At 44.7% G+C, this 142333-nt stretch overlaps 5 protein-coding genes and 1 long non-coding RNA gene across 9 annotated transcripts; 5 read left to right on the top strand and 1 right to left on the bottom strand.

Annotated features, from left to right (window-relative positions):
- Positions 1-25894: 25894 nt before the first annotated feature.
- Positions 25895-32198, top strand: LOC131899341 (cancer/testis antigen 55-like). Its single transcript, XM_059250774.1, has 3 exons — positions 25895-26205; positions 27024-27208; positions 31986-32198. Exons 1-3 carry the CDS (start codon positions 26124-26126, stop codon positions 32181-32183), a joined length of 465 nt encoding a protein of 154 aa, XP_059106757.1. The 5' UTR covers positions 25895-26123; the 3' UTR covers positions 32184-32198.
- A 780-nt stretch (positions 32199-32978) lies between these two features.
- On the top strand, positions 32979-33768 carry LOC131900203 (cancer/testis antigen 55-like). Its single transcript, XM_059251553.1, has 2 exons — positions 32979-33086; positions 33505-33768. The coding sequence occupies exons 1-2, from the start codon at positions 32979-32981 to the stop codon at positions 33709-33711; spliced, it is 315 nt and encodes a 104-aa protein (XP_059107536.1). The 3' UTR covers positions 33712-33768.
- A 30995-nt stretch (positions 33769-64763) lies between these two features.
- Positions 64764-78910, top strand: LOC131899281 (synaptonemal complex protein 3-like). Its single transcript, XM_059250703.1, has 9 exons — positions 64764-64893; positions 70535-70674; positions 71281-71344; positions 71602-71636; positions 74010-74127; positions 75543-75642; positions 76070-76168; positions 78365-78469; positions 78592-78910. Exons 2-8 carry the CDS (start codon positions 70548-70550, stop codon positions 78446-78448), a joined length of 627 nt encoding a protein of 208 aa, XP_059106686.1. The 5' UTR covers positions 64764-64893; positions 70535-70547; the 3' UTR covers positions 78449-78469; positions 78592-78910.
- A 2737-nt stretch (positions 78911-81647) lies between these two features.
- LOC131899397 (cancer/testis antigen 55-like) lies at positions 81648-94826 on the bottom strand. Its single transcript, XM_059250837.1, has 5 exons — positions 94551-94826; positions 90284-90462; positions 86646-86787; positions 84859-84971; positions 81648-84096 (listed from the first exon to the last, which is right to left on the bottom strand). The coding sequence occupies exons 1-5, from the start codon at positions 94639-94641 to the stop codon at positions 83905-83907; spliced, it is 717 nt and encodes a 238-aa protein (XP_059106820.1). The 5' UTR covers positions 94642-94826; the 3' UTR covers positions 81648-83904.
- An 8762-nt stretch (positions 94827-103588) lies between these two features.
- On the top strand, positions 103589-105532 carry LOC131898899 (uncharacterized). Of its 4 annotated transcripts, none has more exons than XM_059250182.1 (4): positions 103589-103845; positions 104094-104199; positions 104830-104928; positions 105041-105532. In XM_059250182.1, the coding sequence occupies exons 1-4, from the start codon at positions 103624-103626 to the stop codon at positions 105175-105177; spliced, it is 564 nt and encodes a 187-aa protein (XP_059106165.1). In that variant the 5' UTR covers positions 103589-103623; the 3' UTR covers positions 105178-105532. The 4 variants fall into 4 exon arrangements, 3 of the variants coding, with proteins under 3 accessions (XP_059106165.1, XP_059106164.1, XP_059106166.1); XM_059250181.1 differs by having other exon boundaries at positions 105026-105532; XR_009376037.1 differs by having other exon boundaries at positions 103589-104199; positions 105026-105532.
- Positions 105533-105539: 7 nt separating this feature from the next.
- LOC131898900 (uncharacterized) lies at positions 105540-106719 on the top strand. The gene is made up of 2 exons (XR_009376038.1): positions 105540-106016; positions 106539-106719. It is a non-coding gene; the product is annotated as an uncharacterized LOC131898900 (long non-coding RNA).
- The last annotated feature ends 35614 nt before the right edge of the window (positions 106720-142333 follow it).

The following is a 142333-nucleotide window of genomic DNA, read 5'->3' as shown; positions in this document are numbered from 1 at the left end:
CCATCCAACTACTGAGGGATCTGGATGCAGAGATCCATGGCTAGGCCCCGGGTGGATCTCTGGGAGTCCAATTAGCGAGAATGAGGAGGGTTTATATGAGCGAGAATTGTTGAGACCAAGGTTGGATAAAGCACAGGGACAAATAGCCAAACGAATGGAAACACATGAACTATGAACCAATGGCTGAGGGTTCACCAACTGGATCAGGCCCTCTGAGTGGGTGAGACAGTTGATTGGCCTGATCTGTTTGGGAGGCATCCAGGCAGTGGGACCGAGTCCTGTGCTCATTGCATGAGTCGGCTGTTTGAAACCTGGGGCCTATGCAGGGTCGCTTGGCTCAGCCTGGGAGGAGGGGACTGGACCTGCCTGGACTGAGTCTACCAGGTTGATCTCAGTCTGCAGGGAAGGCTTTGCCCTGGAGGAGATGAGAATGGGGGGCGGGCTGGGGGGAAGGTGAGGGGGCGGGAGGGGGGAGAACAAGGGAATCCGTGGCTGATACGTAGAACTGAGTTGTATTGTAAAATAAAAATAAAAAAAATTAAAAAAAAAAAAATAAACAGCAACTTCATAGACAAAAAAAGGAAGGAAAAAAAAAAGAAACCTTTTGTCTTTGGCCTTTTTAACCATCTCATACAAACCAACTACTTATAGTACAGCTAGGTACATACACAAAAAAAGTTACTGGAATGCTCGGAATAGGATTGTTTTTTTTGTTGTTTTTGTTTTTTTTTTTACAAGGTTTTTTTTTTTTTTTCTCCTTTGAGATTATAATGAACATGGTCACACCACAGTAAGGTCTGAAGTAGGACAGAGAACGCTCTGAAGGTTGGTTTGGTCACCCGTTATCATTAAGAATGGCTGACCCTTAACAATATGTACAAAAATATAAAATGTAAATAAAAATACAAACAAATTTTCCTTTTAAAGTATTTTTAAGAAAAAAAGCAGGGCCTTGGAAGTTTTGGTTCTTTTTTCCTCCCCTGTTGCAAATTTATGTGGTTTTGGTGGGGTGGTGGAGAGCGCCATGTCGTGTGTGGGTGGCATTGCCCGCTGTGGGCAGGCGGGGCCTGCTCCTCTACTCGAAGGTGACCACGTTTAAATTCTGAGACGGGAAGTGGAGGGTGAATAGGTCACGGTGGCCTTAAGTTTAGCTTTTCCTTTTGCTGTCTAGTCATCCTCGTCAGTCTTCTGCTTCTTGGTGTCAACATCGTCATCCTCATCATCTTCAGCTACCCGCTTGCCCGTAGGGGCCTCAGCTTCCTCATCTTCATCTCCATCCTCTTCCTCACCGTCGCCTTCTTCCTCCTCCTCATCTTCCTCCCCACCTTCCTCCTCTTCTTCATCTACCTCATTGTCAGCCTCCTGCTCCCCATTCTCCTCATTAGCATTCCCATTGGCAGGTGCGTCTCTTCCATTCTCTGCCTCCTCCACAACTTACTTCTCCTTCAAGTCCTTGGTGGTGATCTCGGAGGCACGCCGGTGATGCGCTGCAGCGAGGAAGCGAGGAACCGAGTTCGAGGACTCTGGCGAGGAGGCTGCCAGAGTCCGCCGGGGGGCTGGGGAGGAGGAGGAGGAGGAGGAGGAGGAGGAGGAGGAGGAGGAGGAGGAGGAGGAGGAGGAGGAGGAGGGCGGCGAAAGCGGCTGCAGCGAGCGCGGAGCAGGACCCGGAAACAATGCAAAGATGGCTTTTCGGAGCAGCCAGTTTATATGTTTCTTAATGTGCTAATAGCACTTCAGATATCTGTGGTTTCTAAATGCATTTTTCTCTTTTTAAAGATTTATTTATTATATACAGTGTTCTGCCTGCAGGCCAGAAGAGGGCACCAAATCTCATAGGTGGTTGTGAGCACCATGTGGTTGCTGGGAATTGAACTCAGGACCTCCGGAAGAACAGTCAATGCTCTTAACCTCTGAGCCAGCATTTTTCTTGGCATTTTCTAACAGTATTTTTCTCTGAATAAACTTTCTGAATTGAAGTTCATCATTTACATCATGCTGTGTTCATTTTTTTTTTAAAAATCTATGCATGCTTGGTAAAAATAGACATATTCTAATTTAGTACCACAGAATTCTAGATATGTTCATTAAATTGAACTTATTGATTACCCCCACTCATGTCCATGTTGTTCATGTCGATCTCATCCATTTCTCTGTCCTTGGGCGATCCCTGTGTCTTTCTTAGGGTCCTGTTTTCCAGGTAGCCTCCCTGGTGATGTGAGTAGCAGTCCAGTCATCCTTGTTCCACATCTAGTATCCTGCTATGAGTGAGTACATACCATGTTTGTCTTTCTGAGTCTGGGTTACCTCACTCAGGATGATTTTTTTCTAGATCCATCCATTTGTCTGCAAACCTCATAATGTCATTGTTTTTCTCTGCTGAGTAGTATTCCATTGTGTATATGTACCACATTTTGTTTATCCATTCTTCAGTTGAAGGGCATCTAGGTTGTTTCCATGTTCTGGCTATTACAAACAATGCTGATATGAACATAGCTGAACAAGTGCCCTTGTGGTATGATTGAGCATTCCTTGGGTATATACCCAAGAGTGGTATAGCTGGATCTTGGGGGAGATTGATTAACATTTAGCCTTTTGCTTATTTTGCTAATATATCTGTCTGTTTGGCTGCAAAGTAATTAAAGAACAGTTGGATATAAGTTAAAATCTTGTATCCTAATATTGTATTGTAAATTTTCCTTTTATAACTATCAATTTTACATACACACATACACACACACACACACACACACACACATTTGAGACAGTGTCTCACTGTGTAGTCTCGACTCCTCGAATTCTCTGTGTAGAAGGCTAGCCTCAAACTCACAGAGTTCTGCATGCTGCTGCCTCCTGAGTGCTGGGATTAAAAGCTTGCACCACTACCACTAGCTACATTTGTATTTTGGAAGTATAAATTTAAAATGTATAAATCTTCCTATGACTTGAGCTCTTAAGCATTATATATCGCTGTGGAATGATACTTTTGTACACTGTGAAGATTCACCACTCAGATTGGTTTAATAAAAAGCTGATTGACTGGTAGTCAGGCAGAAAGTATAGGTGGGACAACCGAACTAAGATAACTGGGAAGAAGGAGGGTAGAGTCAGAGGAACTCTTCGCTAGACACAGAGGAAGCAAGACATGTACAAAATGAGGTAACAAGCCATGAGACACATGGTGTAACTTGGACAAGAAATATGGGTTAATTTGAGTTGTAAGAGCGAGTTATTAATAAGCCTGAGGTACTGGCTGAGCATTTGTAATTTGTATTAAGACTCTGGGTGGTCATTTGGTTGCAGGCGGTCAGGACAGGAAAACTCCACCCACAATATATTGACCATACTAATGCTTCTTTCATTACCTTCTGCAGTTGGTTATTTATAAAAGCAGAAGAGGAAGAAGAAAGAGTGAAGAGCCAGAGGAGATGGAGGACAGCAGGAGAACAAGGTCCTCTAAATCAACTGAACAAAGGTCATGTGAACTCACAGAGACTGAAGCAGCATGCACAGGGCCTGCACAGGTCTGCACCAGGTCCTTTCAGTTTAGTATTTTTATGGGACTCCTGAGTGTGTGAACAAGTGGGTCTCTGATTTTGTGCTGTTCTTGGGGCTCTATTCCTTCTGTTGGTTTGCCTTGTCCAACTTGGATGTGATTGCTTTTGCTTTATTTTATATTTATTTTGTTATGTTTTGTTGTTATCTCTTGGAAACCTATTCTTTTCTAATGAAAGACAGAAAGGGAGTTTATCCAGATGGGAGAGGTGGTGGGAAGGAATTTTGAAAAGTAGACAGGGGGAAATTATAATCAGGATATATTGTATGAGAAAAGAATCTATGTTCAATAAAAGGGGGAAAGATAAAATAAAATATCCCTATTTTAATATTTATCACATACTTCCCAATCTGTTCACACTACAACTTTCCATATAATCTTCTATTTCAAGTGTACCCTTGTCCCATATGAGATCTAATTATGTTTTATAATGTTATAATCTCCCACTTCCTGATACATATAGTCCATTTACATTCGCGGTACCCAACTCATATGTATGGACTTACTGTCACCAATATACTTTGAGTTTCACCTTGTACTTTCTTTATTCTCCTTTTATTTTCTGTGTAGAATCTTTTTTTCTGTCTTGTTTAATTCCATTTTCTTGTATAATATTAGAGGGACCAGACTTAATATTATACATCCCAGGGGCTCAGGAGAGAGAACTACTAACGGCGAGGACTGTTTTTGGGAAATAGAATCTCAGCACACCGAGCTCTATAGTCCATTTGCTTTAATTCCTCTGGCATAACATCCCATTTACACAGCTTCAGTTCTGTTCTCGTGCCTACCTCCTTTCTTGCCTGATTTGTCTCTATGTTTATGTACTGCTCCCTCTAAGTTCTATCTTAATTCTCTCGTCTTAATTCTACCTCATCTAGGTCCTTTTTTCCTTGTTCTTACCCAGCTAGGACTTCCCCATCTGACTCTTCCTCATCTTCCATCTCATCCACATGTACTCTCTGGTCAAAATCCTCCGTATCCCTCTCCATTCTCCATCTCTCCATTCTCTACGTTCCTCCTAAGTCTCCCAGGAATCCAGGTATAAACCCAAGCAATAGCAAGCCCCTGGTCGAGCAAAGTCACCAGGCTTGAATTCTACAAGGTCATAAAGGCAGGTGAGAATTTTTCTCAGGCAGTGACCACCAGGCTTCCAGGGTCAAACAGAGGGGTGATAAGAATCACATAGAGGGGCAGTAATTGTTAATTATCATTTGCAACCCGAAAGGGAAGTGACTAATGAATTAACTAAAGGCTAAATTCGTGTAATATCTAAGAAAAGGGATCTTATGTGCTCAACTATAATCTTAAATGTGATTGGTGGAAAATGTTAAGAATCTATAAGTTGCTAGGTCAATGGGAGAAAATAAAACTGCCTTCTTTTTTCCTGTGGCTCCTATCTGCCCAAGCTATCTGCTGTTTTTCTGCAGGGTGGGGGAAAGTGTGCTCGGTCGCTAGCCAACCTGTGCACAGCTAGATGCCTCTGGTGATAGTTAAAGGGGAATCTGGAACTAGAGGTAAGATTTGGGAAAGGAGGAAGTAAAGCTTAATTGGCACATCCGCCAGGCCTTCTCAAACAGGTAGTCTGGACACTTAAGTCTGTTCTTACAGAGTACAGAGGTGTCTCTGATAAGGTGCTTTCCTCTGTCTGGGGATGGACCTGGCCGGATGCTGCCAATGACGATAATTACAGGGATGCTTGAACCGGGGTTCTGGCTGTGCATAGCTGTCAGCCCACAAGGTTATCTAAATATTCCTTTAGTAGAGGGGAAATGGTGCATCTAAATATTCCTTTAGTAGAGGGGAAATGGTGCCCAATAAATGATGGTAAAGCTACAATAGCACACAAGAAACTCATAGCAGGAAACAGCTGATAATCAAAAGCCAAATATCACCATGGCTCCTTTAGCCTCAGCTTGACCTCAGGAAGGCCCTTGGCTACTTCCAGGTATTTGTTTTGTCATAATCCGCTGAAATCCTACTTTGTATATTTTTGCGGCTTGCAGCACAATTTTTATAGCTTTCTATTGGTTTGAAATGGATATACCATGTTCTTTCACTAGTTATTGTTATATTTAATCATACATATTTAAAAGACCAAAATTAGTATTTCAGCTCCCCATCCAAAATTTCTAAACAGTTTGAAGCATTTTAATTCCAATTACCTTCATTCTACTGATGTGTTATAACTATCCGTTAATTATTTCTATGTTAACTCCTCTGATTGGATAGTGTTATTAATATGTAATTTCATAAAGTTACTTATGTATCTATGTTCAGAGTTCATCATTCCTTCTTGATTCTTAGACCATCTTTATCCTTGCCTTTCTTTTTTTTAATTTATTTCATGTGCTTTGGTGTGAAGGTGTCAGATCCCCTAGAATTGGAGTTACTAACAGTTGTGACAGTGGGTGCTGGGAATTGAACCTGGGTCCTCTGGTAGAGCAGCCAGCGCTCTTAACTGCTAAGCCATCTCTCCAGCCCCATATCCTTGTCTTTCAACCTTAAAATTAACTTTTGTGAAGAGTTTTGAGTAGCAAAAAATCTTTTGTGCTTTTAGAAATTGTCCTTATTTTATCTTCATTTTAGAAGGTACAAAGTCTGGATTGAAGGACTAGGGAGATCGCTCAGAGGTTAAAAGAACTTACTGCTCTTAGATAGGACTAGGGTTCAGTTCCCAGAACCTACATGGTAGTGATCAACCCTTAGTAACTCCAGCTCCAGAGGATTCAATGGTCTCTTCTGGCCTCAGCTGGCAATACACAAATATGGTACACATACATATACATACATACATACATACATAATACACACACATACATACACACACATACATACAGGCAAAATACACATATACGTCAACTAAAAAACATTTTTAAATTCTGGACTGACAGCTACTTTTATTTAGAACTTTATAGACACCTCCTCTGTCAGTGTTAAGAGGTCTGTTTGTTTCTTCTTAGGTGAACTATATGCAACCCGGGGCCTGTCTTTTTACACATAGGAGCTCTAGACCCATGTCCCCTTTACCTGCTTGGGAACACATGTTCTGGTACCTGTCTTCTGGTCCTCCCTCTGCCCCCTCTCTTCAGGTAGGCATCCTAGACTTGTATTGACAACTTCTCCAGCCCACCTTCCTGAGGACAGGTTCTAAGCTGAGCACCTCCTCCAGACTTGGGAGTAGTGGCCATGATAGTCTTCTAACTCTAAAAATGGTCTACTACTGGACTTCTAAACTTCACTTAGTTTGAGCTGAATCAGTCCTACTTCTGCTACCCCATTTGAACATCAACACTGAATTCTCCTAGACTGACCCCTACCAAGCTGCTCTTCAAACTGACAAGGTGAGGTAATAGAAAACAGACTGAAATATCTACTCAACAAAAGGGAGACAAGAAACAATACCAATAAATACTACCAAAAACCTAACTCCAGATGCCTAGGTCTTGTTGCACAAACAGAAACATGAATAGCAATAAGACTCACAACGCTTAGCACGTCCATAGTCATTAATCCTGAGAAAAGTAACTTAGATGACATATAGGTGACCTAAAATATTATAGTTCCTTTTTCTACAGTCATCATATCTTCTCTGGCTGATTTGTTTTTGTGTAGGACTCATTGCAGTTTGTTTATGTGTTATTTATCCATGTTGGTTCTTCCTACATAGGTACATTTCATTTGTTTCATGGAAACTAATTTGAAACAGAAGATTGTCAGCAATTACCACTTCATCCTATTTAGTATGGCAATTAAATTGTGTTAGACTTGTCTGTACTTAACTTCTATGGATTATATATTGTTACGTAATAGGCCTCTCTGAAAGTTACTGACTTGAAGCAAATATTATCTCATTTGTACAGAATTCTGTAAGTCAACATTTTAGGGTGATTCTACCTATAACTTATATGGTTGTCAGTACCTGGCAGACTCAAAGGGACTGGATGATCTATTACAAGTTCATTTACATGTTTGGGGTATTCTGGCTCTCCAGGATGCTGTCTCAGACTCTTTCTCATCCTCATTATTTTTCTCCCAGGTGAAGCTAAAAAGAAGGCAAACCCTGAACACTCTTCCAGTCTCTGTGTTCAGACATTCGATCAAAGAAGTAAAACAGCCCACAAAAGCTGGGTGATGGTGGCACACAACTTTAATCCCAGCACTTGGGAGGCAGAGGCAGGCAGATCTCTGAATTCCAGGCCAGGGCTACACAGAGAACCCTGTCTCAAACAAAACAAAGCAAAACAAACAAAACCCCAGCCCACAACCAACTTCAAAGAGTAGAGAGAGAATTCTGTTAATGTGTGAGGCCTCAAGGTTCTGTTTTTTATTTGTTTGTTTGTTTCGTTTTTTAATAATATCTTGGTCTGTGGCATACTGCAGCCAGGGTCTGCCTCGATGTCAGTGGCTCGGGTTACTTAGCTGGAGTTCCCACAAAGCTTTGCAGCTGGTTTGATTGTAGAATTTTAGCACCTGGGCCTTGATCTGCCATTTGTGCCCGCTACCTTCCTATTGAAGTATGTAAATCTTTTTTTTATTTAATATTTTTATTTAAAAAGTTTCTTTTTAAATAATTTTATCTTTTGAAATTAATAGAATTACGTAATTTCCCCTCCCTGTTTCTCACTTCAAACCCTCCCGTGTACAACCCTCCATTTGCTCTCTTTTTTAAAAACCCATCTAATGGGGCTGGTGCGATGTCTCATTGGGTAAAAGCACTTGCCACCAAGCCTAATAACCAGAGACAACTGTTAGCAGTCAGGTATTTACACAGATCTGCCCTGGGAGACCTAGGAGGACACCTCAGCAGCAGCAGGCAAGATGTGACACTGCATGCTCCTTATGTGCATGTGCTGTATCCCCTTCTAAAGAGCAAGCCCTTCTCACCCCACTCTCTCTTCCTTCTGCTGTCAGTTAGAGGCCATCTCTGCACCCCCACACACACACACAAAAAAAAAACTATATGAGCTCTGTTTCATGGTATGACTTTGTGGAGCCCCTTGGCTCCAACCTGCTCATGTTACCTTCTGCAATTAAACTATTACTACAACCTCAACTGATCCCTGGGACCCACATGGTAATAGAATTGTCCTTTAACCTTGCATATGTACTAATGAATAAATAAGAATATAATAAAAAATTATTGAGACACGATCTCACTGTGTAGCTTTGGATGATCTGGAACTCGCTGTGTAGATCAGTGTGGCCATGAACACATAGAGGTCCTCTGCAGTGGGATGGTTCTTCTGTGTGCTGTGAATTTGTGCTGCTCCCATTGGTCAGGAGAAGAGGAGAGTTCTGGGAAGAGGAAGAGCTGAGTCAGGAGTCACCAGCCAGACACAGAGGAAGCAAGATACCAAGGCAGAACTGAGAAAAGGAACCAATCAACATGGCTAAATATAAATAAGAATTATGGGTTAAATTAAGTGTAAGATCCAGTCATAAAAAGCCTGAGCTAATGGCCAAGCAGTTATAATTAATATAAGCCTCTGTGTGTGTGTGTGTGTGTGTGTGTGTGTGTGTGTGTGTGTGTGTTACTTTCATGTAGCCTAAGCATGGAAAAAATGAAACTTTTGTTGAGCCACGATCTCACTATGTAGCCCTGGCTAGCTGCCCTGGAACTTGCTCTGCACACGAGGCTGTCCTTAAACTCAAAGATCCACCTACCTCTGTCTCCTGAGTGCAGGGGTTAAAAGTATGCACCACTATGCTGGGCTGACTTTTTATAACATTTTAAGGGAGTAAATTGTATAGAGAAATATATCTAGTCTTAGAAACTAGTTACACCAGGAATTGAAACAACAATCTGAAATCACAATTGAAATGGAGATCTAGGTGTAAAAGCTACCAATCTTATACACTGGCTTGTGAATAATGCTACAGTGAAGAGTGCGGATACCCTGGTGAAGTGAATATTTCAGTTGGTGCGGAGACAAGGCCTCAATTCTGCAATCCAGGCTGGTCTGGAACTTTAGGTCCCTGCCCCTGCACCTGCCCCTGCTTCTTCCCCCTGCCCCTGCCTCCCCACTAGTGCTGGTATTCCATGCAGGTTATTTCTGTTATAGAACTGTATTTACTCTGGAACTCTTTTTCATATTACTACTTGTTGTGTCTCTAGCATGTTGTGTCTCTAACATGTTGTGTCTCTACCATTAATTTCATTTTTAACATCAATAAAATCAAAGAAGTACTCCAAACTTATAGAGCAGACAATCCAAATCCAGCTGTCTATTGTTCACCGGTCACTCGATTTTAAAAACAAAGTCTTTTATAACCAAAAAAGTAAGCACAAACAGATAACATTTGTGTATTTGTATAAAAATCATGTCTTCTTTACTATGGCTGTGATAAACACCATGACTAAAAGCAACTCGTGGAGAAAATGGTTTATTTCAGTTTACAACTCTCAGGTCACAGTCCATCACTGAGGGCAATCAGGGCAGGAATTCAAGCAGAGCAGGAACCCAGAGACAGGAACAGAAGCAGAGGCCATGAAGGAACACTGCTTACTGTCTTGCTCTCCCCCAGGAAAGCAGAATTTAACAGAAAGTGCACAAAATATCAAAACTGAAGACTTAAATCCATGTTTTGAAATCTGCCACTGATAACATATGTAACTCTGTGGGAATCACGTTCTACATAGCAATTTTTAAAAATCTATATCTTTATTTATTTCTATTATATGAATGTTTTGCCTGCATGTATTGCTAAATGGAGGGCCAGCCTCCAGCAGCCCAGGGTATGAAAAGAAATCCACGAATGAGGCAAGAGATAGACTTTTTTCTATCTGAGGGGTAAATAAGAAAATACATGCTCTCTGATGATAACTTTCTCTTTTACTTCAACTTAGGAAATCTCTTTCTGAAAATTCTCTATCTCCACACTGCTACATTTTTTACATACACACACACACACACACACACACACACACACACACATATATATCCCTTTAAATACATACATCTCTCTCCTGCACGCCCATATATTTCTATACACAGTTCTACCTCTTTTTTACATAGCACCACATCTCTCTTTTATACACATTTCTTCTCACTACACTGCAGCATTCCTTCACACACTACTTCACCATTCACTCATTCTTTACACTCACTCTCCTTTACTCCCACATCTCTCCCCTACATCTCTTTTCTATATAGCTACACAAGCTCTCTCTTCTACATAGCTACTCACCTTCTACCCAGCTCTCTCTGCACACATAACCTGCTCTCTCATCACACACACACACACACACACACACACACACACACACACACACATACACATCTCACACACACTCACTTGTCAACAGCCCAAAACTGGACAATTATATGCTACATTTTCAGGGTCTGGCCCATTCTTATAACACTTGATGAGTCACGCAGTTTCTCTTAGGCTAGGGAGGTCACATTGACCGGCCAGTGAGTAATGCTTGGCCGTGCACGTAGCCTGAGTGGTCAGGGTTCCCAGACAGAAAATGACACTGAAATTCAGGACTTAACAATAAGCAGTTAGTTGGCTGAACCTTGAGTGGTAGGGATACGTGCAGGAAGTCAATTACTGCAGGGGATTATGTCTACCAAAGTTACTTGATTCAGCAGTAAACACCTGGAAATTTGTTCTTGTGTATTCTCGGCAGGGGCAGCTAGTCTGTTTTGAATTTGTTTTGAGGTCTAAAATTAGCTGTCTTTGTGACTGAGAATATTGTTACTTTCCTATGTCAGTTATGAAAAAGATCCTAGTATTATTTCTATTCATCAGAATTATACAGCTTAAGCGGACATCATCTTCCTGACCACCCACAGCTATATATGTGCCTAAAAGATGGAATATTTTCATGAGATAAACACACAAACAGTGGGAAAACACCCATAGCAGTTCTTAGGGAAGAAATATGGTGGCACATGAAAAATCACACACATGAGCAACTGGTCATTTACAGTCAGGACCCCACAGCTTTGCCAGGTGGGGCTCCCCATCAGAAAGTTATTTGTCTGGGGGGTCGACCTCTTGAACACTAGTTGTCACCTGCTGTATACTCCCACGGCCTCTGGTAAGGCCATTGGTACCAGCATCTCTCAGCATGCATGTATGTCTGTTTGCCAGGCATGCGTCTGGTCCCTGTGGAGGTCAGAAGAGGGCATCAGATCCCCTGGAACAGGAATCACAGGTGGCTGTGAGCCATTGTATAGGAAACCAAATCTGGGTCCTCTACAAGAACGGTCAGTGCTCTTAACCTCTGAGCCATACATATCTCCAAGCCCACAATTTTTTATATGACAAGACAGAAATATAAATGGAACCTACCTCAAAAGGTCCAAATTTATGTAAGAATAAATTAATGGTTAGAAAGGACTGTGAGCAAATCAGAAAAGATTTAAAGAAATGTTGTTTGTGATTTATTGTGAGTTCTGACCAAGACTAAACTATCTTACTAAAGGAAGCTAGTGATAAGTATAATGAAGGCAGCTACAACTCTCTGTCTGGAACTCAGGAAAGTCAAGACTATCCAGCATGTGTTAGTGCTGAGAAGGCTCAAACCTTATGCGTCTTATTCTTTTGTGGCTTCTTGGCAGAAAGGGCCACCCTTTACAAGATACCCAACAGGAGCAAGTGAGATGTGCACCACTTCAGGGGCTGGAGATGGGATATCTTAGAACCAGGAATTGGCAAGCTACATATCCCCTAGACCACGAACCATTTTCAGGGTTCCTATGCTTCCTTCCGTAAGGCCTCAAGATTTCATACCATCGATTCTTTCTTGAACAGACTGCAAAACTGGAGGCAGCAGCTGGAAAGATAGCTTAACTGCATTTGAGGAGAATGTGAGTTCGGTTCCCAGCACCTACACTGAAGCTCTCACTGCCTGCAGCTCCAGCTCCAGTGAATCCTCAGCCCTCTTCTGGCCTCCACAGTTACTGCACACACGTAATGTGCATACAAACAAGCATGCACACGCAAACACGCACAAACAAGCATTCACAAACTCATGCCTTAAAAGAAAAGAAAAGAAAAAAAGGAGAAAAAGGCTAGAGCACGAGTCCCAGTTGTTCTGGAAACCATAGACCACAGGAGAGAGATACTGGGTGTGGCCTCACGAAATATCCCGGAAACACAGCTCACTCCCCACCCACCCACACCACCGCCCCCTTACGGGGAACTTTTGCTTGGCGGGCACTGCGAAGGAGCACGAGCAGAGACATCACATCCGGCATCACATCCGGAAAAAGCAGCCTTCGTGAAGCCGAAGTTGCCTCGACCTGAGGGTAGCAGACAGGCTGAGTTTGCCATCAGATTTCATTTCGCCTCCATTTGAGAGAGCATTCGGGGGACCTGCTAGCTGGTGGTGAGTGGGGGTCAACTGGGACACCGTATTTTTCCACAGAGTTGCAGCAAGTTTGGGTTTTGGAAAAAATTGGATTGTCGAAATGGGTTTTTTGGGGAAGACTTCAAAACTCCTTAATCTGCCACTAAATTCAAACATTAGGGCGAGTACGGGGTGTTCTGCTCCTTTTCCTTATCCACATAATTTTGTCCTTGGAGAGAAACTTTCAGGTACTCTGCGCACTGTCCTGGTGGAGAAGGGGGTGTGACTGCTTTAACCAGCATGTTCCTTCTGGAAGCTAGGTGGCTGATGGAGTCTGCATTTGATCCTTGCTCAGGACAGGTTCTGCTGGGTAGAAAACAGCAATGCAGATAAAATAGTACTTATCAAACAGTAACCAGCGTTAACCGTACACTGAGAGCACCAGGGGATTGTGCCTACGGTATGGTTCCTAACACCATATTGAAAGATTTATTTTATTTTTAATTCGGGGGGGGGGGCGGTATGTGCGCGTTGAGTACGTCCAGGGAGATCAGAGGCGTCGAATCCCTCCGGTGTTTGAGTAACGAAGAGGTGTAAGTCGCCTATGTCGTTGTTGGAAGTGGAACTCGGGTGCTCTGGAAGAGCAGCAAGATCTCATAATGGCTGAGCCGTCTCTGCAGCCGCAATAAGTCATTTAAAACAAAAACCAAAAAACCAGGAAGTGATTGGGGGGGGCATGAGCGCGTATGGGCGGGCTCTCCCCTCGATTTGGCGCCCAATCCTGCCATGGAGCGCTTGCTCCGCCACCTTGTGCTCCGTAATTTGTTTGCTCCTTCTCATGTTTCCTGCTAATCGCGCAGAGGTTGAACAACTTTCGGAAGGCAGTTCTCTGGGATTTTTTGTTTGTTTTTCTTTTCTTTTTTTCTTGTTTGTTTGTTTGTTTTTCAAGACAGAGTTTCTCTGTTTAACAGTCCTGGCTGTCCTGGATCTCGCTCTGTAGACCAGGCTGGCCTCAAATTCACAAAGACCTGCCTGCCTCTGTCTCCTGAGTGTTGAAATTAAAGGTGTGCACCACCACCGCCTCTCTTTCCTCTCTCTCTCTCTCTCTCTCTCTCTCTCTCTCTCTCTCTCTCTCTCTCTCTCTCCCTCTCTCCGTTTTGGGGTGTATGAGTGTTTTGCCTGCATCACTTGTTTTCTTCTGTGGAGAACAGAAGAGGATCCCTTAAAGTGGAGTTTGAGACAGTAGTTTGTCTGGTGTCTGTGGGTTTGGGGAATCGAACCTGGGTCCTCGGAGAGAACAGTAAGTGCTCTTAGGTGCTGAGCCATCTCTGCAGCAGTATTCTCTCCTACCATGTGAGTCCCAGAGATCTAACTCAAATTGTAAGGTGTAGTGGAAAGCCCCTTTACCCACTGAGCCATCTTGCCAGTCCCTCATAAGCCATTTCTAAAGATTTTTTCTGGCAGATTCACATGCATGTGCCTCTGTGTGTGCATTGTGGGGGTGGGGGTGCATTGCCAGCACAGTCCGGGGAGGTGATTGGATTCTTGGATCTTATAAGGCTGTTCTGAGCTGCAAGGGTGCTGGGAACTGAACTAGTATTCTCTGTAAGAGCAATAATCACTCCTAACAGCACAACTGTCTTAACAGCCTCTCATAAGCTTTTCCTTTTTGAGGCAGGGTCTCACTATGTAGCCCTGGCTATTCTGGAACTCACTGTATAGCCCAGGTTAGCTCTGAACTCACAGAGATTTGTGTGCTTCTGCATCCCAGGTGCTGTGTGCCAAATTTAACAATCTCATTTGTAATGTTTTCCAAAAAGGGGACTACAGTTCCTTAACACTTGGCTTGATTATTTCTGTCAAAATTTCTGGGTGTTACCCAGAGACAGGAATCAGAAACGGGAGAATGAAGGGTAGCTTTCTCTCTCTCGTTCCTCTTCTGTTTTCTCTCTACCTAGCCTTCCTCAGAACCTGTCCTCATCAAGGATCCAATGCAGATTCTATCAGCCACTTCTAACGTCCAGAAGCAACCTTCTTGCTATGTGCTTATGCAACCCACAGAAAGCTGGGTAAAACACAGCCACAAGCTGCTGACATGCAAAGTGTCTCTGGATGTCACAGTGGTCTGTGTAAAAGTGAGATGAACTGGTGATGTGGATGCGGGTGGTGATGTCCACCATTGCGCTCATAAAGCTTGCCAGTTTCCACTAGCTCATGATCATTATACCGGAGAAAGAGCCATTTGGCTTCTGTTGCCACAAAAATCTCAGAAGTACCACGGAATCTCCTGTGTTTAGAAAAACATGACACGGAACATGTCTTTGCATACTGGCTGCATCCTGAGAATTTTGTTGTGGTTTCTGCTGGATCACCTGCCTCTAGGAAATCAGGCCATCAAGGGTATCCTTAGCCTGGAGAATACAGAATCATATTCTGAGGAAGTGTGAAGTCTGGAGAAGGGTTACTCTTATTTGGACCCTTTCTGTCTATAAGAATCTTAATCTCTGTTTTTAAAATAACCTGGCCCTTGAATATCTTGTAAGCAAAGGGCAGCTGTAAGTTTTTCAAGTTAAATACACAGTTGACTACACAGGAACAAATCGGTACAGGGCCCTTTATAAACTGTTCAGAGATGGCCATCCCCCAAATATCAGTGGTCTCTTTCCAGTGTGGGAGGATGTTTACTTGCTTCTAGGTTGGAAAAAATTTCAAAGTCTGATTTTTCTATGCTATAACAAAAATCTTTGATATGTTTCAACTCTTTTAATAGAATGTTAGTGGCATAAACTTATTTAAATAACTTTTACATAAACACTAGGCCAATGTATACCTGAAAAACATACCCTCTTAGAAGATACAAGAAATGCTGACAATGTATAAGAAGCTTACTCCTTCTTGATTCACATATAAAACAATAAACACTCTGACTATGCTGGTAATGTTTAAAGGACAGGGCTAGTCAGTTTCTCCTGGTGATGATATACACTCACATTCTCATCAAATTTTAGAATTTCCATTATCTTTCATTCTTTTCTTTGTTCCTCCTTTCCAGGTGGAATAGCCCTGTGTGGATATGTACTGGTGGCCTGGAGGCTGTTGGTGCTTTTCTCTTTTATAAAGAGATCTAGGCTGGGTGGTGGTTGCACATGCTTTTAATCTCAGCACTTGGGAGGCGGAGGCAGGTGGATCTCTGCGAGTTCAAAGCCAGCCTGGTCTACAGAGTGAGTTCCAGGACAGCCAGAGCTACACAGAGAAACCCCGTCTCAAAAAAGATAAATAAATAAATAAATAAATAAATAAATAAATAAAGGAAGAAAGGAAGGAAGGAAGGAAGGAAGGAAGGAAGAATAAGAGGAGATAATTTTTTATTTGTGTGTGCTTGTCTGTGTTAGTGTTTTTGAGAATGCCCATAGAGGCTAAAGAAGCGTTGGACTCCTTGGAACTGGAGGCATCTGTGTGCAGGACTGGGACTGAGGTCTCATGACTGAGCAGCAAGTGCTCTTAACATAGGAGCTGTCTCATCACCCCTGGTCCCATCTTTCTGATTATTTGCTCCCAACCTGATGTTTGTAAAGCTTTAAGGGATCTTTACTAACATTCTGTTCTAGTTTTTTTTTTTTAACTTTTTCGTTTCTTTGTTTTGTTTTGTTTGTTTTATGGTTTTTTGTTTTTAATTTTACCAGTCTTTTTTTCTGCCTTTCCATCTTCCTTTCTGTGGTACTTTGAAAGAGAATGGTCCCCACAGGCTCATATGTTTAAATATTTGGTCCCAGGTAGTGCAACTGTTTGAGAAGGTTTAGAAGGTGTGGCCTTGTAGGAGTAGGTGCAGCCTTGTTGGAGGAGGTGAGTCACTGGGGGTGGGCTTTGAGATTTCAAATGTCCATACTAGGTCCAGTCTCTCCCTCCCTGTCTCTTTCTGTCTCTGTCTCTCTCTCTGTCTGCATCTGTCTGTGTCTCTCTTTGTCTCTGTCTGTCTGTCACCCTCCATCTCTGTCTCCTTCCCTCCCTCGCTCCCTCCTTCCCCGTCTCTTCCTCTCTCTCTCCCTCAGGATGTTAAGCTCTCAGCTGCTTTCTCTCTCCCTCAGGATGTTAAGCTCTCAGCTGCTTCTCCAGCACCATGCCTTTCTGCTCCCCACCATGGTGAGAACTAACCCTCTGAAACTGTAAGCAAGCCCTAGATTAACTGCTTTCTTTTGTAAGAGTCACTGTGACCATGGTGTCTCTTCACAACAATAGAAGAGTGACTCAGACACTTTGCCTCCTTTTGTACAATTTTCAGTTCAGATTCATGTAAGTCTTTCTGGAAACCTGGAACTTTCAGCGGCTGCAGTGTTTCCATTTCTCTTTCCTTGAGCTCCTTGTCAATTCTCAGCAATTCTTCCTGTTCATTTCTTTAGCAAGATGTAACTTTCTAGAATAAAATTCACTGGACTCTTTATGTTGCTTTCTTGGCTTTCTCTTCTTACTTTAACTGGGACACATTTTGTAGAAATTTCTGTACTCTTCTGAGTTTTATCCAAGCTTCAACTGTATCTTTCTGTTGCTTTCTTTGTTCATTTTGCTTTTGATCATCTTCCAAGTTATTGGTAAAAATACATGGTATCTTTTCTTTGAGGTGTTTTGTGTTTTTGCTGCATTTTGGTTTTCCAATTCTGAATGGCCTTTTTCCTTTCTTCTCTAGACAGAAACTGTAGGCAGCATTTATCATCCTCTGTTTTTCCAGGGTGGTACCCTAGAACTTCTCCCATGAATTCCGGCTTCCCTTGATAGTTTTTTTCCTCTCACCTTCACAAAGTTATAGTAGTCATAATAATCCCAAGCCCATGTGCTCTACCGTTGTCTAAAAAAAATTCTTCGGCCGGGCGGTGGTGGCGCACGCCTTTAATCCCAGCACTCGGGAGGCAGAGGCAGGCGGATTTCTGTGAGTTCGAGGCCAGCCTGGGCTACCAAGTGAGTCCCAGGAAAGGCGCAAAGCTACACAGAGAAACCCTGTTTCGAAAAACCCAAAAAAAAAAAAAATTCTTCAAAATTGACACTTCTTCCAGAAGAGTACTGGGTGTGCCTTTGCTGGAGGTCTCCCTGAAATCTTTCTCTGTTCTGAATTATTTAGAACTCATGGGCCAATTTTTCTTAGTTTGGCACTTGCCTTACTTAGGATTTCTATTGCTATGGTAAACACCATAACCAAATGGCACTTAGGGAGGAAAGGGTTTACCTCATCTTACATTTCAGTGAAGTCAGGGCAGGAACTCAAGCAGGGCAGGAACCTGGAGGCAGGAACTGAAGCAGAGACCATGGAGGAGTGCTGCTCACGGGCTTGCTCAGCTTGCTATCTTATATACCTTAAGTTCATGTGCCCAGGGGTGGCATTGCCCGTAGTGGGCTGGACCCTCCCACATAAACCACTGATCAAGAAAATTCCATAGAGATTTGCCTATTGGCAACCTGATGGAGGCGTTTTCTCAATTGACTTTTCTCCTCCCAGATAACTCTAGCCTGTGTCAAGTTGATAAAAACCCAACCAGGACAGTGTTCAAATCTTTATTAGTTATTGTTGTTGTTGTTTTTTTTACCTTTAGCATGCTATTTATATATCAACTATTGTGCTTTTTTTTAAATGTTTTTTACATTTATAATTACTTGTTTAGGTTTTCTGAGCTTTTCAATAAAATGTGGTGTAGGTGTCCATCATTTAACTGATATTAAAGTTTCTGTACATTGCTGTGTGTTTTATCCACTTCCTGTTAGAACTATGCATCCCGTTTTCCTGTTGTTCATCAATTTGTTTTCTAGGGTTCCATACTATGCTTAGTTCTCAAGTCCTTTTTGTGTCTGAGAGATGTTCAGTTGACAAAGTGTTTGACACACCAGGATGAGGACCTGAGTTAGATCCCCACACATATAAAAATGTCAGGTATGATGGCGTGAATTTGTATTAACAGCACCAGGGAGGTGGAGATGAGAGGATCTCCAGGGCTCACTGACCAGCCAACCTCATTTTCTTGGTGAGATCCAGAGTCAGGAAAGGATCCTGTCTTAAAATCCACAAGGTGGATAACCACGAAAGGTTACCTTTTATCTGGCACACACACACACACACACACACACACACGCACGCACGCACGCACGCACGCACTCACGCACGCACGCACGCACCCCAAAGCAAAGTACTACCTTTATTTTTTATGGTAATAACTTGATCTTTAAATATTTCCTCTTGTGCATATGAATTGGGCTGTTCTGAATTTCTGCTTCTGCTTTGAAGGTGAAAAGACAAGCTCCGCCTGAACTACTAGACAGCCAGCATAGTGATGTGGTAGTATGCCGCTCTCATTCTGTTTCTGGTGGTCTCACCAGATTCAGCCTCCCATACAGCTGCAGCAGTGGCCGCTGCTCCCACCATGGCTGTCCTAGAGGACACGCTTACTCACTAAACTCCCCTGCTGTGACAGTTGTGCCAGCCGAGTTGCTCCCTTGTCTCTGAAGACTGCTCCCTAATAAGGTGGGAGGGGCAAGTGTAAATTCTACAGTAAGTTTAGTTAGGCCTCTAAGACATTTGATTGAGATTTCACTAAAAATTTCTTTAAACCTATAAATTTGTTTGAAGAGCATTGATACCTTCAGTGTGGTGTCTCCTCTGATCCCTGAATGTGATGTATCTCAGTGTAGGTGTTCATTGATTTCTGCCATCAACTTTTAATCATTTTCAGTGTGTAGATACTCTTCATATTTTGTGAAATATGTGCCTCAGCTTTTCCCGTTGCAACAACAGCAAGGATGCCAGTTTTAATTTTGATTTCCTCATTACATCACTTTATAAATGAATGCGTGGACTTTTATTTTTGGATCTTGTATCTTGTAATCAGAGTGAACTCCCTACAAGTACTTGTATTGTTAGATTTCTTGGGCAACCTCAGGATTTTCCTTGTAAGCAACCATCCACAATGCCTTTTATTTTTTTTGTCTTGACTTATTGCATTAACTTCAATTTCCTGTATTTAGTATGGGGGTTTTGTTGCTTTTTTACAAAGATGATCAAATTTTCTACATTTATGAGTGTTTTTTTTAGCCTGAATGCATGTGTGATATTGTCATATACTTTTATTGTGAATTAATAGGAGCATTTGAATTTCATTTCTTTTCATCATTTAAGACAGATTCTCACTGTGTGTCTCAGGCTGGGCTTGAACTCGTGATTCTCTTCTTTTCATCTCCAGAGTTCTGGTGTTCTGAGTATATGCAGTCATGCCACACTTATCTTTCTGTAGTGTCTTAGTTTTGCAGCACATACACACCCACACCCACACCCACACACACACACACACACACACACACACAGAGAGAGAGAGACAGAGACAGAGACAGAGACAGAGACAGAGACAGAAAGAGAGCCTGCCTGACTTGGATTTTGAAACCTCAAAGCCCACCTCCAGTAACACTTCTCCTCCAACAAGGCCACTCTTCCTAATCGTTCTTAAACAGTTTTGCTCCCTGGTGTCAAAGCAGTCTAATATATGAGCCTGTGGGGGAGATTCTCATTCAGACCACTGCATGCCCTCTCTTCCTTTCTTCCGGGAGGGCAATTTGAGACAGAGTTGTGCAGTGTGGCCCATTATGCTCATGTTAATCCCTCTGAGTGTCTCCCTGGTACTGAGATTACAGTCTTGTACAACAAAGCCTGCGTGGATTTTGTGCTTCTTGTTAGTCCTTTGGGTCTTGTAGTTTCTCTTGTCCGTCTTGGTAGTGACTTACTACCACTACTTAGTGGTAGTGACTTACACACTACTCCTGTTAGTATATTTTGAAAAGTAGCTTTTTATTTGATTATGATGTCCATTTCATTGTTAGAATTTCATCTGCTCACATTGGTTAAGGCCTAATTTGCTTTTTGCAAGTTGCTTGAGGAGGGAACTTAAAGATGATTGCCTTGTGAACTTTCTTTTCTAGTGTAAGCACTTAAGGCTAGATGTATTCCTTGGCCACTTCCTTAACTATACTCTATGTATTTGGATGGAGTTTAACTTCATTTTCATTCAGATCTAAGTATATTACAGTTTCTTTGAGGGTTTTCTTTAAACCACACATTATTTGTAAGCATACTGCTTCTGTGTCTCTAAGTTTTACCATTTCTGGTTTTGCTTTGTAGTTTGATTACACCTTTGTCAGATTTGCCCTTCACTCATGTTACAATTTTCTTAGTTCTTAGTCAGATAAATGACTTTTCATTACATTCTGATAGTTTTATCTATTACGTAAGAGAGCTCCGGTCCTATTTATGTATGCTATTTTAGCAGACACCCACCCTGCCTAAGTTTAACATGTAGGATGTTAGTTACGTTTATGTGGCTTTCTTACAATGAATTTGTTTTCAGAGACTTTGTGGCATTAATTTTGTATCTTTTGGTTCCTCCAATACTGCTAGATCTACCATGGGTTCTGGATAATGCTGTCTGAGGGCATGCATTTCCCTAGGCCAGATATCTCACCGTGGAAGGGGAATCTCAACATAGGGAGGAAAAGGCTTCCTAAGCCAGGTCACTGGTTAGAGCTGAGTCTCCCCTGCTAGTTCTGCTTCTTCACTTTCAGGGCTCCTGTGGAAAGAAAATATCCCATGCCTGCAATGTTAATGATACTTTTTGTTCATTGGCCTTTATCAACACCAGCTCTCTAGATGGAGTTGTTTATACATGTTACTATCTCTCAGCTTCTTATGGGAAGTTTCCGTGCTGGGGTGGAATGCAAGTACACTCCCGTCTGCTTATTGTTGACAGGTACCAGGAGGGTCCTTTTCTGAGTTGTGTCTGGTTTGCATGATATCTGTCTTTAAACGGTTTCACACTCAGTCTGAGAAAGGGGTGAGTCTGTCTAGGCAGCCTTCTGCAATCAAAAATTTCAAAATCAACACAATAACATACAAGATCCAGATTCCCTGTGTATTTCCCATCTTGTTATTAATACATTTTTTATTGACTTTATTTTACCCTACAGCACCTTTGCATACATATTGTGGCTTTGACTTTGGTAGTTTTGTGGGATTCCTGAGTGTGGGAACTAGTGGGCCTCTGTTTCTTTTGCCATCTCTTGGACTCATCTTTCCACTTGTTTTCTTTGTCCAATTCCAGTGTGTTAGGTTTTTTTTTTATCTTATCTTATTTTATTTTTTTATTATTATCACTTGGAGGTCTGTTTTTTTTTTCCCAATGAGAGACCAAATGGGGGTAGATCTGGATAGGAAGGAAGATGGAGAGGAGCAGTGGGGTGGGGGGAGGTGGAAGGAGGGGAGAAGACCGTGATCAGGATGTGTCATGTGGGAGAAAAAATATATTCTCAATAAAGGAAAGATTTACTTGGTAGCTATATATCAAATATAACAGAATAACTTAGATAGAAAGGAGAATTGCACTTTTTAGAAGTATATATGAAGGTTTTTTCAGTGAGGTGCCAAAACCACAGTGCACCGTTCATCCAGTATGATTTTAGTTTCCTAAACTAGTTTCCTGTCTTTGACTTTTTTTTTAAATAAGAGACTTCACTTTTTAATATTTTTTTAAAAAATATAGGAATAGGAGAGGTGGTTTTCTCTAGGATAGAACACACAATTGTTGTCCAGTGCTAGTGATCAACCCTGAAAACATACATACAAGTAACTGAACCAGTCAGGATTATCTATACATATATACATACATGCGTATGAAATTATGTATATACATATACATAAATGCATGCAATAACAGTGAAAAATATGTCGTGGATTTGATGAAGAACAAGGAGGGGTATATGGGAAGTTTTGGAAGGAGGAAAGGGAAGGAAGAAATGTAATTATATTATCTCAAAAAAAAAAGCTTTGACTCCATTGACCCTTTAAGAATAAACACTATAAAGTAGCCTATGTTAACATCTCTTTATCAAATTTTTAAAATATAGATTATTTAGGGACCACGCTATATCTGAAATTTGTTTTCAGTTACATATTGATACTCATTCACAACAAATAAATACAAAAAGAGAATATCACATCCAGAAACAATTTTCTGAAAAAAAAAAAAAAGACCTGGTATGGGACAGAAGAAAAAGCAAAATTAAGGGACTGTTATACTGCCACTAATCTCATAACTCTTTGGTTTTATTTTGACTCTTTAAAACTTTCTTAAGGTATAAATATTATCTCAAAATTTATAAAATTAACATATATTTTAAACTTTTTGTAATGGTATTAACTGTCATATAGAGTACTAATTCTAAAAAAGGTTTTATCTAGCTTCCTATACATGATTTTGGGTTTGAGTCTCTATCAAGTCACTAGCAATTAAGTTTTTGTACTCTTGATATGCATAATAAATTATGATCCTTTAACCTCTTTGAGATCTGCTGCATATGACATTTAAAATGTTTGTTTTCTGCAGTAACCATGACCATTCCTAACAGCGACTTTTGAAGTCTCCAAAAGGAAGATGGGGCCTCACAATGACAATTCCACCTGGATTGTGATAATTCCACTAAGCTGACAAACACCACCTAAAGATTGGCTCTGGACTACAAACTGCTCAGGATAATATCGAGGTGGCTAGCTGAGATGATCCAGCCTCACAGAGTACTCTAGTCAGGACTTGAGATAAGCCCTGTACTTTCGCATTACACAGAGATTGGACAACAAATGATATAGCTAGCTCTCCCAGGACTTGACAATTACCTCATTTTTACAGGGTCTCCTAAAGATACTGTCACCCCTAGATATCAGAAAGTAATTTTAAGAACACAATACCCACATTCCCAAGAGGTGGGGTTGGCAGTTTTGGGTCATTCAGTGGGTTATAGATATTTATCATCATTTAGGGGTTTGGTTACAAGTTGTTATTGGTAATGGTCAGGAAAAAAGCTGAACAGAGATTTGATTCAGGGATCTTGTTCAAAAAACAAAAAGGGGTATATAGAAATGATAGGATAAAAGGGTAGATTATTGAATATAATTTTAAACCAAAAAAGCAACTACTAGTCTTAAATATTTTACATTGGTATGAATTTTTATATATTGATACAAATTTGAGATTACTTTTGTTATAATGTATGTATGTATGTTTCTACTCTTATTTAAGATATTTTGGTAAATTGATAACAAATCTAATGTTATTTTTGTTAGATCCTACTGTACATATGTTTCTACTCTTGTTCAAGGTATTTTACCTATATAGCTCATTTAACAATGAATATAAATTTCTAGTACTTGAAAGTTATTATTACAGCCTATTTAGGAAAATAAAGAAATGCAGGTTAATAGTTAGTCAACTATTGCAATCAAACTTGTAGTCATATTAGGTATGTTTTCAAGGTCAAACAGAGATATATATTTTAGATAGACAAGTAGTCTTCAAACACTTCAGAGATCTACAGAATATGGCATTCAAGATGTTTTAATAACATGAGGGTTTTTTGTTTTTTGTTTTTTTTTTGGTTTTTCGAAACAGAATTTCTCTGTGTAGCTTTGCGCCTTAACTGCAACTCACTCTGTAGCCCAGACTGGCCTTGAACTCACAGAGATCCATGTGCCTCCACCTCCCAAGGACTAGGATTAAAGGCGCCACCACTGCCTGGCTACATGAGGGTTTTTTTTTTTTATGACAATGAGACATGTCTGAGCCCAGCAGCACCAGTCTTCTTCAGAGAAGATGATGGGCATCAAAGAAACACCATATGGAGTTTACTTTCTTTGTGGTAAAAGTTAGCCACTGTGCAAGAAACTGCCCTTGCCTCAACTGCTGACATATACTGTCCAAATTGGACAAATAGGACACAAAAGAAAATGACTGCTGAACTTTGCAAAGAAAAGGCAGGACAGTCCTTCAAAATTCCTGCTTCACAGAAAAATCTGTCAGTTATTCTAGGCCTGTAGGCTGAAGATGGATGCCCCAATATTGCAGAGGAACCTTGAGTGACTGTCCAAGCAGCCAGCTGTTTCTGTCATTCCTTAGGTTTGGGAGTTGTTTGCTCTGTAGTTCCTGTTTACTCAGGTAATATTATATCCTTCTCAGGTCGCTGATGGAGTTGAAGACTAGATAGTTATAGTTATAGTTTTCCTTGTTACAAAATTCAGAAAAGAAACTCATAAAAGAAGTACATAAGGTTGAGAGACATAAAAAGATAGTTTTGAGCTGGTAACACAAGTTAGGATAGAAAGTGAATTAGGTACAACACTTTGGACTCACTAAGATAGGATAAGTAATTGAGTATTTTCTCTGAATTTGTCAAATGCAAATGGACTGGACATTGTTAATATAATTCTTACCTGTATATATTTGTATATAGTTACTGTACTTATTGTATATAGTTTTACTATGTTAGTTAAAAACTTCTATTTTTATTTAGACAAAAGGGGGAAATGTGTGATATTTTGATTGTGTTCTGACAAATAAAGCTTGCTTAGAATCAGAGGGCAGAGGTAGACACTAGCTGACCAAAATTATCCATAGAAGTTTGGAGGACTGTAGACAGATAGGAGACAGTAAGTAGTAAGGCAGGGCTGAGACAGGAACTCGACCCTTTTAGAGGAAGGAACAAAAGAGGCGACTGGTGGCGGCTCCCCTGTTTCTCTGCTCTTTTAGGATCTTACCCCAATATCTGACACCCGATTTTTATTGATAAAGAATAATTAGATAAAGCTTCACTATCCTCAAAATTTTATATTACAAAAGACCAACACACACACACACACACACACACACACACACACACACACACACACTGCCCCTGATTCAAACAATGCCACAAAGTGGATAGTGCTTATGTTTATCATCAAGCATAATTTGGGGGGGCAGAGCAGGGACACAGGCTTCTGTCACACCTCCTAAGACAAAACCCTGGCTCTATCGAGAAAACGTAGGAAAGAGACCCCTTTACATCCAAACTGAGTACCCGCAAGGGCACACCTAAAAGCAGATTTTCCAGGGACCTTCATATTGATGCACTCACAATGGGTGGGTGGGGCCAAAAGTCTCCCAGTGTCTCTCATTGGCAGTGATGTAAACATCCCATTGACTCTCATTGGCTGGGCAGTAGAAAGAGGTGGTCTCTCCCTGGGAGCTTCAAGGGAAGCTGCCAGAAGTCAGGGTGGTACCCTGTCACTGTCATTCCTGAGGGCTGCCCTTTAGCTGGTCACTAGCATCTCACAGAGGCTGGGGAAGATAAGTGGGGCCAGACCCTGAGATTCATAACATCAGGCCTGGTGATTCATTCATAAGCTTGGGCATTGCCCAGGCTGGTGGTGACACCAGTATGCAGAGACTTTGGCGCCGAATTTCAGCTATCTTTCAGTGGAAGACAGGGTCTGAAGAAACACCACAGGAAAAACCTGAAGGTATGCCTCTTGGAGTCCCCTCATTCTTCACTCAAGGAGATTCCTCAGAAAAGGTTCTCCACCATGAAGTGCAGTGGGACACGGATAGCGGGGAAGGGACTGCCGCCATCCTGAGAGGCTGTTGAGCATGAGAGTGTCCCTGAGTTCCCAAGAGTTAGGCCAACACTGAACTGTGCCCCAAGCTCCCTTGGTGGACCAAAGCAGGAGGGTGTGTAGACCAACTCAAAGAACACGTGACACAAGTCTTAGCGGGCTGTACTGTCTCTGCCTTTCCCCTTGCAAGACGCCTTTGTGTATTCCCCAGAAAAGGGGAACATCTCACTTGGAGACTGAATTTGGCCTTATTCCCATGCACACATGTCTCTGAAGCCAGGAGGCAGAGTCAGTCATAAGGAGGGTACCACGAAGGAAGGTGGCCGGTTGTCCCAGCAGGATACTGGAGCCAGATCCCAAAACATTACTTACCCATTATGCTCATGAAGAATAAAAGACAATTTGGAAACATGTCCTTACTTCTGCACATATCTTTAATGCTCGGTCTGAATTTAGAGCCATGGCTATGCATTTGCTGCTGCTGCTGAGGCAGGCATATACCAGTAATAATGGGAGTTTAAAGAGGCTTACTGGGACAGGCCACCCACAGATGCCATGGAGGTGCCATTCAGTAGTCACAATCTTAGGGCCCAGGAATGGTTGTTATGGTCAGAGAAGTGATGATATGTGCTCACATCTACACAGGTGCTCAGAGTAGGACTTCTGTGTAGAGACTCTTTGCATTTGATATGAACCATTGTGCCCTTTGTTTATCTGTGTCATAGATAACTCCAATTTGAAGTCTGTCAGAGGAATTGTGACCTATCTCTGTACCGACTATGGCTGGATTAATGAATCTATCTTTTTCAATACTGACATGTTGTGTGGCAATGTCCCACTGAACATTGGGACAAGTGTCATTGCTCTCGTGGAAGAAAACGAAACAACTCATATCCAAAAAGCAATCAAGGTATGCCCGAATTCACCCAGAGTCTCTTGGTGTATTATTTACTTTTCTGTTGCTGTGATAAAATACCATGGTGAGAGCAACTTAAGGAAGTGTGTTTGTTTGTTCTTATGGTTCCAGAAAGATGGGTGAGTCCATCAAGGCAGGTAGGTACGGTAGGCAGCAAGCAGCAGGTATGGTAACAGAAGCAGGAAGCTGAGAGCTTACCTCTTCAAATGCAGTCTCAAAGCACAGAGACACAGCTAGATGTGTTGTTAGTCTTTACATTTTCAAACCTCTTCCAATAAATTCACACCTCTTAAACCTCCCCCCAAACAGTCCCTCCAACTAGGGACCAAGTTTTCAAACACCTTGAGTCTATTGGGGACATTCTCATTCAAACCACTGTGTTTGATGGGAATGGTGGTGCGTGGCATTAGTCCTAGGACTCAGCAAGGAGAGGAAGGACATTTTCTCAGTTCAAGGCCAGCCTGATCTATATAGTGAGTTCCAGGACAGCCAGAGTTACATGGTGAAAACCCATTTTTAAAAAAGATTCAGAAAAGAGAAAGGAGTGGATGGAGGCCTAATTGGGAGGGGAGGAAGGAGGGGAAACTGTGTTCATGATGTTATATATGAGAGGAAAAAAAGAAAAGTGTAGTACTATTATGCATTTTAGTAACACTTGGATCAAATTACATTGTAAATATGAATAAAAAATTAGAGATGTACAGTTTCTTGCTGAAAATAGATAAAAAGGTTTCCTTGCTTTTCTTTTTTATAGCATAAACTTTAATAACCTTAAAACTTCTCTTCTATGTATAAAGAAAATTTTCACCAAAAATAGATTAAGAAAATGTTGACGTATGGTCAAAGTTGACATCCCACTTCTCTGAGCTTAGTGGATTTGATGTTATAGTATTTGAATGCAATGATGCTTATTCTGTTTCTAAATATTTTGTGTCAGTTCTCTTAATATTTGAAAAACATGGAAATGATTCTGTATAATTCTGCAACGTCCATCATATAGTGGCCAGCCATTTTCTATTCAGTATCCAAACTAGAAGAATTGATATGACAAAGACTGTATTGTTCACACTCTTTTCTGCGTCAATTAGTGTATGTGTTTATTTGCTTTATTTTTTTTTTAGATTTCTTTTTATTATGTTATGTGCATGAGTGTTTGGCTTGCGTGTACATCTGTGTACCACATGTGTCCCTGCTGCCTGAGGAGGTGCTGAGCCTCTGTGTGGGTTCTGTAATCATCACTTCCATTCAGCTCTTTACATATTGATGGCTGTTGTCAAATTACTCTTACTTATGTTGTTCCAATTGAGAGTCTCAACAGCAGGCCACAGAAGATACCTTTGCCAGTATCGGAAAACACCGGAAGACTGTTATTGTAAAATCATGGTAAAAATTGAAAAGCTGAAGCAGGCTCCTGATCTTATTTTGAGATTTTTATCATCTTAATGATAAAGTTATCATTTTCACTTCTTGTTCTTCTCACACACAGATCCATCCTAGACCTTTCCACATTTGTGAGAATATATTTATTAGGAAATTAGGAATGTGTTCTCCCACTGATTTTTTTAAAACTTCCAGTTTTTTGTTTTTCAAATATTTTAAAAATATCAATTATGTCATTAGTGCCCTCTGTCAGGAACATAGGTGAACACTTGTGTCTTTCACAATGTCAAAATTTGTTGAATGACAATAAATTCATAAGACACAGTAGTTTCAATGGCAGCAATTTGCAAGAAAATCCTGCTTACTTTGGTAATCTGGACAAGATTACACAGGTGTTTTTTTGTTTGTTTGGTTTTTGGTTTTTTGAGACAGAGTTTCTCTGTGTACTTTTGGTACCTGTCCTGGATTTCACTCCGTAGACCAGGCTGTCCTCGAACTCCCAGAGATCTGCCTGGCTCTGCCTTCCAAGTGCTGGGATTAAAGGCATGTGCCACCACCGCCTGGCCACAGGTTTTTTTTTTTTTTTTTACTTCAGTCTTAATTGCTATTCCTAATTCTCATATAACACACCACAGTCAATATGTAATACACAGAAAATACAGGCTACATGATGAGTACAACTGGTTAAAGAGGCTGGAGCAGAGTTTCAGGAGGTTTCAAATGGATGGAAAAGATGTAAATGGAGTAGGGTCCCAAAAGCCAGTAAATGAGTTGAAGACAGCCCTGGTTCCCACTGTTAGGAGTCCCACCAAAGGACCAAGCCACACAACTGTAACATACGTGCAGAGTGCCTATGTTAGTCCCACTCAGGCTCCCTGGTTGTCGGTTCAGTCTCTGAGAGCCCCTATGAGCCCAGGTTGATTGATTCTGTGAGTTTTCTTGTGGTGTCCTTGACCCCTCTGGCTCCTACAATCCTTTCTACTCCTCTTCTGCAGGATTCCCTGAACTCTACCTAATGTTTGGCTGTGGGTCTGCATCTGTTTTTCCATCAGTTGTGGGATGAAGCCTCTCTGGTGACAATTGGGCTAGGCACCAATCTGGTCACAGAAGATGGCCAGTTCAGGCTACGTTATCTGCTGTTGCTTAAGAGTCTTAGTTGGGGTCATCCTTGTAGATTCCTGGGAGATTCCCTTGTGCAGGTTTTTAACCTGACCCCCAAATGCACCCCATTTCCAGTAATCAATTTCAGTGTAAATGTACCATATTTTCTTTATCCATTCCTTGGTTGAAGGTCATCTGGTTGGTTTCTAGGTTCTGGCTGTTATGAATAAAGCTACTATGAACGTAGTTGAGCATGTGTCCTTGTGGTATGATTAAGCATTCCTTGGATATATGCCCAAGAGTGGTGTAGCTGGGTCAGTGATAAACTGAGTCCCAATTTTCTGGGAAACCACCACACCGACTTGCAAAGTGGCTGTAAAAGTCTGCACTCACACCAGCAATGGAGGAGTGTTCCCCTCTCACCACGTGCTCTCCAGCATGAGCTGTTGCTTGTGTTTTTTTGTCTTAGTCATTCTGACATCTGTAAGATGGAATCTCAGAGTCATTCGATTTGCATTTTTCTGATGGCTAAGGATATTGAACATCTTTTTAAGTTTTTCTTGGCCATTTGAGATGCTTTTGTTGAGAATTCTCTGTTTAGATCTGTACCCCATTTTTTAATTGGATGATTATTTGGTTTGTTGATATCTAGGTTCTTGAGTTCTTTATATATTTTGGAAAACAGCCCTCTGTCGGAGGTGGGGTTAGTGAAGACCTTTTCCCATTCTGTAGGCTGCTGCTTTGTCTTATTGATGGTGTCTTTTGCCTTACAGAAACATTTCAATTCAATAAGGTCCCATTTATTAACTGTTGATCTTGGTGCCTGCAAGATGGGTGTTCTGTTCAGGAAGTTGTCTCCTGTTCAAGTATGTTCAAGACTATTTCCCACTTTCTCTTCTGATTCCTTGTCCAGCCTTACTACATGGGCAGATCCTTAGTCTTACTGCAACTAGATATGCTGTTTGTTGATACTCATGGGAGGCCTGTCCTTTCGTGAATAGAAACAGATGAGTGAATTGGGGGAGGGCAGAGGGGAGGTAGAGGGATGGACTGGGAGGAAAGGAGAGAGGGGGAAACAGAGGTCGGGATGTAAAATAAATTAAAAAAAATAATTTTTCAAAAATGTAAATACAGTCTTTATTGATAAGAATAGAAACTGAAACACGCTTTAGTGAAGGAGCTGTTTTTGTACTATCAATTGTTGTGGACCAGGGAGTTTTCATCAAAAATACAGGTGTATGTCCAGATGCAGAGGCAAAAACCAGAACATTCTCCCGGTTCAAGAGTGGGTAGACTGAATGAGTGAAGACACCGAGGGTATTCAGAGGGGCTGGGAAAGGCAGATAAGTAGGCCTTATCACCAGCAAGGTCTGAGCTCAGCTGAGGACACAGGACTTTCTCTGTTTGTCCATGTCCGTCCTCGGCTAACACATCAAGTGTCAGTTAACAGGTGAGTGGCGGCCATCGCCACCATAGTGATAGGTGTACACTTTGTTCTGTGGTTCAAATGGAGGGAGTTGCACCTTTTCTTTGCTCTGGTGTGTGTGGTAAGTTCCTAGGCTTGGTTTTCCTTTGCAGTCTCTTGCGATGGGGGTTATTTCTTCCACTTAATCTCCTGCTTCTGCACCTAGATCCAGGTAGGGAAAAACATGCTCTCCCTCCTTGTTCTCCAAAAGCGTGCTGCTCATTCTTGTCTCTGTCAACTTTATTCTGCTCCACTCCTATCTCCCAGGTAACTCATTTCTCTTCCTTCAAATACCCTGCAAAGCCCATTTCCTCAAATTACGCCACCAATGTCACTCAGTCTAAAAATTAATTTGAGTTACAGCCGTGACTACAGCTTGTTTAGAAGTATATTTTAAACATATTTTATACTCTTGGATGTTGAGTTCCTGGAAAGCAAGTACATTGTCTTTCTAAGGTCAGAATGTGGGTTTGTGAAAGCATTAAACATAGGTGTGAAATTCACAGTTGCAAGGCACTTGCCAATCCATGGAGCAAGCACAGACACAATTGATGTCATCATCTCAGATCCATGGTGGATCAGTAATGTATGGTCTAGGTTTGAGAACAGTTGCTTAAAAGATTTCTGCCACAAGAGTGCTATTTTGGCATGGCTAATAAAGTCCAGGTCTCTGACAAGGAGTCCTATGTCGTGCAAGCACCCTTACAACTCTGTTAGGTCAACTCATTAAAATGCTGTTGTTTTCATGGGGCATCCTTGGTAAGTGTACAGTCTCCAGCCTGTAATTTTTATTTTTCCTTCAACCACTGTCTCCTTCTCTTATAGGTGAAAACTGTGACTAACCCTGTGGATGGTACTGAGCAATCAGACCTTGACAGAGAACTTTGTATTAAGTGTGTCAGCTCGGTCACACAGGACAGCATCTATATCGACAAGGAAACATCTTTTCCTGTCCATCTCTTTTCTGGAGGTAAGATTTATAGTTTTAAAAGCAAAGAGCAAGAGTGTGGGAAGTGTCCTTGAAATTGAAAGTGAGGTACCATAAAAATGGGGAAAGTGGGCAATATTTTAAGTATCACATAGCGGTCCTGTCCTCCCAATGCCATCATCATGCATCCATGTGGTTTTCACTACTCAATTGATTCATTTGGCTGTTTTGATTTCTCATACAGGGTTCCTCTAAGTTACCTGAAACTCACTATGCATCTGAGAATTGTCCATGACCTTAGCAAACCCATCCCTGACTCTTCTGAGTGCTGAGGTCATAATCGTTCTGCCACTGCATCAGGATACATGCAAAATATCATCAGTGATAGCATCACACAAGTATAAGAGATTTATCTTGAAAATACATCCACCATTTCAAAGCAAAGGTGCAGACAGGCCTCTTTCTTTCTGTGTCCTCTTTCCAGAATATTCATCACATAGGCTCTCATATTTTGTCCCTAGCCTAGGTACCAAGGTTGACGCATGTGATCCTACTGTGTTCCTGGCTTCCATCCCCAAAAGAGATCTCAAAATGACTACTTGATGAGAAAATCCAGTACTCTTAGCTGTAACTTTTACTCTGAGAATCACAGCTTTTAGTTATCCATGTTTGTGAATAAATCATTGTCAGAGAACCAGTGTTTAAAGGGCCTTAAGCGTCCCTTCCCGTAGGAAGATATTTGAGATGTCTGTGTAAGTATTTGGAAAAGTTACTTTGCATTCAGGAAATGTTTGTCAGCATATTGCGATGATGAAGGGTCTTGGGGTTTGTGATATGACCTGAGTGCCATAATATTTACACCTCTAATGTTCTTGGCTGTTTTAGAATTCATGCCTTGCAAAGGAGACTTGTTGCTGGTTGAGTATTCCGTGAAGCCGGGCACTTCAAACATGAACATCCACACCGTGAGCCCCTTAAGCTTCCAGAATATGGATGAGGTAATTTGCTTCCATGTTGCCCTTGTCATGGGCAGGTAGCTGCCTATCCTTCCTTCCTGGTCACTTTTTGCCCAGGATTTTGTTTGGTACATTTCGCAGTGTATCCCCTGCCAAAGTGGACATGTTCACTGATTGAAAAGGAAATAACCAGAAAATGATGTAGAATATACACAAGTTAGCTCCTAGCTTATGTGCTTTACTTGACGTTAGGACGTTCTGTCTTATTTCTCTGATTTAATAGGAGTGATGTGGGATGGTGACTCATTGTGTTAACACAGTACCCAGGCATTTCCTGTGTGTCAAGGATGAGAATCAGTGATGGAGTGAAGGACCTGCTGAGTAGAGCCAAGGGGTTGTTGAGGGCCATCTGTGGTGGGTTATGCTTCTCCATACTCATTGCCTTCATTGCTCATCTTAGGTATGTATTACCAGTACTGATGGAAAAACTGGTGTGGTGGAATCCTGTGTCTTTTTTACTGTGGATTCCATCCAGAAGCCTTCTGATTATACTCCGGAGTTGTATGACATCGTGAATGTGGTCGCTGTGGACAGCATTCAACCAAACTGTTCTTGGAGAGCAGTGTCAATGATCCCAGTGGAAATGTGCATTGACCAAGCCTTGTAATTCACCATTATTTATAAGGCTCTGGTTTAATAAAACAAAATGAGCATGTAATCTAAAGATATGAACTAAGACTCTTCTTTTAAACATCCTGGTGACTTAATTAGGAACATGAAGTCACTTTAGGAAGGTACCTTGCTAATTCAAAACCATGCCCTATTGGAACATGATTTTATCAAAGAAATGGCCCTGCACTCAGGGTAAATGCATCATTTTCCAAAAGCAAGAGCAGCTTCTGTGTTGGCGCTGGCCTTGTGGGCCATTAAGCAGCATGGAGAAGCAAAGCATTTAAGTCAAGATTCCAGGAGCAAGCAGGCGAATGTGACCAGGTATGATTTAACATTACAGCTTGCCTTCTAGCTTGAGTCTCTTTATGCCTTTCTAAAGTTTATTTCTCTACAATATCTTTTATTTCCTACCAGCTACTCCATTTGGTAATCTTAGTGTTTATCTGTGGATCCTCTTCCTATGATAGTGTACCAAATATGCCAATGCAGAGAAATGAAAGACCAGACTCAGGTCTACTTCAAACAGAAAGATGAGAGTACACTCTTAGTATTCTGAGAGGCGGTGCCCCGCAAAGTCCTTTCTATACTGAGGAGGACCTTCTGTGAAGTTAACTGGCCTTCCTTCCACATTTCTTGCCCTTTTGAAGGAATCCTGGACCTTTCCAACATCTGCAGAGTGAAGGATGCCTGCACTGGGGAGCCAGGCCACCTGGACCAGGTTCCTTACATCAATATCTGGTGTAGTCTGGCCCTCTACCCACAAGACAGAGTTCAATTCCATGCCTCTTGGGTATCCACTGCAGTCCTGATCTCTAAGAGAGTTTCGACCCCGAAAAAGCCACCTATCTTCCAGTTAGAGGATCAAGATTTGCAACTTCCACCTCTACCCCTTCTCCTGAGGGTGCCCATCCCCCGCTAAGAATTCAGAACACAAAGTGGCAATGTCTGCTTTGTATTCTGACTTCCCGTCTGATGGCTCATGCCACAGCTGCCATTGGCCCCTTTTCCCACAGAGCGCTGGAGGATATCCTCCACCTCAGTATGCTTAAGGTCCAGGTCTCTTGAAGGCTTCCCAGTGACCAGCCATCGAGTGCCCTGTGCCTGTGGTGTCAAACTCCATGGCCAGCCAACCTCCAGGAGGACGGGATTCTCAGACCAGCCCCAGTTCAATATGTTTATCAGCCATTCACCACTACTGATCTCCTGAACAAGTGACATCACACCCCACCATACCTAGAGCAGCCATAAAGTGTTGTAGAATATTATTTTAAGGTGTGTTACTTTTGTTTATGTTGCATTTGTTTAAGTCTGTGAAGCTGTGTTACTGTGCCTGTCTAAAACACCTGGTGGTCTAATAAAAAGCTGAACAGCCAATAGCAAGGCAGGAGAAAGGATAGGCGGGGCTGGCAGGCAGAGAGAATAAATAGAAGGAGAAAATCTGGGAGAAAAAGAAGAAAGAGCAAGAGAACAAGGAGAGCAGCATGTTGGGGGCCAGCCGCCCAGCCACCCAGCCACCCAGCCGCCCAGCCGCCCAGTCACCCAGCTACCCAGCCAGCCATGGAGTAAGAGTGAAATTAAGATATGCAGAAGTAAGAAAATAAAAAAGCCCAGAGGGAAGAGGTTGACGGGATAATTTAAGTTAAGAAAAGCTGGATAGAAACAAGCTAAGGCAGGGCATTTAAAAGTGAGAAAAAGCCTCTGTGTATTTATGTGCCAACTGGGTGATGGGCCCCCCAAAAGAGTAGAGAAAGCAACCAACAACAGTCAACCTTATGTCTACCATTATGCACAGCCACTAACTTACTTGGGACAACTGCCAACAGCTCCTTATTGCCCTTTTTACCTCCAGATACAGAGTGTAGGGTCTGCTAGGCAGCACCTACCTGGCTGATCATTCAAGCATCCCAAACACTAGTAACCTGAAGTGATTTGCCGACACCTTCCTTCCTGATAAGTGTCCCAAATGTAACCCCAATACACCAGAGGTCTTCCAGGCACTTCTCAGAATGATAAGTCGGGCTGGAGGAGTTCACAATGGAGATTGTGGAGTCACAATCTTGGTCAAAATTTGAAAAGTCACTCAGTGCTCTGATGAGTCCCTGAACCAATTCTATGACCAGCTCTGTGACAGTTAAGGGCAGTACACCCCTTTTGTCTCAGAGGCTCCTGTGCACTGGACAGTGGTCAACACAGCTTTTGCCCAACAAATGATACCAGATGTTCACTGGAAGCCCCAAATGCTAGAGGGATTTACAGAGACACATCCTGAGCAATTTATAGACATCACCATCAAAGTGGATGTTAACTAGGAAAAGGCTGCAAAAAAATGATGGTGTTCACATTGGGACTAGAGAAAATTCAGCTTCCCAGAAATTCCTGCAACAGTTGGTTTCCATATGAAGGTTAAAATAACTGGTGCCTTTTCTGATACCAGACATGAAAATTAAGATGAACAAAAATGAAAATAAAATCCTTACAGACATTATGAGGGAATATGTTATTTTATTTTACTTATTTTTATTGAAAATAGATTCTTTTTGGCAAAGACCAAGATAGCCAGGAGACTCTCTGCCTTCAAGATGCCTGGGTGAAGGAGCCAGTGATGGTGGTGTCTGGGCCTTGCTATAATTATGCCCACTGCCAGCCCTTACACCAAGTATGCGGTTTTGATCAACCAGGCCGCACCCACCCTACAACTACCCAGTGCCTGTGCAAGATAATGGGAACATGCCTGATGAACCCAGCCGCTCCCAGGACCCTCAGGGCCCATGCCTGGAAAGGCTGAGGAACCTGCAAATAATCCCACTGATGGATGATGACCCTTCCTTGTTGCCCCCCAATAAAAAAGTGAAAACCAACTCCCCCCCAAAAGAAAAGAAAACAGATTCTTCTCTCATACAATAAATCCCTCCCACAGTTTCCCTTCTTCTGCTCCTCCCAGCTCCCCACCACCTCCCCTCTCCTCCGGATCCACTCCCACTCAGTCTCCCATAAGAAAAGAGCAGATCTGCAAGAGACAACAAAACAAGATACAATAAGACCAGGCAGAAGCCCTCACACCGAAGCTGGACAAGGCAACCCAACAGAAGGAAAAGAGTCATAGGAGATTATTTTAATTTTTTTTAAATTTATTGCCAGGTGGTGGTGGTGTACACCTTTTATCCCAGCACTTGGGAAGCAGAGACAAGTGAATCTCTGAGTTCTAAGCCAGCCTGGTTTCTAGAGTGAGTTCCAGGATGGCTGGGGCCACACAGAGAAACCCTGTCTTGAAAAACCAAAAAAAAGAAAATTACATTTTGTTTGTATGGGTGTTTTGCATGCATCTATTTATGTGTACCAAATGTGTGTGCTTGGTATCTTCCAAAGAGGCCAGAAGAGGGCACCAAATCCTTTTAGACCCTATATTATAGGGGAATAATTTTATGATTCACAGTAGTTTTCTTTCAAACACATAGAGGCGAATACTCAGCATACAGAACTACAAATCAGCTGATGATGTAGCTCAGTGGTAGAGCGCAGTGTAAAAAACATGAGTTTGATCTTCAGTGGTGAAAAAACCTGCAATAAGCACTACAAATCTAAAGTTGATGTATGCAATTCATACAGTTAAGTCCAAACTGTAAAGTGAGCAAAAAACCCAATTAGCTGTTTTGAGAAAACAGGAACAAAATCATCACTAACATTTTCCGTGCCTAATCTTAGGAGTGATTAGAGAAATACAAGCAAACAATGGCAGTAACAACAAAACAAAACTCACAGAGTGGGGCTAGGGAGATGGCTCTTTTGGTAAAGTTCTTGCCTTGCAAGCGTATGGACTTAAAGTGGGAGCCCTGGAATCCACTTTAAAAATCCAGGCTGATAGGCCATTGCTGGTAGGTGGAGACAGGCAGATAGATCCCTGGAGCTTGCTGGCTAGCCAGGCTAGTGGAACTGGTGACCTGCAGGTTCAGGGAGCCTCTGTCTCAAGATTTAAGATGGAGAATGATGAGGATATGCATGATATCTGCCTACGCGCGTGCATGCACACACACACACACACACACACACACACACACACAGAGACAGAGACAAAGAGACAGAGAGACAGAGACAGAGAGAGAGAAAGAGAGAGAGAAAGAGAGAGAGAGAGAGAGAGAGAGAGAGAGGTGCACGTATGTGTACTCACAGGAACATGTGGGCACACATACTCATAACTCAAAATTATTTTTACTTAGTGGGAAAAGTCACTTTTTTTGTAAGGATGTTGCAAAATCATCAGGATGCCATTTTTTTCTTAATCAATTTATAAGATTAAAGTAGTCCCTGTAAAAACTACGTCAATTATTGTCTTTTTCTGGACACAAAGGGTTACAAAAAGGGCCATTAAAATTATTTCCTTTTTTGGTGATTATACTATAATTACATAACTTCCCCCTTCCTTTTCCTCCCACTGTACCATCCCAAAGAGCTCTCTTTGCTCTTTTCAAAGTTTAGCCTTTTTTTTTTTTTTTTAACAGCGCACAAGTAGGAAAACAGTGAAAGCAAACAGCTTTTGGGAGAAATGCCCTAGCTCACATAAAGTGCGTACAAGACTGGTCTGGATAAATGGCTCAGCTGTTAAGAGCACTTACTGCTCTTGCAGAGGACTCCGGTTCGAAGCTCCCAAATGATGGTCAGAACAGCTTCTTTATTAACCAATTGTATTCACAGACCATCCCACAGCACTAAACATTTTCTGAAGCATCAAAAATTTTATGAACTGCTATACCTACTGATGAAAATGTCCTACAGAAACATCTATGAAAAAATGCGTTGCTCTGATTGGTTGATAAATAAAAAGCTGATTGGCCAGTAGCCAGGCAGGAAGTAATGGCAGGACAAGCATACAAGGAGAATTATGGGAGGAGGAAGGCTGAATCAGTAGTCACCAGCCAGACACAGAGGTGGTAAGATGACAAGGTAGAACTGAGAAAAGGTACCAAGCCATGTGGCTAAACATAGATAAGAATTATGGGTTAATTTAAGTATAAGAGCTAGTCTAATAAGCCTGAGCTAATGGCCATATGGTTTGTAATTAATATAAGCTTCTGTGTGTTTATTTGGGTCTGAGTGGCAGTGGAATGGGCAGAACACAGGAAAACTTCCAACTGCAATAAAGTTTTGTAGTAATTATTCAAGACATGAAATGGTAAATTGGGAATTTGACCTTAAATGTACTTCCTAGTTTATTAACACTCTATTCTGTTTAACTAAGCATATCAAGTCTGTATGTCATTTCTGCAGAGTCTTTCATCTTTGTGTCCTTGGGATTTGTTTAGTAAGAAGTGTTTTTCTGTTTTAGAGTTTGGAGAACTCAGAGAAGAGCAGCTATGATCTGCTTACTAATGCAGAAAGTGAACTTAAAAAAGAAATTTCAGTGTTTCGAGGCAAACTCATGAAGCAAACTCTAAAGTACACTTCATCTTATAAAACTTCAGACTAATGAAAACATGAGTAACAGTAAACTAAAAATGAGGTAACTGTTGCTGTCTCCTTCCAGGGAGTGATTGCAATTGTTTGGCTCTTCAATTCTTATTCTGAAGATTCTTTTAAGAAGGAAATAGAGACAGAGTGATGAGACATAATTACAATGTTAGCTAGGGGGTTTGTCTTTAGAATAGAAATAGTTTACATTGTAGTCCTTAATAATTAACTTATTTCAGTGCAAGAGCCTCTTCATATTATCTTCCAAATAAAATCTAAATAACTATGTAAGTAGCAAATACTCCTTTGTACAGAACTTCCACACACTATTGCAGTGATTTTTTCCTTTCTATTCTAACACTGTTAATTAATTTTAATCAATAAAGATTATTTAAATTTATATTTTGACATCAGTGTTTTATCAGTTCCCAAAGGTAAGTGATACAAGTGTAGAAGGTTACATTGGTTTGATTTGATTTGATCTTGAGATAAGCACTTATTATATTGTGTGTTGTCCAGTAGGGTCTACAATGTCTAGGCTCAAGGTGATCTCAGAGTCCCATGTAGGTACTGTGAGACATATGTGCCAACATACCTGGCTTACATTGTTCTTAAGAAAAAAAAATTCCCTCTCTTTGGACTCCTGGAGCTTGACCTGGTGCTTGGCTGTGGATCTCTACATCTGCTTCCATAGTTACTGGATGAAAGCTCTGTGATGACAGTTAGGGTATTCACCGATCTGATTACCAGGGTAGGCCAGTTCAGGTACCTTCTCCACTATCGCTAGTAGTCTAAGCTGGGGTCATCCTTGTGGATTCCTGGGAACTTCCCTAGCAGCAGGTCTCTCCCTGTCCCCATGATGTCTCCCTCTATCATGGTATCTCTTTCGCTGTTCTCCCACTCTATCCCTATGTGAAAAAAAAAGAAAAAGAAAACAAAATCTATCTTATAAACACTATATATTTACTAACTTACCACAGCCTGCTCTGAGAAATGAAAATGTTTCCTGTTCAGTTATAAAAATTCATTAAAAGAATGTACATTTGTGTCTTGGAGCAAACTAAACTGTTAACATGATTAATGCAACTAACAAAATTTATAAATATTGGGCTCCGTTTTCAGGTAAATGACACCTACCCTTACTTAATGATTAAGAATACTTCATATGTGTCTTCGAACATTAAAGGCTTAGAATGGTTTTTATTTTGATGTTCAGCAAATATATAGAAGTCTGATTTTTATATTCATTTCTAAGCTGTTAATTTTTACTTCTCATTTAAAACGTTCATAATTATACATAAAAAGGAATGAAAATTTGTTTTACCAAATATTGAGTATTTAAACATTTCTTTGAAATCAAATTTACTATTTTTCTAAAATTCCCTTCGGTGAATTAATCATTCACAATAAGACATCAAGTGTTTTCCTTGACTGTTGTCCATCTTATTTTTTTTGAGATAGGGTTTCTCACTGAACCTGGAGCTGGCCATTTCAGCTCCACTGGCACTTCAGCCAGCCCTGCCTGGCGTCTGTCCATCTCTATTCCTCCAAGGCTAGGGTTACAGATGAGTGTGGGCACACTTAGCATTTACTGATGATGGGGTCCGTGCTGGGGATCTGAACTTCACCCAGGGAGCCAAGCCCCAGGCCTATCCAAATATGTTTTTAATGAACAGTGACAGTCTCTCCAGTTGTTATAAAAATAATACCCTACTTTTATGCCATGAACTACAAACTGCAAGCTTGCTTTTCTGCTTGCAGTAGCATCTGTCTCTCTTTGCCCTTTGACACACATACATCTACAACCTTGCTTCAGTGGCTCTAGTATCATTCATTCAGAATGATACTAGAATTTCTTCAGACAAAGCCCTAGCTGTTAAAAATTTAAGTTATTCAAACTTCCTTGTTAATTATACCGTACAAGTGAAAGTTCTAGGGTGGCCAATGGTGGATTAAGAAAATGTCAACTCAGACTGCCAAGAAATAATTTTTAAAGAGAGGTGGACATAGACATGGAATTTTGATTGAAGAAAAAATAAATCATAAACATGTAAATAATAAAGTAAATACATATAGTAAATATATAACAATGAATGAGTTAATAAACATCTCTGATTGTTTCTGTTATTTTGGAAAACATTGACTAATGTAAGAGTTAAATGGCATCTTTTAATGTTACGTAGCTGTCTCCTCAGAACTGAAACATTCCTTCCTGCAACTCAGAACTAAATAAAACTTACAAGTTTTGGGAAGCTCAGAAAGCGGTAAGGTTTGCAGGGGCCCTCCCAAAGGTTAGAAAAGAAGTAAGCAATTGCTGGGGTGAAGAGATTGGGAGGGGGGGCTGCCTGCAGGTTGAGAAGAAAGTGCCTGGGGACACAGCTTTTGTGAGGCAACACTCATGCCGGGGTGGGCTTCTCTCTGAGGCAGCTGCATTTTGAGTCACTCCTGTTCCTGTAAGAAACCCCAAGAAAATCTTTGGTTCACAAGGGTAAACTTGGAACTGTTTCTGTCACTGATACCCTGGCTGGAGTAAACAGGCAGCTAACTGGTGCTGTTGTGAAACTTTCTATTAGCACTCTTACTACCTGTGGGTAAGATGCATAACTAGTACTTGCTGCTACTGATGTGGCCCTGCTTTGTGGGTCCAGCCCCCTCATTCTGAGATCCACTGTATTCACCTAATTCACTTGGGCCAGACTTACTTGGACACTGCTTTAATTTTTTTTTTATTTTTTGGTTTTTTGAGACAAGGTTTCTGTGTAACAGCCCTGGCTGTCCTGGAACTTGCTCTGTAAACCAGGTTGGCCTGGAACTCACAGAGACTCCTGAGTGCTGGGATTAAAGGCATGTGCCACCACCTCCCCTCCAGGTGACACTGCTTTATTTATCACACCCATTTCTCATACCAAGGAAAGGTCTTGGGGCCCTGCGAGCATAACAAAATCACCTATTCCATCTGCCAACATGGGAGACACTATACATGTATTGATCCACAGTGCATTCCAACAAAGGAAGGATTGGAGGTTTAGTGCCATCCCCCAGGTCAAGGGACAAATGATCCAAAAGATACACCTCTCTAACCTAGGATAACCAGTGTTAATAAATACTTTGATGTGTGTGTGCAACCATAGTTTATGGCTGATCAACTTTGTTGAGCCATTGGGAGGACTATGTTGGGAGTGGGCATACAGGCTATATGATAATTACATGTGTGAGCAGCCCTCAATTCAGGCCAGATGCACCCCTAGTGCTCATTTTCACTGTCCCTACTGGGTCCATTTCATGAGCACCTGGCCGGGAAAGTACAAAATGGTACTCCTTCAAAAGGAGGCTGCTGCAGCAGACTGTCAACTAGGGACCCGGTAACCTTGTTAATTTCAGTATCCTTACCTAAGAAAACTGGCTGGCAGATTGGAACAGGGCATGGACATAGAGCCTGTTATATTTCAAGAGTTTCTATCATCCATAAAGCCAAATCCGGGCCCTCCATTCTCTTTTTTTTTTTTTTAAATTTTTATTTTGCAATACAATTCAGTTCTACATATCAGCCACAGATTCCCTTGTTCTCCCCCCTCCCGCCCCGCTCACCTTCCCCCCAGCCCGCCCCCCATTCCATTCTCCTCCAGGGCAAAGCCTTCCCCACAGACTGAGATCAACCTGGTGGACTCAGTCCAGGTAGGTCCAGTCCCCTCCTCTCAGGCCGAGCCAAGGGACCCTGCATAGGCCCCAGGTTTCAAACAGCCGACTCATGCAATGAGCACAGGACCCGGTCCCACTGCCTGGATGCCTTCCAAACAGATCAAGCCAATCAACTGTCTCACCCACTCAGAGGGCCTGATCCAGTTGGTGACCCCTCAGCCATTGGTTCATATTTCATGTGTTTCCGTTCGTTTGGCTATTTGTCTCTGTGCTTTACCCAACCTTGGTCTTTTTATGAGGAAATAAAAAGTAGCCCGCGCCGGGCGGTGGTGGCGCACACCTTTAATCCCAGCACTCAGGAGGCAGAGCCAGGCGGATCTCTGTGAGTTCGAGGCCAGCCTGGGCTACCAAGTGAGTTCCAGGAAAAGGCACAAAGCTACACAGAGAAACCCTGTCTCGGGGGAAAAAAAAAAAAAAAAAAAAAAAAAAAGTAGCCCGCTCCCCATCCCTACTGTAACAAGAAACCTGTTTTTGGTCCTGACGGAAACTACAGCCAGGCTCAAAAGGGCTCTTCTGGCCGTGTAAGTGAGGAAACTGATAAGGGAGATCAATGGCCCTGAGAAACAAAAGAATTGGATCCCTGCAAGCTTTATAATGAGACAGGGTATTCCAGTCCTGCTACTGGGGTTTGGCTCCTTAAAACTTCAATTATTGGAGCTGGGTATGGTCGTGCATGCCTTCAATCCTACTACCCCTGAGGCAGAGGCCTCTGTGGGTTTGAGGCCAGCCCAGTCCTACATAGTGAGAGTTCCAGGCCATTCAGAGTCACATAATGAGACCCTGTCTCAAAAAACAAGGGGAGCGGGAGGAGGGATGAGAGGGGGATCTGTGGTTGGTATGTGGAATGAATAAAAAAAATCTTAAATACATAAAAACAAAACAAAACTTCAATTATTGGGGAAAACAGCCCAGATTATACTTCCCCCAAACTGATTAGGATCATGTGTTGGAGCCTGTCACTACAGCTCTCCTCCTGCTGCCACTTACCAGAGGGGACCATTGGGAAGTCTCAGTAGTCAAGGACAGGGAGAAAGTAAATGGCATGCCCTTCAAATTGTCAAGTAGAAAGATAATGAACGACTGAGTGTGAAATCCATTAGTATGGTCCAGCTACTTGCAGAGGATGGGCCCTGAGGGTACCCTACTCCCATGTGTATGTTAAACCATATTATCAGGCTGTTGTTGAAAATATAGCTAATAAAACTGCAAAGGCCCTTCATATGCTGTTGTCTAACCGCTTCCTCAGAGAACTGACACATTCCACCCTGCAGGAAGCTCCTTAAGCAGGAAGGTAAACAACTCCAAAGAGCTTCAGGAAGCTCCTTGGGCAGGGAGGTAAACAACCCAAAAAAAAGAGCTCCCAGAAGTCCCCCAAACCGACCTCATTCACTAGGCCTCTCTCTCCCCGCCATAGGAAAGAATAAAAGCTGCGAGGCCTTTTGAGATGAAAGGAAAGCTGAGCTGCAAAGAAGACTCTCAGAGGAGACCAGACCAGCTGCCGAGAAGATGTAGCAACTAGCCAAGCTGGAGCTGCCGCGCCTGGAAGAGGTTTCCACCGACCGATGCGCCTGGAAACCGCACTTTCCATCCTGTTGAGCTGCCTGCGGGCTGTGCAGTGTGCTCCAGGTTCTCCCCGGCTGGGGTGGACTGCGGTGAGGCAGCTGCCTTTGAGTCATTTCTGCTCCTGTAAGTAACTCCTCACCTATATTCCTGTAAGGAGCCCCAATAATAATCACTGGATCACCAGGATGGACTTTGGTGGTATCTGTACTTTAAGTCTGTTATGGGCTCCCTATTTGGGGTGAAGAAACATGTGTGTTTTGTCTCTCCAGGAAAAGTTTTTATCAGAAAACCTATAATAGCCATGCTATTTAAGTACTCAGTTTGCCCCATTTTTTTCTGAGCATAAATACATTTTGCTCTGCTTGGAAAATCAAACACCAGAGTTAGTTCAGTCCTACAATATGGATTCCAGGGTTCAAACTCAGGTTATCAGTTTGGTGGCAAGTACCCACTGAATCATTTAGTCAGCCCCAATTCTACCATGTTGAATGCATGTAGCCAAAAATTTATTATTATAAATCATGTATTTGTTTATTGTGTGTCAGAGAACAACGTGGTGAAATCATCCTCCTTCTCTCCCATGTGAGTTCAGGGCTTGGACTCCACTTGTTAGGCAGGGAGCAAAACCCCTTTGACTTGGTAAGCCTCCTTGCCAGTCGCAATCTCACCACCTTGAACGCATACAACAGAAAACAGCTTCAGAATTCAAAGTACATGTATTTAATGTGTGTGTGTGTATGTTCTCATGCCACAGTGCACGTGTGTGGAGGTCAGTCAAAGTGCAGAGGTTGATTCTCTCCTTCCACTCTTTGGATACTGGGGATCAAACTATAAGGTCTTTGGGCTTAGCAGCAAGCACGAATACACACTGAGCCATCTGGGTTGTTTTTTGTTTTTTTTTTTGCGGGGTGGTGGGGGTGGGGGTAGGGGTGGGTGGGGGGTGGTTTCAAGACAGGGTTTCACTATGTAACTGCCTAGGCTGTCCTGGAACTGGCTTTTTAGACCAGGCTGGCCTTGAGCTCACAGAGACTGAGCCATTTTGATAACTCGAATTCTACCACCTTGAATGCATGCAAACAGAAAAATGACTTTACATTTTCTATTTTTCTGGGTGCGTGGGGAGCACGTGCCTCTTGCCACTGCACAGGCTTGGTAGTCAAAAGAGAACTTATGGGAGTCGGTTCTCTCATACCACTTGGGTTCAGGGGCTCCAGCTCAGGTCATCAGGTTTGGCTACAAGTGTCTTTTTACCTGCTCAGCCACCCCACTAGCCCTAATTCCACCTCATTGAAATATATAACCCCAACATGGCTTTATTTATTTATTTAGTGTCTTTTTACCTGCTCAGCCACCCCACTAGCCCTAATTCCACCTCGTTGAAAAATATAACCCCAACATGGCTTTATTTATTTATTTAGTGTCTTTTTACCTGCTCAGCCACCCCACTAGCCCTAATTCCACCTTGTTGAAAAATATAACCCCAACATGGCTTTATTTATTTATTTATTTATTTATTTATTTATTTATTTATTTATTTAGTGTCTTTTTACCTGCTCAGCCACCCCACTAGCCCTAATTCCACCTCATTGAAATATGTAACCCCAACATGGCTTTATTTATTTATTTAGTGTCTTTTTACCTGCTCAGCCACCCCACTAGCCCTAATTCCACCTTGTTGAAAAATATAACCCCAACATGGCTTTATTTATTTATTTAGTGTCTTTTTACCTGCTCAGCCACCCCACTAGCCCTAATTCCACCTCGTTGAAATAGATAGTCCCAATATGGCTTTATTTTATTTATTTATTTATTTAGTCTGTGTGTTTGTATGTGGGCACAAGGGCATGCTGATGGTAGTGTGGACATCAGAGGACAACTTTCAGAAATCAGTTCTCACTTTACACTGTGTGGGTTCTGGACTCAAATTTAAGTTGTCAGGTTTAGTGGCAAGTCCCTTTACCCACTGAACCATCTCAAAGACCATAATTCCTCCTTGAATGAATACAACAAAAATGTCTGATTTTTTTAAAAATTACATTTGTCTGTTGGGGTGTGAGTGGTAGTGGATTATGCATGCGCACATGCCGTGACACACATATGAAAGTCTGAACAACTGGAAGAAATCAGTTCTCTTTCCACGGTGTGGGTTCTGGGCTTCAGCTTGGCGGCAAGTCTGTACTGGCCCAACGGGGGTGGTGGGGTAGGGGGTTGGGGTGGGGGTGTAGACAAAAGGGCTCTTTACTAAAAGATGAGAGTTGTGGGATTATTTGGAGTCTAGTTGCTTAAATATTAGAAGGACAAACGCAAAATCTTTAGGCTGAGTAGAACGGAGCCCTCCCCCTGTCACGAGGTCCGGGAAAGAGGACTGCAGCGCTTTGGGCGCGGCTTCTGAGTTCCAGCAGTTTGAACGCCCCAGGGGGCGTGAGTCATTCAGCAGACGCGGAGCAAGGCGCAAGGCGCAAAGATCTTCGCTGCTCCTCATCACTCTCCAGTTGGTGGCGTATCCGCGCGTCGTGTGCCCATGCTGCTTCCTTCTTTCATCGGTCCTCCAGCTGGGATTCGAACTAACTTTGGGCACCTCCTGCCCCCCCTGTTCGCGCTTTTAACCTCGTGTTTCGAGTTGTTATTATTGGTTCTTCCTCGAAGCTTCTTGACGCCCCCCACCTTGCGTGGAGCCCTATAAAAGATCCAGAACATGACAACACTTCTGTGGACCTTCTACAGTATGGACTTAATGCGCAGGAACCAGATGTCTCTGCCTAGCTACCATCTGAACGGCTCGCTCCACGCTAATGGAGCTCCTTCCAGCTCTAGCTTCCTGCCTGGCTTCATCCCACCACCTCCATCCAGTAACCCCCAAATGCTCCAGCACCTGCCTCCCAGAGCCTTCAGCAGCCCCTCCAACTTTCCGACCGGGACTAACAGCCGCCGCCGTAATGGCCAGTTGGAGGCAACCGGCACAGCTCTCCGGGAGCCCTCAGGCGGCTACGCTGTGCGGCAGTTCCACCCAGCGAACAGACAGCATAGCCTGCAGCAGCGGCTGCCTCCGCAGCAGAAGGCGAGTAGCTCCAGCTCCACAGTCACTTCGGAGCGCTACAAGACCGAGCTGTGTCGGCCCTTTGAAGAAAGCGGCACTTGCAGGTATGGCCACAAGTGCCAGTTCGCGCATGGCTCCCGAGAGCTGCGTACCCTGTCAAGGCACCCCAAGTACAAGACTGAGCCTTGTCGCACCTTCCACAGCAGTGGCTTCTGCCCCTACGGCACTCGCTGCCACTTCATCCATAACGGGAGTGGGCGACAAATTGTGCCTTACGAGAGCCCCTCCGGGGAGCCGTGCTCCACCGATGATTTCAACGGGGAGCCAGAGCCGGGATCGCAGACCCCAGAGCCGGGATCGCTGACCGCAGAGCCGGGATCGCTGACCGCAGAGCCGGGATCGCAGACCCCAGAGTCGGGATCGCAGACCCCAGAGCCGGGATCTCAGACCGTCAGCTCTGTCAACTCTTCGGGTTTACCTTCCAGTCAAGACCAATCTCTTGAGGCGCCTCCGCTGCTCAACCACCAGAAGTTGAGCTCAGGTATGATTCTGCCCTTATCGTACCCTGCAGCCACTGTCCCTGCGACATGCTGTGTCGCTGTGGCTTCAGGTTCTGTGGCTGCTTCTGCAGCTGCTGTGTTCTCCCTCAGTGGTGGGGTCCCGTACAATCCCTGTGCCAACAATACCTAAGTCTTTGGCCAGGGGTTGGGGTGGCTACGTTGTGTCTATGGCATTCCAGCCCCACAACTTCGCTAATGCGAATGCCACCGCCTACTGTCAGAGCCAGCAGCAGGGTCTGGGGGCTCCCACGCAATTGCCGATGCCTGCTGTGGCGCCTCCAGCCACTATCTTTATCCCCGAGTGCCCTTGCCCCCATGGCTGCTGCCACCTTAGTCACCCCTGGCACTGCCACAGCCGCTACAGTTGCCCCTGCTGCAACTGTAGCTGCCAACATCACCTCTGCCACAGGTCCTATGCCGCACTTGGGTCTCCAACCGGCAGACGCCCAGTCCGAGACACTAGAGCTCGACATGCTCATCAGCAGCCTGGATTCCCTGTTGGGCACCAACAGCTTCGACAACCTTATGAGTTACTCCTCTGGCTCCAGCAGCCTGAGTGGCTCTGCAATTCCCAGAACCAATCCCAGCCGTCGTCTGCCAATCTTCAGTCGCCTCTCAGACTCTGACAGATGAGGCAAAAAAAAAAAAAAGGTGCCAATGATGAGGGAGAGACGATGCAGGGGTGTTGGGGAAAATCCCTTGCTGTCTCTTCCTTGCTGAGAGCACTGCGATGAGGGGGAGGGGTGACAAAGCCACAGGCAGATTTGAGGGGTGCCCTGAAAGCTTGCACTTGAGCTCTGTGTTGGGAGAGACCCCATCCCTCTGTTTCGGTTTTCTTGTTTGGGTTTTTTTATTATTATTATTTTCATTGTTATTAGGGAATTTAATTCTTGTTGAAAACAAAAGGCAAGAAACTTTGTGTTGAGCAATGTGCAGTTGTAACGCAGATAAAACAAACAAAAACTCATACACTTGTTTTAGGTCTCAGTTTGAGACACTATGAAAAAAACATCAGCCTAGTACCATTTTTTTTTTCTCTTGAAAACTTAAGGTGCATCCTAGATGTGGGAATTTTTACCTTGAAGGGAATGACTTAATATTTGTCTCAGACAAGTGCTAGTAAACCAGTTGGCTACCACCTTGCTGTACTTTTAGAATCCATTATTTTTGCCAAGAATATGCCTGGATAGTAACCTCAGCTCCTCTGTAGTCTGTGGTTGTTTTTGTAGATTTTTGAAAACAATAAATGTCTTGGGGGTGAGAAAAGCTTGCCTTCCAAAATTTGAGAATGGCTTTAATGCCACCACTTAATGCATGAATAGCTTAGAATTTGAGAATGGCTTCATTGCCACCACTTAATGGATGAATAGCTTAAGACTATTTCATCTGCTTTCTGGAAGCCTTGGGAAGAGGTTAGTTTAAATTGTTGGAGAATAACTGCTTAGGTTTTAGGTGTTTAGAGTTGATTTGCACTGCTGTGCCACAAGTCAATATGAAGAAAACCATTTGTTTGTAGTCTTGTTAGGAGTGTATGCTGAGAGTTCTGTTCACGCTGTGATTATTTAGCTGATGAAAAGCATATATGCATTTTTTCTTATATTATGATTACCATTATTAACTGGTAAAATGTGAAGAGTATGTACTTATATCATAGTCATATATATCTTTTGTAACCTCACTTGATAATTTTACTGGAAATAAACAAAAATAGTTTATTAAATTCATTCTTTCAAAATCTCATATGTGTGTAATGATTCTGCTTATTCTCCCCCTCCCTCTCCCCCTCCCTTATCTCCTCCCAACCTTGTCCGGACCCCTACACACAGGTCCCTTCCCCATGTCCACGTATTTCTGTTTGGCTTTGTGATACAGTGAGTTTAGCTAGGGTTCTCCCTGTGGATACACATCTGATGATACTGACCCTTCCCCCTCTCTTAGACTCCTTCACGAGCTAATAGTACAGCTCAAAGAAGTAGGACCCCACAAACCCCCACCCATTAGCTTAAGATATTGTACTATTTCATTAATTTCCTTCCATGTCTATATAAATTTCAAAATAAGACATGATTTTTTAAAGAAAGTTATTTATGTGTGGGGTGAGAATGTGTGGAGGTGAGAAGACCACAAAGACTATTTGTGGAACTAAGTTCTCTCCTTCCACTACTTGGGTCTCGGGGATTCAACTCTGGTCATCAGGCTTACCAGCGAGTGCCTGTATCCACAGTTAAATGAAGACAATAACCATTTCTGCTCCAGAAGGTTCTTGTGACTACTGAATGAGACAGCCGTGTCATCTGTTTCAGCTGTGGGTGACTTGTCCAAGTAAGAATGTAGATGTTTGTGGGCTGGAGAGATGGCTCAATGGTTAAGAACACTGGCTGATTTTCCCCCAAGAGCCTAATTCTGTTCTCAGCATGCGTACAGTGGCTTCCAAAGGTCTGGAACTCTAGTTCCAGGAGATCAGATGCCCTCTTTTGCCCTCCACCTTTACCTGTTGAGCTGTTTCATCAGTCCTCATTTTTCTCTTTTAATGCAGCAATTAAAAATAATTTGAGAGCTGAAACAACCTCAGTAGTGAGACAGGAGCCAGGGGCTATGGGCTAGAGCTATGGATTCTGTAATCTGCCAGGGGCAGCATAGACCCTAGAGATCAGGGCACAGCTTCTGCTCTTGCCTCCTACTGAATGACTACTACTCGGAAATCTGCTACAACTATTCTTCAGAGACCTGCAAGATGCCTACTGATGTGACTTCACACCTTTTACCAGGAAGGCCAGAGACAGTAGCAGCTTCTCACCCCCAAGCGACTGCAAATTCATCAGGACCTGGTCGCTGGCTGGCTCTATCTCCTATAGTTAGAACATCATCCCTCTGGGGCTAAGCAACCAAGTGTCTATAAAAGCTTCACAGAGTGTAGGCTTTCAGTTCTCACCACTGGCTGTAAATACTCATGCCATTCCTCTTCATGGTGGTACTCTTAACCAGCCTGGTATTTGTCAGCTACTAAGGTGGGATGGGTATAGAGGACCCTAAGGAGATGGGGCTCTGCTTGTGAAGGCCAACATTCTTGTACTAGTCTCATTCACAGTCTCTTGGGTCATCTTTTGGTTCAAGTATCTGCCCAAGGACCTTAGCCTTGGGCTCCACAGGAAATAGGAAGTAGGAGACATGGTCAGTGGTGGTTTCTGGTAGCACTAGGAGAAAACATGTTTTGGGCAGTATACTAGGCTCTCTGCTTGGCCCAAGAGGACATCTGACTCAGCACCTTCCAGTTTCTCCTCTCTGTCCCTGCAATACAGGGATGCTTGCAGTGCACACCCAGCTGGCCAAATGTCCATTACAGAAACTTGGTCTCTCCATGTTCATCTCTTTTCCACTTGGTTAAAGAGGGGAACAGAGGAGGCAAGGATGCTATTGGGAAATCCCTTTCAGGACTCTTCAACTCTGTCTCCCCACCCCCATCTCCACTTCAAACATGGCCATTTTGGCTATTCAGGCTAGCCAGCTTGGTCTAGGGATCTCTGTCTCAGACTCCTGAGTCCTGAGATTACAGATGGGGCCACAATGCCCACATGACTTTTACATGGAGACTAGGGATCTGAACTCTAGTCTTTACACGTACTCATCAAGTGCTTTGTTATCTTCAGAGCCCCTGATTCAAGATGTTAGAATGTGAAAGAAGTAATGATTTTCAATCATTTAACTGCATATGGTAGTGTCCCAATATGAAATTGGCTGATAATTCATTCTGCCTTTGGCTACAAAGATATATATGCTTTATATTTTTTCATTAAAATAATATGAGCCAATGGTGGTGGCACACACCTTTAATCCCAGCACTCAGGAGGCAGAGGCAGGTGGATCTCTGAGTTGAAGACCAGCCTGGTCTACAGAGTGAGTTCCAGGACTGCTATGGCTACAAGGAGAAACCCTGTCTCAAAAAACAAAAACAAACCCCCCCCCCAAAAAAATTAATACTATTATGAATTCTAAAAAAAGGAAATGGCATTCTGAGGCCTGACTCTAGACACATTCAATTAAGAACTCTGGAGGTGGAGACCATGTTTATAAGTTATCTGGGAGGTTTTGCTGACTGCTAATGTTAAGGAAAACATTGATACAAATAATACAGAAAATCCCAGGCGGTGAAGCTTTTGGATACTGGTGGGATAGGGAGAACCTGCCAATGAGGTAGAAAGAAGAAGTAACTAATAAAGCAGGACACAGAATGCATGGTACTGGAAGATACACATGCGTGGGTAGAAAGAGTGCAGTATGGTAAGAATTCTTTCAAGTACGGAATACTCTAGAAGCCTCATGCTATGGTTAAAGGAAACAAGAATGAAAGGATCTCCTAGACACAGGGGAAAATATCCTGCGAGTTCTTACCATGTATGGTGAAGGCCCACAGCTAAGACTGTACAGCCCAGACTAGCCTGTTGGCAATGGTGAACAGTGACTGGAGAACGAGTAGATACTCAGCTATCACATTTGCTGAGTTAAATGGTAATGTTAGCCTTCATTTTCCTAGTAAAGCTCTGGGTCCTCTGATTTTCACTGACATCTAGACTGTTCTACTTGCTCCCTTTATCTCTACACTGGAAAGAATAGCCTTTAGTTCATTAAACAAGCCAGATATGGACATGTTTTATGGCCTATGACTTTACTTTTCTCTGATTCATTCTTCCTTACCTATTCAACTGGCTTGTTTCTACACTTTGTTTGCTTCTTTGCTAAAAATGCCACTCTGTCAGTAAGGCCATCTCTAAAGGCCTTTCTGATCTCCCTATTCAAAACTTTCACGCCTGTGCCAAGCCCTGTACCCGACTTGGTGGGTGGGCACAGTTTGCAGAGAAGGTTCTGTGTAGATTGATGTCTCATCTTCGTTTCTTTAAGTGCATTTGTATGTCTTTTCACACACTTTTTTAAGCCTGTAAGGCTCTCAAAGTTTAGCATTCTATCAGTAATGTAATGAAACCTTTTCACAGAGAGTGGATGGGATACCAAAGCAAGTTCCAGGGTCACTATCCCATAACAAAGACCACCTAAGAGAAGCATTCAGAAAGTTCATTCAAAGTGAATGAAAATTGGTTTGGAGAATTAGCAGCTAATGGAATACTTAAATAGGTTAGAAAGGTTCAACACAGGATGGAAAGTTTCCATCACTTTAATCAGTTATTTTATCAAAAGAGTGATATTAGGTACAGCAGCATGGATAGGCCAAAGTACCTTATTTATTCCCAGTACATTCTCTTGCAGAGGAGAACTGTGCACTATAGCATGTATTTGGGGATGACTGCCCACCCCTGAACCAAACCTAGTAGTTTTCACATGCACTATTCTATTCTTATATTCAACTTCTGCCTGTTTCTCCCAATGCTTTTAGGGGTTACTGTAGATTAAAGTCCATTTGACTCCAGCGTTTACAAAAACCCAAGTGTTTTTCACATTAGCAAGGGACCAAAAAATTAGCAATTCACTGAGCTTCTGGTTGCTACATATGACTACCCTCACTTTTGGGTCACTTTGGCCACCCTACTAGAGAAGTGTCTGCTACGTTTCCCATCCCAGGAAATTTCTTTAATCTTTAGTAGGAGGGAACCACATGTATACCCCTGGCTTAACATCCCTTCTTTTACCCTTTGGACGAGCTGCCATTGGGTGCCTCAAAGCCTTCCAAACACTCTCAAGCACAGAATTTAGTTTTCCATCAGTTTTACCCTAGGAACTCTAGATCAACATAAATCTTGCCACCCTTTATTTTCAGTAACCTGCACAGTAGGTCCCATAGTTTACTTTTTTTGTTGTTTACTCCCTCCGGTATGCTTTGGTATGTTGTGAACCCCATTCAAATGTCAATCTATGTCATTAAGATCTGAAATAGCCTCTTATACCTTACAAAGATCATGTCTAATCATCAATATCACACCCTCTGTCTTAGTTAGGGTTTCTGTTGCTGCAATGAAACCCTATGACCAAAAAGCAGGTTGAGAAGGAAAGAAATTATTTGGCCTACACTTCCACATCATTGTTCATTTCTGAAGGAAGTCAGGACAGGAACTCAAATAGGGCAGTGTCATGGGGGCAGGAGTTGATGTAGAGGCTATGGAGGAGCACTGCTTACCGGCTTGCTCCCCATGGCATGCTCAGCCTGCTTTCTTATAGAACCCAGGACCACCAGCCCAGGGATGACACCACCCACCATGGCCTGGGCCCTCTCCCATCAATTACTAATTAAGAAAATGTCCTATAGGTTTGCCTACAGCCTGAGCTTATGGGGATGTTTTCTTGATTGAGGTCTCCTCCTCTCAGATGACTTTAGCTTGTGTCAAGTTGACATAAAACTAGCCAGCACATCCCCTCTGCCTAAGGCTCAGAGACAGTCATGGAAGAGATGGCAAAAAGATTGTAGAGCTAGAGGTCAGGGAGGAGTAGGACAAAACAGTGTCTTCTGGACATGACAAAACAACCGTACTCACGTATTCACAAAAGCTGTGGTTGCCTGCATAAGACATTCATAAAAATCAAGCCAGTCAACATTCCAGTACGGTTGCAGCAGGCTCATGAGCCACTGCCCCCAGCTGAGGACCTATTGACAGTTGATAGCTGTTAGAGAAGGGAGAGAGTTTTCTTTAAGGATGTGGCCCCTAGTAGGTCAATCATGCTCTAGTGGATGTCCCTGTACCCATGGGTAGATGGGGAACACAAATTAGATTCACTGTGTTATTCACATTAGGAGGGTAACTGGATTTAATTTTCTTTAAAGTAGACATGAAGTTGGGAGGGGTTAAAAAAAATAGGGGATGGACCAGGAGAGAGTTAGAGGGAAGAATGGGGTTGAATATGACCAAAATATATTGGACGCATTCATGAAATTTTCAAAAATTAATAACACATTATACTAAAAAAGATTACAACCTATGATGGGGCAGAGCAAAGCCAGTAAAGATCTACACCAGTGCTAAGTCCCTTGCTGAACCAGTCTTTCTCCCTTCTCCAATGAACAGTCCTTCACAGCCTCTCAAACCGGGCAGACAAAATCACTTTCTTCAGTAACGCTTGCACTGGCTTCGTTTGTCTTCCAGTCCCTGATGGTAGTGGGAAACTCAACTAGTGAAAACCAAGCGTCACTAGTAGGTTATATACGCCAGGGATTTCTTTCCTTCATGTTGTCTCAGGTTATAAAACCTTTGTCTTGGGGAGGTTTTAGTTATATTACTCAGTTTCTCTATTTCCACAGCATTCAGACTGATTCCATCCATCCTTATGTCCCATACCCGCAAGAGAGAGGTTACAAGATGCCCTTTCATTGTTTTGTTTTGTTTTAAAAAAAAAAAACTCTTCCCTAAAGAAAGCAGTTCATAGGTAGAGAACACTCTGAACTGGCCCTTTATCAGTGTCTGCACACGGAATCTTCAATTTTTACTTCCTTGATGGTAAAGGTTAAAGCTAAGGAATGTCTTCTGTCACTTCTAGCTTGTTTCCCCCTTCTTTACCGTCTAGTTCTTCCCATGGGTCCCAAGTTTTAGATCTCCAGGAGTGTTCTTTAGCACAGATCCATTTTGTACCACCATTCCTTTGAGTGCCACCAATTTTAAGAAATGGCAAGTTGACACCTCCATATCATCTCCCCACCTCACTTTTCCTGCCGAATCAGAATACTATGTCTTCGCCCTGTTGCTATTCCTCCCTTGACCAGGGCAGCTTCTTTCTGGGCAGAGAATGTTGTTTTATGGGGTGGTGGTAGGTACTGAATGGAAAGTATCACATAATAAAATTTAGGAAGCATGTGGGTATTATAAAAGCAGAGAATTTATTCTGAGGCTAAATAGAACAGATATCTGGATATAATAAACTGTTCTGTAGTTACGTAGTGTCTCATAGCCAGAATTGACATAAAAGCTTTAATAGACACTGGATATTTATAGCCACTGCCTCTCCACCCAAAGGAAGGCTAAGTAGGGATGTTCCTCTACTACGACTTGTACAAAGCTGACTGCTTGAAAATCTACTTCTGGTAAAGCACCCAGGAAAGAATTGGCTACAAAAGCTCCTCTCCTTCTGCTGGAGCAATTGAGAAATTTTATCATCATAGGCCTGATACTGTGCCACTCCATGAAATACAGTACTACTAGCAGTCCATTGGACTTCTGGTTCCCAAACTCCCCTTTCAGCATCTGGTAAGAAAAATTGCTCAGGACCTCAAAACAGAACTGAACTTTGAGGCCTATCTGGAACATCTTTGGAATTTACCAACCTGTGTGCTACCTGGGCCAAACATGTAACAATCATGCCAAAAAGCCATTGAGTTAGCATGCTATGTATGTAGTGAATGTCTCAAGAATCCCCTATGAAGGGAAAAGTTTCATTCTCATACTTTTTCCTTGGCTTGTTATCAGTAGTTCTGAATGTTAGATATCCCCCCCACCCCACCCCACCACCCCCTCCGCCCCACGGGGTCAAAAGATACATACACGTATGATTTGCTGGGTGAAAAATAGGAGAGAGCAGTCCCCCTCTTTTCGTGTTTGTAAGAATCTTTAATATAAATGCTGAGTGTAAAGAATGAGTGCAAGTCAGAATGTGACAGCGAACGTTTCTGCTGTTCAGTTTGATAGCTATTATAAATAAACCTGTGGGCTAGAGACATGGCTCGGTGGTTAAGAGCACTCGCTGGTCTTCCCACACTCCTATGGTGGCTCACAACCGCAGTCCCAGGGAATCCAATGCCCCCTTCTGACCTCCACAGGCTCCAGGCTCTCACGTGGTGCACACGTGTACATGCAGACAAAACACCTGTACACATAACATAAAATAAACAAATCTAAACAAATAAATAAATAAACCTGTGAATTTTTTCTGCACAGTGCCAGCATGTGGATTTTACAATAACGAACTTTTTATTGATAGCAAATAAATAGTGCTTATCATACAGTAGATGCCGTTCACTCACTGTATTTTTTTCTTAGTTGTGCCACATGCAAATACATCATTTTACTGTTGTTTGTCTTCTGTGCTGGTCCTATAAGTTTGCTATTAACCTACATTAAGGGTTGGAGAAATGGCTCAGCAGTCAAGAGCACTGTTGGTCTTGCGGTGGTGCCTGGGGCCAGCTCTCAGCACCCACATGGTAGCTCACAACCACTCCTAACTCCAGTTCTAGGTAAGCCAGTGCTCTCATCTGACCTTTGTGGCCCTCAGGTACACAAGCGGCACACAGGCAGGCAGGCAGGCAGGCAAAACACTCATACGAACAAAACAAAATAAAGAAATCTTTATGACAATAAAATCCATTGATTAAATTTATATGTCTAAAAAGGGAATGGACAACTGTGGAAGGAATGCAGTGGGCAAATCTCAGAGAAGGAGAATTGTTCCTTTGAGAAGGGTTGGATCCTTTTCTTACAGTTGAGTACATTTATCTGCCCTTACCTCTTCCATTTGAGCAGGATTTTATTAACAGAGTTCAAGAAGGCAGCTCACTATTTGGGGATAATAACATTTACAATGTCATGTCCTTCGTGAGACTCTATTTAGGGTGAGACACCAGGACCAATTAGAAGCTAGTCTCTAATTGTCTACGGCATCCAGATCATTAGGTAGGCTCCAAGCAGTTACGGTCTAGAAAATGGGAAACTTTGCTTTTTATTTTTGGCCTTTTTGTCTCTACAGAATCTACACCTAACTAGAAATATGATAGTGATCACAATGGACAACAGAATCATAAAACATTCATAGACTAATTTATCTAACGATATTATTAGCACAGAAGTAAGTTGTAAGCTGCCTTCGGATGCTTTAAAGCCGTGGAATAATTAGTTGCAGTGAAATTCTATAGCAGACCAGAATGTACCTTAATCTATTTGTGCTAATATACCAGAATATGTGAGACTGGATAGTGTTTGAAGAATAGAAATTTCTTTCATTGTATACCTGGGGTCTGAGGATCCTAAACTGAATTCACTAGCAGTACAGTTGTCTATTAAGGGCTGCTCTGCTTCTAACACAACACCTTCAATAATGCGCCTTCTGGAGTGGAGGAAAATCCAGTTTTCAAATGCCAGAGGCAGAATGGTAAAGTAATGGTTTCCCCCCATCAAGCTTTTTCTAAGCTCAACTTAGTCCCAGTCACAAAGGTTCTACCCTCATGTTAAATCATTCCTCAAAGGACCCAGTTCTTCAGACCATTACATTTCTGGCTAAGTTTCAACACGAATTGGGGAGGGGACAAAACCTGTAGCAATGTATGCTACAGAAGAAGGAATGTTGCCCATGCTGCCTAGTCCTAGCATGAAGTCCCTCCCCAAGCCCACAAGGCCTGCAGGAAGACTTTCAAAATGACTGTCTTAGCCGGGTGGTGGTGGCACATGCCTTTAATCCCAGCACTTGGGAGGCAAAAACAAGCAGTTTTAGGCCAGCCTGGTCTACAGAACAAGTTCTAGAACAGCCAGGGCTACACAGAGAAACCCTGTCTCAAAAAAATGAAACACTAACCAAAACAAAACAAAAACAAAATGATTGTCTTGACCAAGACTTGCTATTTATCAATGAGGACACCCAAAGCTAAGGTGATATAACCTACTCCTGGTTTTATAGCCTGTTAGAAGGAGAGAATGAGGTGAGAATTCAGATCCCCCCCACACCTATAAGTTTCTTCAGGATTATTTGTGAAGTTATTTCCAAATATACCAAAAAAAAAAAAAAAGCATGCAAATAATGACTCAGGGAATGGGATTAGAAAATAAAGTGTAACCACTCATGAGAGAAATAATTTTGGGAAAAAAAATCTTTGCCAATCTAATACCCTCTAATTCATTTACTGAGGTCAGCAAAAATTCTAGTAACCAAGCTGGCATCCAATAGGAAATAAAATAGCAAGATGCACTGTGTGCCTCATGAGAAACGGAAAGAAAACCAGCGAACTAATTTCAGTCGCTCTTCCAAATAACTTCTGTGACCAAAGTGGTCTACTCCAGGAATTCAAGGTTGGCTGACCACTTAGAAACCACTGGAATATTTTCACATCGGCAATATTAATAATTTAATATCAATACCAGGGTTTATGGCCTCCATTCAGCTATATAGCTCTATGATAGCGAGTATCTAAGTTTTGGGATGAGGGACAGGACTCAAGAGGGACACTGAGACATATTACTGGGAAGTAAGGTGTTTATTTTAAAAGTTGTTAATACCATGGAAAGACAGATAGGCAACAGTATGGTAGGGATGCTGAGGAGAGTTCAGGGCCCTAGCACTAGAGACAGACAACCTGGCAGGTACTCTGAAGAGAGGAAATCAGGGCACACATGGCAGATGTGTAAGTCTTAGACATTTTAGAGGATGAGGGGGGTTTCACAGGACAGGCCCATAGCCCAGCTCTGGTTCCTGTGCAGGAGGCAAGGACCAGGTAGGCAGGAGGATATGTAGCCACCATAAGCCCCTTTAATGTAAACTCACTTCTCCAGATGAGAGATTTTGGCATGTATAAGTTTGTTACTCAAAGATTATGTCTCCTGAGATGCCTGCCTATATCTACAAAAGGGGAAATGCTATGCTAAGTATTGTGGCCTGGGCAGTAGCTGGATTTTAACATCATATTCTTTTGATAACAATTTATTCTCTGGTCACTATGTACTTGTAAATTACAGAGTGAGCTTATACTAATTCTTTTTAATTTATCTATTTTACACCCCAGATGCAGTCTTTCTCCACTCCCCTCTCTGTCCCTCTACCCCTATTCCCACTTCTCACCCCCAATCCCCTTCCTCTTCTGTCTCCATCCAGGGTAAGTATCAATAAAACATGGCATATCAAGTTGCAATAAAACTAAGTGTGTAAGCCGGGCGTTGGTGGCGCACGCCTTTAATCCCAGCACTCGGGAGGCAGAGCCAGGCGGATCTCTGTGAGTTCGAGGCCAGCCTGGGTTACCAAGTGAGATCCAGGAAAAGGCGCAAAGCTACACAGAGAAACCCTGTCTCGATAAACCAAAAAAAAAAAAAAAAAAAAAAAAACTAAGTGTGTATTATGAGTATATGTGGAGTCCAGAAGTCAAGTGGTGTTTCCTAGGAACAATGTCTACAGTTTTTTGAAAAAGGACTTTTCACAGACCTTGGGTTACCAAAACAAGGTCAGCTGGTTGCCTAGAGACCCAAGGAATCTGCCCATCCCCACCTTCTCTGTGCTGTGATTACAAACACAGGCATTGTCTGACGTATTTACTTGGCTTCTAAGGGTAGAATTCAGGTCTTCATGCTCTTATGGTAAGGACTTTACTGACCGGGCCATCTCCTCAGCCCTGTAAAGAGATAAGTTAAATCAATAGGGTAAAGATAAACTTGGTAGTAAGGCATGTTGTGATTATTAAATGAGATCCTCATACTATAGGAAAATGTTGTCTGCCTTTCAGTGTTTGCATTCCTCTGTCAGGAGTAAATGAGACAAGGAAGCAAGGAAAGAAGATAGGTACTCAAACACAAAAACTGCAATTCTTAGGGCTGGAAAAATTCCATTGTGGTAAGAGATAAGTGTATGAAGTCAGTCTCAAGAGAAGAAATATTGCATGTTTCCCAGTATCTGTGGGTCTTAGACATCATGAATCCATAAAATCATGTATGCACACACAATAAGAAAGTAGGAGGGAGACTGGAGGCTATGAGGGGATCTAATGGGGGAAGGAGGCTCAGAAGGGGAAGAGTTGGGTGTGAAGGGGAATTTGCTCAAGTGTATATATAACATACGTCTGTAAAATGGCTTTGTGTAATCTAGTATAATAAAATTAAGTGAAATAAAATAAAGACCTCCATTTCTAAAATAAGATTAAACATCCAAAAGGTATATAAGGAAGGTAAATAAAGAGAAAAATAAGGGGCAAGATTCACAATTAAAATATAAAAAGCCTCAATATAGAAAACTTCAAGGAACCAGGCAGTGGTGGCACACACCTTTAATCCCAGCACTCGGGAGGCAGAGGCAGGCGGATCTCTGAGTTTGAGACCAGCCCGGTCTACAGAGTGAGTTCCAGGATAGTCGAGGCTGTTAAACAGGGAAAACCTGTCTCAAAAAACCAAAACCAAAACAAAACAAAAAAAACCTTGAGGAAAGAAAAAGGAGCAAGCAATTCAGAACCTTAATTCCAAACTAAACAAAGCAAAATAAGAGAAAATATCCATCTGGTCTCTGTCACACATATGGGCACAAAGTGATGAACAAATCTAGTAATGTGCAGTCAGTTTGCTTTAACCGTAGGAAAATATATAAATTTTATTCAGCACACTAGCAACTTAAATGGAAAAAGCATATGATCATCCAAATACATATAGAAATACAATTTAGTGAGTTGTAATATAATTCTGAATTAAAACACAACAAAAGAACAAGCAAAAGTCTCATAGAAAATTAGAAGCAGAAGGTAAAGATTCAAAGGGGGAAACTACCAAAGACCTGCATAAGGCCTCAAAAAAAAGGAACATGTCCTTTTTTTTTCAATATGAGATTTCTCTGAGTAGTCCTGGCAGTCCTGGAACTCATTCTATAGACCACCAGGCTGTCCTTGAACTCACAGAGATCTGCCTGTCTCTGCCTCCTGAGTGCTGGGATTAAAGGAATGAGCTACAATGCCCAGACATAAGTATGTTCTTAACAATGGGTTTAAAAAGAATCATCAAATATTGATAAACTAGTAGTTCATACTAAAGCACCTAGTCCATACAATCAAAGGGGGGGGGAGTAAGAATTGAAAAGTAAGAAAGAAAAATGCCATTGTTTGCAAATAATATCATTGTTAAATATCTACATTTCCTAAAGTAATTTACAGATTAAAGAAAATCCTCATCTTAATAACATGACATTCTACAGAAAACTAGAAAAACATTGCCCTAGCCACGCGGTGATGACACATGCCTTTAACCCCAGCACTCGGGAGGCAGAGCCAGGCAGATCTCTGTGAGTTCGAGGCCAACCTGGTCTACAGAGTGAGATCCAGGACAGGCACCAAAACTACACAGAGAAATCCTGTCTCGGACAAAAAACAAAAAAAACAAAACAAAACAAATAAACAAACAAAAACCCATTGCCCTAAACAGTCTCTCAAACAAGATATGTAAGAACTGCCAAAGAAAATTTTCAAAGCATACTAAAGAGACAGTAAACAAGTTAGCAGATGATAACATAAAGAATCACAAACACCAGGGTTAGAGAGATGGCTGAGTGGCTAACAGCACTTATGCTTTTGCAGAGCACAGGGGTTTGATTCTCAGCACCCATGTGGTGACTCACAATCATTTGTAATTTCAGTCCCTGTGGATTTGACCTCTGTGAGCATCAGGCCCTCATGTGGTGCACATACACACATGTAAGCAAAATACATGTACATACAAAATAGAAAAATAAATCTAGTACAAATTTTTAAAGAAAATCACAAACACCAGTGGGAAAGAATAGACAATCACCTAAAGAAAGTATAATGGCCTCCAAATTAACTTGTGCTCAGTGATGCAAGTGCTTACCTAGCATGCCCCAAAAATGGATTTGCTCACAAGCACTGCAAGAAAACAGAAATAAGAACTATTCATCAGTAAGAAGTATAATAGCAACCAATTTTTAAATACAAAAAACACAAACAGGTATTTTGAGGAAATGGGTAAGCATATGGCCACTACAAGTTTTTAGAACCAAAAGTGTGCATGGTTAGAGAAATATAAAAGACTCCAAGAAATATCATTTCCCCACACATTTAAATAGCAAAATTAAGAAATCTGACAATACCAAGTGAGCATGAGTTACACATAATGGAAGTGTTCTGATTTTTTAAGTTATGTTCATTCTTCATTTATCCTTATGTCAAAATATGCACACACACACACACACACACACACACACACACACACACACACTGTTACAGGGAGCCCACCAGAAATGACCACTCAGACAGTTTTAGTCAGTTGAAAGTCTTTGTTTCAGCTGGCTAGAACTACACGCAGGTATTCAGGACCCGAGTGTAGCACCGCGTGTTTAGGATAGGGGTTTCTTAAAGACAAAAAGCACATCCTGGTGCCTTGCTCAGTAGCTGGAGAGTGGGAGTCCAGGTGGGGGTTGCTGCAAGAAATCAGTTTAACAGAAGCTAAGATAAGCATTAGCTGGAAGGGGAGGTTTGCACAAGCTGCAGGTTAACAGAAGCTACGTTAGCTGGGGCATCTTGACCTCGGGTTCCTAGAACAGAGTTGGGTAATTTTTCACAGGATTCACCATCAAGGAGATCAAAGTCTGGTTATCTCTCGTGGGCTTTGTGTGGTATGCTGAAGGCCCCAGCAAAATCCACAGAGACTGGATTCTAACACTTAGGGAACTCTCAGGAGCAGGGAAGAGTGTACCAGCTGGAGAGGACTTCTAGGGGTGCACAATTTGAGATAGTCCAGGGCCTCGGGAATATCCTTCTCTGACTGATTGCTACCCTGTGCTCTGAAGGCACCCCAACACCACTACCCAAAAGGAAAAAGGGTATTGTTTGGTCTGAACATGTCTATAGGTAAATTTAGTCTGTAGGAGGTGCCCAAATTATTTTGTTTTTGTTTTTGTTTTTGTTTTTTCGAGACAGGGTTTCTCTGTGTAGCTTTGCGCCTTTCCTGGGACTCACTTGGTAGCCCAGGCTGGCCTCGAACTCACAGAGATCCGCCTGGCTCTGCCTCCCGAGTGCTGGGATTAAAGGCGTGCGCCACCACCGCCCGGCCCAAATTATTTTGACCCAGCCAGGTTGCCCAGAGAAACCCCAAATCTGTACCTGTTCTCTTATCCCTGCTGGAGGAAATTGACCTTCCTCGCCCCTCCTGCTCCAGAGTGCTCACTTTGGCTCCTTTGGTGGCTTGACTACTACTCATGGTTCCAATGTCGTGGTCCTGTTCTCTGTGTGGAAGTGGGGAGGGGCCTGGCTTCTCATCCAAGGGGCCCCCTGCCATCTAAGCAGAGTACATGCAGGGAGGAGGACATAGTTCCCTGAGCTGCCCTAAGCTGCTAGTTGAGCCCAGGGAAGGGGGATGTAGTTCTTCCAGTTGCCCCAAGGGGAAAAGCGTGAAGTTCAGTTCCTTCCCTATTCATGCTTGTACAATTGGAAGACCCAAAACCTATCCATTTTCAGAGAAGCCGCAGGCCTCCTAGAAATTGTTTTTTTGTTTTGTTTTGTTTTGTTTTTCCGAGACAGGGTTTCTCTGTGTAGCTTTGCGCCTTTCCTGGAACTCACTTAGTAGCCCAGGCTGGCCTCGAACTCACAGAGATCCACCTGGCTCTGCCTCCCGAGTGCTGGGATTAAAGGCGTGCACCACCCGGCAGAAATTGTTTTAAGGTAAAAGTTTACTGCCAGGCCTGAGTACCTGAGTTCGATCCCAGAGACCGAAATGATGGACAGAAAGGAGTGACTCCCCCGAGTTATCCTCTAACCTTCACACAAGTGCTATTGTATGCCCCACCCACAAATAAATGTAAATTTTTGAAAAGATTCTAATGGGCTGGTTAACGGCCCAATTAGTGCACCCCAACTTGTCCCACAAGACCCAAGCCCCTCCCCTTGTGTGCTTGCCTTACCCTGTCCCCACCCACAATCCCACCCCTTGCAAATGGGGCCTGCCTCTTGCACACAAAGCCCCGCCTCTCACACTAGCGGCCACCACCCATCAAGGCGCCTCCCCACCACAGGAGGCCCCGCCCCCATCAGCATTTCTGCCTCTCTGGAAAAAGAGCCCAGCAGCCCATACGCGCATGCTCACAGCACTGAGCCAATCAACGAAGCTCCGGGTTGAGCCGGCTCCTGTTTAAACTCCATTACCTCAGAAGCAGAGCTGTTGGCTGAAGCAGACTGGAGTTGTGAATGTGGTCACTTGGTGCAACGGTAAACCTGGATTAGCCAGGGGGTTACTTCAGGCGGGAGGAAGGGATGAGTGTGAGCGGGAAGGAGTGTGAGAAGGAAGGAGTATAAGGAGGGCAGGAGTGAGTCCTCTCGAGGGAGGCTGGGGTCCATTTTACCTGTGAGGCAAATTCCCGTGGGCATTCCCGGGGCCTCGATGGTAAAATTGAGGAGGCAGTGAACCCCATGAATGCCTCTGACATTAAAATGGAGGAGGCAGTGAAATCCATGGAGAACTCTGACAGTAAAATGGAGGAGGCAGAGAACCCCATGGAGACACTGACATTATAATGGAGGAGACACTGAACCCCATGGAGTCCTCTGACAGTAAAATGGAGGAGACAGTGAACCCCATAGAGGCCTCTGATAGTAAAATGGAGGAGGCAGTGAACCCCATGGAGGCCTCTGATAGTAAAATGGAGGAGGCAGTGAACACCATGGAGACCTCTGATATTAAAATGGAGGAGGCAGTGAACACCATGGAGTCACTGACATTAAAATGGAGGAGGCAGGGAACCACATGGAGGCCTCTGATAATAAAATAGAGGACGCAGTGAACTCCATGGAGGCCTCTGACAGTAAAATGGAGGAGGCAGTGAACCCCATGGTGTCCTCTGATAGTAAAATGGAGGATGCAGTGAACCTCATGGTGTCCTCTGATAAATAAATGGAGGAGGCAGTGAACCCCATGGATGACTCTGACATTAAAATGGAGGATGCAGTGAACCCCATGGGGGCCTCTGATAGTAAAATGGAGGAGGCAGTGAACCCCATGGAGACCTCAGACATTAAAATGGAGGAGGCAGTAAACCCCATTAAGGCCTCTGACATTAAAATGGAGGAGGCAATAAACCCCATCGAGGCCTCTGACATTAAAATGGAGGAGACAGTGAACCCAAGGTGTCCTCTGATAGAAAAATGGAGAGGGCAGTGAACCCCATGGAGGCCTCTGATAGTAAAATGGAGGAGGCAGTGAACTCCATGGAGGCCTCTGACAGTAAAATGGAGGAGGTAGTGAACCCCATGGAGACACTGACATTATAATGGAGGAGACACTGAACCCCATGGAGGCCTCTTACAGTAAAATGGAGGAGGCAGTAAACCCCATGGAGGCCTCTGATAGTAAAATGGAGGAGGCAGTGAACCCCATGGAGACACTGACATTAAAATGGAGGAGACAGTGAACCCCATGGAGGCCTCTTACAGTAAAATGGAGGAGGCAGTAAACCCCATGGAGGCCTCTGATTAAAATGAACAAGGCAGTGAACCCCATTAAGGCCTCTGACATTAAAATGGAGGAGGCAATAAACCCCATCGAGGCCTCTGACATTAAAATGGAGGAGACAGTGAACCCAAGGTGTCCTCTGATAGAAAAATGGAGAGGGCAGTGAACCCCATGGAGGCCTCTGATAGTAAAATGGAGGAGGCAGTGAACCCCATGGAGGCCTCTGATAGTAAAATGGAGGAGGCAGTGAACCCCATGGAGGCCTCTGATAGTAAAATGGAGGAGGCAGTGAACCCCATGGAGACACTGACATTAAAATGGAGGAGACAGTGAACCCCATGGTGTCCTCTGATAGTAAAATGGAGGATGCAGTGAACCCCATGGAGGCCTCTGACAGTAAAATGGAGGAGGCAGTGAACCCCATGGAGGCCTCTGACAGTAAAATGGAGGAGGCAGTGAACCCCATGGAGACACTGACATTATAATGGAGGAGACACTGAACCCCATGGTGTCCTCTGATAGTAAAATAGAGGAGGCAGTGAACCCAATGGAGGCCTCTGACATTAAAATGGAGGAGGCAGTGAACCCCATAGGGGGCCTCTAATATTAAAATGTAGGAGGCAGTGAACCCCATGGAGGCCTCTGATAGTAAAATGGAGGAGACAGTGAACCCCATGGAGGACTCTGATAGTAAAATGGAGGAGACAGTGAACCCCATCGAGTCCTCTGATAGTAAAATGGAGGAGACAGTGAACCCCAAGGAGGACTCTGATAGTAAAATGGAGGAGGCAGTGAACCTCATGGAGGCCTCTGATAGTAAAATGGAGGAGGCAGTGAACCCCATGGTGTCCTCAGATAAATAAATGGAGGAGGCAGTGAACCCCATGGAGGCCTCTGATAGTAAAATGGAGGAGGCAGTGAACCCCATGGTGTCCTCAGATAAATAAATGGAGGAGGCAGTGAACCCCATGGTGTCCTCTGATAGTAAAATGGAGGAGGCAGTGAACCCCATGGAGGCCTCTTAAAGTAAAATGGAGGAGGCAGTGAACCCCATGGAGGCCTCTGATAGTAAAATAGAGGAGGCAGTGAACCCCATGGAGACACTGACATTAAAATGGAGGAGACAGTGAACCCCATGGAGGCCTCTGATAGTAAAATAGAGGAGGCAGTGAACCCCATGGAGACACTGACATTAAAATGGAGGAGACAGTGAACCCCATGGAGGCCTCTGATAGTAAAATGGAGGAAGCAGTGAACCCCATGGTGTCCTCTGATAGTAAAATGGAGGAGGCAGTGAACCCCATGGGGGCCTCTGACAGTAAAATGGAGGAGGCAGTGAACCCCATGGAGACACTGACATTATAATGGAGGAGACACTGAACCTTATGGAGGCCTCTTATGGAGGAGGCAGTGAACCCCATAGGGGGCCTCTAATATTAAAATGTAGGAGACAGTGAACCCCATGGAGGCCTCTGACAGTAAAATGTAGGAGACAGTGAACCCCATGGAGGCCTCTGACAGTAAAATGGAGGAGACAGTGAACCCCATGGAGGCCTCTGACAGTAAAATGGAGGATGCAGTGAACCCCATGGAGGCCTCTGACAGTAAAATGGAGGAGGCAGTGAACCCCATGGAGGCCTCTGACAGTAAAATGGAGGAGGCAGTGAACCCCATGGAGACACTGACATTATAATGGAGGAGACACTGAACCCCATGGTGTCCTCTGATAGTAAAATAGAGGAGGCAGTGAACCCAATGGAGGTCTCTGACATTAAAATGGAGGAGGCAGTGAACCCCATAGGGGGCCTCTAATATTAAAATGTAGGAGGCAGTGAACCCCATGGAGGCCTCTGATAGTAAAATGGAGGAGACAGTGAACCCCATGGAGGCCTCTGACATTAAAATGGAGGAGGTAGCGAACCCCGTGGAAGCTTCTGACAATAAAATGGAGATGGTGACCTTGCTAAGTACTGGCCTTGAGCAGCTGAAGCTTAGGTGGAAGGAAGGAAAGCTTGGAGGATGGGGAGGTCCCTGCCAATGCCAACTGGAATAGGGGAGGGTCAGGGGGTATAGGAGCAAAGAGCAGCTAGAGTGAGGATGAAGAAGGAGGGGGGCTGGAAGCCAGTTGGCATTCCATTGGGGCTAAGGGTGAGAAGGAGCCCGGGGAGTGGTTCGGAGCAAGGAGGAAAATGGGGATGAGGAGGCGCTGGGGAGGCTTGAGGAGCTAGGAAGAAATACAGAGTGAGGAGGGTTTGGGGAGGGGAAAGGAGAGGCTGGTTGTCCAAACTGGGGAGGGAGGGTAAAGAGGAGTTGAGGAGGGACTAGAGAGGAGGAGCTGGGGAATGATGGGCCAGGAGGAGCTGGGGAGAGGCTAGGGATGAGGAAGATCTGGGAAGGGGTGAGCAGGGAGGACAAATAGGGACTGAGGTATGGAGGAGGTGGGGAAGGGCTAGGGTTCAGGAGCTAGGGAGGGGTTGGGAAAGAGGAGGAACCTGGTAGACCTGGGGAAGAGTGAGGAGCAAGGAGGAAATGGGTGCTGAAAGTTGGGGAGCGGTATGGAGGAGCAGGGGAAGGCAGAAGACTGGCTGAGAATGCGTTGAAGTTTGGAAGGAACTAGATGTGAGCAGGAGCTGGGGAGGGGCCAGAAGCAATGACTATGAGCTGGGGAGGGATTAAGAGTAATGAAGATTCCAGGAGGGTGAGGAGGCTTTGGGAATGAGTGAGGGGTTGCTGTATGGGGGTGGGGAAGTTCTGGAGCTGAGGAGGATCTAGGGACAGGCTGAGATGAGGAGCTGGGGAGGCAATAGGCGAAAGGAGTAACTGGAGCAGCTAGAAAGGAGGAAATGGGGAGGAACTGGAGGTGAGAGATGAGATGGAGTGAGGAGGAACTGGGGAGCCTCTGGAAGCAAGGATGAGCTGGGAGGGGCTAGAGGTGAAGAACTGAGGAGAGAGGCTAGGAGTGAGGAGGAGCTGGGAGAGGCTAGAGGTGAGGAGTTGAAGAAGGGTTAGGAGTGGTGAATACCTGAGGAGGTGTGAGGAGCAAGAAGGAAATGGGGGAGGAAGAGCTGGAAAAGTGTGAGGAGTAGCTAGAGAGGGTTCAGGAGGTGCTGTGGGTGAGTTGAAGCTTGGGAGAGTCTAGGAGGAAGGAGAAGCTAATGGGTGAGGAGGATCTGGGTTGAGGTTGGAAGTAAGGATGAGCTGGGGAGGGGGCCATGGTAGAGCTGGGGAGCTGGCATGGTGAGGAGAAAGGGGTCCTCAGTAGGGTCTGAAAGGCCGGGAATGGCCTGGGAGCCATCTCTGTATTTCTGGGGTCAGCCCCAAATCCATTAGAAACAACCTGAGGACCCTCCTTCCTTTTCCTCCACTATTACGTAAGTTTGTTCAGTACTATATGGATGTTGGTAGGAAGGAGAGCAGTTGGGGGCCAAACGGGGAGGTAGGAAAGGACAGAAGGAACTAGAAGGAGATAGACAGTAGGGAGTGAGTGGGGAGAGCATGGCCTAGAACATGAAAGAGAGGGAGAAGCAAAGCTATTACTGTATAGCCAAGATGGATTAAAACTGATGATGCTCTGTTCTAAACTTCTTGCATATTGGGATCACAGGCGTATATCACATTGAGCTTTTTCTGTGTTTTGTTTTTGTAAGAAAGGATCTTACTTCGTAGCCCAGGCTCACTTAGCTTGGTTTGGCCTTAAACTTGCAATCTTTGGTATCTCAAATACCAAGACTGCTCCCTCAACCCCAAGTGGTGGGGTTGTGCTGTGGATGGAACCTAGGACTTCTTAAATGCCAGGCATGAACTGCACCTGTGGGCTACATCCCCAGCATTGTACAATTTTAGCTTTTAAGATTTATTTGCTAGGAGGAGATTTTGGCATGCTTGTGATCTATTTTGCCAGCAGTATAGATTTTACTTTGAAAATTACATACAACCATACATATTTGTTCAAATTCGTTAAGAACTGGCAAAAATGAGACCAAAATTCAGTTTATCAAGTGGATAGGTGCAAACATTTGTAGCAAGGTTAAACCACCCTTTTTTTAACTTCTTTTTTTTTTTTTTTTTTTTTTGGTTTTTTCGAGACTGTGTAGCTTTGCACCTTTCCTAGAACTCACTTTGGAGACCAGGCTGGCCTCGAACTCACAGAGATCCGCCTGCCTCTGCCTCTCGAGTGCTGAGATTAAAGGCGTGCGCCTCCACCGCCCGGCTTAACTTCTTTTTTACATTGCCAATTGCCAAACTTTTTGCTTTGGATCCAATAAATCAAGAAAACTGTTAGCAGTTTATTCAAATAAGACTATCTTGATTGTATATGATAATTTTCTCAGTTTATTTAAACAATGCCTTTGAATTCAGATGGTTTGAGAGATTTGTTTTTCTTCTTGTGCTTTAAAACAGAAAATATACAGTTATGTTTCCCTATCCAAGAAGGGATTCTGAAGAGCCTAAAAGCACACCAGTGGAGGGACAGCCCTCACTTTATAACTTTGAGGATGATTTTCAAGACCTCGGTGCTTCACAGAGGAGTGATACTCAAGGTAGAAGATGTCAAATGGTGGGGGCTGGCAAGCTGGCTCAGGGGTAAAAGTATTTGCCATGCAAGCCAGAAGACCTGAGTTTGATCCCCAGAATCCACACAGTAGAAGGAAAGAAGTCTACCCCAGGAAGCTGTCCTCTGACCTCCACACTGATGTGTGTATACTAATAATAATAACATAAAAACATAACATTAAAGGTATCAAATTTTGAGTGTCGATAATGTCCACCACTTCTTTTGTTTTGAACCTAATACACTTAAAATTTGTTAATTTATTCTGTGTATTTTACTCTCATCTGATCTCCATATCCCCATACCTAAGTTCTAGAAATGCATGTAGCATCTCTTGCCTTTGAAGTCCTAACATGGTGATCAATAAATAGTACATAACTTGCTATATAATTTTATCCTAGAAAGATTTCAAAATTTTTCCTACAAAAGGTCATGAATCATGATTTAACTTCATCTAACCTTCAAAGAAAATTTTGTATTTATATATCTAATACAAAAGCTTAAGTTGTTGAAATGTCTGAAACTCAAATATGCTGTTTTGTTGCAATTTGTTAAAATAATCATATTTAATTTAAATTTTTTTTCTTGTCAACAGTACAGAGATCAGCAAGCGATTCACATGGGAAGAAAAGTCCTATAGAACTGTTTGTAGATGTGGGGTAATATATTAAAAATGTTTGTCTGTTGAATAATGTACTTTAAGAAATGTTTGCTTTGTTTATGTAATAGCTAGTATATATAAAATACTTGATATTTGCTATTTCTTCCAAACTATTATATCTTACGAATCCTTAATTAAAAAGTGTTTGTCATTATGTTTGATATCCAACGGGGGTTTTGTGAATATTTGGGAAATACTCTATTACTGAACTTCAATGCTAGCTTTAATATTTTTTAAAATGTGATTTCTTCATAGGGAAAAGGTAGAGGTTGTTCTTGGAAAAATTGGAGGTATGTTTTTGGAGATATTTATATTTTTATAAAATTGCTTAAAACCACATAATAATTTACATAAAATGTGTTAACCAGTATACTATATGCCTCCTCATTTTTACTATATGCTTTGTTCTCATTTAAAAGATTTTTAAGCTGGGCATTGGTGGCGCACGCCTTTAATCCCAGTACTCGGGAGGCAGAGCCAGGCGGACCTCTGTGAGTTCGAGGCCAGCCTGGGCTACTAAGTGAGTTCCAGGAAAAGGCGCAAAGCTACACAGAGAAACCCTGTCTCGAAAAACCAAAAAAAAAAAAAAAAGATTTTTAAATATTAGTAATTTAGCATCATAGATATTCTTCCTTATAGTTTTCCATGATGAGAGAAGTAAAAATGATGCTTTTAGACATAGGTGACTTCAATGGAATTTCAGAAGAATAGGAAAAGCTTTTATACTTCTTTGAACAGACTAAGTGGTGTACTATTTCTATATGTCAGTTTCTTCTTTTACTCTTTATATCAGGTTTTTTATTCAATTTATTTCCTAGGATTTATACTGTATTCCTTTCTTTAGGGTAGGCAGTATAAAATTGAAGCTTCTAATATAACTCCTTGTTACTGTTTTCATTCTAATAAATTATAATCTAAGGTGAAAATTGGATAGCCAATAGAGATTTAAAATCTGAACCTAAAAGCTTTGTTTTGTTTTGGTTTTTTTTTTTTTTTTTTGGTTTTTTGAGACAGGGTTTCTCTGTGTAGCTTTGTGCCTTTCCTGGAACTCGCTTTGGAGACCAGGCTGGCCTCGAACTCACAGAGATCCGCCTGCCTCTGCCTCCCAAATGCTGCGATTAAAGGCGTGCGCCACCACCGCCCAGCAGAAATATGTTAAGGATAAGTTACATGAGCTTTCTTAGGGAGAATATTCACTTTCATTTGTTTACTTGTTTGTTTTGAGAAAGTCTCACATGGAACGCAGGCTGGCATTAACGCTGTAGATCACTTGACTTAACCTCACAGGTGCTGGGATTACAGGGACAGAGAAATCCAACCAAGGAGACAGTACTGTTTTAAAAGAGTTAATAGAGGATGGAGAAATGGCTCAGTAGTTAAGAGCACTGGCTGATCTTCCAAAGGAATCCAGTTGGATACCCAGCACCCCCAAGGCGATCCAGTGCTGCCTTGGCCTCAGTGGGAACCAGGCTGGTGGTGTACAGACCTAGATGAAAACGTAACATCCCCACACATAACACTTGTGAAAACAGTTAATATTAGACTCCTTTAAGGGTTACTCATATAATCAACTTTTTTGAAAGATGTCCTTCCTCTATTTAGTGGTGTCAAGATACATGTTTTATAATCTGTTGTTTCACTGTATTATAGCTGCTGAGATTATCTCTTTCATATATTTCACATATTTATCTCTTTCATTTATTTATTATATGAAACAATTTTATTTAGCTGCAGAAACTATAAATTATTTTTATAATAGAAATTTGTTATGGTTATTGAAAGTAACTGATAAAAAGAATCTTTTCTTATTGAGACACAGTCTCACTATGTAGCTCTAGATGGCTTGGAAATTGGTATGTAGGCCAGGCTAGCCACACATTCACAGAGAACTGCCTGCCTTTGCCTCTCTCGTGCTGGAATTAGTAGTATGTGCTGTCATTTTTTGCTATTACAGACTATTTGAAGTTTAAATTTTTGTATGAACTGCTTGCTGTACATAGTGGTAAAAAATCCCTATAAAGGCTTAATGAAGTGTAAATAATGACCAAAGCATACCGAAGAAGATATGCTAGACAAGTGCTTACCAATGAACTACATCCCCAGCTTCTCATTCACTATCTCTTTCACAAATAGTTTTAATAATTTAGTTAACTTTTTTAGATTATATTTTTAATATGCTATTTTATTTCATGCTTTCTAACAAGAATTCAGGCAAATGTACCCTTCCAGTGTAGAGTGTTTTATAAATTTAGAAATAGTTAGCCTTTATTTAATTATTTTCTCATAGATAAAGTCTACACTTCCCCTTTGTTTTGTTTATTAGTTGATTTGTGTCATCTCTAAAAACATCTTCAGTTAGGAAAATCCTGACTGCTATATGGTTATTCAAAATGTTTGGGATAGAAATATTTCAGATTTCAGAGTTTTGGATTTGGAATATTTTCATAAATTTTGCTGATTGAACAGACCTGGTCAGAAAATCCAAAATCCTAGATGTTCAAAATATGAAAGTTGTATCATATTGATGCTATTTTAAAATTTAATTTTAAGTGTTTCTGTTATTGATGAATGAACATTATTCAAATTTATAATTACTTGAATAAGTGGGAACAAAGTAATTTTCTTCAACCCTGAATTCTAATGAACACTAATTTTTAATATAGCTGACATTAACCGTGCTCTTAATGCTAAGAGACAAAGAATGGAAACAGACGTCAAAGAGTCTTTTGAAGGAATTGACCAGAAAATGAAACAAACTTGGAACTCATATGAAGATGCATTGTAAGGTTTTTTCTTTTTTTTTTTTTCTTAAAAACCATGTTTGTACCTATTCTTAATATATATTGATGTAAATCACTTAAGAAAATGCTGTCATCTTCGGTTTATTTGAGTCTCTAGTAAAAATATTTGACTTGAGTTTTCTCTAGGCAGGTGCTTCTGTGACCTCCTGCCTCTATGGAGCTGCTTCATAGAAGCCAGTGAAGATTATGTTTTTTTCCCTTTAAGTAACAATTGAGGAGGTTTATTACTTCTTCGGTATTTTATATTCAGTCTTGAAATCATTTGAATAAAGTTTAAATGAATAGAATCTAATAACTGTTAGATAGTTAACCACGGCTACTGATGTAGAAAAAGGTCAATTTGAACATGTTAAACACTTAGCTCTTGCTTTGTACTAAATTGTGGCTGTGCCAAAATGGGGAGTGGGGAACTTAGTGAGGTATTTTTGCTTGTAAATTGTAGCACGAATCTTAAAAGTTCTTATTAATAAAAACAAACCTGAAACCAGGTATTGGAGTGAATGCTGGAAGATCAGAGAAACAGAACAAGCCACAGCTACCTCACCTCGCCAATTCCTCAGCTGATCCTGTTTCCTCAGACTGGAAGCCTCTGTGTCCTCATCTAAATGGATCTCAGCTGAACTGCTGCTAAAAGCCTAAAAGCTTAACAAGCCTCTAGTTCCTGGTCCTCACTCCTTATATACCTTTCTGCTTCCTGCCATCACTTCCTGGCATTAAAGGCGTGAGTCACCATGCCTGGCTGTTTCCAGTGTGGCCTTGAACTCACAGAGATCCAAGTGGATCTCTGCCTCCAGGATGCTAGGATTAAAGGTGTGTGTGCCACCATTTTCTGGCCTCTGTATCTAGTGGCTGTTCTGTTCTCTGACCCCAGATAAGTTTATTAGGGTGCACAATATTTTGGGGAACACAATATCACCACAATAAATCACTTAATTTTTTTTTTTGAGACAGGGTTTCTCTGTGTAGCTTTGCGCCTTTCCTGGAACTCGCTTTGGAAACCAGGCTGGCCTCGAACTCACAGAGATCCACCTGCCTCTGCCTCCCGAGTGCTGGGAGTAAAGGCGTGCGCCACCACTGCCCGGCTCACTTAATATTTTTAAGATTCTATATTCAGTAGAAAACAATGAAAAACTATTTGGAGATAATATTATTTTGAAAATAGATATGTATGATAAAACTTCCATAGTTTTCAAAAGCCACTGTATGAGAGGGGACTTTAATGTTAAGAAAAAGTAGTTCTGGAATCAGTATAAATCTAATTTTACTTCTGAGTTTTCCATCATACTATTTAAACTGCTATTACTTCCTTTTTATGCTATGATGGTGTATCAATTTTTGCCTTGAATGTTGTTTTCATACTAGTATAAGAAGTAACATCATTATTATGTTTTACAGGGCAAAGCTTAATGAAGACTCTGCTCAGTCATTTATGAATCTGTTTGAGCAATGGAATTTGGATTTTCAGGACTTGCAAGAAAAACAGAAAAAATTAATGGTTGGTATTGCAATTATAATTAATCTACTATAAATAAATCTCAAGAATAGAGAAGCCATTATTGTGTTAATTGCATAAAATAAACCCAGGCTTGTTTAGAGACTAAAATTTCCAAGAGCAAATGATGTCTTGAAAATAATTGCCTATTCTATTGCCTGTAACTTTAGGAGCTAATGAAGGAGGTTAATAACATGTTAGTGGTAAAAGCATAACTTAAACTTAGGCATAATGGTTATTAAAGAAAAATATTAAAGGCAGTCATTTTAAAATGTTTTTTTCTGAGTTTAAAATATAATTTTTTTCTAAATTTAAAATTTTAGAGATTAAGCTGTAGCTCAGGACAGTGTTTGCCTTGTATGTATGAGGCCCACAACAACAACCAACTTTTACCAAACTCTTAATATAGTTTTTCCTTTTGTATTTGTAGAACGATTTTCAACAGGAAGTAAAGATTTTTCAACAATGTAGGCTTGTTCAGAACCAGAGACTGAGAACAATTAAACAAGTACATGAACAGTTCTTAAAGGTATGTTATATGTGATAACAATATGGTCTTAAATATATAATGCACATTTTTCCTTCCAAGAATAAGGTAATTTCCATTTTGAATTAATTGATGTGGTAATTAGAACTGTAGAATTCTAATGGTTTTATGGTGCTTATTCAAGACAGAAGATAGTAAATTGTGAATTTTCCATAGATATATACTTCACATGGATTAATAGTCATACTTCAAGTTTACTCATTGCTCTTTATTTGACTGGAAAGGGAAAGTCTACATATCATTTCTATCATCTTTATAATCCTACTATATTATTAAATAGGAAAGGCTCAAAAGAAATACTTTTTAAAGATTTAGGGCAAAGGATCCCCTGGAACTAGAGTTACAGAAAGTTGTGTGCTGCCTTGTAGGTGCCAGGACTCAAACCCAGGTCTTCTGGGAGTGCATCCAGTGCTGTTCTCTACTGAGTCCTCTCTCCAGCCTCAGGAAGGACTCAAATTAAATTAAACTTTGTTTAGAAATTCAGTAGGCAAGTATTTTCTAGCATGTCAGTTTTTAGAATTATTCCAATGGCTAAAATAACTTTATCAATTTATAGCCATGTTAGCCCAGAATAATAAAGATTCAGATTTCTTCCTTGAGAATTAAGTATATGCTAGTAAGCTGATATATAACAATAGTTTTAAAATAAATATTTTAAAGAACCTTAAAATAATTTCTACACAAAAGTTATTTTATGTGTTTTCCAAATACAGCTCCTGCCTGTTTGCTCTAATATTCCCCCAAAACAGTTTGTTATTTAGTACCAATAAAGGTATCTTCTATATGATATCACCAAACGTTACAATTAGTGAGGAACTTTAGTATAATTTTAAATTTCTCCATAGCCTGTGTTTTCACATTCAGTTATTACTAGAATTTTACCATTTTAATTTCCATAATGCATCATTGTTTCTTTAACTCCTATTGCTGAGATCTTAGCTTATAGTATTTGATATTCTTATCATCCTTTGCTTCTACTAGGAAAGCTGTTTCCCCTGTTCTTCAGTCCATCCTTCATAGGTCTCGCCATGGTGTATTTTTAAAACATGTTTTTCTTCTTGGGATCTAATAACTTTCAGTTGTGTATTCTGAAAAACACCATGCCATGAATCTCTTGAAGTTACCTTTATTCTAATTGTCCATTAATATACCTCTCTACATAATTGTTTTCTCTGAACCTGCTGTCTAGTTATACTCTTCCCCTAAGATATTTTTAATTCCTTTTCATTTATTATGAAATTGATTCCTTTGTCAAGTAAACTGTAAGCATTTCCCACTTTCTACTTTATATTTACAGAAAGCTACATTTTCATTCCCAATATAAAGTTGTTGTGTTACTTTTATTTAAATGTTTATTTATCTGGAAATAAAGAGTGATTATGTATTATTCTCTTTTGTTTTTTCCATAGCACTTTGTACTTGTCATTTGGTTGGTGATGGATAACTCATTAGAAAATGATTAGGAAAGATTTAAACTATCATTTTTAAATGGATAGCACATTCATACAACAGTAGTACTAAAGACGGATGGACAGTTGGAGGGTAGCCTGGTCAATAAAGTGAGATACTGTTACAAAACAAAAATACAAAAATATAAATTTTGCTATTAACGATCTGAAAAATGATCTCATACTATAGATTATTTTTCCCTTTTTTAATTCATTGTCATATCATGTCACACTGACTTTTTGTCTTAAGTAGATTGTAGCCTTATATTTGAGAAAATTACTAGAAATGTTCACAGTTGTGATGTTTGCTTAGGAGACCCTGTGGTCTTTCTATTTCTATATTTTTCATTTTCTTTTATTGTAAGAGAAAGTGTCTATATTGCACATGCTAGCCTTCAGGCTCTCAGTCCTCCCAATGGTGCTTGCAACGTCTTTGATACTGTAAGCCCAACTCTCCCCTCTCCTGGTCCTGGCTTGACCTTAACATTCACTAAAACTATTTCTTGAGCAAAGTGTACCACTGTATCTTCTATAATTATATCTGATTTATGTCTGAATTAGTTTGCATCTTAACAATAGGAATTTGGGTCTTTGTGTATTAGAATTTTTTTTTTACTTGAAATAATGTGTATTACTTAGATATTTAAAATACTCTTGAAATTTTATTTTAAAATTTAGAACTTGAGATGAAAAATAATGTCATAGGACTAAACTAGCCTTTTATGTTTAGAATTTGGAAGAGTTGGAGAAGGAGAATGACAATCTGCTTCTTGGTATCCAAAATGAAGTTAAAGAAGAACTGAATAAGCTGTGAAGAAAAATTATGAAAGAATCTGTAAGTTGAATATCAAGTTGGAAAGATGAATTAATGAAAGCACAGAAATATTTTATTTTCTGATGTATGAATGACACTGAACTAAGAAATAAACCTGTTTGTTATCTCTTTTCCTTGAACAGCAGCAGCAAGAGATGGTTAATGTTCAACAGTCTCTTCAATCCATGCTGTTTTGATGGGAAGAATATTTGGAGAAGGAACCTAAATCTAAATGATACAGTTCAAATGCCAGCTAAGAGTCTTGCTTTAAGATCAATTCTAGTTTAAATGGCAAGGTCTTTAGTCATTAGCTTGTTCACCTGTCCTACTTTATTCTGAATAAAATCCAGTTATGTCAGTATCAACTATGCCTGTATGTCAAAGTTTTAATTCTTTTGTTACAGTGAATTTTTCTTTATGACATTGTTAATATTTTCAATAAAAATGATTTGTTTGGATATTGACTTTAGTATTTAGTATATCAGTCCCAAAGGTACAAAGGTCAGGTATAGAAAGTTATGTTGGTTTTATTTTATCTTTCTGACAGGGTCTTATCCTGTTTGCCATGATGGTGTCTAACACTGAACTAAAAAACAAGCTCAAATCTAAGTTCAGGTAATCCTTGCACCTCAGCCTCTAAAGTAACTGAGACAGCAAGTGGGTACAACTATTCCTAGTTTACATTGTTATTTAAGGAGAAAACCCTCCAATCAACTTTCCATACTTAACTGAATCGCATAGCCCATTCTAAGAACACGTGTTAAAGAGCTTGTGTTCATATCTTGGAGTTAAACAGTTAAGACAGTAATCAAGCTGAATATTCATACTAGCTTTGGTTTTGTTTGTTGAGACAAGGTCTTGCTCTGCAGACTTGCCAGGCCTGCAGCTTGCTATGTAGACCCGGCTGGCCTCGAATTCAGAGATTCGACCGCCTCTGCTTCCCAAGTGCTGGGATTAAAGGCATGCGCCATCATGCCCTGCCTGTTTACTAGTTTTAAGACATTCAAGAATTTCATTTCCACAGGGCATCAAATGTCATTGGGATCGGTCTGCAGTTAAATGGCACATGTCCTTAGTAATGATTAGGAGTATATCATGAGGGCAGGGTGGTGCACGCCTTACTCCCAACACTCACTTAGGAGGCAGAGGCATGCAGATCTCTGAGTATGAGGCCAGCTTGATCTATCTAAGCAATTTCCAGGCTAGCCAGGACTACAGAGTGAAACTCAGTCTCCAAAAAAAAAAAATATGAGAAACAAAAACAAAGCAAAACATATTATGAGTATAGCTACTTTTCATTGTTTAAGGATGTTACACCTATCTTCAAAAACAAATTTCATAGAATAATACTTCAAAGTCTCAAATATTAATGTTAACAAATGTTTGGAAGTTTTGTTTTTAGATTTATTATCAAACATAAATAGCTTAATAACTTGCCTTTTTAAATGCATTTTGAGCTGGGCAGTGGTGGAACACACCTTGAATCGAAGCTCTCAGGAGGCAGAGCCTGGCAAATCTCTGAGTTTGAGACCAACCTGGTCTTGAAAAACCAAAAAAAAGAAAAAAAGGTGCATTTTTACAGAGAAACTTAAAAAATATGTGATTTTTAAAAATATGAAAATTTAGACATATGTTAATGTTTAAACAAAAACCCATTAGAGGGAAAGCAACAATTATTTCATTTTCATGTTTATTTATTTCCTATATAATCCATCCTCATCTTTTTTTTTTATTTTTTTTTTTTATTTTTTTATTTTTCGAGACAGGGTTTCTCTGTGTAGCTTTGCGCCTCTCCTGGATCTCACTCTGTAGACCAGGCTGGCCTCGAACTCACAGAGATCCGCCTTCCTCTGCCTCCCAAGTGCTGGGATTAAAGGTGTGCGCCACCACTGCCCGGCTCCCATCTTCATCTTAAAGTGAATGTTCTCCAACTTAAAACACACACACACACACACACACACACACACACACACATTATCCTTTTCTAAACTAGTATAGTCTATATAGGAATAAATTAGTCTTTCACCATTAGTACATAATTAGATTAAGAGGGCAGTTTAATTCCTTTTTTCTGTGGTACTGGGATCCATCCAATGTCTTGTCTCCCTCTTGTTACTGGAGGGAATCTCTCGGATCACCCATGACAAAAAGGCCAGGCTCTTTTCATCTCTAATAAAGATTTGAGCGAGACACATGGTAGTAATAATTAAAGTCTGGACTTATTAGAAGTACAATAAAGACATAAAATATGCTGCACGGAACAGAAATGGACCTGAATAAGTGTGTGGCTCAAGAGCCCCATTTTGTGTCCAGGTGCTTTTTACTACAAAATGGAAAGTAAAGGTTCTCTGAAAGGGTGGATTCTTTGTTGGCTGTTTAGGTGATTAATGTTCTTTGCTGGAAGGGTTTTGTACAATCCTTGGGGCAGTCAAAGGGATGTTATTTTTTTCAGTTACTGTAATCTCCTTATGACTCACAGTCATGTGTGTCTGACCCTATTTTCCTGCCTCATTTTTCACTGCTGTATTTCCCTCATGAAATAGGAATCTTATCAAATTTCAGAGGAGTCTTTTTCTCAAGTTTTACTAATAGTTACAGAAGCCAAATAAGTTCTTCAGAGTGTTTTTTGTGTACTTAATTCACGTAAGTGTGTTTTTCTTCTTAAGGTATATTATCATTCTTCACTATGCATATATAAAGTACATGCTTGTTACTCTCCCTAATTTATCAACTGACTATGGCATATGGTAGTTCATGTCTTTGAAAATACTCTTTCTTCAGTAAGCCCACCTTCCTCTTTTCCTCTGTGTTTTCTTTTTTTTTAAAGTATTTTGCTTTTGTTTTTCAAGACAGGATTTCTCTGTGTAACAGCCTTGGCTCTGTAGACCAGGCTGGCCTCAAACTCATAGAGATCCGCCTGTCTCTGCCTCCCAAGTGCTGGGATTAAGGGTGTGCACCACCACCGCCTGGCTCCTTTGTGTTTTCTTAAATGCCAACTTTTAAAAAGCCAGGTTAGCTGGGTGGCGGTGGCGCACGCCTTTAATCTCAGCACTCGGGAGGCAGAGGCAGGCGGATCTCTGTGAGTTCGAGGCCAGCCTGGTCTCCAAAGCGAGTTCCAGGAAAGGCGCAAAGCTACACAGAGAAACCCTGTCTCCAAAAACAAACAAACAAACAAACAAACAAAAAAAGCCAGGTTAATGATATTGCCGCAATGTAAATGGCCAGTTGTTATCTGTGTAGCCAAAAATTCAGTCTTAAATCTCCAAACCATCCAAAAGAGCAATTTAGGGAGTAGCTAAATAAAGGGACACATATTATGTAGTACATTATACTGGTTCAGGATATAGGTGAAAGTACCTTGGTATGAATAGCTTAAAGCCAAATAGAACACTCATTCATTAATGTAATAAATGGGATACACAAATTTCCAGCCTGTACAGAAGAACAAAACTCATTCCACCAAGGGGGCATAATATGATTGTTTTCACCATAACACTTAAAATATTTTTACTAATTATTTGAGAATTTCCTACAGTGTATTTTGATTAAGCTCACCACCACTCCTTCCCCTCACTTCTCTCAGATTCATCCCCATCCCCATATCCCCCTCAACTTCATACTCTCTCTTTTTTAAATAACCAGTTCGACCCAATTTGTGCAGCCCATATACTCCTGGGTGTAGGGCCATTCATTGGGACATGCTTGACCTACCAGGGACCACATCACTTCACTGTGATTTCTACAAGGTGTAGGGTTGCTTAAAAATGACAATCACAGGGACCTGGAGCTTTTGGAGCTTCCACTTGCCTTCCTCTCCTATATTATGGCTCCTGGGGTCAGAAACAAAAGAGACAAGTGACATGAGTCAGGTTCCATTAAAACTTGGACATGGGTGCTTTTGATTTTATTCCAATGCCTAGGTCACTGTCTGATACCTAACACATAGTTACTAAGAATTTAGATGAACCAGTTCACTCCTGTGGTCTTAACTGTAAAGTGGAGTAAAATCCACAGGGCCGTGGGGAGTGCTATAGTAGTAGTAGTTTCTCCTTGGGACTGCTAGCTTACAAATAATGACACAGAGACTTCATATTAATTATGAAAATTTGGCCTTGAGTTTAGGCTTGTTTCACCTAGCTCTTATAATTTAATTAACCCATTTTTTTAATCTACATTCTGTCATGTGGCTCTTTACCTTTCCTCAGGTTGGCATATCCAACTTACTCCAAGTCTGCTAGCAATATCTGAGCACCTAGATTCCTCCTCCGATTTTCTCTCTCTACCAGGAAGTCCTGCGTATCTTCTCCTGCCTAGATATTGGCTGTTCAGCTTTTTATTAAACCAATCAGAAGGTGCTTTAGGCAGAGACACATCTTTACAGTGTACAAAAAGATTATCACACAACAGAGTGCCTACTAGAAATGTAAGGCAAATTCATAATCAAACTTATTCAGGGCCAGTGGCATATGGTAGAATGTGAACTCTTAGGACAGTGTTAGAGCTCACCAGTACTTTCCAGTGATACCTCACATTGATACATGCTTCCGAATAGTACAGTCACCTGGGTACATGCTAAGAAAAACCGAGTAATCTCACGGGGTTAGACCAGTGGAATCTTAGAAGCAGCCTCTAGCTTGAGTAAGCCATGTCCCCTTCCTTCATGGTGCTTTGGATTTGTTCCAGTTCCTGTCTGTGGATAGACTGCACCTCTCCCACAAAGGAGATCATGGAAGCTGATTCACACCCCATACAGCAATGTTTTTGTTTCAAAAAAACCAGCAAGTAAACAACTAATAGCATACATAACAATTTCATTCCTAGAGACTGAACAGCAAGTTAACCACAGGTAAAAAGTATTGCTGCTCAGACAACTCATTTATTATTAAAGTTAATAATATGTGGTCTGCCCCAACTATCAGACACTGGCTGAGAAGCTAATGGATAAGCAAAAACCCTGTATGTATGAATCTAGCATTCTAACATGGAAGGACGGGCTCTATTAGATTGGTGTTAAATTTAACAAACTGAGTAGGCAGTGGGAAATGAAAAATGCTACGGGAAAAGTAAACATTGTACACAGCATAAGGGGAACCAGAATTGAAGGCATCTGTGTCTTTAAATTACACACATTCACTTGCTGGCCTCCCTCTGCATGTTACTCAAAGGACAAACAAGGCCACTAGCAGCACATAAGACATTCCTGACCATGGAAGACAGAATTTAACCTAATATGAAGTGTTGTTCCTTTGCTGTACACAAAAGCCAGTTTGGGTATGTCTCTGAATAGATCAGGCACCTTCCTAAAGTGAGTCCATACTTCCAACAAAATTACCAGGGTGTTTCCAAGTAAAAACATATTTAATATACATTTTGGCTAATTCAAACTATTGCGTTAAAGCAGGCCCTTCGCTGCACACAGAAACAACCCTGAAGAAGAAATACAAAAGGCTGGGTTCCTATGCTCCTTGTACTGGGGCCATTATGACTGCTCTCCACAAATACTGAGACTGAATGCTCTGCACAGCGACCACATTGACAATATCATCTGGTTGAGGCACATATCCAGAAGGAAGTTTAAGAGAATCCAAGGTGAAAAAGATGGTGTCTTCCAGCACCCCAGTTCTTCCGTCTACTCTGGTAACGCAAACCTGGGATGAGAAACGGCAGCAATGAGTGGAGAAATCATGGTCACAGACTCTGCCCCTTTTCTCTCTGGCTCTAGCCAGCAGACCCCTTCACCCCACCACAGATTCCCACCCTACGTTACACAATAGCAACATCTAGGTGCTGTGTAAGCACACCCCTGTCCAGATCCAACCTCAGGCCAATGAAAGCAGTCCCTGAGGATGAGCACCAGGTCTCTGCTGAGAGAATTTTGTTTTAAATATTACCCACAATGACTGTTCACTTCCAGTTAAGGCCGACTGTTTGAAAAACAAAGAGTGAGAAAGGAATGTGTTGCTAAGTAGACTATCATTTTTCCTCTACTGTGTCAGTTGCATTAGAAGCACATTCCTTCATTTTTCTTATGGTACAAAATGAGTATAAGCCAACTGGTTTTCAGTTTTTACTACCCATATCATACCCACATACCACTGAGGGGTTTAAGTGACGCTCCACTCATTTTCTTAACAATTCCAAGAAACCTCATCATTGTTTTTTTTTGTTTTGTTGCTCTTACCACATTTTGATGCCTCCCAGATAAACCATATAAACTTCAATTTTCATCATATGTACTACATTCCCCTCATTTCCATTCAGAATTACAGCATTTTTAATAAGAAAAGAAGCTCATTTTGGTAAAGCTATTATTTTAGGTTTCCTAACACTTGTAACATAATCCTGAGCAGCAAAAATGATCACTAAATGAAAGCTAAGCAGACACAAAGGAAGTACAGCACATGAACTACCTCATTTACATGAAGGTGTTTCAGAGGCTTCATCAAGATGGCCTTTCTGCTCTGTGTGTCTCGCTGCTCAGAAAACTCAATTTCTACCAGGTCACCCTTATAAGGTTCAAAATCTGTAACAGTCATGGGAGAAAATCAAGTTAGAGGGGCATCTTATTTGGGGAATATGACATTTCACCATTTACTGTGAAGTTATCTCTGACACAGTTTCTATTGCGTATAAAGTACATTTTTAACATTTAGAACCCCAGGGCGGGACAGATGGTCCAGAGATTTTACTGCTGTTGCAAGGGACTCAGGTTCAGCTGCCAGTACCCACAGCCACCTGTGGCTTATCTGTGCTCTCCTCTGGTCTCTCTGCAGGTGCCCCCCACACACACACATACACACATACACAATAAATAAAAATAGAACAATTTTTGTAAAAGGTAAGAGCTGTTTTCTTTCATTTCTTTCCTTTTTTTTTAAACAAAGGGTTTCTCTGTGTAACCTTGGTTGTCCTGGAACTCTCTCTGTAGACCAGGCTGGCTTTGAACTCACAGAGACCTGCCTGCCTCTGCCTCCCAAGTGATGAGTTTAAAGGCGTGTGCCACCAACACCCGGCTGTACTTGCTGTTCTTGCAGGGGACCTGGGTTCAGTGTTCAGCAACCTCATGGAGGCTACAGCTGCCTGTAACTCCAGCTCCAGGGCCTCTGTAGGAACCAGGCATTCAAGCAGTGGTATATACATACACTCAGGCATAACACTAACATATATAACATTTAAAAGAAAAAACAGTACTAAAATAAAGTGAGGTAGTGAAATCTCTGTCTAACGAACAGGAAGGAAAGAACATATTCATTCCTCAGTATAGGGCAAAACAACATGATTTTTCTTCTTTTAGTGTCTCATTAAAGAAATTGAGGCTGTAGCTTACTTAGCATGTGATTTGATTTCTAGCAACACACAATAATAATAATAACAATAATAATAAGGAACTGTTTGCCATTTTCACTGGGTTTCATAGTATTCATTTAATAGCATTTATTATAATAATTTTATATATGACTGGCTGGGACCTTTAAGATTTGTTTCCAGTGCTAGTGATCAGCAAAACTTCTTTTTAGCCACTGTCTTTCTTACCCCAAAAAAGTCTGCTAATATGACTAACTCTATTTCACAAAGGTAGATCTCTCCACTTCAAATACTGAAGTGCCACTGATAAGAGCCAAGTATCGGATTGAGAACATAGCTCAGTAGTACAGATCTTGCCTAACAAGCACAGGGCTCTGAGTTCAATACATTCAAAGATCCAAGTGTACTGCAGTCGTAGATGTAATACAAAAATCCTCTTGTCAAATTAGCATGTTCCAAATTTGAAGATATTCCTTAGTCCAACTCATAATACTTCAAATGAGTGACACCTAATTTTAAATTTAAATATACGAGCTGGATGATGGTGTATGCTTTTAATCCCAGAACTCAGGAGGCAGAGGCAGGCAGATCTCTGTGGGTTCAAGACCAGCCTGGTCTACAGAGCAAGTTCCAGGACAGCCAGGCTACACAGAGAAATCCTGTCTCAAAAGAACCAGAAAATAAGTAAATAAATAAAAATGTGAATTGTACTGGGCGGTGGTGGCACATGCCTTTAATCCCAGCACTCGGGAGGAAGAGGCAGGCAGATCTCTGTGAGTTCGAGGCCAGCCTGGTCTACAGAGTGAGTTCCAGGAAAGGCGCAAAGCTACACAGAGAAACCCTGTCTTGAAAAACAAAAAACAAACAAAAAACAAAAAAAAGTGAAGTGTACCTTTACAGACAATGTCTAAAGAGAAAGATAGTTCGTGATTAATATGGTCAGCATCATCTATTAGAGAGGTGATACAGTCAAGTGACACTGTCATGTGAGATGCTGACAGGTCATCACCATGGCCATCACAGTAAGCATCCACCTGGAAAATAGTAAATAAACAAATAAATAAAATAAAAATGGTTACTTCAAACAAACTGAAGTTAAAAAATTTGAATTCTACCCTAAAAATCTATTCAATAATTCAAATAATGATCATAGACAACTGGCACATAAATTGGCTTGTGCTGATGGAATAATGCTTGAGCTTTGTATCATTTTTACTGCAGTTTTAGAGCAGATTAGGAAAACTGAGAAGAAAATAGAGTTGCCACACATTTTCACTAGTCAATCTTAGCTTCTCTTATCATTAGCATCTTGCATTGGTATGCCACATTGACTGCAATTGATAAGCCAGCATCAATACAGAAAAAGGAGGGAAATCAACGCTAAGATTCCAGAACAGAGCATCTAAGGAGACAAAAGAATGTCAAGATAAATTTGAGAAAATAAATCTAGAGGTATATACCACCTTAAATACTATCAGTCTCATGTGATCTTGGAAGCTAGGCAGGGTCAGGCTGACTTTCCCATGAGAGGGAAGAAAACAACCAAGGCTGGAGGGTCTAAAAGTCACAGTTAAGTTAGGACTGTATCTAAAGTAAAATAAAGGGGGGGGAGGTATGGTGGTATTTTATTTGTACTGAAATGTGATTTTATTTGTATGTTAATAAATAAAGTTGTCTAGGGGTCAGAGCTAATAGCAAGCCATAGCAGAGCTGGGCGGTGGTGGGGCATGCGTGCAACTGCTTGGGGCTACAGGGAGGGTATCTAAATTCTCATTTCTTAGGATTATAATCATCTTTACCTGATGTTTTGTTTTTCTCATTACAAAAATAAGATATGTTCAGCATAATATGTAAAAAATAGAAAAGCAAGAAAATTATACATAATTCCGAAATTGGTTTCCTATGCAATAACCACTGGCCATGTTCTCATGAAGTGACCAAGATAACAACATCTTGCCCTGACTCCATTTTGTGTCTGCTCAGGCCATTTTCAATCCCTAATTACCTGAATAGTCACATCAATCTTGGCCACACATTAGGGACTTTCTATGACCTTCACCATAGCCTGGATGTATAACTAAAATATCTATTTAATGCATAACCAAAACTAATATAATAAGGTCCCCCTGACCTATACCTGACAAGGGTATCACTGTGGTTTTTTGCCTTTATAAACTCTGTACCCCTGAGCTTCAGGGCCAAGAGTTCTTTATGGCAAGAGTCTGCTCTCCATTGTCAGCTACTAAAGGACTCCCATGTGGCTTTACATGTGTAGTGGTCTGTAACTTTCTTCCCTAGACTATAACACTCATACCTACATTGTTCCAGATTATTTACTTATACACTATTTTAAAGGAAAATGTAATATTACACATATGTAATAAATATATAACCAAATGAACACAAATAAGTCAGTTTGCTTTAACTTTTTAAAAGATAACATGACATCCCACAAAAAGGAAGTGCCATACTTTAGTGGCTCCATTCCACACAGTTGGACATACAATTTATAATCTAATACACTACCTATTTGCCTAATATATACATGTAGGATTAGCACTCAGGAGCAGAATTTCATGCTCAAAATTTTCCAGTGAGAGCTCCTGTAGCTGCTGGCCCACGCTATGAGCATCTAGTGGTCATGGGCTTTATTGTTGCCTGATCCAGGTCAGGTCCTGCCCTACTCCTCACTCATCCCTGCCCCTCTGACCCCCAGCCTCGGGCTTCACCCAAAGCTCAAGCTGCTCTCCATCCTGGGGCAACAGTTTATGCTGCAGATTGGCCAGAATGCACCCAGCTGGATTTGTCCTGCCTCTTGAAGAGTTCCCTGAGGCATGGAATGAACTGGGAAAATTAAGGAGACTACTTGGCATGAACTTGTACCTGAACTGATTTGGTCTGTGGGACATAATGTGTTTGCATTGTTTAAGAGATCCATATGCTGTTTTTTTTGCAAATGACTTTTTCCTCAGTTTCCTTATTTATTGTTTCCTTTTTAATTGTTTTAATTTTTATTTATTCTTCTCTCATGCAATACATCCCGACCACAGCCTTCCCTCCCTCCGCTCCTCCCAGCTTTCCACACCCCTTGTGCCTAGTCTTATTGACTGAATCCATGCTCAAATGTGACGGTCTAGAAGGAGAAACTGTTGATTTATCCTGTCCTTGTGAAGTGTGTGTGTGTGTGTGTGTGTGTGTGTGTGTGTGTGCGCGTGTGTGTGTGTGTGTGTGTGTGTGTGTGTGTGTGTGTGTGTGTGTTTGGGGAAGCGGTGGCTGGGAGATGTTCATGCCTGTATGTGTGGAAGTCGGAGGCCCACACTGGGATCTTTTTCAATTGTTCTCTACCTTATTTTTCAACATAGCCTCTCTCACCAAACCAGAATGCCATGACTGCCTAGACTGGCTGGCCAGCAGGCTCCAGGAACTCTCCTGTCTCTGCTCTTTGGCACTGGGACTAAAGGTCATGCTGCAGCAGCCAGCTTTTAACTGGGTGCTGGCTCAAGTCTTCATGTTATGCAGCAAGCACTTCTCAGAGTGACCCACGGCCCTGCTTCTTACTCTCATGGAAGTCGATGGCGCTTTAGTGAGGTTTAAAGATTTAATGGCGTTTTCATACTCCAAATGTAGCTACAGGCATAACTGAAATTGTGGTGTTCCTGATTTATGGGGCCTTCTTAATTAAATTTGGTCTTGGGGGAAATAAATGAATGAAATTTGATTCATATAAATTCGTTTTCATGTTTCCAGTTTTGAAAACCCCAGTTTCTCCCTCTATGTAACTTCCATCTCCAGCTGTCAATACCAACTTCATCATGGTTAGTTAGTTATTCTGTTTTATCCATAAACGAAGCAACAGGCTCGCATACTACATGGGTAATCCAGTGCACCCTCTGACCTCTCAGTGCCCTGTCTCCAACTAACAGGCAGCCCTACTACATGTGGAAGCCTGGCTGGCTTTTCACTTCTTAGATGGCTAGAAATGGCAAGGACTGACAATACTTTCACTCTTGCCAAACCTGACAAATAGGGAGTCTCACACCCCACCGCTGATGGTATCAATGAGTACACTAATAACAATAAGCTTAATTCAAATACACAGGTTGAAGTGATAAGTATCTGAACTGGGGAGCTTGATACAGATTCTGGAAATCTGAAAATGTTTGAAACTTGGAGAACTCCATGGTAAATTATGCTTCAATAAAGCTATTTTAAAAAAAATGATTAAAGTACATGTCTTTTCACATAGTAACTACTTATTAAATAGCACATATCCATTATTTGCATTATAGGAAAAAGTTACACAACAATATACATTCTAATAGTCATTGTTAAATACTGAGGAATAGATAATGCAATTTATACTTTTCTAAAAAATACTAATACAAAAATATAACAGATATCCTATACAATCCTCTAAGTTAGACCAGCTTCCATCCACAGCAACATGCCTATTAAAGAGGGGCTGACTAAATAGAAGCCAGTGTGAAAGAACTCAGAAATAAGAAAGTACCCAGAATGTACAACTCTTACTGTGATTGCATTAGATCCGTGAGTGATTTGGTCTACTTCCGTAAGTGCAGGAACCTTTGGTTTAACTTGCAGAGGTTCATTGCCTGGCATGACACCAGCATTGAAGAGGATGCGCTCGTGAATGCAACCATAGTCACTGCAGGATCCTGTCGCAACTCCCTGCATGGTTTGTGTGTCATCTAAATGATGAGTAAAGAAAAAAAATACATATGTGTAAATTATTCTCAAGCACAAACACATACTACAAATAAGCCCTACCAAAGAAAGTTGTGATAACAACCATCAAAGTCTAGAAGTAAAGTGATTCTGATTTAAGATAATGAAAGGACCAAACAGACACCATAACAGGCTGTCAGTCTTCTCTCAGAGATCAGGCCTCAATTTCAGTTTCCTGAGACTTGAGCAAGCAGTTTCTGGGAAGGCCATGAACAAAAGACTTAGTCCTTGCAGTAGCTCCCTTTCTGCACGTACTCTGACCGCTCAAGGTTCAGCCAATTGTTTACTGTCTGGGACCCCTCATCAACTTAGAGCTACGTGCATGGGTCAATGTGAATGTGCAAGGCCAGCCAGCCTCCATGGCAGCTCAAGGACAGAGCCTGGGACTTGTCCAGGCCTGCCCAAAATGATAACTGTAACCCCCAGCCAGTAAATTCAAAGGTTACACACCCTCACCCAATCACATGATGCAAAAACTTGTACCACCCTGTTTGCAGTTTTTCCCTTTAAAAACCCCTCACTCTGAGAGCTCAGGGCTGTCCTCCTCCACCTGCTATGTTGACTGTTGGACACAGACCAAGCCCAGACTTGCTTGTTATCAATAACCCCCTGTGTGTTTTGCATCAGGTATCGGCTCTGTGATGCTCTTGCTGGGGGGGGGGAGGGGTCTCGAGACAGGGGCACAACAATAGGAATTAGGTTAGTAAGCAATGGTTAAATATGCAAGATTCTGGAGGGAGAGTGGCTAGGTTTACATCCTGGTTGCATGGAGGTTGTGTGTGTGTGTTTTCTTTTGTTTGTTCAATCTGGGTATCAGGGTATGAGTTCTGCTGGGCCACAAACTAGATAGGCACTCTTTGCTACTTGCCTACCTGACTTGTCTGTATCATGGACATGATAATACTAGAGCTTCTTTTGTGAGGATGTTTGTGAAGAGTGATGATATTTTCAGGCCTTAAAGCCAGAGTCTTTGGCCAGGCAATGGTGGCACATGCCTTAATCCCAGCACTCAGGAGGCAGAGGCAGGCAGATCTCTGTGAGTTCAAGGCCAGCCTGGTCTACAGAGTGAGTTCCAGGATAGGCTCTAAAACTACACAGAGAAACCCTGTCTTGAAAAAAAAAGCCAGAGTCTTTGAACATAAATTATAGTTAGTTAGAATTGATACAATTAATTAGAATTGATATAATTCAGAGGAGGGATGCCATTCACCCCAGTCATTTCAAACTATTTACTGAACTCTCACTAATGAAATACATACCCTTAAAATAATCCATTGTAGAAGTAATCAGTGGCAGAATCCAGGGCATGCATTTAGGGATACAAAGTGAGCAAGTAAACTTTGATTCCTATCTTCTTATTGGTCACAGATATATGATTCATTTGCTTGGTTCCTATTATAGGTTGGTTTTAAATGTCATCTATAAACTAATGTATTAAAAGCTTGATCCCTGCAAGATTGTGGAGGTGCATGCTTTTAATCCCAGCACTCGGGAGGCAGAGACTGGTGGATCTCTTTGAGTTCGAGGCCAGCCTGGTCTATAGAGTAAGTTGCAGGACAGCCATGGTCACACAGAGCAACACTGTCTCAAAGAACAAAAACAAAAATGGCTTGATCCCCAGGGAGCAGTGTTCAAAAGTGAAGCCTTTGGATTAGGAATGCCATGACCTCATTTGCTGAGTAATTCTATTTATGAATTCATATACCTCGGTGAATTGGGGGGATGAAGGGCTTTGTTATGAAATTTATCTTTTTCTCTCCTTCCTGTCTGTCCTGAGTTGAATAACTCTGTTCTACTACATCTTCCCACCAGGATGTTCTGTCTTGCCAGAATTCCAGAAACACAGTCAAGTACCTACTGACGGAACACTCTGAAAGTGTGAGCCCCAAGAAGCCTTTCTTCCTCCAAGTTAATTTGTCTCAGTCATTTTATCACAGTAACAGAAAGATGGTTAATAGATACAAACACGTGCTCAGTTAAGAGACAAAATCAACGGGCTGGCAAAATGGCTCATTGGGTAGAGTTGCTTGCTCCCAGGCCTGATACCTGGATTGGATTCCTTGATCCTTCAAAATGGCAGGAGAGAACTGACTCCTACAAGTTGTCCTCTGACCTTCTGACTTGTGCTGTTGCATAACTGTACACACACACACACACACACACACACACACACAGAGAGAGAGAGAGAAAGAGAGAGAGAGAGAGAGAGAGAGAGAGAAAGAAAAGAAAAAAAAGATAAGTTTTTAGGATAAAATAAAATCACCACCAAAGTAGAAGATCCACTACTATGGTAAATACAAAAGGAATTTTCCTGTAACCTACAGTAAACTAAAGCAGGAAAAATAGTGAGTCGATGGATGGTAACCTGACTTACATAGGAAGATATAATCTAGAAATTTTTTTAAAGTTCCAAAAAAAAAAAACAAAAAAAAAAACGAGACACAGACACCTCCTCTCTCCTACCTCCACCCTTTCTCTCACTTCCTAACTCTGCCCTTTGTTTAAAAATTATTTAATTAGCCAGGCAGTGGTGGTGCACGCCTTTAATCCCAGCACTTGGGAGGGTCTCTGAGTTCGAGGCCAGCCTATAGAGTAAGTTCCAGGACAGCAGGACTGTTACACAGAGAAACCCTGTCTTGAAAAACAAAACAAACAAACAAACAAACAAACAAAAAACACCCAATAAACCCAAGCTGGGCGGTGGTGGCACACTCCTTTAATCCCAGCACTCGGGAGGCAGAGGCAGGCGGATCTCTGTGAGTTCAAGGCCAGCTTGGTCTCCAAAGCGAGTTCCAGGACAGGCACCAAAACTACAAACAGAGAGACCCTGTTTCGAAAACTTATTGAATTAATTCTTTAGGAATTTCCTACAATATATTTGGATCCTATTGACACAGCCCACTTGCTCCAATTCCTCCCAGATTCACCCCACCTCCCCAGTCACCCAATATAGTATAGTAGTCTCTCCCTGTGTTTCTTTTTAGGCCATCAAGTCCAACCTGTGTTGCCCAAACACTCTTTGGTCTAGTGCCTGCCTTGGAGTGTGCTCGACCTGTCAGTGGTCACACCCTTAGAGAAAGCTGGCTCTCCCTCCCCCAGCAACTATCAATTGCCAATAGCTCCTCAGGTATACTAAAATGGCTTCTCACCCCTCACCCGCCTCTGTCCTTTCTATTTTAAAGATTTTTGTTTGGTTGGTTTTTTTTTTTTTTTCTGGTTTTTCAAGACAGGGTTTCTCTGTGTAACAGCCCTGCCTGTCCTGGAACTCGCTATGTAGGCCAGGGTGGATCAAGGAGATCCACCTGCCTCTGTCTCCCAAGTGCTGGGATTAAAGGTGTGCGCCACCACCGCCCGGCTTATTTTAAATTTTTTTAAAAGAAAAAGTGTGTGTGTGTGTGTGTGTGTGTGTGTGTGTGTGTTTGCACACGTGTGAACACACACGTGCCTGACCTGAGTGTATGAATGTGTACCGCATGCCCTCGGAGGACAGAGGACTTTGGAACCCAGAGAACTAGAGTTACAGGCAGTTGTGAGCAGCAATGTGGGTGCTGGGAACTGAACCCAGGTCATCTAAAAACCAAAAATGCTCTTAACTACTCTCTGTAGTCCCCATTATTTTGCCTTTATTTGTCATTATTTTCTCTTTGCCTTTTGTCATTCCTTTGGGCAGGAAAGTTCTAGAGTGAATCTATGCAAGGCTATCCAGCAGGTGGCGGAGGAGGGCACGGATGGGGATGCCCCACTGCAACAAGATGGCGCTACAAAACCGGGCGGCGGTGGCGCACGCCTTTAATCCCAGCACTCGGGAGGCAGAGCCAGGTGGATCTCTGTGAGTTCGAGGCCAGCCTGGGCTACAGAGCGAGATCCAGGACAGACATCAAAACTACACAGAGAAACCCTGTCTCTAAAAAACAACAACAACAAATAAACAAACAAAAAAAGATGGCGCGAGTAAGCCATGGAGAAGTTTTCTAAGTTCTTCAGACTCCAGATGGAGATGGGACATACCTCTAAGAGAAGGTCTCTTGGGGGAAAAAAAATAGTGCAGTACCTTGCAAGAGCCTCCGCTTCTGGTCTCTCTCTTCCTCTGGGTCCGCTTTCCTCCGAAAGAAGGCACGAAATTTGGAAATTAGCCGGTGCATGGTTTGTTGTCTGAGCAAGCTTGAGCACCAAGTGGTACCAGGAGTGAGGCTTCCTGCTGTCTAGCTCTCAGTCTCCCAGGAGAAGCCTTATCACAGCTGCTCTCTCAGAGCGCTAGTCTACTTCCGTTCTTTGTACATCCCCTCTAGGCTCTCACTGTGGCAAGACTGCCACGTGTGGAGCACTGGTGTACGTGCTCAACCAGCCAATAGGAGTGTAGATTACTCAGAGAAGGCTACAGAAGAGTTGTGGGAAGTTGGAAGGCCGGACTACAGAGTTTATCCCATCGCGCGTAGAGCTGGGATCAATCCAAAATAGCCTCCACTCGTACACTTTTACATGGTTTGTTGTGGTGGTTATTGTTGTTTTGTTTTTGAGATAGGATTTCATTCTAACACAGGCTACCTCAAACTCATGGCAATCTTCTTGTCTCAGCTTCCTTTTCTTTTCTTTTTTATTTCTTTTTGTTTGTTTGTTTGTTTTTGCTTTTTCGAGACAGGGTTTCTCTGTGTAACAGCTCTGGCTGTCTTGGGACTCTGTAGACCAGGCTGGCTGAGAACTCACAGAGATCCTCCTGCCTCTGCCTCCTGAGTGCTGGGATTAAAGGATGTCTCAGCAGTTGTTTAGCTTGAACTGTTTGGGGGGCCCCCAGGCAGTGGGATCAGGATCCATCCCTGGTGCATGGGCGGGCTTTTTGGAGCCCACTACCTATGGTGGGATACCTTACACAGCCTTGGTACAGGGGGAGGGGCTTGGACCTGCCTCAGCTGAATGTAGCAGGCTCTGCTGACTCCTCATGGGAGACTTTGCCTTGGAGGAGGTGAGGATGGGGGGTGAGTTGGGGAGGAAGGCTGGGGGGCGGGAGGAGGGAGAAGAGGGGGATCTGTGGTTGGTATGTAAAATGAACAGAAAATGTCTTAATAAAGAAAACAACAACAACAAAAATAAATAAAAGTCAAGATGTTTATATTTTAAAAAAAGATAAATAAAGGATGTCTCAGCTTCCTGAATGCTCGGATTACAAACACGAGCTACCACATTCTACTGGACCATTTCTGCTAGAGGAAATACAGGAAACAAACATTGCTGTTCGTTTAGAGAAACAAATTATTGCTCTAAAATGTTAAAAAAAAAAAAAAGCAATAATTTCCCGACAAGAATTCCAGAAGCACGGGAAACAATAGCAAGAATGAGGAAATAGAATCACACTGGGAATCTATTTCAGTGGATGACTGGATAAACACAATTTGTCATGTGCCTCTCTCCCCCGGCCAAGTAGTGTGCTGCAAGGAAAGAAGGCCAAAGGGAAAGGTGAGCCCAGCCTCTGCTGTTAGGAAGAAGCAGGAGGCCAAAAAGATGGAGAACCCTCCATCTGAAGAGAAAAAAAATCAAGAACTTATGGCATTGCTCGGGACATGCCTCTCAAAAGAGACCTTATCTGCTTTTTCAGATGGCCCTGCTACATCCAGCTGCGGTGGTCAAAAGGTGCTGCTTGAGATTAACCAGACCATCAACAGCTACTGCTCTGCTCAGATTCACCCACAAGTACAGGTCAGATCACACATAATCAACATAGCGCTCGTGGTCTTCCTGCCTTCCTTATGTCTCAAGATGGGGGTCCCTTATTGCATCATCAAGAGGAAGGCCAGGCAAGGGCAGCTGGTCCACAGAACAGGAAGGCATGTACCACCATTGCCTTAACACAGATTAACTTGAAAGACAGAGGAGCTCTACTTAAGCTGGTAGAAGGTCTGAGGACCATTACAATCAATGATGCACTGACATCTGATATCCCAAATCTGTGGCTAGAGAACTTGCCACTAAACCGAGTTAAGCCGGTCAGTGGTGGTAGCACATGCCTTTAATCCCAGCACTTGAGAGGCAGAGGCAGGAGGATCTCTGTGAGTTCTCGGCCAGCCTGGTCTACAGAGTGAGATCCAGGACAGGCACCAAAACTGCACAGAGAAACCTTGTCTCGAAAAACCAAAATAAAATAAAATAAACCGAGTTAAATGCACATTGCTGAGTTTTCTTCACCTTCTGATTTTTGTTGTTGTTGTTGTTGTTTTTGTCTTTCAAGACAGGGTTTCTCTGTGTAGCCCTGGCGTCCTGGAACTCACTCTGTAGACCAAACTGGCCTTGAACTCAGAGATCTGCCTGCCTCTGCTTCCCTACTTCTGCGATTAAAGGCGTGCCCCACCACTACCCGGCCTGAGTTTTCTGTATATAAATATAATATATTTTTTTCATTCCAGATATGTCATGTGTGTCTAACAGTGGGGTATTAGTCAGCCATAAAATTGATAAAGCTCCAGGCAGTGGTAGTGCATGCCTTTGATCCCAGCACTTGGGAGGCAGAGGCAGGCAGATCTCTGTGAGTTTGAGGCCAGCCTGGTCTACAAAGTGAGTTCCAGGACAGCCAGGGCTACACAGAGAAACCCTGTTTTGAAAAGCCAAAAAGCGAAACAAAACAAACAAACAAACAAAAAAACAAAGCAAAAAAAAAACTTAACTACACTGACGTGCTATGTCATACCTATTTAAAAATGTTTATGATTTTTAAAAAGATAAGGAGTAACAAGTGTTGTCAAGGTTATAAAGCAATTACAATGCTCACACACTGTGAGTGAGCTTGTTGAAGTGCCACACCAAGTAAAGCAACCTCTCTCCCTGGGCCGTTCCTCAGAAAGCTAAGTGGAGAGGGATCACATGCTCTGATGATTTCGAGACTAGATACCTAGCCAAGAGAATGCCAGTGTATGTCCACATATTCATACATTTTCATACATACATCATAGAAGATGGACTGAACTTTGAACATTTATTCTACGTGAAAGAAGTCAGTCAGAAATACTGAATATTACATCAGGCATGGTTGTAACATTGTACATGTAACATGTACATCACATTCTTGTAACCCCAATACTTGAGAGGTGGAGGCAGGAAGGATGCTGATAAAAGATTGCTGAGAGTCTGAGGCCAGCTTGCAATATATTAAGAGTACAAGGGGAGGGAGAGACACGGTTTTCCTTTTTTCTTTCTTTTTCCTTTTTTCTTTCTTTTTCATTCTTTCTTTCTTTTCTTTTCTTTTCCTTTTTTTTGTGGCAGTCCTTCTGGATCATCAGTACTGGGATAACAGAAATGAGCTACCAGGTCCAGTTTGAGTTATGTGCTTTAAAAAGATGGATTTTACACTATGTGAATTATATGTTGTCATAGACACTGTTCCATTGCTGTGCAGAGACACCATGACCAAGGCAACTCCTACAAAAGAAAGCATTTAATTGGGGGATTGATTATAGTTTCAGAGGCTTAGCCCATTATCATCATGGCAGGGAGCATGGCAGCAGGCAGACATGGTACTGGAGACGTAGCTGAGAGCTACATCCTGATCTGCAAGCGTAGTGAGGCAGGACTGGGCCTGGTGTTGGTTTCTGAAACCTCAGAATCCAACCCCAGTGACACATTTTCTCCAATAAAGCCACACCTATTACGTCAAGACCATAACTCCTAATCCTTCTAATCCTTCTCAAATAAGGCAACTCTTTGGTGACTAAGCAGTCAATATATGAGCATATGGGGGTCTTTTTTTTTTTTTGGTTTTTCGAGACAGGGTTTCTCTGTGTAGCTTTGCGCCTTTTCCTGGAACTCACTTGGTAGCCCAGGCTGGCCTCGAACTCACAGAGATCCATCCTCCTGGCTCTGCCTCCCGAGGGCTGGGATTAAAGGCGTGCACCACCAATGCCCGACATGGGGGTCATTCTTAATCAAACTGCCACAAATGTCATTAAAGCTGTTATTTTGCCAGGTGGTGGTGATGCACGCCTTTAATCTCAGCACTTGGGAGGCAGAGGTAGGTGGATCTCTGTGAGGTCGAGGCCAGCATCTACAAATAGAGTTCCAGAACAGCTAGGGTTGTTACACAGAGAAACCCTTTCTCGGAAAACCAAAAAGAGCTGTTATTTTTATCATAAACATTATGATTTGTTATTTCCTAAAAGCAAATATGTAGTACATAGGCTGCTGGTTTTATTTTCTTCCATCTAGATATTTGCTTTAATGACATTTGTGGCAGTTTGATTTGCCTGCAGGTATGTCTGTGTACCACATGCCTGGTGCCCTTGGATTCCAGAAGAAGACACTGGATTCCCTGGAACTGAAGTTAGATAGTTGTAAGCTGCCACATGGGTGCTCTTAACTGCTGAGACATTTTCCCCAACTTCTTGATGCCTTGATTTTAGACAATTCTTAATAAAGTGGAATATATACAGAGGAAATTCATGCTGGGAACATATTCACAAAGAGCAATGAAAATGAAAGTTCATTGTTAAGAAAACATACAATAAGGATATAGGAGCATTCCTTGAATAATCTGAAAGTCTATATATGTTAGACAAGGAGTAATCAACTGTTGTGCTAAAATTGAAATTTAGACTACTGGAGTAAGACTGCCATCGTAGGCAGCAAAATGGCTGGGGGGGGGGGGAGAATTTTGCCATCAAGCCGATGACCTGAGCTCAAACCCCTGAATTCACAGTGGAAAGAGAGAATAGTCTTTCAAATATGTATGCACATATACTCAATAATAGAATTAAATAGAGCTAAAAAAAACCCTTAAAATAACAAAATAAAAGTTAAGGCCTGTATTAAGAGACAATAAAGTTTCTGTCAATAATTCTAGGGCCAACTAGAAATATATCATTGGTCAAGGATCTCATGGCAATAAGTTGTGCATGATGGGAGACATTAAACTGTATGATCTGAATTATCCTTTTGAGTTCCGGAATTTGATAGTTCCATGTTCAAGTTCTACAATTTACTGTCATTATCAAATTACACATAGGCTTTGAAAAAGATATGTTTGTTTGTAGGAAGTATACTGTAAATCCAAGAATAAATACATTGAACTGAGGCATGTAACTTAGTGGTAGAGAGCTTTGACTAGCATTCGGGGAGCCTAGGTTTAATCCCTGGTATTGAAGGGAAAAATAAGTGGGTAAAAGGTGCTTGGGATTAAAAGCGTGCACCACCACCACCCGGCACCGAGAGCAGTTCTTTATCATTGACCACTTCTTCAAGATCAGAAAAAATGTGTAGCAACAGGACATAATATACACTTTTCTCATTCACAACTGATTTCTTAAAATTGCAAATGAAGGTGGGAGCAGTTATTATACAGATAGAAGTCAGTGATGATGGGCCACAACAGCCAAAGTGTTCAATAATTATTTTTATTTTTAGACGGTCTGTGTAGACCCCTCACACATACCAGCCTGGAATTTAGCGAGTTCTGCCTGCCTCTGCTTCCCAAGTACTGCCGATAAAAATATGTGCCATCATACCCTGATGTGTAATAATTTTTAAAATAGAGCAGTGTTTTAATCACATGTTCCCTTATGATTTAATTATTAGTGTATAAATAAAAGGTCTATAATAAGAATAAATGCTTTTGAAATACATTTGGTGTTTGTGGGGTCTGAGAAAGAATAAAATATGAACTATAAGGGAACTGAATCGTACACTGGTTGAGGGTGTTGCTTTAAATGTCACTAGGTTTGATTTACTTGATTTGGTTGAATCTTGGAAAATGGGCTACAAGGTATTATTTCACAGAACAAAGCTGTTTTAGAGTTATCACTAGTTTTCATGACTGGTCTTTTCATTAGACCCTTAAGAAGTGAAACATGTTTTCTCATATTTAGCAACAAGTCCCTTTCTACTGCATGTTTTTCTGACTATTCTTTGCTTACATTCTGCAGGTGTTCGCTTTGCTTTCCCTTAAACCTGCAGCCGGAGGGCAAACTGAGCTTCACTAAACACAATTCCTAAGTTGTTGGGCAGGACAGGGCAGTGAAGCTTGGGGACAGTGGGCTAATCATTCATGGGAACACCGTGTGACTGAGGATTTTTGACTGTTTTCTTCGAAGTGTAACCTTTTTGAAAATATTTGGTGTTTTATTCAAGTTGGGATGGTTTTTTTAGATTTATTTATGGAAATTTTATTGTACTTGTCCTTAGTTAATGACCACCAGTTATATCCATGTTTGTTTGTTTTTAATGACTGAATAGTATTCTGTGGTGTGTGGGGACCACACTTTGTTTATCCATTCATGAGCTGATGAACACTTCGTTTTTTTTTTTTTCCTATTTCTTGGCTAATTGTTAACCATGCTGTGCTAAGTAAATATTTTAAGTTACTTAGTAAGTTTTGAAGTGAGGTTTTTTTTTTTTGGTGTGGTTTTTTTTTTTTTTTTTTTTTTTTTTTTTTGGTTTTTCGAGACAGGGTTTCTCTGTGTAGCTTTGTGCCTTTCCTGGAACTCACTTGGTAGTCCAGGCTTGCCTCGAACTCACAGAGATCCGCCTGCCTCTGCCTCCCGAGTGCTGGGATTAAAGGCGTGCGCCACCACCGCCCGACTTGAAGTGAGTTTTTAATCCACTCTGACAATCTCTGTCTTCTAAGCAATCTGTTTAGACCACTTAAATTAAAAGAATGCTGGATATGATGGTGTATGCCTTGTATCCTAACACTCAGGAGGCAGGTGGGTTTTTCTGAGTTTGAGACCAGCCTGGTCCTCATAGAGAATTACAGGCCAGCCAAGACTGCATAGTGAGACCCTGTCTCAAAAGTAAAATTAAAATGAGTGTTGGTGGGATTTGAATAAGACATGTCTGTAGCAACGCCTGCGTTACTACTCGGTCACCATGTCCGAGCGAGGGGCTGAGGATTTAAAAAAGAGACAAGCCAGCAGGTCATTGTCTCAGTAGAATGCCCTTTATTGAAAGAGGGAGGAGGCCTTAAATATAGACTTACAGCACAGTGGAAGAACCTGGGAGGGCAAAAGTTCACTACAGATGTTTTGCATTCGAGCATTACACTAATATGCAGAATACGCAAACAAGGAACCTCCGGTAAGCAGTTCAGGAGGAAGGAAACCAGCAGGGCATTAGCATAGGGAGGACACCTGATCAAGGTCAGCAAGCAAGGCAACAGCTCCCCAAGGAATGTGATTGATCTGTACTGCTATATAATGCATTTAATATAGTCAATTTTAATGTCTGCTGCAGGTATTACAATATACATATTAACTTCTCACACTCCGCTGACATTGACATTTTAAATTATGTCCAGCAGTATAGTAATCTCACTCCTTTTAGGTCTGCTCAACTTCTTTTTGAAAATACATTTTTAAGTATTTCAGCTGCAGAAGGAGAGCATTATGCTAGATGGCATTTATTTTTTGAGGTTTCCACTCTCAAACATAATTTTAAAAACACACAAGGGAGCTGGAGAAATAGCTCAGCAGTTAAGAGTGCTTACCAATCTTCACGAGGACCCAGGTGTGATTCCAAGAACCCATATTAGTGCACTCACACCCACCTCTAACTCCGGTTCCAGGGGTTCGGACATCCTCTGGCCTCCTTCAGCAGACCTCCACTGGCACTAGAAACACATGGTGCACAATAATCTCACACAGGTGCACACACATAAAAATAAAGAAACCTTAAAAACACATGAGAGTCCATTCTACTCATCCTTAGTTTTACTCATTTTAATGTTTTCTTTTTTCTTCATAGAATGACATTATTCTTTTGACATTTTAAGGGTGTTTCTGCTGTTCACAAATTCTCCTAATCTCCTTTTTTTCATGACTGTTTATATTTCCCCTTAATTCTGAAAGGGAAATCTATTAATGAATGGAGAATTTGTGTTTGGGAACAGATGGGAAAGTGGATCATGGATCAGTCCTGTTGTACTATCTCTTTAATGTTTCAGGTTTCCCCTTAAAAAGCAAAACAAAACAAAATCTCAACCACATAAGTAGAACAATGATCCAAGTATATGTGAATGTTCTGGTCCTGTAAACAGTTGTACAGGAAGTCATAGAGCTATTAAAATGTGATGGCGAACAGTCATTTTGAGAGGAATACTCAGGTATAACTTCCTTGTAAAACCTGAAAAGGCAATAAGGTGACTGTTTTTAAACTTACAACCTTAGGGAAGCGTGAGGATTTGCTGCTTCATTAAATATATAGAGCTTTCGTGGTATTTAGTTTAGTTTACATAACATAAAATTGGGTGAAAAAAATAAGAGCATTTAAGCACACTAGTGTGTTAGGGGTCATAAACAAGTAGCTAATGTAAATTCAAGACAAACTTGTTTAGCAGCCAGGATAAACAGTTTAAAAGAGGCATTTTTAGAAATCCAGGGACTATGTTGAAATTTGCTAACAAAGAAATACACAACACTAGTAAATATAATAATAAAAAAAAATACCTGAATATGGGTTCGGTAGCACTCGATGGTACAGTTACAATTCTATTTGAATTCAAGAAAGGTGCAATGTTTGGCTGGCCACATATCCTGAGGAGACTGTGGAAGAAGGATGAAGGTGTGCATAGGCCGGGGCTTCTGGATATGGTTTATGTACAGCATCAGCAAAACGGTCAAAACCTGCTAAACCTCCATTATCCTAGGAGATTCACAGGAGCAAACTCTGGCACTGGCACCTACTAAACCACTTGGTCCTTGGGCATAGGCACTGAGCAGCCAGGAAGGAGGTGGACATGAACTCAGAACTGTGTGGGGCTGGATCACACGGGTTTAGTGAGGGGGGCCTAAGCTCAACAGAGACCTGCCATGAGAAACCACGGGTGGGGTCCCTAAACCAGCAGCTCCAGGCCTAGGCCTCAGGGTTGTGGGGGGGTCTCTTTACTGGATCTGAGACTAGTCTGCAAGCATGCTGCGGGGTCTCCATCTCCATCATTCCAGATCCTGCAGCGAGTAGGCGGAGCTGAGCAGCTGCAGGTCTGGCGGAGGGCGCGAATCCACTGAAGCTGTAGGGTGGTGGGTGGAGCACTAAAGGCTTCAGGGACCCGGGACCCCGAGGGCAGGGCTTTGGACCGTGGGGGGAGGGGGTGGGGGGTTGGGGCCGCGTGGCACACTGGGCTGGCTCTGCTGCAGGTGAGCCGGTGAGCCAGGCCGATGGCGGTGACTACAGCCTTGTCTGCTGCAGCAGCGGCTGCGGCCCTATCAGGCCTGGCAATGCGACTGTCGCGTTGGGCGGCGACACGCGGCTCCTACAGCGCCTTCTGCAAGGGGCTCACGCGCACGCTGCTCACCTTCTTCGACCTGGCCTGGCGGCTGCGCGTGAACTTCCCTTACTTCTACATGGTGGCCTCGGTGATGCTCAATGTCCGCCTGCAGGTGCGGATCGAGTGAGCCATCGCCCGGCACCGCGGCGGCCCCTCGGGCGGAGAGCGCCATCCGCGCCACCCGCGCCAGGCGGCCGCGGGAAGGACCGTGGGGCCCCGCAGTGCCCAGAGACCGCGGCGGGGGGCGCAGGCGGGACGGCCCGGACCCCTCCATTTTAGGCCTCCTCCGCGGAGGGCCCCAGGTACCATATCCCATACCGCAAAAACCTTCACAGCCGAGTCCTTTTCCACTGCATCCAGAGAAGCACCAGAGTCTGGCAAACCTGTTGCCTCCCATTGGCCAGAAAGGGGGAACACTCGAAAGAGGGGATGCTACCGCAGGATTTACCAGGCCCTGTGCAGGAAGGTAGGTGCAGACAGGTTGGAATGGAGGCTGGTGGGTATGACTTGTTTGTGGGGATAGGGAATACACCCTGGCACACATGCTGCTTAGCCAAGCTTGGACACTGAAAAGGTAGACGAGGCTCTCCCGTGTTCCCTGCTGGTGGTTCCACGATTGGGTATTGGGCGGCCATGACATCTTGGAGGGCCAGCTCATCACCAACACACAGACAGGAAGCCCCTCCCACCCACCTTCCAGGTCTCAAGTCCGTTTTTTTTTGTAAAAGCCTCCTGAGATGTAACCTGAACCCTGAATGGGAGAGGATTGGGCCAGTGAGGCACCAGGAAGGTCCCATGAGGAGTAAAGATTTGTCCATCGATCCTTACCTGTTGGGTGGTCAGATAAAAAGGACAGTTCTTTTCTGAACCAAACCTCAGGTCTGTCCCCTTTGCATGGAGACCCAAGGATAGTCTCTGCAGCTCCGCACAGCCCTTCTCCAAACTGCTCCTGCACTGTTGGGGATTGGGCAGGGTCTGTCCTCTGCCTGCTCCTCCTGCCCTCCCTCTTGCTCCCCTAACCCGGTCTGAGGGCATTCCTCAGGCTCTGCATCTGCAGACAGGAAAGAACAGGAACTATTCCTCCCTGTCTGCCCAGGCTCCCTGCAGCACCTGCGATCACACTCTCCAGACCCAGAAGCCCATCTACCAGCCATGAGCAGCCTGGCAGCTGTGTACCACAGGATCTGGGGAAGTGGTAAGAACTCCAGGAGCAGGCAGCTGCTGTCGGAATAGGGTAGAGAAGGAGAGTGCACATGAGGCCAGCTCTGAAGTCTCCCTCTTTTTTATTTCAGGTCTTGCTCTTCTAGGTGATGGCTCACCACTTCTGAGATCATTTCAAGATGGATCCCTACATAAAGATGTCTCCTGCTGTTCCTGTAGCAGCGCGGGGAGCAGCCGAGTGAAGAGCCTACCTAGAAGAAAGGCCTTTCTGGTAGAGGCCTAGAGGGGTGGCATGGCTCGGGTCCTCTGGCCCTTCCATAGAAAAGATGCCAGTGTACCTTGGGCACTGATATCTCCTAGCAACACTGTGAGGGAGAGGTATTCTCCCACCTCAGGAACTCAGCGGGGCTCAATGAAAGGCGTGGGATTTGCCCTTGTTACACAGAATAGTGGGGAGCTTGGCCTGCCCTGGACCTCCATTCCCCCACCTCCTCTGTAGTCTTCTTTGTGACCTGGCAGGACATTGGGGTTGGGAGGGAGTAGAGAGCTGCCAGGGGACCTAGGGAGAAAGAGAGACCATGGGGTAGGGAAGCTAGGCATCTACCTTTCCTTGGAGTGGTCTAGAAGACAGGCCAATAGGAGAGGAAGGTTCAAGAACTTCCTGAAATGTCTAGTCCTCCCTGCCTCTCTGGTGCTTGACCAAGGGCTCCTGAGCTGTTGTGTGCTAGTGGACTGCAAATGTGGTTCATGGGAGGCTGAGGAACTATGGGCTGAAACCCATGGTTTGTATGGCCCTGTTTCTCTGTTCCCAGGCTTGCAGCCCCATCCCTAGCATCACATGGGAAAAATCTCCTCCAGATAGGCTGAGGACAGTCTGTCCAGGAGGCCCTGCATAGGCTAGAGTCTCCAAATGCCCAAGGACAGCCCAAGGGATACTTTTACTACTTATCCAACACTCCCCCAGCTTTTCTGATGCTGGTATCTCAAGGTCCGTGCATTCCATTCCTGATACGGAAACCTTCAGCATGCCAGCCAGCCCCAGGGACAGAGTGACCCATCTGCCTACTTGGAGTCAGAGACCCAAATGGAGATCTGTCTCAGCTGAAGGACACAAGCTGAAAGGTGGCTGCCACATGTTCGCCACTCTTTGCCATAGTCCAGGACCCGATGGCTTCCTTCTGCCAAGTCTCGCTGAGTAGTCTGTATATGTATGTATGAATGCATGTGTGCACGCCTGTGTGTAAACATGTATGATGGAGATGGAGCTGTTGGGTAGCGACAAGAGCTCCTGGGTATCTCCTGTTTTCTATGTACAGAAGGGATCATGGACTACTTGGAGAAATGGGTATGGAGTCTGAGGCCCTGCCTTCTTAGACCTCCCAGTCCAGGGAAGCCCCTCCCTGCTCATGCTCAGGCATGGACTATGGTGTGAGGTCAGAGGCACTGGCATTGGACTGGATTCTGGGCCCAGTGGCGTCAGTCAGGAGACGGGGGTAGAAGGAGACTCAGCTTTGTGTTCCTGTCCCATTCTGGCCCTGAGTAGTGTGAGCTTCTACGTTCCCCTCCCCACCCCCGGGCTACTTTTGTTCCTCCATGGTGCCCTCGCTGTGTGATGGGGTGGTGATGCACTTTATTTCCTTGCAGTCTGCATTGCAGGCAGCGGAGCTTCAATCAGTTCGGAGACTTGACCTGGATGAGCGTACATTTCCTTGTGTGATGAACTCTGCATTGCCAGTCTTGTCTGGTCAGAGATGCAGTTCCTGATGTTGTCACTTGTTGTTGTCTCCCAAAGTTAAAAGAAAATCCTCGAGTTCAGTACACCAAATACTGCCTGCAGGCCTCCTGTTTTTCTTGGGTGCCATACCGTACCTGGGTGGGGAAGTGGGTGGGGTACGGGACAGCAAGCTCCAAGCCCAGAGGGTCATCCAGAGCTGAGCAGGCAAAGTGCAGCTTCAGAGCTTCCTTCTAGACTGTCCTTGACAGGACCACCACCCCCTGCACCAAGGGGGTAACAGTCGAGCCAGGCCCTGAAGGTGGCAGTTATTCCTGTCCAGTATTCAGAGAAAGAAGCTGAAGCAAAGGTTCTCTTTCTTTCCAGGTCTGGACTCAATGTGTTTAATTCAAGTTGAACCTCGAGAGTGAGGCGAAATGAAACAGCGCTCTGCAGGCCACTCTGTGACGCCCAGAGACCCCTCTGCAGTAGCAGGCGGTAAAGCCCTCACTGCCTTTTGGGCAGCAGCTTGCTAGGGACTCATGAGAAGATGAACCACCCACCACATGCTGGAGCTGCATGCCTGCTTTTCTATCATGGCTTTATCTCAGTTCTCTCAGAGCTCCATTCTGAGGGGTCACCAGAGAAGCCAGAAACACTAGAGCTGGGGTGAGGTGGGCCTTAGCAAGAGGACAGTGGAGAGGGGGCTGAGAGAGGTCAGACAGCAAGGCTGTAAGAGACTCCCCTGTGAGGGCTGGGGAAATGCAGTCAGGAGGCCAGGAAAGGCAAATGCACTGTGGGAGACTAGAGAAAGTCAGGAAGTTTTTCTGAGAAGATTTAAAACAAGCCAAAGAAGCAAAAGAGAGGACTCAGGAGTGCTGTAGAGTAGGACATGGGGTGCTGTGGTGCTGTAGAGCATGGGAGGAGATTGTGGGGTGCTTTGGAGCAGTACAGTGAGTTCAGGGGTGCTGTAGAGCAGGATGGGGGCTCTGGGGTGCTGTAGAGCAGGACAGGGGGCTCTGGGGTGCTGTAGAGCGGGACAGGGGGCTCTGGGGTGCTGTAGAGCGGGACAGGGGCCTCTGGGATGATGTAGAGCTTACAGGGGTATCCAAAGTGTTATAGAGCGGGACAGGGGGCTGTCGGGTGCTGGAGAGCAGGACGGGGGGGCTCTGGGGTGCTGTAGAGAAGAAGAGGGGTCTCTGGGGTGCTGTAGAGAAGAAGAGGGGTCTCTGGGGTGCTGTAGAGCAGGACGGGGGCTCTGGGGTGCTGTAGAGCAGCACGGGAGGCTCTTGGGTGCTGTAGAGCAGTACGGGGTGGTCTGGGGTGCTGTAGAGCAGGACTGGGGCCTATGGGGTGCTGGAGAGCAGGACGGGGGGGGTCTGGGGTGCTGTGGAGCAGGACGGGGGTTCTGGTGGGTTGTAGAGCTGGATGGGTGGCTCTGGGGTGCTGTAGAGCAGGACAAGGGTATCTGAAGTGTTGTAGAGCGGGACAGGAGACTCTGGTGTATTCAGAGCAGGACAGGGTGCTGTCGGGTGCTGGAGAGCCGGACAGTGCACTCTGGGGTGCTGGAGAGCAGGACACGGGACACTGAGGTGCTGGAGAGCAGGACGGAGTGCTGTCTGATGTTGTAGAGCAGGACAGGGCAATCTGGGGTGCTGGAGAGCCGGATGGGGGGCTCTGGGGTGCTCGAGAGCAGGACAGGGGACTCTGGGGTGCTGTAGAGCAGGACAGGCACCTCTGGGGTGCTGGAGAGAAATAAGGGCGTATCCGAAGTGTTGTAGAGCAGGACAGGGCGCTCTGGGATGCTATAGAGCAGGATGGGGGCTCTGGGATGCTGTAGAGCAGGTTGAGGGACTCCGGGGTGCTGTAGAGCAGGACATAGGACTCCTGGGTGCTGTAGAGCAGGACATGTGGCTCAGGGGTTCTGTAGAGCAGAATAGGAAACTTCAGGGTGCTGTAGAGCAGAACAGGAGATTCAGTGGTGCTGTAGAGCAGGACAGGGGTATCTGAAGTGTTGTAGAGCCAGACAGGAGACTCTGGTGTATTTAGAGCAGGACAGGGTCTCTGGGGTTCTATAGAGCAGGATGGGGGGCTCTGGGGTGTTGTAGAGAAGGAGAGGGTCTTTGGGGTTTTGTAGAGAAGGAGAGGATGCTTTGGGGGTACTGTAGAGCAGGACGGGGAGCTCTGGGGTGCTGTAGAGTGGGACAGGAGTCTCTGGAGTGCTGTAGAGCAGGAAAGGGAGCTTTGGGGTGCTGTACAGCAGGACGGGGGTTCTGGGGTGTTGTAGAGAAAGAGAGGGAGCTTTTGGGGTACTGTAGAGCAGGGTAGGTGACTGGAGTGCTGTATAGCAGGACAGGGTGCTCTTAGGTGCTGTATAGCAGGACAGGAGAGTCTGGGGTACTGGAGAGCAGGACAGGGTCTCAGGGTGCTGGAGAGCAGGACAGGGCACAGGGGTGCTGTAGAGCAAAACAAGAGACTCTTGGTTACTGTAGAGGAGGACAAAAGACTAGGGTGCTGTAGAGCAGAACAGGGGTCTCTGGGGTGCTGGAGAGCAGTACGGTGGTATCTGAAGTGTTGTAGAGCAGGACGGGGTGCTCTGGGTTGCTGTAGAGTAGGACAGGAGACTCCGGGGTGCTGTAGATCAGGACAGCAGACTCTAGGTTTTGTAGAACAGGACAGGAGATTCTGCCATGCTGTAGAGCAGGACAGGGTGCTCTGGGGTGCTGTACTGTTGGACAGACTTTCTGGGGGTACTCTAGATAAGGACAGGAGATTCCAGGGTGCTGTAGAGCAGGAAAGGAGACTTCGGGGTTCTATATAGCAGAACAGGAGACTGTGGAGTGCTGTAGACCTTGGGGAACGTACAGGAATGAGGAGAAAGACAGAAAGCTCAACAGATGCCTGAGAATCTCTTGAGAACAGTAGGACACTAGGGAGGCCTGAAGGCTGGGGAGGAGGGCAGAAGTCTGGAGTAGAAGGTAAGAAGCTCAGCTCAGGGGATGTACGATTCTGGGAAGGGTAACAGCAGACTGGGGAGATGGTAGGATGGGGGATGACTGATGGATTGGGGGATCCAGAAGACCCTACAATGGGCAGGAGTCTTGAGGAAAGGTTGGGTTGTGAGGAGGGTCATAGAGAGGGTCTGAAGTCCAGAGAGGCAGGCAGGAGGCTGAAGGGAAAGCAGCAGGCCGAGCTAGGGGATAGTATGCTAGGGAGGGTAGAAGGCCTGGACTGAGGGCCGTGCTCTTAAGGGAAGGTGGTGTCTGCAGAGCAACATGGAACACTGAGAAAGGTAAGCTGGAAGAAGCCAGCAGGGTCATTGGACTGGGCAGGGCAGAAGGCTGTGGGCTGCAGGACAGGCTGAAGGGGAGAGTGGGAGGCTGGGAGAGGGCAGAAGGGTAGGGAGGTGGGCAGGAAGCTGAGAAGGAACACAGTAGAGTAAGGGGAGTGGTGGGAGGCTAGTGAGGACAGCCTGGTGATGAGGAAGCCAGGTGTCATGGAGGCTGTGAGGCTGGGTTGAGGTAAGAAGAGGAGGGCCGGATGAAGGAGGGGAAAGGCTGAAACTGAGGAGCAGGCTGACAGGACAGTTGGAAGCTGGGACGGGACTGGGGAGACTTGATCGGGGAGGGGCCAAGAGGCTGGGGGGAGAACAGGAGGTTATGGGGAGGGACAGGTGGGGAAGGGTGTGGGAGGCAGAAGACGGGGTAGGGAAGGAGGAGACTTGGGAGGAGGGAGGAGGCAAGGCCTCAGGCTGGTGAGGATAGTCAGAGGGTGGTAGAAGGGCAGAGGGTGGGTGGGGAGGGCAGGAGAAAGCTCCGGGAGAGCTGAAGGACACCAGGGGAAGAGAGAAGAATCAAGGGGAGCTAGGAGCTAGGCAGGAGGCTGGTGGGCAGGGCAGGGGCTTCAGGGTGGAAGGTAGAGAGTAGGGGACAGGACTCTGGGGAGGGGGACAGGCGTTGGAGACAAAGAATGCTGGAGAAGAGAAGTGAGGACTCAAGGGCTCTAGAAGACTGGGGAGGGTCACAGACAAAGCCAATGGTAGGAAGTAGAGGGCCACGCCTGGAGAGGCTAGCAGGAGGGAGACTGGGAAGTAGGATGAGGACGGCCAGGGAGCAGGGCAGAAGACTGGGACAAACACTGGAGGGTGAACAGGAGGAGGGCAGAGGAATGGAAAGGCCATGAGTACTAGGAAGAGTCCAAGAGTCTGGGCAGAAGGACATAACCCTGGGACAAAATGAAGAGGAGCCTGGGCAGTTGGGACGGCTGTAGGAGGATTCCTATACATAGAGCAGACTGGAGAGGACGAGAGATGATGAGATGGATCGTCCCCCTCACTGGGGAAGAGGACAAGAGACTAGAATGAAGGTGAAGAAGAGAGAGAAGGAGGCACAGGAAGGGTATGATGGTGAGCAGGACAGCAGAAGGTTGAGGAAGAGAGCGGGAAGGAAGCTCAGGAAGTTCACTTCAGTAGAGGTGAAGGGAGGAGGCCAGAGATGAGGGTGGTGGGGATGCAGGTATCTTAGAAGGGAGTTAGAAGGATGGGGAGGAAAGATGGGAGCTAAGGACAAGATGTTGGAGGGGAGAGGAGACTAGGGAGAAGGGACAAATGGAAATGCCACGAGACACACCGACAGGTTAACATAGTGAGGAAAATGGACAGAGTATCCTAAGAGTAGAGGAGACCTGGAAGGAAGTGAACTGTTTGCTATGTGACTAGTGAGTGGGACCCAGAGGCTCTGGAAACTGAGAAGCCTAGGGAAAAGAGGTTCATGGGAGAGAAGTGTGTTCCTGGGGAGGGTAGAACACTGGGGAGCAGAAGCAGACCAGGGCACCTAGGAATCTGAGAACCAGGCCAGGAGGATCTAACTGAAACTGAGCAGATGGAGAACAGACAGATGGCAGCATGTCAGAATGCCAAGGACAGTGTAGACGACTGGGTAAAGTCCACTGTCTGGGTTGAGATGTCAGGAACTTGGCGCAAAGAGGGCAAATTATTGGGGAGGAAAGCAGGGTTCTCAGGGATTTTTTGTTAGACTGGGGTAAATTAGAAATCTAGGTATCAGGGCTGTGTAGGGATACTGGAAAGGAGGGAGGCGTCTGAGGAGGATGGTGAGACTGAGCAGCAGGACAAAAGGCTCAGGGTGTGCCTAGGAGGACAGGAAATCAGGAGTCTGGGAGGATGGGTGGTAGACTAGGAAGAGGACATGATAGCCAGGGCGAGTCTATACTCCAGGAGTAGAGTGTCTGAGGATCATCTGTGTGGAAGCACGGGACTTTGAGGTGAGTTTAGAAGCATGGGGTAATTCAGAGACTGCCCTGGGACACAGTGCTCTTGAGGAGGAGGGCAGGATACACGCCAAGAGAAAAAATGGCAAGAGGTTCATGGAGACACGAGAAGGCTAGGAGGGCTTAGAAGGGCAGAGAGGACAGGACCCAGGAGGAGAACAGAAGGCTATGGAAACAGGAGGAGGCCAAGGAAGGAACAGAGTGAGGAAGAGGAAGGTCACATGCTTGGCAGGATAGCTGGACAGGGATGCAGCGTCGAGGAGAATCAAAAGGATTGGACAAATGACAACAGGAGAGTTCAAATCCTATACAAGGAGGTTGGGAGTGAGAGCAGGGCCAGCTGTATGCTGCAGAGAGGCTCAGGTACCGTAGAGGGTGGACAATAGGCTGGGTTGTGTAAGAAGGGTGAAGACGAGGGGTGGAGAAGAAGGATGAAGACAGGGATACCTGTGTGCACCAAGAATCAATCAGAACCTGGCATCAGCAGGAAACGTGGAATGCGTCCAGCTTAATCTCTGCCAGAACGGGACTGGCAAGATGGCTGGAAGGGGCAGAAAGCTAGGCAGGAGGGCAGGACGATGTGCAGGCGATCAGGAGGCAATGTGTGAGGGAAGGAGAGTGAGGATGGAGGCAGGGGATGAGGTTTGTGATAGGAGGCCTGGGTCTGACTGGAGGCTGAGGAGATCAGGGTGAACAGTGGAAAAGAAAATGCATCAGGCAGGGCCGAAGGCTCATAGAAAGGTGGGGCAGCTGTACAAGGGTGCGCTGGAAAACCGGCCCACAATTTCAGATAGGCCAGGAGAGTCGGGGGCTGAACAATCTGTCTCTGCACTCAGGACAAAGGTCTCCTCTTCCACAGTCCAGAGGTTCGATGCCACACTCCCTCATGGGGTGCACAATGTCTGCAACTCCATTCTTCCTCCCTATCCTGGGACCAGGGATGCAGTTGCTGCTCAGAACATACACACAGGCTTTCACAGAAAATTTGTAGTGATTCTTGAGAGAGGGAGGGGTTTTACTAATAGGAAGAGTTTAGCTTACACCTGTGATGGGTGGAGAACCGAGTACTGGGGGAGGTTCTGGTGAGGGTGGGTTCTAAATAGGGTTTAGAGGAGGATCTGGGGAGGTAGGAGTTGGAGTAGAGGGAAAGGAGTAAGGGGCAGTCTCCAGTGCTATGGCAGGGGTAAAGGCTTAGACTAGGGAGGAGGGAAGGAGCCCATAGAGCGGGCTTTCAGGGTCAGAGCATGAAGTGGAGTCTATGCAGTTGGGCAAAGAAGTCTTGTGTTGAGGTCAAGTTGTCTATTAGTAGGTCAAGAAACTAGCGGGAGCTGGGGTTGGTGATGGACTTCTTTAATCCCAGCACTCGGGAGGCAGAGGCAAAAGGATCTCTGAGTTTTAGGCTAGCCTGGTCTACAGAGCATTTCAGTACAGCCATGGGTACACAGAGAAACCCTATCTCTAAAAAAAGCAAACAGAACAAGCATAGTAATAAGCAGCAGCATAGAGGCAGGAGGGCAGGAGACTGGTTGAGTGTAGTAGGTTTCAGGAGGTCCTTAGGGACATGGGCAGATTAGTAGCCTGTGGAGGAAGGATATCAAGAGAATTGTGGGCTGAGAATGAAGGGTAGATGCTCCTGAGGTGCTTTAGAGGGTTGGGAAAACAGAACGATGTTGAGGTTATGAAGCTAGAAGAGAGGAGAATGAGGATAGGAATAATCAGATGCCTGGGGACTGTTAGTTGGACCACAGGTAGGAGGGCAGGAGATGGATTGCAAGAAACTAAGGAAGAATGCAGGAAGAGACTGGGTGAGCAGACGTCAGGAGCGGGGCAGGAGGTTGGAAGTGATGACAGAAGTCTGGAAGGTTGGAAATGCTGCCTCGTGGGGTAGGAATCTCAAGAAGGGGTAGGAGTCTTGGGAAAGTGAGAAGAATGGAAGGGAAGGGAGATCCTGGAGAGACTAGGACACTGAGTTCCAGAAACAGTCCCAGAGAGACCAGGACACTGAATTCCAGAAACAGTCCCAGAGAGACCAGGACACTGAGTTCCAGAAACACTCCCAGAGAGACCAGGACACTGAGTTCCAGAAACAGTCCCAGAGAGACCAGGACACTGAATTCCAGAAATAGTCCCAGAGAGACCAGGACACTGAGTTCCAGAAACAGTCCCAGAGAGACCAGGACACTGAATTCCAGAAATAGTCCCAGAGAGACCAGGACACTGAGTTCCAGAAACAGTCCCAGAGAGACCAGGACACTGAGTTCCAGAAACAGTCCCAGAGAGACCAGGACACTGAATTCCAGAAACAGTCCCAGAGAGACCAGGACACTGATTTCCAGAAACAGTCCCAGAGAGACTAGGATATTGAGTTCCAGAAACAGTCCCAGGGTGTCTAAGAATCTGGGTCCCAGGCCATGAAGATCCAATGGAGGCTTAGCCAGTGGAGGACAGAAATGTAGGGAGGAGGTCGTTTGCCTAAGGACATGGTAGCTGGCTAGGTAATGGCCAACATTTGGTTTGAAATGTTGGAGGCTCAGAGTCACAGAGCCAATGGCTGGGGAGGAGGGATGGGCTTCCAGAGTCATAGCTCAGAGGAGGAAGTAAAGCAGAATTCTAGGTAGCAGGCTGTGTAGGGAGACCAGGAAGAGGGAAGGCGTCTGGGAATTACGGCATCACTGCTCAGGAGGACAGGAGTCCAGGAGAAGACAGGCTATTGAACGGGAGGGTAGGAGGCTAGGAGGATGACAATGTCCAGGCAAAGCATAGGTCCCTCATTGGGGGACAAGTTTCTGGGGCCTTAGGCATCTGTGAGGAAGAGAAGGCTTTGGCAGAAGCGTGGAAGCCTGGTTGGAAATTAAGAGACTGTCCAGGAGCACAGTGCTGTTGAAGAGGGCAGGACACTCATAGGGAAGACAAAAGCCTGGGGGGTGAGGCAGGAGGTCAGAGAGACATGGAAAGCCTAGGTGACCAGGACAGGGTAGAATGCAAGGGCCAGGGAGGAGAAGAGAAGGGAGAGTAGGAGACTGGGATAAGGAGCAGAATGATAGAGATGTATCAGAGTATCAAGAGGACAGGGCTACAACAACGAGGAGAGTCTAGGAGATGGGAAACAACCAGAGCAGGGGAGTTTTGATGTTCTACAAGTATGATAGAAGTCTTAGAGGAAAACACGCTGCATGTTTCAGAAGGGGTCATAAACCAGAGAGGGTTGGCACTAAGCTGGGTTTATAAGAAGGATGCAGATGAGGGATACTGAGGAGCTTTCCAGAATGGTCAAAGCGAGGAGGAGCAGGAAGCCTGAGACGAGACCAGGGAGCTCTCTGTAGGAGACAAGGAGGCCACATGGATGGGAGGGTGGCAGGAAGCAGCAGAGGCCTAGGCAGGAGGACTGGAATATGTGAAAGCAAGCAGGAAGCACAGAGGGAGGGAAGGACAAGTAGGATTTAGCCTGGAGGCTGAGTGAATCAGGGTGAACAGTGGAGGAAAAGACACGTAGCAGAGCAGGCAGAGGTTCATAGACAAATTGGAACCTGTTGTGTCTGCTCAAGAGTAGGGCCACGATTCCAGATAGACCAGGAGATTCCGGGGCTTGACATCTGGGATCCACACGCGGCTCACACCATTGTGCTACTTCAGTCCCAGAGGACGAGTGATGTCTTTCTTATACACTATCCTAAGATCATGCACATAGGCAAAGTGGTCACTGAAGGAAAATTCATGGTTTTTAAAAGCAACGAAATTGGCTGGGTGGTGGTGGTGCACGCCTTTAATCCCAGCACTCAGGAGGCAGAGGCAGGCGGATCTCTGAGTTCAAGGCCAGCCTGGTCTACAAAGCGAGATCCAGGACAGGCACCAAAACCACACAGAGAAACCCTGTCTCGAAAAAACAAAACAAAACAAAAAAAAAGAGTGAGGAAATTTTACTTATAAGGAAGAGTCTAGTTTAGGCCTGTTGTAGCACTGAGTATTGGAATGAGGAGCTGTTGTATGGTGGTATTTTAAAAAGCAGATAGAGGAAGACCTAGAGAAGGGGCAAGAAGAGGAAGTCTTGGACAGTTTAGAATGTTATGGGAACCTAATAAGCCTAGAGTGAGCAAGAGAAGTTGCCTGTGGAGGAGAGGCCTCCAGGGACAGAGCATGAATTTTGGAGGCTTGGGTTTGGACAAAGAAATACCCCGAGGGAGGTAAGATGCCCCTTGTTAAATCTAGACGCTGTAAAGGGGCCCACAGTCTGGGCAGGAGGACAGGGGAATTGGCATGAAGGTGGTAGACTCCAGGAGGTCCTGAGGGTCAAGGGGAGGTGAGTGGACTGGGGGGGGGATATCAGGAGCGTTGTAGGCTGGGCATGAGGACTAAATGTTCCTGAGGATTGTACGAGGCTGTGGGAAGACAGAGGGATGGTGAGGAGAGGCTAACAGAGAGAAGAATCCGAATCAGAATAGGGAAGAGCAGAAGCTTTGGAACATGTTAGCAGGTGGATGGGGAAGAGGCAGGGGAAGCAGGGATTGCAAGAAACTAAAGGGGAACGCAGGAGGAACGGGCATGAGCTGGTGTCATTGGTAAGACTGGGAGACTGGAAGTGATGACAGAAGTCTGGAAGGCTGGAAATGTTCAGTCTCAGGGTGGGATGCTTGATAGAGGGTAGGACTCTAGGGCAAGTGAGAAGGCTGGGAGGATGCATGTGGAGAGTGGGACACCGTTCCAAAAGCAGTCCCAGGGTGTCTAGGACTCTAGGTATCAGCCTAGGAAGATCCAGTTTAGAATTAAGAGTCAGAGGGCAGAAAGGAATAAAGTAGGTCAGCTGGCTATGGCTGCCTGGGTAAAGACCAGCATCTAGGTTGAAATGTCGGGGCTCAGTGGTATGAGAACAAATGACTGTGGTGGAAGATACGGGTTTGGGACTCGGTGGTCAGAGGCTGAGGGAAGGCCCAAGTGTAGGCGTCAGGGTTGTGTAGGCCAACCTCAAAGGAGGACAGAAGTCTGGTGAGGATGGCAAGACTACTCAGGAGAACGGAAGGCTCAGCGAATGCCTAGGAGGCCAGAGGAGAGGAGTGTTTAGACAGGGATCAGAGCAGACTAGAAGGATAACGCTATGGCCTGTGAAGGTTACCAAAATGGAGGGCAAGAGAGTAGGGGCTGTGGAGGCTGGGGGATGAACAGTGAGCTCACGGGAGTGTAGAATCCTGAGGACAACTCAGAGACTGCCTGAGGGAACAATGCTGCTGAGGTAGTCAGTCACAGGACAGAAGACTGGGGAATGAGGCAGGAGATTCAGACACTGGAAGGCCTGAAGGGAAGAAAGGCCCAGGCCAGGGAGCCGAAGAGAAGGCTAATAGAAAAGGAGATGTCTAGGGGAGGGCGGAGTGCTGGAGGAGAGGGCAGCTGCACACAGGGGAATCGAGGTGGACGGAACAGAATGTCAGGGGAGTCCAGGTGTTTCACAAGGAGTGGAGGAGTCTTCGGGGAACACAGGATCAGATGTTGTAGGGTGGACTGCCTAGGTTATCTAAGGATAACCAGGAAGGCTGTGCAGTAGGCTGGAGTAGAAAAGAAGAATGGCAATGAGGCTGCAGGGGAGAGTCCCAGGCTTGGGGGAGAATGAGCAGGAAGCCTGAGAGGCCAGGAGGTTGTCAGAAGGAAGGGGAGCATGGCAGGAGGGACGTGATGGCTAGAAAGGAGGACAGGAGTATGTGGAGGTGAGCACTGTAGGATGAAAGGAAGGTGATGATGTGAACAGGAGGATGGGCAGTAGAGTAGAAGGCCTGGGGTTTGGCAAGAGGCTGAGGAGGAGGGAAGGGAGCACGGGGGGGGGGGGGCGGCGCGGTAAAAGAGCTGGGACTGAAGAAGAAGCCTCACAGAAAGAAGACTGCATAAAAGGGCCAGAAGTTCAGATATGCTAGGAGAGTCTCATGCTGGAAACATGGCTCAGAAGTTAGGACCACATCGCTCCTCCAGAGGCCCAAGGTTCAATTCCATGGACCCACATGGGGTCTCAAATCCACTCGTGTCTCCAGTCCTAGGGGACTCTATGTCATCTTCCAGGCTCTCCTGGGACCAGCAGTGTACCTGTACTCAGAACACAGGCACGTGGAGAGCTACTCACAGAACATTTTTAATATCTTTAAAGACTAGGCAATTTTTAGTAGCAGGGAAGATGTTGCTTTACTGCAGTGAGAGTCGGAGCACTGCATAATGGAGGGATTCTCTGGTACAGAGCAGGAAGATAAACAGGGACTAGAAAAAGATCTGAGGATGATAGGAGCCTTGGGAAGGGATTAGGAAGCCAAATGCAGCTTAGAATGCCGTGGGAGGGTGATAAGGGCAGACTAGGGACAGGGGAAGGTGCCTGGAGAGGAGGATTTCAGTGTCAGCATGCTCAGGGGGAGCAGCATGTGTACGGGGAGGGCAAGACACACTGGAAAGGAGAACAAGAGCAGAGGGGGTTCAGGGGGAGGGTACCAGGTGGCCGCAGGTTCCTGTGTGCAGCAGTAGGGGTCAAATAGGCTGGGGAAGACAGCTGGAGGGTGGAAGGCTGGGGGTGGGGGCCAAAGGATCTGGAGGAGGGTAGGGGCTGTGAGAGGGCAGAAGGAGGATGAGGTCAGGGGGCAAAGGGCGTGTCAAAGGAGGATGGTGCGGAGGTCATGAGACAGTTGTGGGACAAGAAGCTGAGGAGGAGTGCAGGAGGGCCAGAGGTTGAGCATGTGTCCTGAGGAGGGGCAAGAGGCTAGAGGGGATGCCAGAGGTCTGGAGGACTGCAGATGCTGGTGCTGGAGCAGGATGACCAGGGAATGGTAGGAGATGGGGCGGGGTAGAGTGACAGGAAGGACAGGAGGAAAGATTGGGGATGCAGGAGCAGGCAGCCCCAAGGTGCTCCGGAATCCGATGGTGGGTTGGGAGATGAAGGCAGAAGACTAGACGGGAGGTCGGGTGACAGCACAGTGTGACTAGCCGGAGAAAGGACAAAGTCCAGAGGGAGTTTTTAGCAGGCTGAGGGCCAGGTGGGGGTACGGCTGGGGAGGAGCGAGGAGCCTTGGGGCTGCCAGGGCGGAGACTGAGCTAAGGCAGCTGTCCAGGTGTCTGGACTGGGTAGGGAGCTGCAAAGGAGGGCAGAAGGCTGGGGAGGATGGGACGTTTCTGCTCAGGACAACAGGAAGCTCAGGGGGAGCTTATGAGACCAGAGGAGGTCAGCATGTGGACAGAGAGGGTAGTAGACTGGAAGTGGGAGGAGCTTCCCACATTGGAGGGGAGGGGGCTGGAGGCCTTGGTGGCTGCAAGGAGGTGGAGGGAGTTCCCAGGAGGGTGGAAGCCTGCATGGAGAGCCCTGGGCGGATGAAAGACTGGGAGTAAGGAAGTTTAGGGAGACATTGAAAGGTTGGAGGGCAGAAGAACAGGGAAGATGGCAGGAGCCAGGGAAGAGAAGAGAAGGCTGATGGGTAAGAGCCTAAGGGAGGGCAGTGCTAGAGAGTAGGGCAGCGTTTTGGCAGGATAGCAAGAGGACAGGGCAGCAACAGACACAAGTGTCAGAGGGGGCAGAGGTCATGAGGGCAGGGAAAGTCAAATGTTATACCAGGAGGCGAGCAGTCTGAAGAGAAAGCAGGATTGGATCCTCCTGGGAGGATATTGAAGAAGAGAAATCAGCTACTGGGCGAGAGTGGAAAGGAAGACTGGGGATGAAGGATGGAGGAAAGGGTGGCAGCCTGGAAGAAAGTTAAAGCCGTGGAGGAAAGCCTGGAAAGATGACAGACGGCAGGCTCTGCAGGGTGGGCGGAGGCTCAGATGGATGGCAGCATGCAGGAGCGACAGAAAGAAGGCTAGAGAGGAGGGCAGGTGGGTGCGGAGGTCGGCACAGGGCACTCTGGACAGGAGGGCAGGTGGGCGCGGAGGTCGGCACAGGGCACTCTGGGCAGGAGGGCAGGTGGGTGCGGAGGTCGGCACAGGGCACTCTGGACAGGAGGGCAGGTGGGTGCGGAGGTCGGCACAGGGCACTCTGGACAGGAGGGCAGGTGGGTGCGGAGGTCGGCACAGGGCACTCTGGGCAGGAGGGCAGGTGGGTGCGGAGGTCGGCACAGGGCACTCTGGGCAGGAGGGCAGGTGGGTGCGGAGGTCGGTACAGGGCACTCTGGAGAGCAGGGCAGGTGGGTGCGGAGGTCGGCACAGGGCACTCTGGACAGGAGGGCAGGTGGGTGCGGAGGTCGGCACAGGGCACTCTGGAGAGGAGGGCAGGTGGGTGCGGAGGTCGGCACAGGGCACTCTGGAAAGTAAGGGTGAGGACCTGGGCAGGAGAATGCGGGGTTTAGGAGGCCTGGTTGGCAGGCTGGGGAGGTCAGCTAGTACAGGGGAGGTGAAGAGAGTTGGGGGGGGGGGCAGAAAGCTCATGGGAAGGTGGACTCCAGCTACAAGAAAGGGCTGCAGGATAGAGCCAAAAATTTGGACCAACTGGGAGAGTTTGGGGCTGGAGACATGGCTATGCAGTCAGGACAGCTTTGTGCTCCTTTAGAGAACACAGGTTTGATTCAAAGCACCCACATGGAGGAGGCTCACAATCATCTTTGACTCCAGTTCCAGGGATCCGATGCTGTCTTCTCACCTCTCCTGGACCATGCGTGCATTTGGTGTTCAGAACACATGCAAGCAAAGCCTCCATCCACAGAAAACTTTTCTACTAAGTCTTTAGCATGGGGAATTTTTAATAATCGGGAAGAGATTAGTTTACTCCAGCCATGTTTGAAGCACACAGTACAGGAAGGAGGAGCTGGTGTAGGGTGCGACACCAAGCAAGGCACAGAGGAAGGCATGGGAAGGGAGCGGGCTGAGGAGGGCAGGAAGTCAAGGGCGGCTTGAGATACTGTGCAAGGAAAAGACTACACTAGAGAAGAGGGCCGCTGTCTCTGAAGGAGGATGTCAGTTTCAGGGCATGGGTTGGAGGCTCCCCCAAGTGCCTAGGGGGAGCTCAAGAGACTCCATAGTCGGGAGCTAGGGAGGGGCACGAAGACTGGCTGGGAGGAGCAGAGACTCGGGTTAGTGTAGCCGGCTGCAGGAGATCCTGAGGGGTATGGGGATATGAGAAGACTTAGGACAGCAGGAGGATTGAATGCCGGGGGTTTGGGGATGGGTCTGAATGATCTGGCGGAGGGTAGAAGGATGTGGGAGGACAGGAGGACAATGATGTCATGTCTAGAAAGGTGGCAAAGGAGTATAGGGGAGGATGGAGGTGTGGGCGGGATGTGTCTGGAAGATTGGCAATCTTGGGGCTGGGGTCAGGAGGCTCAGTAGTGGGTCACAGTCTGACCCTTGTGAGAAAGCTTGGAACAAGGGAAAGAAGTTCCCTGAAAGAGTAGAATATTGAGGGCCGGAAGAGTTCCCAGGGGGTGTAGGGTTCTGGAGGTGAGGTTAGGATGATCCAGTGGAGGCTTAGAAGATAGAGAGCAGAAGGCTAAAGAGGTCAAGTTGCTAAGGGTAGGGTAGCCGGCTGGGGAGTGGCAAAAATCTGAGGTGAAATGTCAGAGGCTGAGGTTCAAGAGAACGAATGGCAGGGGAGGAGGGCGGAAGGCCCAGGACTGGTGACTAGGAGTCGGAGACAAGGCAGAAGTCTAGGTATCAGGGCCCCGTAGGAAGACCGGAAAGGAGGACAGAAGTCCGAGGGGAGTGGCAGGAAGTAGGGGAATGATTCAGAAATTGTTCTAGGACACAGTGCTCTTAAGGAGCATAAGGCAGTCACACAGAGGCCAAAAGACTGGGGAGTAAGACAGAAGGCAGGGGAGGACCACAGGACAGGGGGAAGAATAAAATGCCAGTGTATGAGTAGGAGGCGAGTGGAGGGCCACGCCCTGGAGAGGAGATGGCATGCTGGGCAGCAGCTAACAGGAGGATCAAGAGGAAGAGAGGGCTGAGGGCTAGGAGTGATGCAGTGTTTGACCAGGAAACGAGTCTGAGGGGAAGGTGGGATGAGATGCTCCAGGGATGTTAGGCACTGAGCTGATGTAGGAAAGAATGGGAATAAGGGCTGAAGAGAAGCGTCCTACCACCAGCCCCGGGGAGAGTGAGAAGCTGGGGAGGAGGACAGGGAGCCTGAGCCGAGGCCAAGAGGCTCTTAACAAGATGAGAGAAGGCTCTGATGGATGGTAGGATGGCAGGAGGGACGGAATGGAGGCTAGGGAGAAGGGCAGGTGGATGTGGAGGTGAGCAAGAGGCACTGTGGGAGGGAAGGAGGGGGAGAAGAATTCAGGGTGTGGCAGGAGGCTGAGGAGATCAGGATGAACTGTGGAAGAGAAGACAGGTTTGAGGGAGGGCAGAAGACTCAGAGAAAAGTGGGAGCCCACTGGAGGAAAATGGGCTTTAGTATAGGGCCACAAGTTCAGATAATGGGGAGAGTCTGAGGCTAGACGTCTGTCTCAGCACTCGGGACAACTGTCTGCTCCTCCATAGGCTGGAAAATGGAGTTTGAAGTACCCACATCACCTCACAACAATCTACAACTCTAATCCTAGAGGATCCAATGTTCTTTCTGACCTATTTAGGTTCAGTAGTGCACTTGCCAAAGGCCACACACAGGCCAAAGGCCAGACAGCCACGTACGGAAAGCTGAAATGATTTTTAAGAGTGGATAATTTTTACTAATAGAGAAGATTATAGATTGTGCATATGATGGTTGGAGAACTGAGTACTGGAAAGAGGCTCTGATGAGGGTGGGATCCTAAATAGGGTTTCGAGGAGGATCTGGGGAAGGTGGGAGTCTGGGGGAGAGCGGAGGAAGTCAAGGGAAGTTTGAGATGCAATGTGAGGGTGATGAGTCAGAGAGGGGGATCAAGGGAATGGGGAGGCTAAGACCAGGTGATTTGGAGTGTTGTAGAAGGATGTTAGGAGTCAGAGCGAAAGGCAAGACACATGCTGCAGAGAGCTTTATTAATCAGAATAGAGACTAGACTGGGTTGGCCAAGAAGATGGACAAAGCCGAACTCAGGTTTTCAGGATCAGAGCATGAACTGGAGGCTCAGGGGTGGGCATAGTTATCTGTGGAGGAGGGCAAGGTGTCCCTTGGTAGATCCAGAGGTGGTAGAGGGACACCAAGTCTTGGCAAGAAGACAAGAGTCTCAGGGTGAGGGGAAGGGGTTCCAGTAGGTCCCAAGAGCCATAGGGTCATGACTAGACTATGTGGAGGATGTCAGGAGTGTTCCAGACTGGGTATGAGGGATGAGTACTCCTGAGGAGGGCAGGGAGGCTCTGGGAAAGCAGAAGGATGGTGAGGAGGAGGAAGACAGGGAAATGCAGAGGCCTGGGGAACAGGTCAGGAAGATGATGGGAAGGAGGGCAGGATGGACAGGGAGTTGAGAGATGTCATGAGGAGGGGTGGGCAGGAGGTTGGAAGTGATGGCAGAAGTCTGGGAGATTGGAAATGCTGGATCTAGGAGAATGACGCTCTAGAGAGGAAAGGAGTTTCCGCAGATAAGAAGGCTGGGATGAAGTTCTTGGAGATAAGGACACTGGGTTCCAGAAGCAGTTTCGGAGTGTATAGAAATGTGTACTACTAGGGCTGGAGAGATGGCACAGAGGTTAAGAGCTTCTCTTCCAGAGGTCCTGAGTTCAATTCCCAGCAATCTCATGGTGGATCACGACCATCCATAATGAGACCTGGTGCTCTCTTCTGGCCTCCAAGCATATATGCAGTCACAACACTGTATATGTGATAAACAGAAATGTACTACTAGGCCAAGAAAATCCCCTGGAGGCTTTAGAATGGAGGGCAGAAAGAAGGAGAGGATATCAGTTGGCAAAGGGCAGGGTATCTGGCTGAGTAAAGGCGAGTATTTGTGTTAAAGTGTCAGAGTGTCAGGGTTAAGAGAAGATTCCTGGGGAGAAGGGCGGGAAGCTTAGCACCCGGGTTGGAGGCTGCAGTGAGGCAGAAATCTAAGTATCATGGCTGGGAAGGGTGACCGCAAAGAAGGGAAGAAGTCTGGGAAGAACGGCAGGACTCTGCTCTGGAGGACAGAGGCCCAGGGGGTGCCTAGGAGTCCAGGGGAAGAAGGCTATTGAGAAGGAGGGGAGCAGGCTAGGAGGATGACAGTGGCTGGGCTGGCATAGGTCCCTGCAGTGGAGGACAAGTGTTTGGGGTCTTAGGCGTCTGTGTCAAAGAGCAGGTTATTGACAGGAAATGCAGTGACTATCCAAGGGCACAGTGGCGCTAAAGAGGACAGGACACTCACCAGGAGCACAAAAGACTGGAAAGTACAGCAGGAAGTTCAGAGAGACTTGAGGCTAGGAGGGCAGAAGGGCAGGGACTATGGAGAAGAAAAGATTAGGGAACAGCTGGGGTGGGGCAGAATGCAGGACAAGAGGGCCGCATGCTTGGCAGGACAGCAGGAGTCTGGGACTACGGGAGACAGGAGGGACAGAGGAGGTCAAGCGGATGAAAGTGACTAACACCAGGGGAATTCTGGTGTTGTACAAAGAGGTTAGAAATCTGAGAGGAAGGCCAAATGCGTGCTGTAGAGAGGATTGTGAACCAGTGACGGTGGGCACTGTGGGTTGAGCAAGAAGGATGAAAATAAGGGACAGAGATAAGGGTCCCTGTGTGCAGGAAGAGTCGAAACGTGGGATGGTCAGGAAGCCTGGGAAGGGGCCAGTATGCTCTCTCCCCCCGAGGGAGGGGAGTGGCTCATATGTGTAGTAAAGTGGCTGGAAGCAACAGACAGCTAGACAGGAGGACAGGACAATGTGCAGGCGATCAGGAGGCAACGTGTGAGGGGAGGAGAGTGAGGATGTAGGTGGGAGGATGAGGGTGGTGGTGGAAGGCCTGGGTCTGACTGGAGGCTGAGGGGATCAGGGTGAACAGTGGAGGATAAGACACAGGTCAGTGAGGGCACAAGGCTCATAGAAAAAGTGTTCTCCAGCCCACTTTCCTGCTATAGGAAAGTGGGCTGGAGAACAGAGACACACAAGTTCAGTTAGCCTAGGAGACTCTGGAGCTAGACATCTGTCCCTGCACTCAGGACAGCTGCCTGCTCCTTCACGTGCCGGAAGTTGGATGCCACACATGCTGAAGGGGTCCATAATGGTCTGCACCTCCATTCCCAGGACAATTCAAGCACCCTGCTGCCCTAGTCTGGGACCAGGCATGCAGCTGAGGCTTAGAACATACACATAGGCGAAACAGTCATTCATGGAAAATTTGTAATGATTCTCAAGAGGGGGTTTTTACCTGTTAGGGAAGTTTTAGCCTACATTTGCTATAGGTGGAGATCCAAGTACTGGGGGAGCTTCTGGTGAGGGTGGGATTCTAAATAGGGTTTAGAGGGGGATCTGCCAGAGCTAGGAGACTTGGAGAGAAGGGTGGAGGTCAAGGGCAGCTTAGGAGCCAGTACTACAGTGATGAGCCTAGCTTAGGGTGGAGGGAAGGTGCCTGTGGGGGTGGGGGGTGGAATTCAGGCTCAGATCATGGATACGAGGCTCCTCAGTGGGCAAAGATACCTGTGGAAGAGGGTAACATGCCTGTAGTTAAGTCCAGAATCTGGAGGGGTGCAAAGTCTTCACAAGAGGGCAGAAGGCTCAGAGTGAAGGTAACAGACCTCAGGAGGTCTGAGTGATCATTAGGTGAGTAGACTGGGAAGGCTATAGGAGTGTTGGAGGCTGGTTATGAGGGCCCAGTGCTGCTGAGGAGGATACGCAGCTCTGGGGAGGCAGAAGGAGGGTAAATACAGAGTTCTACGAGGGAAGAGAATGAGGATGGGGAGAAGCAGAATCCTGGGGAACAGGATAGGGAGGTGTGGGGAGGGGCAGAAGACACAGTGGAACTGCAGGACACTAAGGCAGAATGCAGGAAGGACTGAGCAGATATCGGGGAGGGCCAGGAGTTTGGACGTGATGGCAGGAGGCTGGGAGGTTGGAAATGCTGGGAATGTGAGCACAGGATGCTAAGATAGGGCAGTTGGTTTAGGGCATACGAGGAGGAGGAGGAGGAGGAGGAGGAGGAGGAGGAGGAGGAGGAGGGAAGGAAGTTTCTGGGGGACATTAGGACTCTGGGGTCTCGAAGCAGTCCCAGAGGCTTAGGAATCTGGGTACAAGGCAGGGAGGATCCGGTTGAGACTAAGCAGGCATATGGAAGATGGAAAGAGGTCAGTTGACTTAAGACAATGTAGCTGACTAGGTGAAGGCCAACTTCTGGGTTGAAAGGTGGGAGGCTCGGGGCAAGAGAACAAATGACTGGAGAGGAAGAGAAAAGAAAGAGGACTTGGGTCAGAGGCTCATGTAAGTTCAAAATCTAGGTATCAGGATTGTTAAGGGGGACCATAAGGGAGGGGAGAACTCTCCGGAGGATGGCAAGGCTCAGCTCAGGACAGGAGCCCAGAGTGTGCCTAGGAGTACAGAGTAAGGCAGGATTTTGAGGGAGCTAGTACTAGGCTAAAGGATGTCCCTGCAGTGGAGGACAAGTGTCTAAGAGCTTAGCAGTCTGTGTGGAAGAGCAGGCTTTAGAGAGGAACTCCAAAGCCTGGGTACAATTTCAGAGCTCTTCCAGGGCACAGTGCTGCCCTTGAGGGCAGGACACTCAGCAGGGGGGGCAAAAGGTAAGGCATGAGGCTCAGGATGAGATAGATGGGGAGGACACAGAGGGGGAACAGGGCAGAGGCTGTACAGCAGAAGAGAAGCCCATGGGAGAGTAGGCTAAGGGAAGGAAGGGGGCTACAGAGAAGGGCCACAGGGTTGGCAGTTTATCAGTACGGGGCGGCAGCAGAGAGGAGGATCAAGGCGTTCAGAAAGAAGGCAGCCAGTGGAGTTCTCAAGTTTTGCCAGAGTCTAGGAGAAGGCAGGATTAGGGTTGCATTAGGGCAACAGGGCATCCTAGCAAGCTGGGGTGGGAGGAGTCAGATGCTTGGCTTCAGAGCCAGAAAGCTAAGCCCAGCCAGATAGGCACAGGGCATTGGGAAGTGATTTGATGAATGGTAGGACTGCAGGAGAGGCGAGAAGGCTAGGATGGAGGACAAGGACATGTGTAATTCAGCAGGAGGCATAAGGAAAGTCAAGGAGGGGGAGGATGTATGCAGGAGGCCGGGGAGGAAATGAGGAAGCGAAGGCATGGCTGAAATGAAGACCACTGAGAGGGAGGACCGAAGGCCCATGGAAAGGTTGGAGCCTGACAGAAAAGAAGGCTGCAGAGTAGTGCCAAACCTTCTGACAGTCAGGGGAAACCTGGGACCAGAAAAAATGCCTCAGCAGTTAGGAAAACGTGTCTGCTCTACGGGACCCAGGTTCCATTCAATGCCCTCTTCAAAGTCCCGAGGAGCAGCCCTTATGCCTCCTTCTGGTTTCCCCTAGGGCCAGGCAAGCACTTTGGGTAAGGAGGCGATCCTTATTACGTCATCAGCCTGCAACAGCATCCCAGCCTGAAAAGCAGACTTGCCCTAGCACACTCTCTCTCCGTATTCTCTGTCCTCTGCCAGGTCCCCTGGTCGCAGTCTCCTCTCTCTCTCTCTCTCTCTCTCTCTCTCTCTCTCTCTCTCTCTCTCTCTCTCTCTCTCTCTCCCCCTTCCTCCTAATAAAGCTCTGAAAAGGCAGCCATGGCTCCTGATTCTTGTGCAGTGACATCCAGCGCTCACTTCCGCCGCTGACAATGCAATAGGCATGGCCAGCCAGGAGCGCCGCTGTACCCCTTCACTTTGTTGTCAGAACGTTCACACAGGCCAAACTGCCTTTCACGTGGGCTGGAGAGCTGAGAGAGAAGGGGACGTGACAAACAGAACAAAGGTGTGGATGAGGTAATGAGCTGGATGAGTAAGAAGCCTCCTGACGATCTTGAGGGGGATCTGTGCCTTGCGGAGGGAACAGGCTGCTCATGGGGAGCTTGCAAAACGCAGAAAGGACAATGTGCAGGAGAGGACTGGTGACTAAGGCAGCAGGCTCGGGAACGCGGGGAGACTAGGGCAGGGCAGAAGCCTGGAGACCAGGACGACCTGAAGACAAAGGAGACAGCGGGCTGGGGAGGGGAGCAAAGCAGAAGCTGTCACCAGAGCGGGGGATGGGCTGGCTAAGAGGGTGGGGCGACAACAGGAGAGTCAGGAGGCTGTAGGAACCTGGACCCTGACCAGCTGGGAACTTTGGGTGGGGACCCTGCAAAGCCTCTACTTTACTCTCAAGATGGGTGGAACATAAAGTCCTGAAGGAAACTCACTTGGAGCATGGGATACTAGAGGGTGGAGGAGGGTGGGAAAGAGGTTCCCTGGGAAGGTTAGAGGTGCTGTGGAGGGCAGGAAGTTTCAGGAAGCTTTGGAAAGCCTAAGGAGGAATGCCAGAGCGGTTAGGATAGGTTAGGAGGCTGGTGGAAGTCAAGAGGCTGAGAGGGAACACAGAAGGCTGGAGAAGAGGCAGGGAGTCTGGGAGGGAAAAACTGAGTGAAAGGCTCAGTTGAAGGGCAAATCTGTTGTGAGAACTGGGTGTGGGGCTGGAGGCTGTGGGAGCAGGCAGGCCTGCTGTTTGGCTAGATAGGTCCTCAGGAGGTTCAGGCATTCTTGGTATAATGGGAGGACATACGCCTAGGTAGGACAGCTAGAGGCTGAGAATGACAGAATTCTGGGAAAGGCAGAGGGCTCTGAAGTGGTGGACACAAGGTTCAAGGGGGATGTTAGGAGACTAGTGAACAGGGCGAGTCTTTAGAGGACCACAGGATCTAGAATAGAAAGGTAGAAGGCTGGGGGCTCCAGAAAGTGAGGGCCTTTGAGGAGAGGGCAGGAGGATTAGCATGAGCCCAGAGACACAAAGGTGCACAGGAAGTGAAAGGCCAGAGGGGTGAGGGGGGCACAAAGATGAGTCTCAGAGTGCTAGGGTGGAGCAGCCTGGGAAGGAAGGGAGCTGGGAGCCTTGTGCTGGGTACAACTGACAGATAGAAGTTTTCTGTAAAAAGCCAGTGTCTGGCAGAGGGCAGAGGGCAGAGGACTCCGGTCGTACAGGAGCCTGTGGAGGAGGCCGGAAGTTGACTAAGGAGAGCAGGAGCCTCTGGGTATGATGTATGAGAGAGTACAGATGATCTCAGAGTAAGACAGGAGTGTCAAACTAACGCTGCCTGCCTGGGGGAGGAAAGAAAGTTGGAGAGAGGTAAAGAGGGTCATGGGGATCAGTGCAGGAGGTAGTCAAGTTCATATGGGAGGGCAGGAGGCCTAAGGAGGAATGGAAGCTGGCTTCAGGAGAGGTGTTGGAGCTAGGTGTTAGGAGTCTGAGGATTATGAATGCTGTTCAAGGAAGGGTAAGAAAGTAGGGAGCTGGGAATCAGTCTGGGGAGACTCTAGGAGGGTGTTTATCACGAAAGTAGGCACTGGGGTTTGGAGAAGATGGGGCAGGGTGTAAGGCTCAGGAGGAGTGCAAGACACTGGGAGAGGCGCCAGAGTTAAAGGGACAGGAAGGGGCTTGGGAGCAGGTTCACGGTGAGTGTAGAGGGCTTCAGGATGTTTAGGTGTATGGAGAGGATTGTAGGCTTAGGAGGAATGCAGGGTTTACATGGGGGAGGGCAGGAGACACGTAGGATGGGGCTATGCTGGAAGGTAGAAGGTTTTAAGGGAGAGCAGGAAGCTGGGAGAAGTTGTCAGAAGGCTGAGAAAGTTAGGCTGTCACGGGAGGGCCAGAGTGCAAGCTAGGTGGGCAGGGCCGGGCGGGGCAGGAGGATGTGGGTGTAAAATCACATAGGAGACTAGGGGATGACAACAGTAGTGACAGGGGGGACAATGGCTGGAGAGCAGCCGGGCAGTAGGGTGCCAAGTAGGGCAGGAAGTTCAGGGAATGATGCTGTAGACAGGGTAGGAAGTCACATAGGAGGGCAAGGAGTCAAGAGGAGGGTAGGCTCCTGGGGAACACAGCTGGAGGATGCGGAAGAAGCCAGGAGCCTGGGGGTGAAGGTTGAAGACTGGGTGGATAGAAGAATGGGTGTCATGAGTGAGAAAGGCCAGAGGCCCTGGGGAAGCCAGTGAAGAAATGGATGCGATAACAGGGCCCATCATTTCCCAAATAGGAGGCGTCCTGGGGCACTCAGAGTTACATCCAGCCTGGATGTAGGGGTTCAGGTGACACTCAGTGATTGTCACCAAGAGCTCCCTAGGGGTCAGAGCACCTTGAGAAGAACAGAAGTCCCAGCAGCCCTGGTGGTGGTTCCTTTGTGCCATCTGCCAGCAGTAGCATACACCTGAGTCCCTGAGCTCCACTATCTCAGTCCTAATCATCCCACCAGGTCCCTGATGTCCTACCCACTCGGCAGGATCACAGGGTCCCAGAAAGCTAGGGGCCAGACCGGTATTTTTGTGTGAAGAGTCAACTATGTGCTAATGGGATGCTGAACAATTCTATTCCTGAGGACTGGATGGTCAGTTAACCATGGGCAAACACTATTGCTGCTCTTACCATTCATTAATTAAAATTAATAATGTGAACTCTGTCCTTCTGAACTTCCATTGGAGAGTTTGCTATGATTAGAACACTTAGAGTCTAGCATGGGAAGACGGGCCACAGGCAAACAATAAATGTAACAAACCGAGTAGGTGTAGGAGGTGAAAACTGCTGTGGGCAAATGACCAACACACCCCACGAGGAGACTCCAAATTAAACCCATGCAGCATCTGGCCGTGGTGCTTCCAGTCAAATGCTTTGCCCTACACGTTAGTGCCTGGACAAACCAGCCCCACTGGCAGCACTGGTCCACTGCTGGTCTCAGAAGTGGGGACTTCAGCTCAGGTCATAAGCTGATATTGCTGCCAGCAAGAGGCAGCTTGAGCATGTGTTCCAGGGGTAAAGCCCCTGCCCACAGTGAGCGCATGCTCCCTGGAGATAGATCTAAGCAGTAGAGAGGCCATAACAAAACATAAGCGTGTGTATTAACTGAGGCCCTCCACTTCTTGTAGGAGTAACTGGAAGAGGGATTCTCAGGGCCCTAGCCTGTACAGCTTGTTCACTGGCGTCATGGAGACTGCTCTCCAGTTGTAGTTGGGCCGGATGCTCTGCACTACCACCACGTTGACAACATGGCCTACAAGAGGGGTGTAGCCCACGGGGCACTTCAGTGAGTGGAAGGTGAAAAAGATGGTGTGATTCAGCACTCCTTGTTGTTCGTGGATACTAGTCACACAGACCTGTCAAGAGAAAGCGTGGCAGTGAGTGTGGGAAAACTGGGTCCCTGGACAGCCTCTGTCCCTCCACACTCTAGCTCCAAACACTTGTTGACCCACTGTGTCGCTGTGTCCTGTCCTACCTGCTACACTGCCAACACTGGGGTGTGTGTCACCCACTTCCTTCCCCAGCTCCAACCTCACTCCAATTAAAGAGGAGACTCTTCTGGTGGTCTGTCCTGCTGGTGAGAGACCATGTCCTAAATATTAGTCATCAGTGGCCATTAGCCCCTGTGGTTAATGTGGACAGATCAAGGATTGACTGAAAAGGAAAAACAGCAGGAAATGGACTATTACCCCCCCCACACCCCGGCACTCTTCAAGCACATGATGTCATCTGTACCTTGTTGGAGACTCATTTCAGGCTAGCTGAACCCCAGCCCCAGCCCCAGCCCCATGCTGTGGGATGGGGTTCCTAGCTTGCGTGCTCGACCTGCCGCCCTATGGCAGGAATGAGGCCTCTGCAAGTGGCACATTAAGCTGCGTGCTGGATTTAGCCTTTGCTAGTACAAAACAAAAACAGAGGTTTCTGGGCTGCATGCTGCTTGGATAAAAGCATTGACCCAAGATAGCTCCCAGAGCTGGCGGTAAATACGCACCACCACCACCGCCATGTTGGGAAGCTGAGGTGGGCGGAGACAGCAGCCACAGCGCCAGTGCCCTTTCAGGCTTAGAAGGCTGCAGTTTAAAGCAATAGGCTCAAGCTAATATAAAAAAATAAGCCACGTAAAGATGGCTACCACACAGAGAATTTGGATTATGTTCTCTTTGATATTCAGAACTGAAGAAAAACATTTGATTACAAAAGCTGTTGAGTTATGCCAAAATCTATATTTTAAAGGTACCTTGACTTCAAAATTTAGATGTAAGGATATGTTGCTTTGGAAAGGAGACTCTGCTTTTCTTTCCACAGAAAGCCAGAGGTTATGGATTTGTTCCAGATTAAGATACATCAGGTTTGACCAGCCAAGACCACCTGAAAGGTCTCCGATGACACCATGGCCCAGATGATCCAACATCCAGAACTGTTTCAAGGCAACTGGCTCAGACGATACACCCTCATGGACTACTCCATAATCCTAAAATATTCTTTGTGTCCCCATAAGATACAGCGCCCCCCTCCAGCAGGAAGTAGTAAGAGAAGCTACGCCCAAATTCCCAAATATACCAAGCTGACTTTGGAGATATGTAAAGGTTAAAGCCTTCCTTTTTAAGAAAAGAAAAGGGGAAGTGCTGTGGGATGGTCTGTATGTCAAATGTGTTGCTGATTGGCCAATAAATAAATCACTGATTGGCCAGTGGCCAGGCAGGAAGTATAGGCAGGACTAACAGAGAGGAGAATTGAGAGAACAGGAAGCTGAGTCAGAGAGACACTGCCAGCCGCCACCATGACAAGGAAGATGTAAAGTACCGGTAAGCCACAAGCCATGTGGCAAGGTATAGATTTATAGAAATGGATTAATTTAAGCTGTAAGAACAGTTAGCAAGAAGCCTGCCACGGCCATACAGTTTGTAACGAATATAAGTCTCTGTGTTTATTTGGTTGGGTCTGAGTGGCTGTGGGACTGGCGGGTGTCAGAGATTTGTCCTGACTGTGGGCCAGGCAGGAAAACTCTAGCTACAGCCCCACTTTGCATTCCAGCTTTTCCAGCAATGTTCTCTGGACTGCTCATCTTTCTTCCTGTTGTGTTTAGAATGTCCCACATGACAGTTCTCGTGGTAAGCCCTGTGACTCAGAATTGAAGGATGTGTATGTATGTTCTCTGTTACCTTTAGTTACTTCTTTACAGAGTCCTACCATTTAAATAAATGGGCCAAGGAGATAATTCTTGCATATGTTCCTATGTCCCAGCACACCCGACAGACAGCTAGTCCCAAATACCACCAAAGGAGGCTTTGAAACAAGCCAACAATATCAAAAAGCACTTACCTCTTGCAGGTGCCTACACTTCGTGGCCTTCAACGAGTGTATTGTGATCTTTGATGATCTTCGCTCCAAAGAATACTCAATATCTAACCAATCCCCTTCATAAGGCATAAAACCTAAGATAGCTAAAAGAAAACTGAGTTGAAAATTCTACCATCTAGCTCCAGTCTCATCTTTAGAAGGCTCTGGATAAAAGCAATTACATTTTAACTTTGGTCAAGTAAAATTTCACTGGTTACATTGACTTGTAATACCATGATAAAGTGAGTATTAGGTGTAAAGTACAGACGGCTTAGGAATCTTCCAGCCGGAATGGAAATTGATAATTCTTTTGGGTTTGTTTGATTGGTTGGATTTTTGAGACAGGGCTTCTCTGCTGTCCTGGAACTCCCTTTGTAGACCAGGCTGACCTCGAACTCACAGATCTGCCTGCCTCTGCCTCCTGACTGCTTGGATTAAAGGCATTTGCCACCACCACTAGGCTCAGAAATTGGTAAGTTTTAGACATTGGTTTTGCTCCATCTCCTTAGCCGAGTCAAGTGAGCAAATGGACAATGACATCACAACCCATTTCACTGGTCACATTCAGAGTCCTCTTTTTGAGACAGAGTCTCAAGTATTCCAGACTGTCTTCAGACAAACTAATTCTCTCTCCCTTTCTCCCCTCTCTCTTTCTCTCTGCCCCCTTCTTTTCTATCCTTTCTCTCATCCCTTCTATCTCCATCTCCCTCCCTCTCCCTCCCTTCCTCTCTCCCATTTCTCCCACTCTCCCTTTCTCTGTCTCCTCTATCCCTTTCTTGCCCCCTGCTCCCTTCCTCCTTCCCATACTCTCTCCCCTTCATTCTCTCTCCCTCCCTCCTCCTCACTGCCTCTCTCTCCCTCTCTCCCATGTCTCTCTTCCCCTCCCCTCCCCCATTATCTATCTCCATCATTCTCTATTTTTTTAAAGATTTATTTATTCATTATGTGTACAGAAGATGGTGCCAGATCTCATTAGAGATGGTTGTGAGCCACCATGTGGGTGCTGGGAATTGAACTCAGGACCTCTGGAAGAGCAGTTGGTGCTCTTAACCTCTGAGCCATCTCTCCAGGCCCTTCAGTCTCTATTTTTCTCTCTCCTCCCTCTTTACTTCCCCATTTCTCTTTCCCTTTGTCTCTCTCGATCTCTATCTCTCCCCCCTCTCACTTTCCCTCTTTCCCTACCTCTCCCTTCTCTCTCTCCAGCTCTCTCCCCTATTCTATTCCCTCCCCCTGTCTCTCTCATTCCCTCCTCTTTTCCTCTGTCACTCTCTCCCTCTCCTCGGCTCTCTCTCTCATATCCGACTCTCTACACCCCTAAGCCTCTCCTCTCTTCTCCCTCTCTGTCCTTCTCTCTCTTTGCCTTTCTGACTCCCTCTCTCAGTCCCTCTCTCTACATGCCTCTCCCTATTTCCCTCCTCAAATCTTTTCCTTCCTCTCTCACTCCCTCTTTCTCTCCCGTCTCATTTCTCTCCTCCTCTCTTGCTTTCTTCCTGCTCTCATTTTATCCCTCACCCTGTCTCTCTATCTCTCTACCTCTCTGCATATACACAGGGGTGGTAGGAACCAGAGTCAGGGTTTCTGCAGAGAAATATGGGCTCTTAAACACCTGCTCCATCTTTCTGACCACAGCACATCTTAATATTTTGAAAAATACTTTCTCTGTGGCTCAGAAACACCTGTAACTCCAGGTCCAGGGGATCTGACACTCTCTTCTCAACTCTGTAGGAAACTGTACTCATGTACACGGATGAAAACACACACACACACACACACACACAATTTAAAAATAAACGTTAAGAAATGTACAGATTTGTATGCACTTGTAATAATTTTGCTATCAGAGTTAAATACCCACATGAATGAAACTTTTGTCCACATTTTACTCTCTGCATTCACCTAATGAACGATACCTAGCACCTAGTAAATGATAGTGTGATCTTTAGGAACATTGCTGCTCAAAGCTGCATTGCACTTTACTTTCAGTGCCCAAGACCCGTCACAAATAACAAAGAATCCCTGAGTGCGCTGCAGCCAAACCAATGTCAGTTCCAATCCCTCAAAGTGTTAAACGTGACACGTCTAAAACATATAAATCAAACCTTTAGAAATGCTGTCCAGATAGAAGTAGTATTCATCCGCTAGGCAGATATTATCTTTCCTCACTTTGGAAACACACACGGATAATTCACGGATCTTGGAGTAGGCTTCTCTAGGCCTGTCATCTTCGATTAAAACACATACCTACAAGATGGGGAAGCAGCAATAAAAACATGATCAAAAAACAAACTGGAGACGTGGATGGCTAAAATACTGCCTGTGGAAGGGCTGAGCTAGGAACGGCCCTGAGGGAATCGAAGATTCCAGATTTAAGACATCCTCCTTTGTTGCAAACGGCTTGGCTCATTGGGAAGTTTTTCTCCACTGGGCTTTTTCCAGCTGTCATTACCAATTCTATTTTTATTTCTCTCCAATTGGCTTTCTCGAGGATTGAAGTACCAGGAACTCGTCTATTCACTACCACCCTGTTAGTCTCTAGGTAGAAGATCCGCTGCACCACAGACCTGTCTGTGCCCAGATGCCACACAACTTGATAGCCATAGTGCCCAATGATCCTACCAGAAACCTCACGTCCAAGACTCATTATCACAATTCCCATTCCCTTAACACAACAGGGAAAGCAGACAGATTCAGTAGTTTGTGAGAACCATAGAGGCAGCCTTTCAATACATTAGAGGCACAAAGGTTTCTCCACTTTGTGGGAAGGGAATACAGTGAGATATTCACCCTTCTTCTGTGTGTGCATATAGTTGACCCCAGTCTTGTTGAATGTTCAGATGTAAATAAACTCTGATAGGAAAAAGGACCGTAATACATGGGTGAGTTAGGTATTAGTGTAAGATTCTCTTTGTATTCCTACTGAACGCATGGGCAAGAAGAGCTGTACTTAACACTGATTGTCAAAAGGTCCAAAAGGTGGTGATGGGACAATGGGCCACGAAGCCTTTGTGTGTTCCTTTTCTTAAGAGTCCCAATTTGCTTGCTATGCAAACAGTAACAATGTGCCTGATTGATCCGTGGTTGTAGGAAAATAAAAATGGATGCGTTCTCCTGAAGACTTCCACCAGCTCCCAAGAGAATTTTCAGGCTGCTTTTCCCTTCTAAGATTTGCAAGGCTTTGGATGTTCAGAGCCCTCCCTTGCAAGTACTGTGAAAGAGACGGTCTCGTGCTAGGAGATCAATTAGTGCGGCCAAGTTAGCAGGAAATTTCATCAAATCTCTTCTCTGTGCTATAGTTCATGACTCTCTAAACTTTACAACTCAGAGATATCACAGCCCAAATGGGAGAAGCCAGTGGATTGTCAGTGACTTCTGGTAGTTTCTGGTAGGATCATATAGTGTCACATTTTATATATATATATATATATATATATATATATATATATATATATATATATATATATATATATATATATATATAGAGAGAGAGAGAGAGAGAGAGAGAGAGAGAGAGAGAGAAGCAAAGAAGAGCCTGCAGCTACAGGGGACTTTGAATTTCATGACAGCCACTACTATATGGGCACTGGAGAGCTTAGTTTATATTAGTTTAAAGGGCAATAGCAAGGTTGAAGGCTCCATGGGAAAAGAGTATGCCAAGCTTACTTCGATTGCTCTCAAGTCATATGATAGTGGATGTTCCTCCACAAATGCAACGACTTTATCTCCAACTCGCAGACGCGAAGGGCCGATCATAGCATCAATGCTGAAAAAGACACAGTTCTCGATCCAGCCATAGTTGTCCCCACAACTTGTCACAGTACCCTTCACAATCTTGGTGTTGGCTTCCCCTGTGGATGGGGACATGGCAGGTGCCATGAATTAATCTCAGATTCACAATCCCACTCCAAAGAATCCTCCCCCAAGATGACATGGTACACAAACACATCCTTCTTCAAACAGAATGCTTCTTGTTTGAGGAGCCCATGCAAGGGGCTGGAAGCATGAGGAGCACCTCTGCAGGGTTCTGGAGGCACAATGTCCAGGTTCAAATCCTGGCTTTGCCGTGCTCTACACAGGAGGACCCTGGTGAAGGGCGTGAGTTGGAAACTAGATAGCCTTGGTTAGAACCACAGTGTTCTTCATTGATGGTCTGTCCCTGGTACTTTTCTTCTCCTCTCTGACCATGTTGTGCAATTATGTCTCCTGATTTCTGTTGTGCACATTAGCAGGTACAAACAGGTCAACCTCATACAACTGTGAGTGTCCTGTACACCTTAGAGTTCCAGGTCCGTGGGTGAACATTATTCCAGGACCAAAATTACTGTCAAGTGTTGTCTAATAAGTCACCACAGTGAGAGACAGCCTGGGGAGAGTTTAAGGACTCATCAGAGATAGGCCTGTGGGCACAACTCTGTAAAGCCAGCTACTTGGGAGAATGACAGAGAAGAATCAAAGGTTCAAGGCCTTCCTAAGCTGCAAATCAAGTCCCAGACCATCCTGGGCAACGCGGTGCGACCTTGAGTCAGAATTCCAATGTGAGGAAAGGACCCAGTTGAAGTTCAGTTGCACAGTGACTTCCTATCATACAGAAGACCTTAGGCTCCAGCCCAGCACTCCATCCAGACAATTCATGGAATGGATTTGGTTTCTTGAGGCCAAGGCCCACACCATGGCCCTAGACAGGCCCAGGGCTCATTCAATATGCAGCTAAGGTTGGCATCAAACTTCTGACCCTCTTGCCCTCACACCCAAAAGGCTGAAGGATGGGCATGGCAAGACTGAGGTTTCCCTTGAAGGATTGCTCATGAATATTGAGCACATGCTTTGTACGTGGAAACAGCAGACACAAGTTCAAATGACTTCAGAGCTTGGATGCCATTCGCCTCAGCAAAGCTTCTTATATTGTCCTAGATTCCCACCCACACACAGGTCTTCACCCATTCTGCTTGAGTGCACACTAAAAGTGAGATTCGAGTTGCAGGAACAAAGTGATCATCATTCAATCATGCCCCTGCTCTCCCCCACTTGGCAAAGACCTGGGACTGACTCCCTTCTTGCCTCAAATACAAGCCAGGATGGGAACCAAGACTGAACCCGAATCCACGATCAAATGTGGGTGCTTTCCTGCTCCCAGAAGTAGAAGAAAGGCTCTTGGGGACCTTTTCTGTCCCAGCTGGTGTGAACTGGCCAAAATGCTTCTGGCACAGGTCCACCAAGAGGGTCTGGTACATGGTTCAATGTTCACCTAACTCACGGGTACCTGGGGACATCCTTCCAGTCAACAGCCACTGAGGACAGCTGCAGACCTCTACTAATCTTTTACCACCACCCCCCTGCTCACAGCTGAGGAGAGCCTTTCTGGGGTGTCTCCTGCAGTGAAGTTTGGGCACCAAGGGTGCCTGGGGAGTACCTTTCAGATGTTCCCAGTTTCTTTCAATAGAATCAATCTTCCACTGCAAGAAGTAAACTATGCTTCGGTACAGCCTGCTGATACCACTGTGACAGCAGCATGAAGGCCTGGACCTTGTGACCCCCATGGTGTTATCTCCTGATTTTCTGCCTCATTCCTGGGAGATGGTACCAGATGGCTACTAGGCAGCCCTCAGGACTCCCAGGCTCATCCTACCCCCTCAGCAGCTGGGCGGGATTTTGGTCCACAACCTCTCCAGAGAGCCTGGGAACCAGCTGGCATTGTTCCACCCACCAACCAATGAGAGCCCTGCATGTGCTCACAATGCCCCACTGGCCAATGGAAGGCACGGAAGGGGGAAACATGGATCCTTCTACTCATTATGCCCATACCATAGGACCATCGTGGAAATGTACTGCCCTGTGAATGCTGGGTTGTTTGTTTCTTTGTTTTGTTGTTTTACTCTTTTGGGGGCCCACCACCCACTCCCAAATGAATCACACATGGAAGGTTATTTAGTAATTATGAATGCCTGGCCTTAGTTTGGCTTGTTTCTTACCAGTTTCCTTTTTCTTTAAATCTTACGCTTACTCCGGGGCTTGCTGTGTAGCTGGGTGGCTGGTCCCTGATGTCCTCCTCCTTCTCTGGCTCCTCGATCTCCCTTCCCAGGAGTCTCCTTCTATATATTCTCTTTGGCTGCTTGCCCTACCTATCCTTTTTCACACAGGCACAATAACAGAGCTTCACAGAGTTGAACAAAGAAAACACACACATACAGAAAAAAAAAGAAAAAAAAACCTTAAAATAATATTCTAAGCCAGGCGGTGGTGGAGCACGCCTTTAATCCCAGCACTCGGAAGGCAGAGCCAGGCGGATCTCTTGGAGTTCAAGGCCAGCCTGGTCTACAAAGCGAGTCCCAGGAAAGGCGCAAAGCTACACTGAGAAACCCTGTCTCGAAAAACAAAAACAAAAACAAAATAATAATGTTCTACTACACTGGGCTAGTCAAAGAATGGTTGGAAAGCTATTATTGCAATATTTCCTGGGAAGACCAGAGCTCTGGCATAGGTGCTGTGGGAGAAAGGTGCCCCTGGGTGCACAAACAAAATCCAATGTGCACTCAGCATAAAGATGGGCCGATAAGCGGTTAGATGGTGTTTAACAGGGTCTGTGGTGGTGGCAGCAGTAGTGGTGGAGTTCATGTGACTAAGTGACAGTTTGGCAAGGTAGTGTTCTTGAAGGGGTGTGGCTCCAGAAAGTAATTCACTTAGGAGCCTTGTAGGGTGCCTGGGACATAGGTCCTGTGCGTAGGTCACATCTGAGCCATGTTCAACGTTGGTCACTTAAGCTGGAGCTCCTTTGATGGAGAGCAGTCGTGCATTATCATAGAACCCCCGAATTCTCATTGCTAACCCATTCACTGTTAGCCTTAGTCTGCAAGAAACCTGATGTGCAGTTTGTCTTTCCTCATTTGGTTACCAAGTCCCTGGGGGCCACAGACTCAGCTAAACTTCGAATTAGTGAATAAAATAGGCAACTGTCTTTGCCCTGTGGCTTAATTTTCTTGTAGCCTGAGGAAAGCCCACCTGACGCAAACGGTGACAAAAAGAAGTAAAACACCCGCAGAGGTGGGTCCTCAGAGGAAAGCCAACACATAAACACCCTTTGGGAATGAGGCTTATTATAACAACAGCACTTCAAGGATGTGACCGAGTGTCATAGTGGAAAGGAGAGTGTTAGACAGAAGAAAATATAAGAGTGAGAATAACATTATCCTTTACTTTAAAGGTAATATCCACTTTGAGTGAGTACATACCATGTTGGTCTTTCTGGGTCTGGATTACCTGACTCAAGATGATTTTTTTCTAGTTCTGTGCATTTGCCTGAGAATTTCATGAGGTCATTGTTTTTAATCGCTGACTAATACTCCATTGTGTAAATGTATCACATTTTCTTTATCCGTTCTTCTGTTGAGGGGCGTCTAGGTTGTTCCATTTCTGGCTATTAGGAATAAAGCTGCTATGAACATTAGGAATAAAGCTGCTATGAGCAAGTGTCCTTGTGGTATGATTGAGAATTCTTTGGGTATATGCCCAAGAGTGGTATAGCTGGGTCTTGAGGCAGATTGATTCCCAGTTTTCTGAGAAACTGCCACACTGACTTCCAAAGTGGCTGTAGGAAGTTTGCACTCCCACCAGCAATGGAGGAGTGTTCCACTTGCTCCACATCCTCGCCAGCATGAGCTGTCCCTTGTGTTTTTACCTTAGCCATTCTGACAGGTGAAAGATGGAATCTCGGAGTCATTTTGATTTGCATTTCCTTGATGGCTAAGGATATTAAACATTTCTTTAAGTGCTTCTCGGTCATTTGACATAAGTTGTAAAGCAAAGGATAATCATGCTACAATCCATAGACCCAAAGTAGCTAAATGACAAGAAAGACTCAAGAGGGGATACATGGATCTCCCTGGAGAAGGGAAATAGAATAGATTTCCTAGGTGCCTGGGAACGTGTGTGCATGGGAACAGGAGGGATCAGGTGGGAGAGACATCTAGAAATGGGGCACTTTTCAGGGGTGAGATAGAAACCTAGTGCAATGACATGGAAACAAACTCCCAGGAATCTACTAGGGTTGTCCTAGTAGTTAGGATCCTGTACATGCGAGGCTCGGGGGTCTTGCAGCTTACATTATCAACACTAGCAACTACATACCCGTAGCATGGCCACACAATCCCTGCCTTAAAAAGCCAGACACGGACCCCTACCCTCTCTTCCTGTGTTCTCTGTTCCCTCTCTGCTCTCTGCTCTCTTCTGCTCTGCTCCACCCCACAGACCTGGATCCCCTCTTTCCTTCCCCCTTTCCCTCCTAATAAAGCTCTAAAAAGCACCATTGGGTGCTGTCGTGACGGTGACCTTTCCATGTGGTAACCAGTGCAGCCAACAACACCACAACCAGAACCATATAAGTATCAGAGAGTCTTAGGAATGTGGGATACGGAGTCTGAACCAACCATCTTCTGTAACCAGGAAAGGCTTCCAGTGGAGGGATTGGGACACCAACACAGCCATAGAGCCTTTGACCTACAATCTGCCCTGCCTGCAAGATGTGCTGGGGTAAATGTGGGGCAGAACTTCTGGGAGTGGCCAACCTATAGTCCAACTGGAGGCCCATGCCACATGAAGGAGCCTACACCTGACACTGCCTGGAGGACCAGGAACCAGAGGCAGGATGGCCCAGAAACCTAGGATAGAAATGTATGTGACTGCTGTCCTCCTAGACTGAAGCCTAGCATTATCATCATCATCACCAGAGAGGCTTCACCCAGCACTGATGAGGCAAAGGCAGAGACCCACAGCCAAACATTAGGCAGAGCTCAGAAATCCTGCTGAAGAGGAGGAGGTAGGAGTGTAGGAGCCAGAGGGGTCCAGGACATCACAAGAAAATGACCCGCAGAATCAACTAACCTGGACTTTAAGGGCTCACAGAGACTAAACCGACAACCAGGGAGCCTGCATGGATCTGACGTAGGTCCTCTGCCTATATGTTAAGGTTGTGTAGCTTGATGTTCTTGTAGACAACTAACAGTGGGAACAGGGTCTGTTTCTGACCCTTTTGCCTGCTTTTGGGACCCTTTTCCTCCTCCTGGGTTGTCTCTTTTAGCCTTGATATTAGGGGAATGTGCCTGGTCTTGTTGTACGTGATATGCCATACTTAGTTGATATCCCTGGGATGCCTGTCCTTTCTGAAGGGGAACAGAGGAGAAGTGGGTCTGGGTGAGAGTGGATGGGGTGGGGAGGTAACTGGGAGGAGAGGAGGGAGGGGAAACTGTAGTCAGGATGTAAGACATGAGAGAAGAATAACTAAAGAAAAAAAAGAGTGAGAATATGCTGGACACGGTGGCAAATGCCTTTCCATTCCAGAGGCTGGACCAGCAGACCTCTATGAGTCCGATGCCAA

Source organism: Peromyscus eremicus, chromosome X (assembly GCF_949786415.1).
Source record: "Peromyscus eremicus chromosome X, PerEre_H2_v1, whole genome shotgun sequence".
In the NCBI taxonomy this organism is placed as follows: domain Eukaryota; kingdom Metazoa; phylum Chordata; class Mammalia; order Rodentia; family Cricetidae; genus Peromyscus; species Peromyscus eremicus.
The sequence above is the reverse complement of the archived record's forward strand: the minus strand, read 5'-3'. Positions and strand labels throughout refer to the sequence as shown.

What these genes read in the sequence shown, in the direction of transcription:
- LOC131899281 (XM_059250703.1), top strand. Translation starts at nt 70,548, where the DNA reads ATGTTTCCCTATCCAAGAAGGGATTCTGAAGAGCCTAAAAGCACACCA. An exon ending in ACAGAGGAGTGATACTCAAG is followed by an intron (nt 70,675 to 71,280) that starts GTAGAAGATGTC and finishes TCTTGTCAACAG; the next exon opens with TACAGAGATCAGCAAGCGAT. An exon ending in AAAAACAGAAAAAATTAATG is followed by an intron (nt 75,643 to 76,069) that starts GTTGGTATTGCA and finishes TTGTATTTGTAG; the next exon opens with AACGATTTTCAACAGGAAGT.
- LOC131899397 (XM_059250837.1), bottom strand. Translation starts at nt 94,641, where the DNA reads ATGCACCGGCTAATTTCCAAATTTCGTGCCTTCTTTCGGAGGAAAGCG. An exon ending in ACGGATCTAATGCAATCACA is followed by an intron (nt 86,788 to 90,283) that starts GTAAGAGTTGTA and finishes ACTATTTTCCAG; the next exon opens with GTGGATGCTTACTGTGATGG. An exon ending in TTTAGACATTGTCTGTAAAG is followed by an intron (nt 84,972 to 86,645) that starts GTACACTTCACT and finishes TGACTGTTACAG; the next exon opens with ATTTTGAACCTTATAAGGGT.
- LOC131899341 (XM_059250774.1), top strand. Translation starts at nt 26,124, where the DNA reads ATGCAGAGACTTTGGCGCCGAATTTCAGCTATCTTTCAGTGGAAGACA. An exon ending in ACCACAGGAAAAACCTGAAG is followed by an intron (nt 26,206 to 27,023) that starts GTATGCCTCTTG and finishes TCTGTGTCATAG; the next exon opens with ATAACTCCAATTTGAAGTCT. An exon ending in ATATCCAAAAAGCAATCAAG is followed by an intron (nt 27,209 to 31,985) that starts GTATGCCCGAAT and finishes CTTCTCTTATAG; the next exon opens with GTGAAAACTGTGACTAACCC.
- LOC131898899 (XM_059250181.1), top strand. Translation starts at nt 103,624, where the DNA reads ATGGCGGTGACTACAGCCTTGTCTGCTGCAGCAGCGGCTGCGGCCCTA. An exon ending in TGCTCAATGTCCGCCTGCAG is followed by an intron (nt 103,846 to 104,093) that starts GTGCGGATCGAG and finishes CACTGCATCCAG; the next exon opens with AGAAGCACCAGAGTCTGGCA. An exon ending in CCACAGGATCTGGGGAAGTG is followed by an intron (nt 104,929 to 105,025) that starts GTAAGAACTCCA and finishes TTTTTATTTCAG; the next exon opens with GTCTTGCTCTTCTAGGTGAT.
- LOC131900203 (XM_059251553.1), top strand. Translation starts at nt 32,979, where the DNA reads ATGCCTTGCAAAGGAGACTTGTTGCTGGTTGAGTATTCCGTGAAGCCG. An exon ending in GCTTCCAGAATATGGATGAG is followed by an intron (nt 33,087 to 33,504) that starts GTAATTTGCTTC and finishes TGCTCATCTTAG; the next exon opens with GTATGTATTACCAGTACTGA.